The following is a 144,179-nucleotide window of genomic DNA, read 5'->3' on the forward strand; positions in this document are numbered from 1 at the left end:
TAAGAACAGACCAAATTGGGATGTTAGTTAGAGAATCCATAGGCATATCACCTTTTCACTAAAGAGGTCATATATAATGTGAATCAGTTCTTGAAGGTCCAATGTAATTTGCATCAAACCATACTGTTTTACTGGAGGAAGGTCCACTGGGTCTTTTTTGTGCCAATTTGGAAGTGACAAACAATTTCACCTTATTACTCATTAGGTGAGAGCATCCATGCCCACCATGGGCTATTTTAAGGGAATAGGTGTTGTGACTGTGGGGTATAGTTCCAATGGTCAAGGTGAATCATACCTGTTTGGTCTCTATTTTAAATTCAATAATGCCTGTAAAATTGTAGGGAGTACCTTATTTAAACTTAGTGACATTACAGGTGAGCTCTGATACTAATTAAGGTCCTAAAGTTTGCCAATTGATGCATTAGAGCACATATTAAATTTGATTCAGAATCTGTGTCATAGAGGTGCAGGAGCCAATAAGAGGACTTTTAACTCTTTGTTCTTTTAGTAGATTATTTTAATAAATATTGAGTTGGGTATATTTCAGAGTGTTTTTTTTTTCTCTGCTTTATTTATTTATAAGTTTCTTCATCCAGAGAGTCTCAGATAAGTATAAGGGCTAAGGGTGTCCACCATGAAAATGGCTACATGTAGGGATGAAGAACCCTGGGCTTAAGTCATATTTTCATTAACACCTTTGTTATGCCACAGGATGCCATGGGTGTTTCCCCCTACAATCCTAAGGATCAGGATCCCGTCATGGGCAGCAACAGTAGCCAAAATATGTATTGTCCCGGTAAGTCAACTGCTCTCAGGAGTTTGGACCTCACCACACCACCTAATGACTACATTTTTACAAGCACCCACCTAGTGGCTAGGCCTACATCTCACACAGGGTGAAGACATTTTCCTGGTCACTGTGTACATGGAGGCTAAAACCTGGCTTAGACACACAACCAGTTGGTTATAGGTTAAGGTTTCTCCCCTAAGCCTACAGTCAGTCAAAACTACATCCTGAGATCCTACATTAGTCAAGGCTCTCCAGAGAAATAGAGCCAATAAAAGATCTATCTTTACATAGATGTTTGCTTATAATAAGGAATTGGCTTATGTGGTTATGGAGGCTCAGGGGCCCCAAGATCTGCAGAGTGAGTTCGCAAGCTGGAAATGTAGGGGAACTGATGATGTAAGTTCCGGTTAGAGTCTGTGACTGGAGGCAGGTAAAGACCAATGCTTTCTTACTCAGTCCCTTTGTTCTATTCAGGCCCTCAAGGAACTGAATGAGGCACACATTGGGGAGGAAACCCTGCCTTACTCAGCCTATAGATTAAAATGTTAATGTTATCCAGAAGCACCCTCACAGACACTTACAAAAAATTTTTTTGTTTGCTTGTTTGTTTCTTTGTTTTCAGAAAAATGTTTAACTAGATCATGTTTAAACATAAAATACTCTATGGTCCAGTCAAGTTGCATATACAATTAACTATCACAGATGCGCAGTTAAGTCCAGACCAAGTAACATGACTCAGGGCTACTTTAGGAAGGGCCCTAGTTCCATACTCCTGTCCCTAAATACCAATTAATTCCTTCAAACTCTGGTACCAGTGAACTAAATCCACAACAGAGGCTTAGTAGGACTCTGCAAATGCAGCACAGGCCAATCACAGGCTTGCATAAGACAGCAGGGCCAACTAGCCAGCTAGAGCAAGAGCTCTAGGAAAGGAAAAACCTGCAGCAGTGGTCATTGACTCAGCACCCTGCAAACAGCACCAATTATTGCTACCACCTGCATGAGGAGAATGGAGCCCCCCCCAACACTGTGGCTTGCATGTCACAAAATGACACATGCACCAAGAGGGTATGAAAAGATTTATTGCCATATGATGGAGCCTTTCCCAACAGGTAAACTGCATAAGCTGGATGGAAAATGGCTTGAGAGAATAGAGGAAGAAGAAAGGCAGGGGTGGGGAGATGCTGTTGTGATTAGGGGTGGGGCTGAGATAAGGGTACTTCATTGGGCAGGAGCTGGGGTGCTTTGAATCTCCTGCCAGCCCCACAAGGGGGCAGTACCCAGGCTCTCAAGTCAACTTGCTCAGGTGTGGGGGGCAAGAAAAGAGAGAAGCCCTCAGACCTGCAACCATAGGAACCTAATCTACCAACAATCTGAATCAGCTTGGAAGAGGACCAAGAGTGGGGCCTGTGATACCCTAGGTGCAGGACCCAGCTAAGCTGCCCTGACTCCTGACCCATGAAAATTGCCAGGTCACAAGCCTACATTGCTGCCAAACTTGTGGTAGCATCAGAAAAATGAATGCAGTAAGTCACAATTCTTAAAAACAAAGGTTAAACCTTTTTCCCCCCACAAGCATCCACAGAGGTGTTCACAAAAAGTGATGATATATTAATCCACAACATTATCTGTTAGTAATGGAATGTCACTGGGAATTGATGAAAAAACTGGGAAATAAAACAATATCAGCAAGTATTCTTTAAACGGTTAAGAGTCTCTTAAATATATTTCGAGTCATAAGGAAAATCAAACAAAAATTATAGACAATGTTGAAAGCAACCAAAATTAGAATACTCTATTGAAAGAGGACTCAACTACCTCCATTTTGACCTCAAACTTTGTAATTACATTCTGCTTCCCAGTTTATTTCTTAACTCAGGCAAAATATCCTATGGGAAAAGCATCCCCTGATGGGATCCCAAACTTCCCCTTCAATAGGAACTACCTTGAGCTGGAAGACCCTGACTGTGATCCAGCCCTAGACATTGATGGACTGACCTGACAGTCAGTACCCACTTGCATGGACCCACCCACTGACCTTTGTCCTATATTTTCCTTATTATATAAACCTTGGATATTTTTGGCACTTGGGAACAGTCTTTGAAATGTTAATCTGCTGTCTTCCAGGCATTGGCCTCACTGAAATACATTCCTTTCTTGTTCCACCACAGCTTGTTTCTCTGTCTTTGAGGTTTTGAAGTGGTATGTGGCTGAACCTGGTCTGTTTGAGACCCCTGACCAGGTGTTCTTGCACCCCTGTGCCTCCAGTATAATACCAGAGCTTTGGATCTGGAGATAAAGGTGACAGAAAAATTCATACCCTTAGACACCCATGTTATTAACAGTTTTCAAATGGAATGAAAATTAATTAGTTAAGCTCCAACTGAAGAATTAAAAAATAACAGAATGATGAAATAAATGTAAGGAAAGTAAAATGATAGATAATATAAGTGCAAAATTTATATATTCAAAATTATTTTTAAAGAGTTGAATTTTTAAAAGGACCACAAGTTAGTTATTTCTCATAAACAACAAAATATATAAATGTTTACCACACAGTGAATAAAAGAAAGAATAAAATATTGAAAAATAAGAAATATAATTATGGGAATATCATAAAAACACAGCAGATTAAAAGAATTCCAAGTGAGTATCTGGATCAATTGTATGCAAATAAATTTGATAGCCTGTATAAAATGAGTAAAGATGATTATATCTGAGAGAAAAGCCATTCAAAGAGCCACCCTCTTGCAACCTCATACTGTTTCCAAAAAGCCTTGCTCCCAGGTGGATTTGCTGGTTATTATTCCAAATGGTTAAGAAACAAATAGGATTAATGCTGTTAAAATTTTCCAGAACTTAGAAAGAAAATATTGCAAGTTATTTTGAAGACACGGGCCAACAGTAAAGAGTTCAAAATGATATCACAAAAAAAGAAAATTATAAATCAGTTTACAATTAAATAAACTGATTCCTATGCTCAACTCTGTAGATATTTAAAATGCACTTAAAATATCACCTTCTTTACTTTTTTAAAAAGCTCTTAAACATAGGAATATATACATATAATATGCAAATTTTATCTATCTATCTACATGCACACACACGCACACACACACAATATCATAATGAATCCAAAGCAAAATGCTTAATGGAAAAGCACTGGAAATAGTCCAGTTGTAGGCAGACCAAAACAAGGATTTTCAGTCCCTGCTCTATGGTCACTGCACTGTAAGACAGAGGTATGTTTTTAAGGAATACAATGTGAGTGATGACTCCTCCCCACCTTGCGCAACTCAGCTAAATTGGACATTTTTATTTGACATTGCTCTGAATGAATTGCCCAATAAAATTAAGTAAGAAGAAGAAAAACTGTTATAATGACAGAAAAACTGTTATAAATGACATGAGAGTTCATAACCTATCTAGATATAAAATTTATACACAGGAGTCACTAGTCTGCAATACACAAACACAAGCAATTAGAAGAGGAGTGGGAGGATATGTAATATAAAGTGTTTATGAATAGAACCACCTCCCCAAATGCAGATCATTGTGAGTAAAAGTTTGAAACACTTCCAACTGTCATGCCATTTGGATGTCTAAATGGTTTTTAAAATAGTGCAAAAACATTTTTTCTGGTCTCTATACAGACCTCAAAAATTTACTTTTTTGTATTTCAATAGTTGGAAGTATGAATCACATTTAGGGATGATATCAGGACTACACATATTGGTACTTGGGATTAAGCAACTAGGGATTCTATATAAAACAATCTGAGTGGGTGACGTATAATAAAACATAACAGATTATTTTTATGCCCCCCCAAATTTTTCATTAAAGGGAGCAAACACGATGGTACAGAGAAAGAAAGGAGTGTTGCTGAATGAGGTTTTTGATTTTCAGACCATGATGGGATCCAGTTCACAACTGTAGGGTTGGGACTCAGAAGAATGGGGAACTTTTTTTCTAAAATCTATGAAAGAGGGGTACCTGGGTGGCTCAGTGGGTTAAACCACTGCCTTCGGCTCAGGTCATGATCTCAGGATCCTGGGATCGAGTCCCATATCGTGGGGTCTCTGCTCAGTAGGGAGCCTGCTTCCTCCTCTCTCTCTGCCTGCCTCTCCATCTACTTGTGATCTCTGTCTCTGTCAAATAAATAAAATCTTTAAAAAAAAATCTATGAAAGAAAATTCATAGGTACAGATGAAAATATATACATAGGGCTTATCTATTTGAAGTTTTCTTCCCATTGAATTTTACCTTTTCAGAGAAATAAGACTTAAGGCCAAAAGCTTTGAGTAAAGATGGGGAGATGTTTTTGAAAGCTTAAGAAGAAAGAATTCAGGATGAAGTAGTCAATAAAGTATTAGAAAATGGAATGTACCTGGAAATGTGGAATGATTCCTGGGCAGCATGGAAAGTCCACACAATACTAAAGGGAATGAGTACAAAGGGAAATAGTAACCTGGTCATGCATTTTTTCCAGCAACATTAAGATGCATGAGTGCTATATTAGACTATGAAGTGTTGCATTTAATAAGAATATGTGGTTCAGTGAAGGAAATATTTTAATGCAAGACAGGTGGAGGGAGCTACAAGCTTATAAGAAGTAATAATGGTAAAAGGATATAAGCTGGATCAGGAGAGAAGTGAGGACACTTTTGAAGGACAGTGGAAAGATGCTAAGATGAATGAAATGGCATAAATTAGGCTGAGAAACTTTAAAATTAGTATAAGAGGTCCCACACATTTCAAAGACACTTGCCTTGCAGTACACAGCACTAACTTCTTTGAACACATGTGACTCTCTCTAGGTGGGATTGCTCTGTCTGTGGGAACATGCCACATCTAAGTGTAGGGAAGTCTGGGCACTTTTTATTTTTTTTTTATTTTTTTTTTTTTTTTAAAGATTTTATTTATTTATCACAGAGAGAGAAGGGGAGAGAGCGAGCACAGGCAGACAGAATGGCAGGCAGAGGCAGAGGGAGAAGCAGGCTCCCCGCTGAGCAAGGAGCCCGATGTGGGACTCGATCCCAGGACGCTGGGATCATGACCTGAGCCGAAGGCAGCTGCTTAACCAACTGAGCCACCCAGGCGTCCCTGGGCACTTTTTATAACAGAAACCATCCCTCAACAAGTAATGAGAACTAGTAGATAAGGATTCCGTCTTCTCTTTTAGTAAAATTCTAAGATATGCTACACAGTACTCAGAGGTCCCCACTGAGACACGATTGATACTTACATTGGGAAAGCCAAAACATTTTATAGTACTTGTTAGGGAGTGTTGCTGTGGTCAATTGATTATAGGACTCCTAACCTAAATTGTCTTAGTGTGTGTTCAAATTTACAGACTTTCCTCTGATATTTTCTGTAGTCCTGGGTTGAATAATTGGAATCCATACATATGGCAAATAGCAGAAAGCCATAATGTTTCCTAACCTGTGTACTAAGACTAATTTAATAAAAAAATTCCAAGATTTGAAAAAAAAAAAAAGTTTGAAACACTAGTGAGAAACACAAATGAAGCCATGAGCTGTGGAAAGACATACTTAATCTTAGGGGAAAATAATTCAATAAAAATGAAAATTCTTCCAAGTTTTGAAATTTAATGCAATAACAATGAAATAGCAACAACATTAAAAAAATAAGGGGAAAGGCAAAGTTTTCAAATCTTATATAGAGAAATAAGAAAGAGAGAAAAAGGATATTTCTGAAGAAAAAAAGTATGGAGGGAAAATTGGTTCTGGGGAGATGGAGCAGACACATTCCTCCCACCAATTAAAACTAACAACCCTGGACATTACCTACAAAGCAAATATAAGAAGTCTCTAAAGAGGAATGGCTAAGATTCTTAGATTTAAGGAAGAATGTGGTGGTGAGTTCCCTGGGTTTAATTTTTCCTTCATATATCTCAAACTGAATATTAGAGAAGTCAGCAACCAGCAAATACCAACAGGCAATAAAACAAAACAAAACAAAACCCAAAAAGAGCAGACAAAAATAAAAGCCCAAGGAAAGTCTGCAGAGTCAGATCCAAAGCACTCCAGTCAGAGTACTTCTTTTTTTTTTTTTTTTAATTTTTTATTTTTGATAAACATATATTTTTATCCCCAGGGGTACAGGTCTGTGAATCACCAGGTTTACACACTTCACAGCACTCACCAAATCACACACCCTCCCCAATGTCCATAATCCCACCCCCTTCTCCCAAACCCCCTGCCCCCGGCAACCCTCAGTTTGTTTTGTGAGATTAAGAGTCACTTATGGTTTGTCTCCCTCCCAATCCCATCTTGTTTCATTTATTCTTCTTCTACCCACTTAAGCCTCCATGTTGTATCACCACTTCCTCATATCAGGGAGATCATATGATAGTTGTCTTTCTCTGCTTGACTTATTTCACTAAGCATGATACGCTCTAGTTCCATCCACGTTGTTGCAAATGGCAAGATTTCATTTCTTTTGATGGCTGCATAGTATTCCATTGTGTATATATACCACATCTTCTTGATCCATTCATCTGTTGATGGACATCTAGGTTCTTTCCATAGTTTGGCTATTGTGGACATTGCTGCTATAAACATTCGGGTGCATGTGCCCCTTTGGATCACTACATTTGTATCTTTAGGGTAAATACCCAATAGTGCAATTGCTGGGTCATAGGGCAGTTCTATTTTCAACATTTTGAGGAACCTCCATGCTGTTTTCCAGAGTGGCTGCACCAGCTTGCATTCCCACCAACAGTGTAGGAGGGTTCCCCTTTCTCCGCATCGTCGCCAGCATCTGTCATTTCCTGACTTGTTGATTTTAGCCATTCTGACTGGTGTGAGGTGATATCTCATTGTGGTTTTGATTTGTATTTCCCTGATGCCGAGTGATATGGAGCACTTTTTCATGTGTCTGTTGGCCATCTGGATGTCTTCTTTGCAGAAATGTCTGTTCATGTCCTCTGCCCATTTCTTGATTGGATTATTTATTCTTTGGGTGTTGAGTTTGCTAAGTTCTTTATAGATTCTGGACACTAGTCCTTTATCTGATATGTCGTTTGCAAATATCTTCTCCTATTCTGTCAGTTGTCTTTTGATTTTGTTAATTGTTTCCTTTGCTGTGCAAAAGCTTTTGATCTTGATGAAATCCCAGTAGTTCATTTTTTCCCTTGCTTCCCTTGCCTTTTGCGTTGTTCCTAGGAAGATGTTGCTGCGGCAGAGGTCGAAGAGGTTGCTGCCCGTGTTCTCCTCAAGGATTTTGATGGATTCCTTTCGTACATTGAGTACTTCTAACAATAATCATTCTGCAGCGGCAGACTGTGGCCACACCTCCCTCCCTGCCAGCAAAGGTGAGTGGGGAGCTGTATTTTCAACCTGCCAGGCTGTCACAGGTACCCCAATCCTTGGCACTGGTGTTGGAGAAGGTATTCCAGTGAAGAGCCAGGACGTGATGGTCCCCAAGCTCTTGGGAACTTCCTAGGTGTGGTTTAAAACTGGCCTTATTCAGAGCAGGGAAAGAAGAAGGAAGAGAGGCAAGTACTTGAGATGGGGAAGATGGGGATGGGGAAGATGTGAAGGGAGCAGGCTCAAAAAGCAAGGGAGCTTACCTACACGGCTTGTCTTGGGCTGCACAAGACAAGATGTCTGCACCCGCCTGACATATTTTAAGTTCTGTACTTTTCAGATCTCAGCACCATGTCAACCTCTCTAGGCTGTGTCCTTGGAACAGCCTCTGGGAGTGGAAAGGCAAGCAGAATACACATTCTGAAGATGGGAGGAGTGGGAAGCCTCTGACTGCCTGGTCTAGCTCACAGATCAAACAGCAGTCTTGTTCTCTTGGTGACCTCCCCTGACACTCCAACTCCCAGTGACCCACTCTTACAATTTCATATGTACCCCTCCCCCTCCTGTCTTATACATTCTTCCCTGAGGTGTCAGGAGTTTCATGAGGATGGAGGTGGCCTTTTGGAAGCTTCCTGGCTACACTAGAGGCAGAAGCCACAGCAGCAATATTGGCTAATGCAAGAGAAACACAGATAAAGACAATGATTCCCAAAGTCAGTGAAAACTTTTTTTACCACGAGCCCCATGATCTGAACCACTGATAAATCTCTTACACTGGGACATTCACTTAATAAAAACAATATATTAGCAGACTCATGGGTATGAACACATGCATTCTGTTTGGATAACAGTACAGCTTTCTCCTTCTGAGACAGTTATAATGTCCAACGCCATCCTATATTGGAGGACGGTTCTTTTCATCCGTGGCCCCAGTGTTCAGTGTTCAGAAAGGACAGGTTTTGTTACTACTACTCAAGACCCTCTGGCAAATTTAGTAAGAGCTTCTACGTATGTTATAACATCCTCCAGCCAGTGGAGGGAACAAAGATGGCAATCAAGTGATTAATCAGTGGAAAACAGAAAGTACCCACCTGGCCTTGAGGAGAGAGGGAGGCTGGCAGCCTTTTGCATTGTGACCAGGTTGTGCATACCATATATGTTGGGAAAGCAGACAATTAGGTATGAGTAGATGGACTGGGAGTGGATATGCCAGACCAGGACTCCCATCTTCTCCCCTCTTTCAATGGTGGATATTCCATTCCAGGTATAGTACATTTAAACGGGACCAGCTTGTAGCAGGGAAATGGGGTCCTACTGGAGATTGATTAGTTCCCTTTCATCCAAGGGTGCAAACTAATGGACCCATTGCAAGTTCTAGTAGGTAACTCCTTTCCTAAGTGTGATGGGCTTTGGGGTTCTCAGCAGCATATCATGTGGATCCATGATGAGAGTTGGGGCAATGGTTGTTTCCTGTGACTGCTATACCTTTATGGTGTTGGGTGTCTCAGCAGAGGTCCCCAGCCTGTCACAGGGAGCAGCAGGCCTCACTGGTTGATCATTCAAATGTATTAAAGCCTGGGACAGTACTTTAGTCCACCCAGCTCAGGTGGTTTTACCTATTAACAATTTAATCTGCTATTATTCCATTTTTCCTTTTTACCAACCCTGTCTTGTGTAGATTTAGAGGAGATGGAACCTCATTTAATTCTACGTTTTTTTGCCCCATCTTACATATCATGACCTCTGAAATGTAACTCCAATCACTCTCTATTCCATGAGGGTATCCATATATAACTCAGCTTCTGTAATGCCCTAATGGTGGTAACCTGGTTTGCATCTCAACAGAGGAAAGCTTGGGTCAGCCAGATGCAGTGTCCACACAAAAATAGAACTCTCATTTAGAGGGAGGGGACCAATATAATCAATTTGCCAATCTCTTACTGGTTGGGAAATCCAGTGGATGGTCCAATCTCTTTTGACAGTTGCCTTGTGCATTGTCTAAAACACACAGGACATGGCATTACTGCATTAACCAAGTCACTATACTTCAAGGGTGCATCATCATGCTTGGCAACACACCATCTCCTCTGGGGACTGTGGTCACCACTCTTTCCATGCACTCAATCTGCTGTAATACTGCAGGGTCAGTTGCTATAGTTTGTACACAGCTAGAGCATAATAATTTTGATTGCCAGGGAGTATCAGTGGCTTAAGAACTAGGATGTGCAAAACAGTGAGGATTGCCTCAGGTTCTTGCAGATGGACTCAAATGCCCTTTCACATATCTTGACCCTTTTAAGGGCTTATATATAATCATCTACCCTTTAGCTTTTATTGTCCAAGTCAGACTGTTAATCTTTTCAGAACAGCCCAAATCTCCATGAAAGGGGATCATCAGTCAAACCACTCTGACTTCAGCCCACTGACTGCTGTGGTTCCTCCCTTCCTGACAGGCCCCACTCAAAGTAGTACTCTGCACACTCCTAGGAGCTGTCACTCTGTAGGGGTCTATCAGACTCCTGCCACCTTCCAGAGCTGGGACCCAAAATCCTAGGGGCATGCCCCCTTTTGTTGTCTTAGCCATCCATAATGCCTGACCCACACCTTCTAGAGTCACAGACACATCTAACACATCCCCCTGCCCGGGGGATGCCCAGAGCTTTAGCCTGGTTCACCGGTATTTTTGCCTCCTCAAATGTGGTTTGTTGCTTTATCCCTACTCCCACATTTGCCCTTTTTTTCTGAGGTAGTATAAGCAATGGGAACACTACAAAGAGTAAGAAATGAAAGTCCTCCAAACCCCCCAAATCCTACAAAGGCTTGTATCTCCGTTACATTTTTAGGGCTTGGTTAGGCTTGTATCTTATCAAACTCAACTTCTGGGACAGCATGAGTTTTACCCAACCAAAGGACTCCCAAAACCTTGTGATAGTACATGAGCCTTGAGTTTTCTGTGGTTTATCACACATCCTCTCCCTCACAAATGTTTCAGGAAAGTCTGCAGAGTGTCCTGCAGCAGGGAGATGTCTTCATATGTTGATTATGTTATTACTTTAATGTGGCCATTTACTGATGTGGGGAAGGAAGAAGGGGACAGCTCTCATGTTACCCATCTCAGGACATATTGTGAGGATGCAGAGATGGCTTTAGGGAAGCACTTGAAAGATTTATTATTATCACTCCCACGTGAAAAAAAAAAAACGATGTTGGCTATATCAGAAATTCATAGAAGTCTTTTTGTCAAAACATTGGAGTTAAACAGTAAGTGTTAGCAAATGGCGAAGGACTTAAAAATGGTTATGGTTAAAGATATAATGGGAGTTTATTATAAAACAACTGACAAGGGAATTTATTGCTGTGACATGCATTTTAAATTTATGAATGATAACATTAAACCAAGATATATCAGATTTTGGGGATTTTACATAAACAAACTTTAAAAAAATTATCATCACCTCTATTTGACGTTTCCCAAGAAGTTTAACATATACAAAAATTACATAAAAATTACATAGTTGTATTCATCCTTTCTGATGAATACCCAACTTTTGTAGCAACATGGACGGGACTGGAAGAGATGATGCTGAGTGAAATAAGTCAAGCAGAGAGAGTCAATTATCATATGGTTTCACTTATTTGTGGAGCATAACAAAAAGCATGGAGGACATGGGGAGTTAGAGAGAAGGGGGTTGGGGTAAAATGGAAGGGGAGGTGAGTAATCATGAGAGACTATGGACTCTAAAAACAATCTGAGGGATTTGAAGTGGTCGCAGGGGTGGGAGGTCGGGGTACCAGGTGGTGGGTATTATAGAGGGCACAGATTGCATGGAGCACTGGATGTGATGAAAAAATAATGATACCGTTATGCTGAAAATAAATAAATGAAAAAAAATTACATAGTTGTAGAAATTTTTAATTTAATCTTTTAATTTAATTTAATTTTTAAAATTTAATCTTTTAGTGGAGACTCCATTCCTTGACTAATCAAAGACCTGATAAAAACAAAACACAGAATATTTGTTCTCTAGGCAAATTACATCAAAGGTAAAATCAAACCAAAACAAAACAAAACAAAAGCTTTGTTATTTTTTCCTTGAAGAGCAGGACATTAAACTAAGACAACTTTGTTCTTTTAACAGAGAGAAAACCAAGTCTTTGTACCAGTATACTTTTGGTATTAAAATTATTCTCTTTCTTTCCTTCTTTTTCTTTTTTCTTTCCTTTTTAATTGAGGGCAGTGTTTTGGTTATCTCTTAGAGTGTTTAAGGCAGGACAAGGTTTACAAAGGTTGGATAAAGAAGTCAAGTTTTCTCCTAGGAGCTTTGAGGTAACTGCTATTTAAAATATTCTTTTGTAGGGGTGCCTGGGTGGCTCAGTGGGTTAAAGCCTCTGTCTTCAGCTCAAGTCATGATCCCAGGGTCCTGAGATCTAGCCCTACATCAGGCTCTCTGCTCCGTAGGGAGTCTGCTTCCTCCTCTCTCTCTGCCTGCCTCTCTGCCTACTTGTGATCTCTATCTGTCAAATAAATAAATAAAAATCTTTGAAAAAATAAAATAAAATTTTCTTTTGTAGTAGGGGTCAGACAACATGAAACATTTTGTCCATTTCTTCATCACATCCTCTTTGTTCTCATTTTTCCAGGGGGCTCGACAGCTTAGTGTCCTAATCAGGTTTTGTTATAAGCACTCAGATCTTAATCTGAGGCAGTTTGTGCTCTTAGCTTTACAAAATACCATGCTAAGGTTTTCACCTCTCCCACCTTGTTCGTTAGCCCAGAAGCCAGCAGAGCAGTTAGCACTCTTCTCTCACCTCGGTTCCTCCAACTTTCTAACTTGAGCTTCAGCCTCTAGTTGAGCATCAGTGGCCAGTGGAACTGCCCACAGCAGAAGCCAGCTCATTGTGTCGGATATGCAATTCTCTTCTTTGCCACAGTGTGCTATGTGCAGCTCTTCCAACAAGTGCTTTAGGCCATCTGATATTTTCTGGGTGTCCCTGTATTCACAGAACAGTTCACAAGCATCTACCTACTGGCCATCCCTCCTCACATAGAAGTCACTGCCAAATCAAGAATTCAATTCCCCATGGATACCTCTTTCCCAAGACCCATTTCTTCTGTCTCCTGGTTGGCTTGACAATTGTTGATTCACAATATCCTCAGGATTTTCCCAATTATAATCTGAAATTAACCCTAGTATGCAGGTCAGGGACAGACTGAAGAAAGAGGCAGGCTACTCCAGGTTGGTAGCAGACAGTTTTAATGAGCAAAGGCTTGTCTTGAACGGTTGAAAGATGAGTAAATGTCTGCACCTTCTGGCCAAATCTTAAAGTTTATATGGCCTTAACTGGACTCAGGGAGGTATACTGTTCAAATGGCCTCAACACCACATCACTATCTCAAGGCTATGTCCTTGGAGCAGATTCTGGGATGGAAAGGCAAATGGAAAGCAAATTCCAAGGATGGTGGAAGGGTGGGAAGCATCCAGTTTGCCCAGGGTCCAGCTCATGGATCAACCAGCAGTTACGTCCCGCCAATGACCTCCCCAGTAGACTATCATCCCCACTAGCTCTTAATAAATCTCCTCACGCTTTGTGTCATTGATGACATGACCATAAGGGGGCTCATACTTCCAACATCATTCAACACTAACACGGGAGATCTCCTCCCCAGTGGGTGCTGTCAGTTGAGGCCAGGTGGTGAGTCAGGATTATGGACCCACTGCGCAGTAACAAGGAGCTCCTCTCCTCCCAAGTGTCGAAGAATCTAGTGGACAGGGTGGATTCCCACATACACCTAGCAATGTTGAGGTACGGCCCTACTACCACCCCTTGGAATCGTGTCAGAGGAGTTAAAAAAAAAAAAATCTAAATAAGATCCAGAATCTCATAATGTTATACTCACAACGTCCAGCGTTTGATTGAAACCCACTTTTCATACTAAGAACCAGGAATATACCAAAATGAATGAGAAAATTAAAAAAAAAAAAAAACAATAAATGCCAATGCTAAGATAAAACAGATGTTGAAATCATCTGACAAGGATTTCAAAGCAGTCATTATAAAAATGCTTCAATGAGCAAATTACAAACATGCTTGCAACAAATTTAAAAAAGAAAAACATAGTCTTAGCAAAAATAGAAAGAAGTATCAAATGAAAATTTTAGAACTCATAGTTACAATAAGCAAAATTGAAAGCTCAAATGTGGACTCAACAGTAGGATAAGTGGGACAGAGGGAAGCATTAGAAAACTTGAAGATAAAACTAGAAACTACTCTTCATGAACAACAGAGAAAAAGTAGACTAAAAAAATGGACAGAATCTCGGGCGCCTGGGTGGCTCAGTGGGTTAAGCCGCTGCCTTCGGCTCAGGTCATGATCTCAGGGTCCTGAGATCGAGTCCCGCATCGGGCTCTCTGCTCAGCAGGAGCCTGCTTCCCTTCCTCTCTCTCTGCCTGCCTCTCTGCCTACTGTGATCTCTCTCTGTCAAATAAATAAATAAAATCTTTAAAAAAAATAAAAATAAAAAAAAATAAAAAAAAATGGACAGAATCTCAAGGATTTGTTAAGCTATAACAAAAGATTTAACATTTGGCTCATTTGAGAAGAGGAGGTACAAAAGGCTTTCCATCTCTTTTGTTTTCTAAATGATAATTGATAATTGAGTTTTCTAAATGATAATTGATAATTGAAGCAAAAATTAGATAGCACCACACAGTTATCAAAACAACTAAAATAACAAAAAAGTGATGACATAAAATTTTGGAGAAGATATAGAAAAACTGAATCACTCATTCATTACTTGGGGAAATGTAAAATGGTACAACACTCTGAAAAGAGCTCTTCAATTTCCTATAAAATCAAACTACTATATGATCCAACAGTTACATTGAGCATTTATTCTAGAGAAATGAAAAGTCATGTTCAAATAATACACATGTATACTGATGTTTTTTGCAAGTTTGTTTAACCCTACCTGGAAAGATGCCCTTCGTGCAATGAATGGTGAGACAAACTGGTACATTTAGAGACTGAAACACCACTCAGCAATAAAAGAAATGAGCTATTGACATATACAGCAACTTGGAGAATCTCAAAGCAATGATGCTGAATAATAATAATAAATCCCAAAATGTTATATCACATATATACTTATCTAATACATATAATTATCATACATATAATTATCTAAATGATAAAATTTTAGAGATGGAAATATGTTAATGATCGCCAAGGGTTAAGGCTGGTGTAGAGGGAGAGGTATAGGTAGCAGGAGGTAGGGAAACTACTGCTGATGGGATAGTTCTGTATCCTCGAATGTGGGGGTGGTGACACAAATTTACATGCGATAAAATGGCATAGGACTATACACACACCTTATATCAATGTCAAATTCCTTCTTTTGATATTGTTGCATAAAAATTTAATTTGTTTATTTGACCCAGAGCAAGAGAGCATAAGCAGGGGGAACAGCAGAAGGAGAGGGAGAAGCAGGTCCCTGTTGAGCAGGAAGACCCATACAGGGCTCAACCTTAGGATCCTGGATCATGATCTGAGCCGAAAGCAGACACTTAACAGACTGAGCCACTCAAGAAAGGAAATTATTAGAAATTTGAAAACTTTGTATGAACACTTTTCAACAAAATTAAATTCTTTACCTATCAATTTCCTAATTGTTGTAAGATTCTATTCCATTTTTAGGAACTATTGGATGAGCATAGTACATTTTAGAAATCATACTTTTGGGAAAAATGCAAAACATAATTTTTTTTAAAAGATCATTCTTAAAATACAAAATACATCATATAAAACCTCAAGCAAAAAAAAAAAAGAAAAAAATGTCAGGCAATAATAAAAACTCATAAGTACATGTTTTCATTTTTGTTTCCTTCTTTTTTTTTTTTTAAGATTTTATTTATTTATTTGTCAGAGAGAGAGAGAGTGAGAGCAAGCACAGGCAGACAGAGTGGAAGGCAGAGGCAGAGGGAGAAGCAGGCTCCCTGTGGAGCAAGGAGCCCAATGTGGGACTCGATCCCAGGACGCCGGTATCATGACCTGAGCCAAAGGCAGCTGCTTAACCAACTGAGCCACCCAGGCGTCCCTTTGTTTCCTTCTTTAAAGCTATTTTAAACATTGCTGTTGTTCTACTGTCTTAAAGTTTAAAGACTCAGTGATTATTTTTAACTTCAGCATACCAGTTATTCTTCCCTTCTACCATTCCACATTCTGAAAACTTCATTAGCAGGTGTTTAGCAGACTCATTTCCTCAGCTCTACAATAGAACTAGTGTGAATTCCAGCCTGCCCAAAAGTCACAGTGAAGTAAAAATTTGGAAGACTGGAGTCTAGTTGAGTACCTGTCATATGGCAGACACAAAATAAATAATCACTGAATGAATACAACAAATATCACTGTGTGTAATCTTCTTAATCTACAATGATATAAATTATATTCATGTACTACTTTTGAAGATTAGATGATTTTATAAGCCAGTTTTTTTATATTTACTTTGAAAGCCATAGTGCTAATCACAGAATCACAGAAAAAAAAAATTAACATCAAATAAGCACTTTAGGTGTTTTATGTGACAGATATACATTGGAGATAAAGAAAAATTATCACTCTTTTAGATTGCATTTATTTCTAACATAGATAATAAATGAATTAGTACTGAAGAACAAGAAGTTCATTTTTTTAAAAAGATTTTTTATTAATTTATTTGACAGACAGAGAGAAAGAGATAGCAAGTAGGCAAAGAGGGAGGGGGAAGCAGGCTCCCTGCTGAGCAGGAAGCCTTGATCCCAGGACCCTGAGATCATGACCTGAGCTGAAGGCAGAGGCTTGACCCACTGAGCCACCGAGACGCCCAAGAAGTAAATTTTATTAAAACAAAACAAAACAAAACAAGCAAACAAACAAAAAACACAGTTTTGGGGGAAAAAAAAAAGAAGAACAACACAAGAATTTGTTTTCTGTCATCATTAACATTTGACGATATAGAAGAAAACTACTACAAAAGTAGAAAATCCTTCCAAATCCCAATCTTTCTTTCTTCAGTCTTTGAAGTCAATTCATTATGCATGTTCTCCACTAACCCTTTGTCACTTGAAATGACCCTATATTATGTGATTTACTTCAAGAATTACTCACATGCTCTCTCAGGCCAATTGAGCTTTTCATATCTAAAGTTACAACCACAGCAAAACATGTGCTTGTTTCCCAAGTTCTGGGAGAGGGACAGTTGCAGTTTTGACAACCTAATAAAGCCTTCTATATATCAGATACAATTTACCAGGAGGCCTTATTAAGGAACGAGATTCTTAGGTTTCAGCTCAGGACCATTGATTTAGAACTCCTGGAAATGGAGCTTTGACTTTCGTATTTTATCAAACCCACACATGGTTCTTAGGCACACTGAGTTTTGAGAATTGCAGGGGAGCAGCTTTGCTAAAACAAGTATCTTCCTCTCTAGGCAACAATCAAGGCTCTTACAGATTTGTTACACTCTTGTGATATGCCTCCACCCTATACCTGTCATTTTAATTACTTAGCATTACAGAAGCTATTATTGCCATTTGAAGAAACACAAGTGTTTCACCCAAGCATTGTAAATAATGAATTTGAATAATTAGCTGTAGAGAGATTTGACTTGTAATTTAATATTTTCTGGAGCAAGGAGTATAGAATAGTGTTAAAAGTTGTTTTCAAAAGGAAAATACTTGGTTGAGTTGGAATTAACTGGTCAGTTACAGATTGGTTAAACTTTTTAAAGATAAGTGTAAGAAAAATTAATTCACCTCCACATTTCTATTCCAGTCCTACCCTGCTTCTTTGAATGAGGCATGCTTTGCTTTCAGGTTGGGTTCCTACTTCTGGAGTCCAGAATGCTGGGCAGATTGAATTCCTGTATTTGCCATCAAGCGGACTCAAATGTGTTTCTACCTCAGGGACTGCAAAGAATGTCAGCCAGACATAAGGAAGCTAGAAGGATGCTTTCTGCAGAGTAGAAAGAATCATATGGTGTCCTTCCAGAATATTAAGCAGTATCAGCAGTAACAGGAAATAAATGGATATGTGAAATCATCTAGGATCACTAAGAAAAAGCAACATGATCAGTTTACTTTATGAGCTTTGTCTGTCTTCTCTCTTCATGCTAAAATTCAGCTTGAAATATGAAGATGGACAGCTTTCTAAATGTGCTTTTTAAGATTGCATAAATATTTTCAAGGTAGTTTATTTGAAAATAAAATGCTGGTCACTCTTTCTTGCAAAGGAATTTCAAAATCCTAACCCTTATAGTCGGTTGACAGACAAATCATAGTTCTATTAACTGTTCAATCATTGAGTTAAAAACCTCGGCTAGGCACATAAAAAGGACAAAATACTTATGGAGCTTACATTCCAGTTGGCTGTTAATCAAATAATTACTATAATTCAAATGATATAACATATTTTTGGGTTTACAGCCTGGACCCAAATAAATTTCAATCTATCTAATTAAAAATTGTGAAGCAAAACTTGTATATCTGATCTATTTAGATGAAACTGTAACTAAAAAATTCAAATCATTTTTCCTGAATAGCTGAAATACATATTTGGTTAAAATGAATTTAATTAACATGTACTAAAATGTTGAATGAAAATTGTTTGAAGCACCGTATTAGAATCACATACTTTTCTTCCCTCCACCTTTTGGAAACCAGATAATTATACTGTAACAGGAGAGTATTTTTCAGACCTCCAAACTGAAATACATTGTTTCTAAACTATTGAGGAAGGAAAGTAACTATGTAGCATTCTCTTCCGCTAGGGTTTGTTTTTTTTTTTTTGTTTGGTTTGGTTTTGGTTTGGTTTGGTTTGGTTTGGTTTTATTTTTATGAAATAGTTGTAGGAAAATGTTTTTTGAAATGAAACTCAGCAATAATCTTTAAAATAATAGTCTTTTTTTATCCATTTGGTATGAGATGTGGGGAAAAAATGACAGGATAAAACTCATGTTGTGGTTTAGAAAATTATTTCAGGGATTGGAGACGCTCATGAGACTGTGCCCACAGGATTCAAGGCATTCTGAAGAGCTGTGGGATATGTTTGGTGACTTTACATGAATGTTGCTATGCAGTGTGATTTTGGACAACAGTCACACTGAAGGACTTTAAGAAAAAATTACGTAACCTCAAATCTGACCAGACTATTTCTTATCCTGATTTTAGTTGGAAAGAAACACAGCAGACAATTTGATCCCTATAGAAAATACCAAATTCTTGTAAAGCAGCTGTTTCTTGAAAATAGTGTAACAGGAAATTAGATACATTATGTAGAGCATAGTAAATTACACTATTTATTTATTTATTTATTTATTTTTTTTTCTGTCTAGAGCGCTTTTCACCAGACTGGCTGCTTCCCCTCTTTTAGGATTCAGTCCATGTCCAATTCTCAGTGAGGCTTTCCTAACTACACCAATTAAAAAGCAGCCCTTCCTCAACCTTTGTCCTACCTCAATCACTCTCCAACAAATGTACTCATTTCCTTTACAGTGCTTGCCACTGCTGGAAAAGGTTGTCTTTATTGATTTAGTGTTTACTCTTTGCCAAAACATAACACTTCTTGAGAGAGGGGCCAGCTGTAGCTAAAGAACCATTGTCATTCTTTTGACAAGTATTTGTTGATCTGTGGGAAGCTGGGTATAAAATGTTGAGTAGAGCAGACATGATCCTTGCCCTCATATAGATTATGACCCAGTGGGAAAAGTGTATTACAGTGCAGCAGAGAAAACAAACACTTAGACAAACAAATGTAAAACGAAAACTGTAGGAAGAGATAGAAAGGAGAGAAAATGGCCTATGAACGCCTATAATAAAAAATCTAACTTATTACGTAGATTAGAGAAGTTTTCTCTAAGGAAGAGACTTTTAAGCCAAGATTTAAAGGATGAGCAGACATTAATTAAGTGAAGAAAGTCCAGGCCTATTGAGCTACACATCAGGAGAGAAGCTGATGCATATGAGAAACTGAAAAGAGAACTGACATAGTCAGAACACAAGATGCCTTGGGGAGAGAGACACAAGAATAGACTATGGAGATCTGCATGGGCTGGGATATGTGGGGATTTCTGTGAGTTGTGACTTAAACTTGAGAATCATGGGATTATTGAATACTGTGGGTGTGCTACTGTGTTGGGGTGTGTGTATGTGTTTACAGGGGAGTATAATCAGATCTTTGTTTTGTTAAGAAGACTTTGATTGACCTGTAGAGGACATTCAATTGGAGAGATCTAAAAAAGGGGATTTAGGATGTCATGGCTGTTTTCTCAAGAGAAATGATAAAAGTCTGGGTTCAGGTAGTGCTTATGGAAAAGCAAATAGGTAGGTAGATGCAAAAAAAAAAAAAGAGGGGGGAGAGAAAAAACACAAACATGTGGTGTGGTGTTGGCTTGTTTATTTTTTTAATTTTTTTTAAAGATTTTATTTATTCGTCTGACAGACAGAAATAGATCACAAGTAGGCAGAGAGAGGAGGAAGCAGGCTCCCTGCTGAGCAGAGAGCCCGATGCGGGGCTCGATCCCAGGACCCTGGGATCATGACCTGAGCTAAAGGCAGAGGCTTTAACCCACTGGGCCACTCAGGCACCCCTGTTAGCTTAAGTTTAAAGGCAGATAACATGAATAACAAACTTGTTTGTTAGGAAGAATGTATAGCCATTTTCTGAGAAAGAAGAAGCAATTGTGAGCTATTCAATCCTGAGCTGGGTTTTGGCATGTTCATTTGGATGATGTCATTGGGAGGATGGATAAATTATGACTCTACATTTTTTTAGTTTCTCTGTGTGAGAAGTTTGGCTACTCCATTTGACTTAAAAAGTTACTTTCCACTACTGCTTTTTAATAGGCAAATGGGATTCCTGGATTTTATTTCCTACAACCTTAACTTCTGCATAAGGTATAAAGCACCAAGTAGGCTGGAAATCCAGCTAGGTAACTTTAACTGACAAAGAATTCATGAATTGCTTGTTGCTGATTTTATCTGTAAAAAAAATTGGGTTCTGTATCTTTGTACCTGCTATCAAAATCGTATCTTGGGATGCCTGGGTGACGCAGTCGGTTAAGTATCTGCCTTCAGCTCAGGTAGTGATCACAGGGTTCTGGGACTCAGTCCCATCTTGGGCTCCTTGCTCAGCAAGAACCTGCTTTTCCCTCTGCCTACTGCTCTCACTCTCTCTGACAAATAAAATATTTTAAAAAAATCATCTCTCAAAAATTTAGTGGAACTTTGGGGAGGAGGAGTCAAGATGCCAGAGAAGTAGCAGGCTGAGACTACTTCAGCTAGCAAGAGATCAGCTAGATAGCTTATCTAAAGATTGCAAACACCTACAAATACAAGGGCAGATTGAAGAGAAGAAGAACAGCAATTCTAGAAACAGAAAATCAACCACTTTCTGAAAGGTAGGACTGCGGAGAAGTGAATCCAAAGTGATGGGAAGATAGAGGCTGGGGGAGGGGCCGGCTCCCGGCAAGCAGCGGAGCAACGGAGCACAAAATCAGGACTTATAAAACTCTGTTCCGCTGAGGGACATCGCTCCAGAGGCTAAACCGGGGCGAAGCCCACGCAGGGTCAGCATGGCCTCAAGTCCCGCAGGGTCACAGAAGGATTGGGGGTGTCTGAGTGTCACAGAGCTTGTGGGTATTGGAACGGGAAAGCCTGCTACAGAGACAGAGCCGAGGAGTGAGCTCCCAGCTCAGGGTTACGTTGAACGGGTCGCAGGCCCAGTGAGCTCAAGCGTGGCCGAAGGCCAGGGAGACGGGAGTAATTGGATGCTGTTCTCTGAGTGCCCACTGAGAAGTGGGGCCCCGGGCTCTTGGCTCCTCTGGGCGGGAGACCAGGAAGCTGCCATTTTCATTCCTGTCCTCGGAAACTCTATGGAAAGCGCTCAGGGAACAAAAGCTTCCAAAAGCAAACTCAATGGTATTACTCAGCCTGGACCATGGTAAGGGCGGTGCAATTCTGCCTGGGGCAAAGACGCTTGAGAATCACTACAAAAGGCCCCTCCCCCAGAAGATCAACAAGAAATCCAGCCAAGACCAAGTTCACCTACCAAGGAGTGAGGTTTCAATACCAAGGAGAGCAGCAGAATTCCAGAGGAGGAGAAAGCAAAGCACGGAACTCATGGCTTTCTCCACATGATTCTTTAGTCTTGCAGTTAATTAATTTTTTTTTTCTTTTTCAATTTTTTTTCACTTCTTCTGCTAATTTTTTTAACTTTTAAGCTTTTCTTTTATAACGTTTTTAAGTACTTTAATATATATATATATATTTTTTTTCTTTTTAATACTTTTGCTTTATTTGTTTTCTTTTTTTATGTTTCTTTTCTTGGCTTTTATTTCTTTTCTTTCTGAACCTCTTTTTATCCCTTTTATCCCCTCTCACGATTTGGGACCTCTTCTGATTTGGTTAAAGCATATTTTCCTGGGGTTGTTGCCACCCTTTTGGTATTTTACTTGCACCTTCATTAACTCTTATCTGGACAAAATGACAAGGTGGAAAAATTCACCACAAAAAAAAAAAAAAAAAAAAAAAAAAAAGAACAAGAGGCAGTACCGAAGGCTAGGGGCCTAATCAATACAGACATTGGTAATATGTCAGATCTAGAGTTCAGAACGACAATTCTCAAGGTTCTAGCTCGGCTCAAGAAAGGCAAGGAAGATATTAGAGAAACACTCTCAGGATATATAAAAGCCCTTTCTGGAGAAATAAAAGGACTAAAATCTAACCAAGTTGAAATTTTTTAAAAAAAGCTATTAATGAGGTGCAATAAAAAATGGAGACTCTCACTGCTAGGATAAATGAGGCTGAAGAAAGAATTAGTGATATAGAAGACAAAATGACAGAGAATAAAGAAGGTGAGCAAAAGAGGGACAAACAGCTACTGGAACATGAGGGGAGAATTCGAGAGATAAGTGACACCATAAGACAAAACAACATTAGAATAATTGGGATTCCAGAAGAAGAAGAAAGAGAGAGGGGAGCAGAAGGTATACTGGAGAGAATTATTGGGGAGAATTTCCCCAATATGGCAAAGGGAACGAGCATCAAAATTCAGGAGGTTCAGAGAACACCCTTCAAAATCAGTAAGAATATGCCCATACCCCGTCACCTAATAGTAAAATTTACAAGCCTTAGTGACAAAGAAATACCTGAAAGCAGCCCGGGAAAATAAGTCAGTAACATACAATGGTAAAAATATTAGATGGCAGCAGACTTAACCAGAGACCTGGCAGGCCAGAAAGAGCTGGCATGATCTATTCAGAGCACTAAACGAGAAAAACATGCAGCCAAGAATACTATATCCAGCTAGGCTATCGTTGAAAATAGAAGGAGAGATTAAAAGCTTCCAGGACAAACAAAAACTGAAAGAATTTGCAAACACCAAACCAGCTCTACAGGAAATATTGAAAGGGGTCCCCTAAGCAAAGAGAGAACCTAAAAGTAGTAGATCAGAAAGGAACAGAGACAATATACAGTAACAGTCACCTTATAGGCAATACAATGGCACTAAATTCATCTCTCTCAATAGTTACCCTGAATATTCATGGGCTAAATGTCACAATCAAAAGACACAGGGTATCAGGATGGATAAAAAACAAAACCCATCTCTATGTTGCCTACAAGAAACTCATTTTAAACCTGAAGACACCTCCAGATTTAAAGTGAGGGGGTGGAAAAGAATTTACCATGCTAATGGACATCAGAAGAAAGCTGGAGTGGCAATCCTTATATCAGATCAATAAGATTTTTAGCCAAAGACTATAATAAGAGATGAGGAAGGACACTATATCATACTTAAAGGGTATGTCCAACAACAAGATCTAACAATTCTAAATATTTATGCCCCTAACATGGGAGCAGCCAACTATATAAACCAATTAATAACAAAATCAAAGAAACACATGAACAATAATACAATAATAGAAGGGGACGTTAACACTCCCCTCACTGAAATGGACAAATCATCCAAGCAAAAGATCAATAAGGAAATAAAGGACTTAAATGACATACTGGACCAGATGGACATCACAGATATATTCAGAACATTTCATCCCAAAGCAACAGAATACACATTCTTCTCTAGTGCACATGGAACATTCTCCAGAATAGATCATATCCTGGGTCCTAAATCAGGTCTCAACCGGTATCAAAAGATTGGGATCATTCCCTGCATATTTTCAGACCACAATGCTCTGAAACTAGAACTCAATCACAAGAGGAAATTTGGAAAGAACCCAAATACATGAGGACTAAACAGCACCCTTCTAAAGAATGAATGGGGGCGCCTGGGTGGCTCAGTGGGTTAAGCCGCTGCCTTCGGCTCAGGTCATGATCTCAGGGTCCTGGGATCGAGTCCCGCATCGGGCTCTCTGCTCAGCAGGGAGCCTGCTTCCTCCTCCTCTCTCTCTCTGCCTGCCTCTATGCCTACTTGTGATCTCTCTCTGTCAAATAAATAAATAAAATTAAAAAAAAAAATAAAGAATGAATGGGTCAACCAGGAAATTAAAGAATTGAAAAAAATTTATGGAAACAAATGATACTGAAAACACAACGGTTCAAAATCTGTGGGACACAATAAAGGCAGTCCTGAGAGGAAAATATATAGCAGTACAAACCTTTCTCAAGAAACAAGAAAGGTCTCAAGTACACAACCTAATCCTACACTTAAAGGATCTGGAGAAAGCCAAGCAAGAAATCATAAACCCTGCAGGAGAAGAGAAATCATAAAGATCAGAGCAGAAATCAATGAAATAGAAACCAAAAAAACAATAGAACAAATCAATGAAACTAGGAGCTGGTTCTTTGAAAGAATTAATAAGATTGATAAACACCGGCCAGACTTATCAAAAAGAAAAGAGAAAGGACCCAAATTAAGAAAATCAGGAATGAAAGAGGAGATATCACAACTAACACCAAAGAAATACAGACAATTATAAGAACATACTATGAGCAACTTCACGCCAACAAATTTGACAATCTGGAAGAAATGGATGCATTCCTAGAGACATATAAACTACCACAACTGAACCAGGAAGAAATAGAAAGCCTGAACAGGCCCATAACCAGTAAGGAGATTGAAATAGTCATCAAAAATCTCCAAACAAACAAATGCCCAGGGCCAGATGGCTTCCCGGGGGAATTCTACCAAACATTTAAATAAGAACTAATTCCTATTCTCCTGAAACTGTTTCAAAAGATAGAAATTGGAGGAAAGCTTCCAAACTCATTTTATGAGGCCAGGACCACCTTGATCCCAAAACCAGACAAGGATCTCATCAAAAAAGAGAACTACAGAACAATATCCTTGATGAACACAGATGCGAAAATTCTCACCAAAATACTAGCCAATAAGATTCAACAGTACATTAAAAGTATTATTCATCACGACCAAGTGGGATTTATTCCAGGGCTGCAAGGTTGGTTCAACATCTTCAAATCAATCAATGTGATACAACACATCAATAAAAGAAAGAACAAGAACCATATGATACTCTCAATAGATGCTGAAAAAGCATTTGACAAAGTACAGCATCCCTTCCTGATCAAAACTCTTCAAAGTGTAGGGATAGAGGGCACATACCTCAATATCATCAAAGCCATCTATGAAAAACCCACCACAAATATCATTCTCAATGGAGAAAAACTGAAAGCTTTTCCGCTAAGGTCAGGAACACTGCAGGGATGTCCATTATCAACACTGCTATTCAACAGAGTACTAGAGGTCCTAACCTCAGCAATCAGACAACAAAAGGAAATTAAAGGCATCCAAATTGGCAAAGAAGAAGTCAAACTATCACTCTTTGCAGATGATATGATACTATATGTGGAAAACCCAAAAGGCTCCACTCCAAAACTGCTAGATCTTGTACAGGAATTCAGTAAAGTGTCAGGATATAAAATCAATGCACAGAAATCATTTGCATTTCTCTACACCAACAACAAAACAGAAGAAAGAGAAATTAAGGAGTCAATCCCATTTACAATTGCACCCCAAACCATAAGATAACTAGGAATAAACCTAACCATAGAGACAAAGAATCTATACTCAGAAAATTATAAAGTACTCATGAAAGAAATTGAGGAAGTCACAAAGAAATGAAAAAATGTTCCATGCTCCTAGATTGGAAGAATAAATATTGTGAAAATGTCTATGCTACCTAAAGCAATCTGCACATTTAATGCAATGCCTATCAAAATACCATCCATCTTTTTCAAAGAAATGGAACAAATAATCCTAAAATTTATATGGAACCAGAAAAGACCTCGAGTATCCAAAGGAATATTGAAAAAGTACAAAGCTGTCATCATCAAGACAGCATGGTACTGGCACAAAAACAGACACATAGATCAGTGGAACATAATAGAGAGCCCAGAAATAGCCCCTCAACTCTATGGTCAACTAATCTTTGACAAAGCAGGAAAGAATGTCCAATGGAAAAAAGACAGCCTCTTCAATAAATGGTACTGGGAAAATTGGACAGCCACATGCAGAAAAATGAAATTGGACCATTTCCTTACACCACACGCAAAAATAGACTCAAAATGATGAAGGACCTCAATGTGAGAAAGGATATCCATCCAAGGATATCCATCAAAATCCTTGAGGAGAACACAGGTAACAACCTCTTCGACCTCAGCCACAGCAACATCTTCCTAGGAACATCGCCAAAGGCAAGGGAAGCAAGGGCAAAAATGAACTATTGGGACTTCATCAAGATCAAAACTTCTGCACAGCAAAGGAAACAGTTAACCAAACCAAAAGATAACTGACAGAATAGGAGAAGGATATTTGCAAAAGACATCAGATGAAGGGCTAGTATCCAAAATATATAAAGAACTTATCAAACTTGAAACCCAAAGAACAAATAATCCAATCAAGAAATGGGCAGAGGACATGAACAGACATTTCTGCAAAGAAGACATCCAGATGGCCAACAGATACATGAAAAAGTGCTCCACATCACTCTGCATTTGGGAAATACAAATCAAAACCACAATGAGATATCACCTCACACCAGTCAGAATGGCTAAAATTAACAAGTCAGGAAATGACAGATGCTGGGGGAGGATGCGGAGAAAGGGGAACCCTCCTACATTGTTGGTGGGGATGCAAGCTGATGCAACCACTCTGGAAAACAGCATGGAGGTTCCTCAAAATGTTGAAAATAGAACTACCCTATGACCCAGCAATTGCATGACTGGGTATTTACCCTAAAGATACAAACGTAGTGATATGAAGGGGCACGTGCACCCAAATGTTTATAGCAGCAATGTCCACAATAGCCAAACTATGGAAAGAACCTAGATGTCCATCAACAGATGAATGGATCAAGAAGATGTGGTATATATACACAATGGAATACTATGCAGCCATCAAAAGAAATGAAATCTTGCCATTTGCGATGACATGGATGGAACTACAGGGTATCATGCTTAGCGAAATAAGTCAAGCAGAGAAAGACAACTATCATATGATCTCCCTGATATGAGGAAATGGAGATGCAACATGGGGGGTTAAGGGGGTAGAAGAAGAATAAATGAAACAAGATAGGATTGGGAGGGAGACAAACCATAAGTGACTCTTAATCTCACAAAACAAACTGAGGGTTGCTGGGGGGAGGGGGCTTGGGAGAAGGGGGCTTTGGTTATGTATATTGGGGAGGGTATATGCTCTGGTGAGTGCTGTGAAGTGTGTGAACCTGGCAATTCACATACCTGTACCCTGGGGGTTAAAATATATTATATGTTTATAAAAAATAAAAAATTGAAAAAAAAATTTAGTGGAACTTTAACATATAATTTCACAGAACCTGAACAGAAATAGTCAAAACTTAGTTGCATTTAATACAGACATCCCAGCGAAGTCAATTAACATTTTATAATATCAAATTAGAGTGACTATAGCACATCTCAAGTCATTTGGAGTTATGGCACCCCTGTAATATATTTAGCCTCACTCTTTCTTATCCAGCCAATATATAACAAAGCCAGGCAGGGGATGTTTGAACTAAAATAACACAGTTAAGCTGAGATAAATGTGTGAAGTACCTTTTAAACATATCCTCAAAGTGTCTGAACTGTAGGAAAACTACATTAGAAATAACTAACTAGAATTTATCTAGAAGATTTAGTTTTTCTCCCTTTATATCATCCTCACCCTGTACAAACTCTGGGATAGCACAAAGGAATCCTTTCAATTTTTTTTTTAATTCACCTTAACATTACTTTTATGAAAGAATCAGGATCTCTATCATCTACCTATCTCTCTATCATCTATCTGTTTATCTATCTATCTAGTCATCTATCCATCCATCCATCCATCCATCCACCGACTATTCTCACATATATATGTATAATAACCACTCTAAAATGCTTAGTCACTATTTATGGTCATTATGTTTGACTAAAAATCTTATGTAAAATCCAACTACTTTAAACAATAACTTTCCACAACAGTAACAGTAATCTAAACTACTATAAAAACAATAATTCTAACACATGAAAAATAGGCAAATACATAGGCAAAAGGTATAAGTTAATAAATGCTATCTTTCTGAGTGAACACAATAAATATCAACTTGATATCTTATTTGGGAAAATTCATCAAATAACCTAAACAGTCTGTTCACACATTAAGTGGCTAAGAAAATGGAATTTGTTAATAATCTTAAAGGAAAAAACAAAAAACCTCCCACGATTTACCATATTGTTTCATGATATTTTTCACTCACTTTAGAAAATAAATTAGTCTTCCATAACTGTTATTTAATTTTATACTAAAACCAAGTGAGATACATAGTCCAAAAATTTAATCAGCCTCTACCAAAAAAAAAAAAAAAAATTATAAATGCAAGCACCACCAGAGAAGCAATAGCATGTAAATAATGATGTACTGTTGGGCCAACAAGGTATACAAGTCTCTTCATTGACAGAAAAGTGATAGGAAAACACAAAATTGAAGGAACATATGTTGCATTTGGAAAGAGTAGTAAGTAATTGGTCAGTTGTGTCCATCACTGCAAATGATCAGTCCTGATATTTTCTCATGGTTATACAGCTGGCTAAGAAGACAGTCTTAAGACAGTGTGTTCCTCTGGATGTTTAATGAAACATAAGATTAGTGACATCAACCTGAGTGAATTCACCATCCATAATTTTGAAAGTCTTACATCTTCATTGAAAAATATTTGCAAGCAGTATATAGAAAATTTTCAGCTGAAACTCATTTAATATTGTCTACCCCGTATTGAGCGTATTGAGGAAAGAGGGAATATTCTAGACAAAGTAGGGAATATTTCTGTTCGCAAAATGTGTCCAGTGCTTCTTTTTTTTATAATAACATCCATTATTTTTTAATTATATGCAAAAACATATTAGAAATTTAAGAAGATACAGAGAAGGAAATGAAAATCACCTATAATTCTATCTCCAGAAATAGTCACTATTACCATTTTGGTGTATTTCTTCTCTGTCTATTATTATGGACATATCTAACACAACTAAAATTACACCATTTATAGATTATTCTATATTGTTAAATATTATTTAAAATAATTAATTTTATTTTTTTATTATGTTCAGTTAGCCACTGTATAGTACATAATTAGTTCTTGAAGCAGTTTTCAATGATTCATTAGTTAAGTATAACATTCAGTGCTCATCACAGCACATGCCCTCCTCAATACCCATGAGTTGTAAAAGTCTATACAATAACAAATTAAATATGTATACAAGAGTATATTTTAACAGGTAATATATTTATGGGGATGTTTTCTATTTTCAATGTTTATGATTAGAAATACAACTTTTGCAACTGCTCTCTACATTTCTTAATTCAGTGACATTTAAATCATTCTTAAGCATCAATGTTTCACTTTAAAAAAAAAAGTTTCACTTTTAAAGGTATAATAAATCATTCATCAGACATATAGAGTACCTAAAAATTTTTAGAAACTTCTGAAAGCTTTTTGAAAAATAATGTGTATTTTAAAAACAGTCTACTTCATACAGATCACTACATTTAAAGTCTCTTATTACTTTAAAAAGGCACGTGTTTTCAAAGGCATTCTTTTTCAATGTTCTCCATGTTGCACTGATGCCACTTGCAGCAAGTCTGTATAATGAGGAAAATGCCTAATCTTTTGCCATATGGGTGGCTATAGAGATACTATCCCAGAAATGTGTTCTCAAGCAGACTTCTGTCTTCTTATAATGAAGAAAAGTCATCTGGAATAGCTTAGTACTGAAAGGTGTGGTTCACAAATATAGCACCTTGACAGGTAGAGTCTTGTTGATTGTCAGAATCAACTACTAGTGCTGTATAAAATAGTCAGCAATTACAACAATGTTCATTGAATTGTCATACACAGATAGTTAGCTAAGAAATGCTTAGCTACAAGTTGTCTTTATAGTCAAAATAAAGTGAAAAGATGAGTGAAACAGTTACCGAGGTAGTTCAAATTAATATACTTAATAGAGTGAAAAATACATATTTTCAACAATTAACCTGACCTTTTTCTCTTTGATTTTTAAAATTATAAATATTTAATTGATTATATTTCAAATTTATATGTGTAAAAAATTCATTAAACCCTTATGTTAGGATCTATGAAATCCATTATTACTCTTTTTATTCTATTTAGTAAATAGTCATTAGTTAAGTGTGTAAAAAAGTAAGTATTTTAGAGACTCTTAGAATAACAACTGTGTTATCCAGTGTGTTAGGGTTCAAAATATGTAGAAGCACTTGTATGCAAACCCACCAATTCAATCTTCTATCTTGTAATTAGCACCATAAGGAGGCCAGTCAAAGCCAGGAGTGGGACTAACCTAAGTTGTCTAGGACACGGACTAAACAACTGTTTTCTGGTTTTTGTTAAGGAAGTATCTGATAGTTTTCTCCATTGGAAAATTACTATTTTCCCCTTTGAAATTAATAAATATTTGTGGAGAGAAACTCCCTATAAATATTTATTTGTCACCATTTATTTTAGCACCCATTGTTAATCCTTGCCTAGAACAGTTACTACTGTAAAATATGTCAAAAGGTAATTCTCTATCATTCCTTCTACATTTATTAATTGCAATACTGCAATAAAGAACTTTCCTTTTATTAGAGTAGATAATTGTTATATGTTTCCTGAAAGTACTGGAAAAACAAATTTAGAACTTTGCCTTTAACTCCCAATCCATAACCTCTAAACAATGATAAAAATTAGCATGTGACTTTCAATTTCTCTTTAGTGACAGAATTAGAAGGAGTGCTCTTGATTTGACTGACAGTTAACAAAAATGGGGGAACATATGGTTTCTCCATCTCAATCCCCCAAGTATGCTTTATATTAAAGCCTTCACCACCCTCAAGAAACAACTGTGATTTATCCCTAATGTTAATAGTAATTACTACCTATATTGTTTTATTCTGATAAGGAAATACCTTTATCAGAGAAAAAATTAAAACGTACCCACTAGCAGACAGATCTTCTCTTCTTACATCTGAAAGGACAGGGTCACAATGGAAAAAGGATTTAAACCACCAGCTGGATTCTTCCACTTTCAGTAACCCTATCAAATAAAAGTCATATTACCCCCTTCTCAAACACATTTGGAAGATTAGAAACAAGGAAAATAATGAGGGTGATGCTGATAAGAAATAAACCAAATACCTTGCTGGGATTTGTCATCAAGTATGATGTTAACAGAATCAGTTAAAGAGCTAACTGAAGAAATACTGGCCTCTGTAAGAAATAAATGAGAATCAATAAACAAATAAATAATGGCCAAACACACATAGACATATTGTTTATGCATAAACTCCCAATTATCAAGTAACATGGTCTGAAATCATTTACTCCTGGATCATTTTCATGAATCAAAAAATGGATTGAATTGTCAATTAAGAAGTTCTGGAAAAGGCATATTGCATTTTTTTAAGTTTAAGATAATTTTTAAAGATATGTTATAACTTATGAATGTTCATTCCACAAAATTATGATGACAGAGCTTATGATACACCTAGTTGGTAGTAACACTCGGGTTTTCCAGATAGTCATCATTTTTCTCTTGTCTGCATAGACCTATTAGCTGCCTTCTTGTTTTGCTACTTTATTTCAAAGTCTCTCAGCTTTCTCTGAGATCCCTTCCTAATTTTCTGGGATCTCTTCATGCTTTTCTGGTGGGCAAGTTCTTGCTGATATCTGTGGGCTATGTTGACCACCAGACCAAGCCTGGAAGAGAGTTACTTGGAAGAGAAACAAGTCTCCTAGCACACTCTTACATTTTCTATTAATAAAGAATATTTATTTCCATGCTGGACAATGCTGTCTCTCTAGATAGATATAGATGTAGAATTTAAAATATAAGTGTCATCAAATTCAAAATCTTAGTACAAAATCAAGAATGAATATTAGAAACATTACATGGGTATACATTTAAATTTTCTACAAAAGTTACAAATTTAGAAATAAAGGAATTATTTCTAAAGAATAAACATTTTATTTGTTTTATCATACTTGTATCTTAGACCTGTAAGTCTTTTAAGTTATCAGAATATAAAAACAACTTTTATGGGTATAATAACACTAAGTAAATGGAAACAGTTTAACAATTTTGAAAAAGAATAAGTCAATAAACATTTCTAACTTTTATCTACAAACAAAACATGAAATTAGAATTTTCTATGGGTGGGTGTATTTTCAGTAAATGATCATTTGTTTCCGAAACGATTGCTTCATTCTAGAAATTTCCAAATTTTCCTTAAGAAGCTATGATTTTCTATTCAGCTATGAATATTCACAGATGGATAGATAAATAAAGATAAAACTGCCAAACAGAACCTGACCTATCATCCAAGAGAAAATGGAAATTAAAGAATCCTTCAAGCAGTCATGTTATCCCTTCTTTTCTAAGAAATACATAGTATTTTCTTTATGTAAAATTATCAGCTTTTAATGTATCCTATTAAATGCAAGATACATGAAATTAAAACACAATTATGAAACATAAGCTTATTTTCACTTATTTATAAGTGTAATGGTTTCATCAATATGCTATAATATAACAAATTTAAACAAAGAGCTAAGCCTTGACAATATTGATTCAGAGGGGTCTGAATGAGTTCTAGTCCTATTTTCTTCACTTTCACAAACAATTGTCAAGCCTTGTCCCTGAAGTTCTGACCAAGACACAATATTTAGGTTAATAATATCTCAGAAACATCACCTCAAGTCACATTCTCTAGGAATATAGTACGCTAGTGATGATACAACTTACTCCATAATACTGATTTTTGGCCAGCAGGCAACCAGTGGAAGGTACTGATGCCATTGTTTTCCCTGTGCAAAAGCGCCAGAGACACTGTGAACAGCAATCTGGAAACAGTGACAAGGAAAGAGAGGTTGTTAATTGCACAGTTTCCTTTCATATATGTATCTCCAACTACAAAAAATGCCCACAACTTGCTCGATCTGAAAAAATCCTATCAGAAAAAAAAGCGTTAACACAGCCATGATGTAGTCACTCACCTATTTGTTTTCTCCAACTTGTTCTTTTAAAATAAACATGTTCTAAGTATTCTTCAGAAAGCATGCACTGAAAAAGTGGAGGTGATCCAGAAAGTACTGAGTTCTGCAGGCCAGGAGCACACTGCAGCAAATATGGGTGTGCTCCGGGACCCCTGAGCACACCTTATATTTAGAAGGTTGAAACCTGAGCTGTGGGTACCACAGAGGGAAGTGAAGCTCTTCATCTGTCCGCCCCTCAGCATGTCAGAGTGCCAACCAGGGCTGCTGGCAGCAGGGACAGAATCTGAAAGGTCAGGGCTTATGACTGCTGGTTTCTGCAGAGCGGAAAGTGATGCCCATGAATTCTCTTGGCCTTCCATATTATCTCACACTGGGGAAAGCACCAGTCTAGGTACCATTGGGGTTGGGGGTGGGTGGGTTACCGTGGAAGCCAGTCTCCAGGTCAGCTGAGGGAAGTGGCCATACCCACAGACATAATGATGCAAAACAGAGCCACAGGAATAGCTCACAAAGAGGAGCTCCTTGAATCACTGAAGTCCTACGGAAAAGGACATGCACTGCAGAAATGTATGGACAGTGAGGTAGAAATTCCAGTAAGACTGATAAAAGACAGGTGGCAATCATCAGTAATGAGGGGAATTCGTGACATTATGACATTGTATCAGTATTATTTATTGATTCAAAAGTTATATTTATATTCTATTTTTGCAACGTCTCTTAATGTGAACTGTTTTGCCATTTTATAGACTCGGTTTATCATGAATCTAATCAGGACTCCCCTTTACACAAGGGTGGAGGGATTTTCAGTCCTGTTTCAATTTATTTAGTAGCTATTATTTTTATCAGCTTAAACCACACAAAATTACTTATGTTAGTTAGTTTCAAATATATTTAAAACTTTGATTTTAGTATGCCATCGTGTGTATATATATATATATATATATATACATACATATACCTCACACATTCTTTATGCATTCATCTGTCAAAGGATATCTAGGCTCTTTCCATATTTTGGTTATTTTGGACACTGTTGCCATAAACATTGGGGTGCATTCCCACCAACAGTGTAAAAGTATTCCCCATTCTCCAAATCCTCATCAACATTTGTTATTTCTTGAGTGGTTAATTTTAGCTATTCTGACTGGTGTGAGATAGTATCTCATTTGGTTTTGATTTGTATTCCCCTAATGTCAAGTGATGTTGAGTACTTTTTTATGTGTCAGTTAGCCATTTGCATGTCTTCTTTGGAGAAATGTTTGTTCATGTCTTCTGTCATTTCTTGACTCAATTATTTGTTCTTTGGGTGTTGAGTTTCATAAATTATTTATAGACTTTGGATACTAGCCCTTTATCTGATGAGACACTTGCAAATATTTTGCCTATTCTAAGCGGTTGTCTTTTGGTTTTGTTAACTGTTTTCTTTGCTGTGCAAAAGTTTTTTATTTTGATGAAGTCCCAATAGTTCATTTTTGCCCTTGCTTCCAGGGAAAAGGCAGATGACAAAGGACTACTCCATGCTTTATAACTCTATGCTTAATACCAAATGCTACAGGGGCACCTGGGTGGCTCAGGGGGTTAAAGCCTCTGCCTTTAGCTCAGGTCATGATCCCAGGGTCCTGGAATCGAGCCCCACATCGGGCTCTCTGCTCAGCAGGGAGCCTGCCCCCCCCACCGCCTGCCTCTCTGCCTACTTGTGATCTCTGACTGTCAAATAAATGAATAAAATCTTAAAAAAGAAATACCTAATGCTACAGACAAACATGTGTAGCAGATGTTTTAAAAAGGCATGACAGTTTGCATTAAAATAGTTTCATTTCATAGTTTTTGTGGAAAAAATTACCAATAATTAGTCTCTGAATATCTCTGGGCCTCCACAACTGATAGATAAAATGGAAATAATAATATTTTACTTTATTTGAAATCAAATCCAGTCCCAAAGTATATGATTCAATTGTTTGTTTAAAATTTATATTTCTCTGAATTACATATGGTCTTTCAGTCAGTTTTCATGACTGTACAAAACAGAAATCAATTCCATCTAGAAGCAGAGAAATAATTTATTGGGAGCATAATGGTCAGTTCATAAAATCAATAGGAAACATAGAGAAGTGTGGTCTGAAAACCAAGACCATCCAATGAGATTTAGGGAGCTGACATGGAGTGGTTTTGTCAACGAAACACCTGAGTGGCGGTTGCAGCAGGAGGTGTGACCAAACCAAGCTTTCTTCTATGGCTCGAGAGGCTCAAATTGCCACAGGTGCACATCCCAACAGCTGCTGCCTTTCCTGGACTATTCATCTAAAAAGTGGGCACCCCAAATCCATTCTTCCATCTGACAAGCAGTGTTTAGTTCTGCACTGAGAAAGTTGTTCCTGCTTCCTAAGAAGGGAGAACTGCTAGAACGAAATACTGAAGCATGTTCACCAGAAAATCCTTGCCCTGTATGCCTTTTACAGGGATAATGAGAGCTTGAGGTTAAGAAAGCCTTCTCTCACTGACCCTTTGCTCATAAACTTTTGCAACAAATCCTATTTCTCAACCCATACACTGGGCACACTGACCTGAGAGCTACTGGACTACTAGGAAGCCACCCAGAAGGAATCAGTCTTAGAATGTGGCAAGAACTAAATACACTTGATCAGGGAAGCACCTGCTCAGGTCACATCCAGACAGAATACAGTAAGGGGTCTTCTTTCAGCTATGACTAATTGTCCAAGCTAAAGCTCCCAGTAGAACTGACCTTATTGACTAAGTTTAGGTCATGTGCTCACATCAAGCTGCATAAAAAGACAACATAACCTTGCAGCAAAAATTGCTAACCATACTTCAGGAACTATTCTCTCCTTTTCTTTTTAATATTTATTGGGCATAGTCTACCCAACTGGAGACTACATTTCTCAGCCTCCCAACCAGCTAGGGATTGGCATGGGCCAGTAAGATGTGAGAAGTGAGTGGTTCATCCTTAGGGTCATCTCTTTAAAGATCAATCCACTTGACTTAAACTTTTTGCACAGAAGTAAGGGTCATAACTCACAGGGTGGCACAACTGTTCTTATGTTAGAATGAAATGAAGTTCTCTTTTTAGTTATTGTAACTTGTTACTGTTATTTAACTTACACTGCACCTTGACCATTAAAATAACTCTGACCTCTGTAGTGAGTGGTATAGAGTGCAAGGATCCCTTAAATAGAATGGATCCTAATATGCTGGACTTCCAGGTATAAGAGATGAGGTCACAAGCACACCCTGCTATCCCTTTTCTTAACATGCAACTGTCTTTATTGAGCAGTTTTAGAAACTTTCTTCCACTAAAGCAACTCACCCTCACCACATGTTCCTATGTACCGTTTCCCTGACCTACAAGTCTCTTTTCCTTGATTCCTTGAAGCAAAGGAGAATTGAGCTCAATGACTTCTTCATGTCTGTGTAACTGCTAGGCGGGATAATGAGTCAGTTGCCAGTAATACAAATAGTCAAATATTTAAAAAAAAAATCAGTTCCTTTTTACCTTTGGGCCACTTTCTCCCTGGTTTGTCTCCAAACATTAGTCACAATGTAAAAACATTGATTGATCACTTATTAATAAGCACTGGTCTTGATTCTTGAGGCTCCCCTCACCAATGCAAAGCCACCATCTGTAATAGCCAAACCTGTGAGGGCAGCAACCAGATCCTTCCTCAGTACTAACTCATAGACAGGAGAAGATAGATGTCTTTCTTGGTGCAAAGACCATTTCTCAGTAGGCAATCTTTTCAGGATTCTCTTAGTTGTCAGTTTCCAAATTGCTGTCAGCATTTTTCCTCTTGTGGCAAGCATATAAACGAGCATAATAACTGGCAGAACTCCCCAAGGCTCAGCACCCTACATTCTCCAGGCCTGGTAGGTCAGATTCTGGAGAGCTTGTGAGGAGATTCAAAGCAATTACTTCATCAAATGCCTTTGTCTTCCTGCATGCTGAGATATTTAGGTAAGCAAATGCACTGAAAGTAATAAATACCCAAGAACTGAAAGGATTTCATTTCAATTTTCTCTTGGTTTTATAATTTGAGGCATATATAAATATTCCTAATTATCTAAGCCAATATCTCTGGTTTGTGAATCCTATCCCTGCTGAGTTAGGTATCTGCTCTCAGTAATGATCAATACAACAAAAACTTGGAGCCCTATTAAACCGTTTAGAGGCATGAACACAATTTCTCTTTCAGTTTCTCTTTCATTTCTTCCCTGGCATCTGTAAGAGAAAAAAAAAATTAGATTATTTTTTTGAATTTTAGATTGCTTTTAAATATCAGATTAAACTCCTAAACATCTTTTTTTCTTTGTCCTAATTGAATTGCTTCCATTTCTCATAAATCTCAAACCTGAATAAGAAAAGTGTGCTTGTTCTGATACACACAAAGATCTGAATCTGATGCATGGAGTACCAGATGATCTGCCTCTAGGTGTCTTAGGCTCTGTTCTCAGGAAAACAGATTCATCTGCATACAGTTTTACTAGAGAATTCTCTCTCCCCACTAAATAAATAAATAAATACCAAAAAACCTACAAAAGAATGGACAAGGACAAGGTATAGTAAGAAGAGCTGACCTATGACCTTGCATGTGCTGAAGAAAACAAGATGATGCTTCTACATTGTTCCCAACTGAGGCAAGACTTCAGGTCTTTGTCCCTATACATTAATGAGTCTTTGAATATGGGCTGCCCCATGGGGACACATGTCAGTGGAAGGATGAATGCATTTAGCTAACGCAGATCCCTGGAGGACAGCGGCAACCTGCCCACAAATGAGAAGTCATGATTTTTGGGGATGAGCACCTTTTTCCTGAAGAGAATCTGGGCAGCACAGCCAGTCCCCAGAGGCCACCCCTACATTGCTTGAATAAAATGCTTTCAAGAGTAAGTTCATCCTGTTTGGGGCTTCTTTTCCTGGGAAAACTTAGAAGAGGAAGGTGAGTGGAAGAAGTATAATTCCTGCCAGGGCAGCTGGACTTATGTCACATCAGATAGCTATGCTCCCATAATTTACTGTTATATCTTGTGTTTCCCTCAGCCTTGGTTAGCACCTCTGCTAGTCCAAATGCTCTACCTGGAGGACTGACCCAAATCTTCATCTTTTGAGTTTTACAAGCTACTAAATTTAGGATATTTGTGTGGGAATGTTTGTGTGGTGACGTTTGTATGGCGATGGCATCATAAGCTGAGGATATTTGTGTGGAGAAGGCACATTCCCTTCAAAGACCTCTTTTTATGACTGGCCATTGGCTGGCTCCTGGAAACTGAGCTCCTGGAATGTTCTGCCTCGTGGGAGTGTTCTGCATCTTTTGGCCTTGAGCCAAGTTGCACCAGTGGTCTAGAGGATTTATTCTAATAAAGTGATTTATGATGGTCTGGGGTTTCAGTAGCTAAGGTAAGTCATGCAGGGATTATACATGACTGACTTTCAATAAAAACCCTGAACTCCAAGGCTGAGATAAGCTTCCCTGATTGGTAACACTCCACACATGTTATCACATCTTTTCTGGGGGAATTTAGTATGTTCCAAGTGAGGCTGTGAGAAGGGACACTAGAAGCTTACGCCTGGTTTCTGCAGACTTATCCTAAACAGGGGAGTTTTTGGCAGTCCATCATCACCTACAAGATCGATCTGGTTTCTATAAGGACCAGGCAATTAGAATAAATAAGTGTATCATAGCTACCACCACTCATACATTCTTTATACCTTTAGAAGCAGAATTAATATCAACCATTTCTTCCAAGCCACAATTTTAAAAGCTTACTGTCTTAGCCATGGTGTGTGTGGGGGGCAGTGTTAGAGGCTTCCACCTGGCTTTTACCCCCAGCAAGTCCTATACTACAGGATAATGACAATTATGATGGTTCTGTCCACCAAGAAAATGACCATTAGGTCCAGTGGACAGAGCAAGTGTGACCCAGACCTGGGTCAGGGCTCTATTAATGACCTGGATTCTTTTTTTTTTTTTTTAATATTTTATTAATTGATTTGACAGAGACACAGAGAGAGAGGGAACACAAGCAGGGGGAGTGTGAGAGAGAGAAGCAGGCTTCCTGCTGAACAAGGAGCTGGATATGGGGCTCATTCCAGGAGCCTGGGATTATGATGTGAGCCTGAGGCAGACGCTTAATGACTGAGCCACATAGGTGCCCCAATGACCTGGCTTCTATACTTTTCACTCTAACAATGATGTTTCTGATCCCTGGGAATCAATTTCAATATAGTCCTTTTGTTTAGAATTCCTCAAAATGTGTATGTATTCTTATCTCATGGTGTATGAATGCCTTCCTTTTGGGGCAGCCCTGGGGAGATTCTTTTCAGATTCCATGATCTCACAGGATCATAAGTCATGGGAACCCAACACTCCTTAGACCAATCAGTTCCAGGTATGAGAACTACCTAAGATCCAGACACTAGAATAGGGATCATGAGTATTTATTGATGAGCTGCTTGATTTTATCTTAATCGTACAATTAAGCAAGATTCTTGATCCTGCTTATTTATATTGGCCTTAGGAACACCACATTCTATAAGCCATCTCACTGTAAGTAAGGCTCCCTTTGCGGCCACTCTGACCTTATTCCTGTTCTGATAGTTGTATTCACTGAGCTTCTAATGGCTAAGTGTCGTCACCCTGCCTTCTTTTGGGGATCTTGTTATCCCCATTGCAATAAGGGAGTCAATTCTAACAACACCTTTTATTCTGAGACTTGACCTATAGAAAAGTCCTCACTGTGCCTCTCAGTGAAGTTGATGCTCTTCTCTCCAATGTGTTCCTTCTCATTTTGTGAAAGGGGAATTGTAGTCAGTTGGGTCTTTTGGCCTTAAGTAGGATATTCACTCTAGCATGCCTATTTCTATTTCAACCATTTTCCACAGCAATTCTGGAATTTCTTTTACTTTGTAGGGGTCATTCTTGCTTCCAAGAATCTTCCTGACAACATATTACCTTTGTATGGTGGCCTTGCCATGGTGTTAGATTCTATATCATGGGAAATATCACCTTTACCAATAGACTTTCCTATTCACTAACTTCATGACAAGAATTCCTTGACCCAGTACCATAAGGACCTAGTTCCATTTGTATGCACCCATGTACATGTTGGAAAATCTTGCAACTCCTTTAGAGTATACTCCCTTTGTACCTTAGCAGGCCCAGCTGCCTCAGCAAGCTAACATACTTGACCTGAGTTCCTTGTCCAATGACTGAGATAGGACGTAGGGGGATATCCTGAAGGAACATGTAGTGTCTTTCAAGCAAGAGGCCTATGCATCACCTTCAAGCAAAAGAGGGACTCCAATTTTTTTTTTTTTTCTTGCTAGGAGATATTCTCCTTCCCTACTTTTTTTTTTTTTTAATTAAAAAAAATTTTTTTGTGTTATGTCAGTCACCATGCAATACACCATTAGTTTTTGATGTAGTGTTCCAAGATTCATTGTTTACATATAGCACCCAGTTCTCCATGCAGTATGTGCCCTCCTTAATACCCATCACTGGAGCAAACCATCCCCCCAGGTGGGTTCTAAAATCCTCAGTTTGTTTCTGGGAGTCCACGGTCTCTCATGGTTCATCTCCCCCTCCAATTTCCCTCCCTTCACTTCTCCTTTCCTCCTCCTAATGTCCTCTGACTTTAAGAAAGAAGTGTTGGCCATTTCCATAGACACAGAGTTTTGGGATGATCCTGACAGTCAACATTTTTATAGTGCATTGTCTCGGATGTCCTTATTACAAATATTTCTTTACAACTGGACCCCTGAGCTTGAAGAATCAGAATTGCCAGGGTTGGGAATTCAACTTTCTTTGAACTCTGACCCCTTTATAATTAAGTCTTTGAGACTTGACCTCAGTTTTTTTTTCTGCCACTTAGTAGCAAGAGATAATATACCTTTTCTATCCTGCCAAGGAGCTATCTGACTTTCATCATTTACCTTATACCAGTTAAGGGTGCCTAGGTAGCTCAGTCAGTTGAGCATCTGACTCTTGGTTTTGGCTCAGATCATGATCTCAGGGTCGTGAGATGGAGTCTGCAACAATCCCTGCATTCAGCTCTGTACTCAGTGGAGAATCTACTTGAGATCCTCTCCCTTTGCCCCTCCCCGCCTTGCACACTTGCTCTCTTTCTACACTACATCAGTTAATAATCCTTCTCCTCCTTTCACAGAATTTTCTTTTCCACTGTGTCAGTGATACACAGCTACAGACAGCTCATCCCATAGCCCGATTATTATTTCCTCTGACCCTCTCAGACACTAGAGAAAATGCTAGTGCATCCCCTTCCACCATTATCCTATTTCAGTTCACTACTGGTAGACATTTTAACAGTAGTCCTGTTTCTTCATTTGCTAGGGCTTCTATAACAAAATATCTTAAATAAAAGAAAATTATTTTATCTTTCTTAAATAAAACAAAATTATTTTCTCACAGCTATGGAGTTAGAAGTCCAAAACCAAGGTGTCTGCTTACTTGGCTGTCTTCTCTCTGCACCTTCCCATCTTCTGTATGTGTCTGTGTTCAAATTGTTTCTCTTATATGACTCTGATCATATTAGATTAGGGGCCCACACAAATGATACATTTGGATTTGGTTACATCTTTCAAAGGCCTGTCTCCAGGCAATAGGGGATATAAGAGATCAGAACTTCAATTTTAGAGGAACACAGTTCATCCTATAACAACCTGCTTAAACCATTTTAGGTAGTATTATCACTCCATCTATCACTAATGACAGGATCTACATTGACAGCCAGCTGAAGGGTGATCCAGCTTCAAAATCTCAGCTTTGCTATCATACTGTCTTTGGCTGGGTTTCCTGGGAAGTAGACTTTGGGATACACTTGGGGAGGTTTATAGGGCACACCAGAGGGAATAAGCATCATCTGTTCGAACCATCTAGCTCTTCATCAATTACATTATAATATCACTCAGACAACTTAACTAAATAGAAATAAAATCTTAAACACTAATTGTACACTAAGGATAAGATTTTTAATTTTGGACATGAATTATCTGTTTAATTGAATGTCCTGAATTTTACAAATTTTTATTATCTTTATCCATAAATATAGGCATCGCTATTGCTGGAATGTAATATACATAGTTTCTACCATAAAACTTCATGCACTGAAGTCATCTTTTGCACTGATCTTTTGACTAAACTTACACAAAACAATTTTGTATTCTGAATTAAAACCAGACAAAATGAGCTTTAGAGGTAGAGATATAAAATACATTTTAATAACTTCCTGTAATTAGCAAAGAACCCAAATCAAGGCACTATGTTGTAAGCATTAGATTGTACATTATTTATCTGAAATAAAAATTTTAACTAAGACCTACATATAAAAAGAAAGAATAGTTTTAACACTGTGATTTTTTTTGTACTTTTCATTCTTTATTCCTATTTGAGGATATAATTTTCAACTACAGTGTTTTGTCACTTCCCATCCTTTTTTTCCCCCTTTCTCTTATGGAAATACACACTGCTGGACTTTCAGGTTAAATGTTAACTTTTATAGATAATCCAAAGCTCAAGATGGAATTTGAATTTCAACCCAGGGAAAGCTTTGTATCTTGATGCATTTCATCACAAGAAGATACTTGGCAGTATCTTCAGAAGCTATTTCCAGAAACCACAGAAAACTCACTTGTATTGCAAATCCATTATGACACTTATAAAAGTGTCATATATTTTTTATAATAAAGATCAGTAGTTCAAAGTAATTATATAGTTAACAGTAGAAAGGCACAATGTTAAGTTACTGACAGAGCACTTTTCTAAATTATTACATCTATATGTATTTATATGCCTATGCTTAATTACAAAAAATGCAAAGATATATGGAATTTTAGGTGTTTGTATAGTAAATGCTTGTGAAACAACAGTTTTACTTACAATCTAGGGAAAACTTTAGTAAAACACTTGCTGAAAACATAGATGTCTCAACATACAGCACAATCTTCTATATGTGCATCTGTAACACTGAACTCAAAGGTAAAATTTGATGTTCTTTCATGATTCCACACTCATTTCAAATGGTTGGTGAATTTGTACAAATATTTTGAGGTTTTAGTATTTCTTCACCAAGCTGTGTTTCCCTCCCCAACACATTCCTTTCTACTACTATGATCACCTTACACTTACCCCACTTTATTTAGAGTCAGATGTTTGGGGTTTTCCTCTATTTTATCTTACCCTCCTGTCCCAACCTGGGACAACATGGAATACATCTAGATCTAGCATCTTGAAACAAGAAAACAACATTGAAGGGCAAATGAAAGAGTAAAAGAGTGAGACAAAATACAGCTTTCATGTTTGTAGTGTTTTCATTCTAATTAAAGTAGGGAGAGATGGACACTTTATTCTTGTGGAATGTATGGCTCCATTTCTAATGGAGCCATAATAAAAGTTGTTCAGTCCACATCATTATTCTGACTGTACAATATTTCTCAAGCATAGTGTGGAAGCAAAAGAAACACCCCTCACATTACAGTATTTATAGTCCAATGGCTGGAGATAATTTTACACACAGTCACCTAGAAAGAAGATCCTTTGAAAAGAATCTGTAAGTGGTGAAGGTAGCATTCAGGGTACTGAGGGAGAGGCAGAGGGGGAGTCTTGGTATGGAGCTGAGCTAGCAAATTTCCTGAAGTAATATTTCTAAGGTTAAGATTTCTTTGAAGTTCTTTATTACATAAATAAACCAATCAATCTGGTGACTTTTCTTATGGTGAAATCAGAAACCTTTGTAGATAAAGCAATGCTTTAGATATCCCATTGCAAGCAATGTGCTAACTGTAAAATATGGAACTAAGGGAAATAAGGTGTTTCAATCTTTGTCATATTAGTATTCAGACTGCATTTAAGCTGTAATTAAAACACATTTTTCTTTGAATGTGCATTTAATATGCTCAGTAAGATTGATTAAATACCTCAAGCAAGCTGATATTTTACTGTTTGGTTTCCAAGATGGCATATACATTGATTCAGTATCTCACTTGGGATGCTTTCACTGTCTTTATCTCTCACATATTCCAAATGAGGACCCCCAAGCAACAGAAGAATGTCTAAACACCGAATTTGAATAACACATCATAGAATTGCAAATTTTAATAAATGATGTATAATATATGATTTGGTTATAAATTGCTAATATTTTCAGTAAGACTATTTACATTGCACAGAATTGGATAAAAATGCAATTCAGATTTCAGGATTGAAAGAAGTCAGAGTTTTCAACTTTAAATTAATCATATAAACCAAGAAAAATGTCCTTGTATTTAATCCCCACAATATTTAATTTTCATTTATATCTGTTGGTAAAGAAAGCTAATGAAATTCAGAAGTTAGTCCATTTGGTCTGGATTTTGTCTAAATGTGCTGGGGTAAGCAAGATGGCAAATAACTACACTACATTTTGTGTGTGTGTGTGAAAATAGAGCTATTAAAATTTAAATAGCTTTCCAAGTATTATATATAGGAATCTTTACATTATTGTATGCATTTGGAAAGCATGATACATTATACCACTTGTTACCAATTTAACCCAATTAGTGTTCTCCTTTTACTTTTAAATTAATCTCTAATTGTACATTAGACATCTGTGAAAGATCATGAACTATTTGCAGCCTCTTTTAGCAAATCCCCAGAAGGATAGATCTCCTGGAGTTTGGTTACCAGAGTTTATAATCATATTATAGGACATGAATGGCTTCGTTCAGCAAGCTTCATTAAAACTAACTTTTCTTGATCATTAAAATACAGTTTGCTTTTGGAGCAGCTTTTATTGGTGAATGTAGCCCTTTTGTGAAGCATCCTACGCTGAAATTTGAGATTTTGTTTAGAATGACTAACATAATTACCATATCTTTTCTGCAGAGCTTATGCTATCAACACATATAATGACTTCAAATTCACTATTATTTTATAAAATATAATCCGTAATGGGTTTAGAGTAAATATAACAGAATCCACTCTCATATCTAATGGGAATACTCTGAGTTTGTTTTAACTTTTAATTAATTAAATTTTCCATACAAGGGATGAAGTGTTTATGATTTTTCAATGAATATTTATGAACACTCATTGTCCAAAATTCACAAGCCTTCATTCAGACTCATAAAAGAGTTTATGAATATTTGATCAAAAAACAAACCAAAATGAACCACTTTATAATTCTTTCAAGAGCCACAATAATGTCCATGAATTAAAACCATGCATATGTTGACAAATATTCAGCTTTTTGTTTTTTGTTTTTTTCCTTCAGAACATATATCACAAATGCCGACTTAGGATCAACAGTGCTTCAAATAACATTATTATTTTAGGAGCAGTACTAATGACTCTATAACTCCCACATATCATCAAAATCTTTCAGAAAATTTGAGGGAAAGAAAATTATCATACCAAGTTTAAAGATAATAATGATCAAATCTTAAAACAGTAGTGGGGAACTAATTTTACAATCTAGAAATCATGGGTCTGCACATCATTGAATGACAGACTAAGATTAGAACAAATTTTCCAACATGTAGTTCAATGTGATAGTTATTTATAGAGTGATTGCTCTGTGGCAGGCATTATGCTGCTATTTTTATCTCCAAGATTCCTGTAGATTTTAAGAATATTGACATTTAATCGAATGTCACTTCCCTATCTACAGTAGAATGGAAAGGTACGGATTGAAATCCTGCTTTTGTTTTGTTTCCTGGATATTGTTCTATAAACATGGTGAAAGCCAGTATTCTATCTGTAAATTCTCAGTACCTATTCAGTATTTGGGTTCCTTACCACACAGATACTAATGATCATCAAGTCATTCATTCATTCCAGGGAATTTTCGAGTGTATATTATATACTAGGACATCATGCAGATGTCTAAGGTTAATAAGACAAAGCCCTTGATCTCATAGACTCTAGTTAGTAAGTAAATTAGAGACTATCGACTCTGAAAAACAACCTGAGGGTCTTGAATGGGTGGGGGGTGGGAGGTTGGGGGAACCAGGTAGTGGGTATTGGAGCGGGCACGGATTGCATGGAGCACTGGATGTGGTGCAAAAATAATTAATACTGATATGCTGAAAAAATAAAAAAAAAATTAAAAAATTAATAATATAATTTCTAGTAGGAAAGCATGCCACAAATAAAATAAACAAGCAGAAAGAGTGTTGGAGGAAAACCAATTTAGGTATGGTCATGAGAAACCGTCTCTGAGGTGGACTTCTTTGGATGAACTCTAAATGAAAGAGCAAATTCATATATTACATTAGTTTGAGAACAATTCCAGACAACAAGAAAAGTTACAGAAGCTCTGAGGTAGTGCAAAGCTCAGAAAGAGAAGGAAAGACCGTTATAGACTTAACTGGTTGGATGAGATGGAGAGAAGGGAAGTAATAGGAAATGCAGTCAGAGAGGTGAGTGGAAACCAGTTCACACGTGGACTGGCAGGACTTGAAGAACATTGATTTTGGTTTATGGTGAACATAATGGGCTGCTACTTACAGGTTTTCATTAGATGCATGACATATCTGATTTTCATGTTTAAAAGCCGTTCTATGGAAAAAAGACTGAAATTGTCAAAGTGGAAGCAAGTAGTTAAGTTAGGAGGTTATGGCAAACCTCTAAGAGAAAATAGGAGCATGGACAAAAATGATTGTGTTAGAGCTCAAATTTCATATTTTAAAAGTGGAACTGATTTTAAAAAATGCTTATTAGCATAGGGAGTAAATGACAAAAAAAAAACAACCAAAAAACAAACAAAAAATAAATAAACAAAAAAGACTCCAAGATCTTAGCAACTGAGCAACTGATGATGTCACTGACAAAATCAATTATAGATAACAACAAATTGAGTCCAGAGTCTTCTGTATCAGAGAATAGAGACCAAAGGTTCTATTTTGGATAAATTCAAAAAGTCTGTTCAAATGGAGATGAGGTTGGAGATTCCAATTCTGGGTATTCTTAACGTAACATGGTAGTTAACACCATCAGATTATCTAGTGATATGGTGTACAGAGACATGAAGGAAACATGGAAAGCTGAGCCTATGGCAGACTAAGCCAACACATAGAAATCAAGAAGAAGAGCAGAAGCCAGCACAATAAATGGGGTATGAGCAAACAACACAGTAAAATATTTTACAAATTTGGCATCTGAGGAATAAAGTAAGACAAAAGGTAGGAAGAAGGAAGATAAGGCAGTTGCCATTAATTTGCAATATGGAAGCCACTGATGACTCCACAGGAGATCTAGGTGAGACATAGTGAGGACTTTCAGTAACTGAAACAAGAGAATAGCAAAGAAGATGGACAGAGGGAAATAAATGAAGGCTATTTAATAAAACAGAACTCAGAAGCCAATAGACCATAGAGTCAAGATGACTTGCAGAATGAGATCATGGTGCTATTCTCTGAACAGAAAACACAAAGAATTAATCTCATTTTAGGAAAAGTTGTTGTGTTTAATTTTAAATCTATTTATATTGAGGTGTTTGAAGCACACATGGAGCTGTGAAGAATCTATAAAAATATATGTTTATAAAAAATAAAAAATTAAAAAAAAAAAAAAGAATCTAGAAAACTGGCCTCAAGCCAGGGTTAAAAGATAAACACACACAAACAGAACTTTACACAACACCAATACCAACATTTCAAGAATGCATTGGACAAAATGAGCCTGCCCTAGAGCACACAGAAGAGAAGGTTGAGAGAATTAATTGATTTATATGTTATATGCTTCTTGAATGGTGATGATAAGGTATTTTAAATTCCCTTGTCTTAATCTTTCCCAAACTTCTTCAATCTGGCTCCAAATCTGTGCCTGGAGAATAGGTAATCTATAGTTACCACCACTGGGGTAAAAAGAGAGAGAAAACCAGATTTAGAAGGGTATTAATATATACTTTTTTCTTAAAAAAATAGTTTATATTCAAACACAGAATTCTAACAAATATTGGTTATTTGAGCATGAAGGAACTCTAGCTTGCTATAGGGAAAGGAGATCGATCCTGTGCAAACTTACTGAGGTTGAATTCTGATTTTCCCTCTGGCTAGCTGTGTTTTTAGAGCTGGCAATTGACCTGCTCTCCTTCTCTTTTGAGTGAGGATTACTAAACAAACTTCACTAGGTTTCTGTAAATATTACTTATGACAAGGTAGATGAAAATTTCACCATGGCACTTGGTGTATGAATGCTTAAGAAATATTAATTCACTTCTTGTCCCTCCAGTACGATACATAATTGTGTTTTCAAACCTGTTTTACAATGTCAACAGTTATCGTTGTGGGAAGTTGAGATAATACATGTTGTTTTAGTTATTTACAATTTCATTACTTTTTATTGAGGTAAAATGTACATAGAGTAGAAGGCACATACCTTAAGTGTGTAAATGAATGGTTTTTGATAAATGTGTACACCTGTATAAACACCATTCCAGTCAAGGCATAAAGCACTTCATCACCCCTTTGTGTCACCCATGTCCTCCCCAAATAGCCAGTGTTCTGAATTACATCACTACAGATTAGTTATGCCTGTTTTTAATTTCATATAAATGGAAATATGCATATTCTTTTGTGAATAGTTCTTATCACTCATTTTATATGAGTTATATCACTCAGTTATATGTGTGTATGTAAAGTTGCTATAAACTTTCATTTCCAAGTCATTTTGAAGACAAGCATTTTCATTTCTCTTGAGTAAATACTTAGGGATGGAATTGCTAGGTCATGGGATAGTGTATGATTCCTACCCTCCCTGATGTTTATCATCAGGATTTTAAATATTATCCATTCTTATAAATATGAAGAGTTATCTAATTATGCTTTTAATTTGTGTTTCCCTAGTAATAGATGATGCTGGGCACCTTTTCATGTGTCTATTGGCCATTCATATATTTTCTTTTGTGAAGTATCCAAGTTTTTGCCCATTTTTACTAGGTTGTTTGTCCTTTAATGATTTGTAGATCTTTATTTATTCTAAATACATTTCTTCTATGTGAATATTTTTTGACAATGTGTGTACTCCCTTTTCTTTTTCCTCATGATGTCTTTTGGTGGGTTCTTTAGCCATAGTTTTTAATTCTGTCAAAGGCCAATTAATAATTTTTAAAAAATTATGTATAATGTTTTTGTGTTTTCCCTAAGATTTTTAACCTATGTCGATGTTGTAAAGATATTTCTATGTAGATGTTTTACGCCTTTAGATTTCATGTTTGATGTATGATCCATCAAAATTATTTTCATTAAATATTAATATTAAACAATGTGTTTTCATATATTCTGGATTTTCTTCAGTGGTTAACTTATTTTAAATATTTTATTTATTTATTTATTTATTTGACACAGAGAGAGAGATCACAAGTAGGCAGAGAGGCAGGCAGAGAGAGAAGGGGAAGCAGGCTCCCTGCTGAGTAGATAGCTCAATGAGGGTCTCAATTCCAGGACTCTGAGATCATGACCTGAGCCAAAGGCAGAGGCTTAACCCACTGAGTCACCCAGGTGCCCCAGTGGTTAAATTTTTAAGTACCTTATTATCAGCTGATGTTTATGACTAAGTGTGCTTTGTGGGGGTTGGAAATATGATCTCCCTTAGAAGCAGACACATTTCTAATCCTACCAGTTTGACTAGTTACCTTATAAACAGAGATATGATTCAATTAAGAAATATTGCACTTTGCATCTCTAAAATTTAAAAAAGCAATCTCTGTTTCACATTAGCACTCATCAAAAATTATAACAATAATAATATGAACAAATTGCTTCAAAGCTTTCAAAAGAGCACATGAATATATAGAAGTAACGATTAGTAACTAGTTATTGTAACTTTAAGAGCCCTTTCTTTGAATCTGTTAACAGTGTCTGAAGAAAAACAGATTCAATACCAGAATTCAGAGGAAACTTTATTTCCTCTGAATTATTTATATTTATAAATACAATATATTTATAAATATATTTTATATTTATTCTTAAATATATAAAACTATCTACAGAACACTTCCTGTTATTTTATACCATAATGGAAAAATAATCAGGATCCCAAATTATTTTTATATTAACCTTTCAGAAGATAATGATTTCTGACTTTGAAAAGTAAGAGGAATTCCATTCTATATTACTCTGTAATGAAAAGTGTTATTTCTCTAAATTAAAGCAAGAAAATGACCAATATAAGTAATCTGACCATTGTCATTTTGCATTATGCTTCCCACAGTTGTAGTTCATAAATAAGGCCAGTTTTATAATTTTTATGTCCAAAAACACTGTATATTGAGAAAGTATCTGTAATCTTCATCAATCTTCATATGCACTATTAAAACAATGGTTTTCTTCCTGCTTTTTACATTTTATATATTTTAACTTGATGCTACTCAATTTTATCTATCATCCATCTATCCATCTATCTATCTATCTATCACCTATCTATCCACTCATCTATCATCTATCTCTTATCTGTCTACCTCTGTACCTACATGTCAGTTTCAAGCAGACATGTGTCCAGAAGTCAACCCTCTTACTTTCTCAGACATGATATGAATGGCTTTCCCATACTGGGGTACAGAGGGAAACTATGAGAAGGCAAGGGGCACAAAGATATGCCCCAGGGACACTACATTTGTTTCCAAACAATGCCTGCCAAATTTCTATTTTTCCTAAAATCTAGTGGATTCACATGACCACACTTGTTGCTCCTGAAACAAAAGACGAGTCATTCTGTCCAAGGGTAATCTCCCTCTTCCAAGTCTCAGGGACTCCAGATGCCCACTCCTTGACACCAAGGCTGTTGGTGACTGAAAATGAGGGCACTGCCTCTGTCCACTGCGGCAGAAGCACTAGTACCCAGAACTTTCAGTGCATTGTGGATGAGTTCAGCAAAGTTGGATTTTTAATTTTTCTGCACTTTTTAATACAGCCTTCCCATACTGATGCATGCCTTAGTTCTACAGTTAATCAGCCTGAGGAGACTATGCTCAGAACCAGCACTTCCCTTTGCCCTGTCCACTGCCCTAACCCGAACATTCAAGTGCCTTCCTTTCCTTAGGATTTTTCTGTCCCAGAAATCTTTGCCAACATCTGTAGAAAGGCTACTCAAGGACCAATGTCACCAGATACACAGATTGTGATCATGGTCAGCAAAATTCCTGGGACTTGACGGATAGCCTGCCCCATACACACCTCTAGAAATAGGGTGTTGTGCTCTCTCCCTTCAAACCTGCTGGCTTGGTCTTCTCTCTCCCTTCAAACCTGCTGGCTTGGTCTTCTTTCCCTGGCTTTCTGCACCCCCTATTCCAAACCCCAGCTGCTAACATCACTCTCAAACTCTCTGCTTTTGCAACATCTGTGGATGCTCTTCTTTTGTTGTTTTTGTTGTTGTTTTTATAATTTTTATTATGTTATGTTAGTCACCATACAGTATATCATTAGTTTTTGATGTAGTGTCCCATGCAATACATGCACTCCTTAATACCCATCACTGGGCTCACTCATCCCCCTCTCCCCTCCCCTCTGAAACCCACAGTTTGATTCCTGGAGTCCATAGTGTCTCATGGTTCATCTCCCCCTCTGTTTCCCCCTCCTTCATTTTTCCCTTCTTTCTCCTAGTGTCCTCCATGCTATTCCTTATGCTCCATAAATAAATGAAACCACGTGATAATTGTCTTTCTCTGTTTAACTTATTTCACTTAACATAATCTCCTTCAGTTCCATCCATGTTCATGCGAATGTTAGGCTTTCATCCTTTCTGATGGCTGAGTAATATTCTATTTTATATATAGACCACATCTTCTTTATCCATTTGTCTGTTGAAGGGCATCTTGGCTCCTTGTGACTACTGTGGACATCGTTGCTATGAACACCAGGGTGCATAAGACCCTACTTTCACTACATCTATATCTTTAGGGTAAATACCTAGTAGTTCAATTGCTGGGTCATAGGGTAACTTTATTTTCCACCTTGTGAGGAACCTCCATACTGTTTTCCAGAGTGGCTGTACCAACTTGCATTCCCACCAACAGTGTTAGAGGGTTCCCCTTTCTTGACAACCTCCCCAACATTTGCTGTTTCTTGTCTTGTTTATTTTTGCCATTCTAACTGGTGTAAGGTGGTATCTCAATGTGGTTTTGATTTGTATTTCCCTGATGGCTAATGATGTTGAAAATTTTTTCATGTGTCTGTTAGCCATTTGTATATGGATGCTCTTCTGGCACAAAGATGCCCAACTTGTAATGGAAAGGAGGGGAGTAAAGAGCTTTACAGGGGGAAAAATGCCAGCAGGATAAATCTTATCTCTCAAGTTATTTTTCAGTGAGGAAGATTAAAAACCCCCAGAGCTTTTACCATTGTCAAATCACTTCAATATGCAGCTCAGTGAATTTGTTGTTTTAATTCAAATAGAAAAGGACCAGTAAAGTTATACTTCTAAAGCACCATGTAATTCAAAGTGATTATGTTTCATCTTTTCAAATACATTAAATACTCTCCTCAATTATTATTTCTTAAAATAGTGAAATGGGATTATTGGCTGGTACATTCACACAAGGCCTGACTCACCTGAACAGATGAAAGCCTGGTGGCACAGAATTGCTGATCTGCTCACACCAAACCACCTGGTGCCAGCTTTCAGTGATCACACCCATGCTGGCCCATGCTTCAGGACTCACACAGGTTAACTAAACTTCCCTATTTAGATGAGACTAAATCATATACAATAACCACGAATAACACACAGTGATTCCTCACAAAACTTCAGTTTCTTCTCACTAAACCCAGACTGAAAGGTCTAACAGAATAGTTCCTGCCTGGTGAGAAATCTGATGAAAGCTCACTGCCTCTGGATGCCTCACACACTCTGACTGGGGACATCCCTTTTGTTTCTTGCCCACTGTCACTCTCTGAACTTCTCAGTCTCTCATATCTAAATGTTAACACTTCATTTCAGTAGAGGCTCTACCAAATCAGAGCTTTAGCTTCTTTGAAATGTTCCCTTGAAATAGGGCTGCTTGCCAGTTTCACCTGTTAAACTGAGGATTATCATTCAAGAATCTGTGTTCTGTGCTGTGACCCACATTCTTGTCTGTGTGCCCACCACTCAGACTGTGTGAGGCCTGTAGTGGACACCCCCTCGCCCTGTTGTGTGCTTTCACTGACCACCTGTGACTGCAGCCATTGCTCTGACAACCCTTTAAGAAAAGTTCCCAGGTTTTCTCAAAGCCCAGCCCTGTGAACATTGGGGCCAGATAATTCTATGTTGGAGGTGGGAGGTTGGTTTGCTCATTGTAGGATGTTTAGCAACATCCTTTGCCTCCATTCTCCAGAGGCACCCCTTCACATCATAAGGACCGACCATGTAACATAATAAAAATGTTCCCTGGGGACTACAACAACTGTCCCGGGTTAAGAATCCCAAGAATAAACTAACAGCACTCCATCTGAGCTCCATTATGCCTCTCACTTTGTGGCACCACCATGAGGGATGGCAGAGAGAGCCCACCCTCCTGCATCATAGCCTATATAAACAAGGGGCTGCCTGGAGGGCATTCCTAACCAACAGAGGCTGGTAACCTGTGGGCCAGTGCCTCTGTTTCTTTTTCAGAGTCAGAGACACTGGCTTGAAAATACTTGCCTTGGGCTTATCATCTCATACCACTATAATTCTCCCAAAGAAAGTAGCTCAGAGCAGCATCATTATAGACTTTACAACCAGTATTAGCTGGACTACATTTTGCTAATGCAAGCCATTACTAAAATACCAATTCATGAAGAGATGCTCATCCAACTGATCAATAAGGCTTGACCTAATATCTATGGCCAGACAACATGAAACTTATTATTTCTGAATATTATAAGTTAAATAGGATATGGATTCTAAAACAATTTTTATTCTCTATTTATTATAGCTGCCTATGTGCTGTAATCGTTTTAGATGTTTGGATGAAATCGTTCGGTGGCTGAGTCATTGAATGCCCTAGCTAGACAGTTATTCATTACATTCTATACATAATAGAAAGACATTTCTCTTACTATTCGTCACTTAAGTTGACATACTCACATGTATGCACATGCATACAGGGACAAACACACTCTCATGCATAGACCATGAGAGAGAACCCTAGGGAACTCTGCACCCAGCAGCATCCCATGTCCAGGTGGCTTTATCTCAGCCATGAAAAGGATGATAGCTGTGATTATTATGCTTTTTCTCTGACTATGATCCAAATTTAACCAGATAGTAAGACAGCTGAATGGCTTGTCCATCATGATCAAATTGAAAAACATAGTGGAAAGGTAGTTTTTTATCCTCAAATGTCTAGTTCTCTTTACAAGTAGCTTCACTTATTCATGCTTATGTAAATGGGATGGACATGGGGATGTATTTGGAAATTTGCAGCACAGTTCCAAATTTAGAGATATTGACAAGCCACAAAAGGATTCCAACTAAACAAAAAACAAACAAACAAACAAAAAAAGAGTCTTAAAAGACCAGAAAGCTTTTAGTTTAAAAATACAGTTATGCTGAAAATAAATAAAATAATTTAAAAAAATACATGGATTCCCTAGGGCAAAAATAGCTGCCTTATTAGATAATGGAAATATGTTTCAGCCTGTTAAAAGAAGATAGACTTATAAATAAAAGGGGCTATACATAGGAGAAGATAGAAAACGTTGTGATATGAATGATTGCTGACAGGTAGACATAGAAGCACTAAACAAAACATTGCACATTAGTTCAGTGCTAAGATATTTTTGCTGGCACAAATGATGTAAGTGCAAACAAATTAGATTGTCCATAGTAGGAAGCTGTTCATATCTTTCCACTTGCTTTATCTTCCACCTCATTTAGAGGGGACTAACGGATAGTAGGGCACCACCTTCTTTTACTTACATGGCTGCTTTAAAATCCCCTTCTTTGAATGGGGAAGAATGGGGTTTGGTTTTCTCTTTGAATCTAAGAATCATAGAGGTCAGGTCCAATATGCCTTTCAAACACAGCCATCTTTTTCAAAGATGATTTTCAAACCCTGTTTTCAGTATGCAGACACATTTGTACACTGGTCAGGCTTGGGTCCTTCTCTGGGTTTTCCTAGGTGTGCCTTAGGGAGGTCTGAGGGAGTCACTCACCTCTGGGTATCAGCAGGGTTCTCAACATAAAAGAATGATGCCCATTCCATCAGTATCAGAAGGAAATCAGGCTTACTTTGTCAAACCAAAAATTCTAGCTGGTGATACTGAATGAAACCTAGCTGGTGAGCAATTTTGAAAGCCAAAGTTTCCCCCCACATATCCCCCCGCCCCGTTGAAGTCCTCATTACAGACAGCTGCTGGCCAACTCATGGAGAAAGCATACTTCTATTGATAATATCAACCGCTTTAGTTTATATAGATTCACTGGGAGTACCTCACCATATTCAAAGTTAATAAGCCAAGAAAACTTTTTTTTTTTTTCCAAGAAAACTTTTTGATAGTGTAGTTCTCAGAGCTGGAATTTCTCTTGTTCTTTCTGTCTAGGCTAGCATAGTTTTTATTAACTTAACTATAAGCTTTATAACCTTATATATTTACCAAGGACTAACCATAGGGAAGTGGTGCATTCTGCTATGACTTTGCTCTCAAAATAATCTGTGCACATAACAAAGTCCAAATACTATCCAGGTGTTACTGAAAGCAAATAAAAGTAAAATTGGACTTATATGACCAGCAAGCATTTAGCCAACGTCCTCTGCCCCGGAGGCCTTGTACTAGAGGCAGTATGTGAGACACAGCAGAGCAGAGCAGCAGCATTGGTCTCAGACAGAACAGGGTTTGAATCCTGGCTCTACCACTTGCCGTGATAAGCACAATTCTTCATCTCTCGAATCCCAGCTATCTGTAACTATAACAATACTAACTTCTGAAGATCTTTATAAGGATTTAAAGATTAAGGCATATAAATTACCTACTCAGTGCTGACACAAGAATTTATTTCCTATTCTCCTTTCTTAAAAGATGGGGATGCAAGGAGATACAGCAGTCCCTGGGATGGAAGAAAGTTGCGATTCCTTGGGGGGGATTGAGTTCTTAAAATTCAAAGCAATAAAAGGTCAGTTACATAAGAAGTAGAAATTGGTATTAGTCATATACCATTTACAAGCTAAGGCATATAATCATGCCTTTGGCAAGAACATTAATTTAGGTATTACAGACCTCCTAGGAGAAAATATTTTCATGTGCTTACCTGGCTTCTGGGTATAGACATGTTTTGGAGGCTACAGCATGGTTGGAGTTAAGGACCAAACCAGGCCCTGACTTGTGTCTCCTTCAAAGTCCGGCCACCTTGACAAGGTTAAGGACGGGAAAGTTGAGTGCACTGAGAAAGGGTCTGGGCAATGTGCCATGCACTCACCTAGGTGACTTCCCACACGCTCTCCCTACAGTAGGGAACAATGTGGCCAGGGTCCTGAGTTCTTAGTTAGTCCTTCTTGTTCTGTACCTCCCATAACCCACTCCCTGGTTGATTGTCTTGCTAATGGCTTTAGCCGAAACTACCTGGAGTCATGAGGTTTGCTTGTAGTAAATGTAAACTTGTTATAGAAACTTGTGGTCATCTGACTATGTACTGATAATGTTCCTTCTATTCTGGTCTGCCTTATAAATGATTGTAAGATGTGGAATAAAATCAGCACGTTTGGACATCGTCTTCAGTGTCCCTCCTGCCCCCATCTCTTTGTCTCTTAATTTCTTTTCACCATCCTCTTAGCCTTCAAAGTTTTCCTGGTCGATTCGTCGCACTGGCCGCGACAGACATGTGTTTAGCCAGTGCTTCACATATGAGTTCACTGCACCTGCTTCTTGATATTTGGTACATTCTGAGTCTTTTATGGGGTTTCAGGAAATACTAAATTTAGAAAATGTATCTTTTGAGTAAATTCATCCTCTAGCCCAGAAGGAAACTGTTGAGGGTGGAACCCTTCCCCCTTCATCCTCCCATTACTACCTTTCCTGTGGCCCAGACCTGTAACAGCAGAAGAAAGGCTCATTGTCATTGCATCTAGTGAAGAGCAAAGCATTTCTAATGCAAAGAGCACAGGGCCTCTGGCTTCCTTGGTCACATGCTGCAGTGAAAGCGGTGGGGTCAAGCTGCTGGGGCTGCAGAGACTGTGTCACCATGGGCCTCAGACAGTGGGAACAGGGGCAGTGGTAACATGCACATGTCCTGTTTCTCCTCTAAGTTTTATGAATGTGGTGGTGTCCTCTGTCCTCTGTCTGGATGTTAATACCTTCATGATTTGGTTGAGCTATACAAATTACTGATGCTTGGTCACTTTTGATCTATAAAAATGACTGCTTTGTGTGACCCTACCTTATCATTCCTACTTAGCCTTTAAGCCTCAGTTAAGACTTCATCTGCCTAGGTAGCCACCTATGACTGGCCAGCTGGGTTGCACATCCTTCCTCTGCATTTCCAGTGCATACTGGAAGCTGGTCTTTAAACTTATTTCCCTACGTTGGAACTATCGGTTCTTCTGACTTCCTCATTCTTAGATCGCTAGACACGGTGTGATAGTGCTGACTTCATAAAAACAAGTATAAAGAGAGGGTTTCTCATATTTCAAGATTGGTGATTCTAAAACTACTTAAGGCTGGTTCAACATTAGTTCTCACCAGGACTAAGTAGCTAAAATGACACAAATAATTCATGCACTTATGTTGTCATACCCACATACACATGTAAACACATAAAAAGTTTTAAGTAATTTTCAGTTTAAAATTTTATTATTCTTATGCTCTATGAGTAAAAGCCATCTGTAGCTAGCAGCTTCATTGACTTGAGAGAGAGAAGGGGAGCATTTAAACATGACCTTAGGCCTAATCACAATTTTCCTAGAATCTGACAGCAACATGTTCCACATGATTGAAGCCCAAATCTTGAGAAATAACTTCCCTTCACAAGTCTGCTTAAAACAGACTAATGTTCTGCACTTGGTCAGACATAGAACCAAATTCACCTTCCTGAGATTCCTGGGCTAATAGAGTATGGGTTTCAGCAAAAAACTTTTTTTTTTTTTTTTCCGTTCAGCTAATAATCAGAGGTAAAGAGCACTATGCCTTCTTTTTACAACAACTGATTTCCAGGAAGATTGTTTAGTAGAAATAAAGAAGAGACATAGGGACAGCGAGATAACACATATCCATTTGGGTACTAATTCTACCAGATTTTCTATTCCTGGTCTCAGTATAGAAACTGGTCAGCAATGGGCTTTCCCTTAGACAGAAGCTCCTAGGGCTTAAATACATGCTATCTTTTGGACAATGACAATATGGGGCATGGGATGTTCTGGACTTCTGAACTCTGGGATTAGTCCATGATTTCAAAAGCAAGACTATTTACTTCCCCTCTCAAAAACAAACAAATAAAAAAGACAAAACAAAACAACAACAAAAAAACAAGACACTAACGTGGAAAGATATGTGTACCCTATGTATATTGTAGTAACATTTATAATAGCCGAGATATGGAAACAACCTAAGTGCCTTTGATAAATGAATGGATAAAGAAGATAAGAAACACACACACACACAGAGGAATATTACTTAGGTATTAAAAATAATGAGACCTTACCACTTGCCACTACATGGATATACCTAGAGGGTATTACGTTAAATGAAATAAGTCAGACAGAGAAAGATAAATGCCATACAATTTCACTTACTTGTGGAATCTAAAAAACAAAACAAACATACAAACAAAACAGAGCCAGAATCATAAATCCATAGACTTGGTGGTTGCCAGGGAGCGGAGGTTACAGGGAAAGTGGAAAAGCTGAAGGGGATTGATTCATATAAACTCCCAGTTATGAAATAAATAAGTCATAGGGATAAAAATACAGTATAGGGAATATAGTTAATAATATCGTAATATTATTGTAAAAGATGTTAAATATACTTTCTGTGATGAGCATAATGTAATGCATAGAATTGTTGAATCACTATGTTGTACACTTGAAATAAATATAACATTTTATGTCAACTATATTTCAACGTTTTTAAAGTGAGTGTTATGTAGAATATGGAGCCAAAGCTGAATCTTTGACTGATACTTTTTGGTTTGAATCCTGGGCTCACTATTTGTTTGTGACATTAGGTAAGTTTTTTTTAACATTTTGTTGCTTAAGTCTTTCATCTATAAACTCAAGAGACCAATAATAAGACTGTATAAGAACTAGGGGTATATTTCTTATGAAGTGTCTGACATGTTACTTGCCACAATTCCTGAAAGCTATGTTAAATGAAAACAGTCATCAGTAAGCTATTTGAGGGCAATATTGTTCATTTCTATCAAAGAAAATAGCCTTTGACAGGTCTTCAGCAAGAATAGATGCACACATACCAAATGGATCCTAATGGCCTAAAATAATCAAATGGCTCAATTATAAATAATAAGAAATTAGCTATAGATTAAGATTGATCTACTGTATTTAATGTTATTCAATTTTCAACAGTATAAGAATAAAATTGTAATAATCAATTATTACCTACATCCTCAGATGAGGGAGTATTACTTTCCTTTCCTTTTTCTTTATGAGAAAGTTATGTTTATAAAGATATTTAGTCAATTATAATTATTCACAGAATCCATATATGTGAGTGCAACCCCAATAGCCAACCTGCAACACCCAAATCAATAGTCATGGCACTTTTATCTTCATTTGTGAATGTGCTTGTAGGAGCAAAACATTTGAGTTACCTGATAAGCGCCTTCCCAATGAAGTCAAACAAGGTGTATCTCTCTGTCTTCTTGCTTCAGGTTTCATACTCTAAATGAGTATCTTCTTTATGGTCTATTAAGTGTCTTGTTTTGTTTTGAATTTTTGTGCTTTTGATTTTTCTGTTTTAAACATTCCCTGAGCATAGTGCTGAAGTGTTTTCTAATGTTCCTAAGGACAAGATTGTGATGTGCTTGTGAAGAAATTATATGTGTTCGATAGGATTTGTTTAGGCATGAGTTATGGTGCTTTTTTTTAAAAGATTTTATTTATATTTTTGACAGACAGAGATCACAAGTAGGCAGAGAGGCAGGCAGAGAGAGCGGAGGAAGCAGGCTCCCTGCCGGGCAGAGAGCCTGATGTGGGGCTCGATCCCAGGACCTGGGATCATGACCTGCGCCAAAGGCAGAGGCTTTAACCCACTGAGCCACCCAGGTGCCCCAAGTTATGGTGCTGTTAACAGTGATTTCAATGGTAATAAATCAACAATATACATTAAATAAGTTGGTTTTATTTAGGGGCACCTGGGTGGCTCAGTGGGTTAAAATCTCTGCCTTCGGCTCAGGTCATGATCCCAGAGTCCTGGGATCGAGCCCTGAGTCCAGCTCTCTGCTCAGCTGGGAGCCTATTTCCTCCTCTCTCTCTCTCTGCCTGCCTCTCTGCCTACTTGTGATCTCTATCTGTCAAATAAAGAAATAAAATCTTTAAAAAAAATAAAATGAAAAAAAAAAAGTTGGTTTTATTTTTATTTATTTATTCTAAAGGTAAAAAAAAAAAGAGTATGAGTGGGGTGGTGGAGGGAGGGGCAGAGGGAGAAGGAGAAGCAGAATCTCCACTGAGCAGGGAGCCCAACTCAAGGCTCTATCCCAGGATCCTAGGATCATGACCTGAGCTGAAGCCTAACTGACTGAGCCTCCTAGGCAGCCACCACGGACTGGTAGAAATGCAAACAGAATACTGGTTATTTACCCTGGAATTATCTTCAGTAACCAAACATCCCTTTGTTGTTCAACTGAGAGTTATCCACAAGGCTCTGGGTTCTAGCAATTCCTCAGGTAGCTCTAATGTTGGTCCTAGAAGGAAAATAGCACCTGCTCTGGGATTTGGTGGGTGCCTCCTTGAATTCCCCTGGAAGCATACTCCTTTATGAACCATTGCCATTGTATTATGGAATTCTTCTGAGCACTGTCTTTCTTATTAGAATGTTCCTCTGATAGCACCCAAGACATTATAGGTATCTCAGGCCTCATGATTATGTTGTGTCCTTCTGTCATTGAGGCAGTTTCAATTAATGTCTAGTTATTGTTTCTCAAATGATGTGTTCCCAGCAGCAGCATCTGGAAATTTTCTCATCCAACAGTCAATGGTTGCTGTTGAGAGGCATTCATGGGTTTTTACCATAAACTCTGGTCTGCATGAATACATAGCAGACAATTCCACAATCAAATATGAATGGCGGTCAAAATGGCCCAATGGCATTGAGACAGCTAAATTTTTTTGTAATTTAGACATGGCCTGAAATATAGGCTCCCACTGAAATACTACTTTCTTTCAGTTAATCTTAAATATAGGAGCTTGCAATATTCCCAAATGTTGAAAATGTTTTCTCCAAAATCCAAATAAAAACAACCAAATGCTGGGCTTCTGGTTTGGTTTTGGGGTTGCTTAGTGATAGCAATTTATTTTTTTGTCACTTGTGGAATACCCTACATGGTTCTTGCCCAGGTTATTCCTAAGAATTTTGCCATTTGGGTGGGCCCTGGAATCTTTGCTTGTTGCTTTAAGCAGTTTTGGTTTACCATGTACATCATCATTGTATCTGAATCAATCCCAGCTTTTTTCTTAGTTTCTGATATTATCACACTATCACAAATATGGCATACTATTGCACTTGAGACCTGCATGAAGCTCAAATCCCTTTTGACCAAATCATGACAGTAAGCTGCTAAGTTGAGGTAGTACTATGGTGGCACAATATAGCAGTTTCCCCTTATAAAGGGAGATACGATTCAAAACCCCCAGTGGAGCCCTGAAATACTGAATTGTACCAAATCCTGTATATGCTGTGTTTCTTCCTATACATACATACCTATGATAAAGTTTAATTTTTAAATTATGCACAATAAGAGATTAATAAGAATAACTCATAACAAAATAGGACAATTATAATAGTAAATTGAAACTTAAGTAACTGTAGCCCCCCTTCCATTTCCCAAAATATCTTATTATACTGTACTTAGTCTTCACCATATGATGATGAAAGAGAATAAAATGCCTATATGATGAGATGAGGTGAAGCATAAGAATGTGATATAGTATTAGGCTACAATTGACCTTCTGACAATATATCAGAAAGATGACCATCTGCTTCTGAACCTCAGTTGATCTCAGGTACCTGAAACTGTGGAAAGTAAAGCCATGGATAAAGGGAAACTACTGTAAAAGTAAATTAAGGTCTTTCCCATGTGGAAGCAAACTGTAGCTGTCTGTTTTCTATGGCTGAGATAGAGAAGGAAGCATTTATAAGGTCAGTCACTAAGTAGCAGCTTTGGTTAGCCTGTTATGTTTTCTATATTGTTGAACCACATCTGAAGCCACTGAAGCTGTGGGTGGTACCATTCTATTTCAGCCCTCGTAGTCTCCATGAGCATCACCTTCATCGCAGGCCACACAATACAACAAATTCATTGATACCATTCTTTCCAACTTCTAATGTATCATTAATTAAAGCGGTAATACCCTTTTGCCCACCAGGTATTCTATAGTGCTTCAAGTTAACCACCTATGTGGGCTTGGGAGCAGTTCTAGTGCTTCTCATTTAGCATGCCCGATTGAAACTGGCCTTAGGGTGGGCTTACATGTCTTCCACTTTATGATATAGGTAGCAGAAGCAATTCCCAGACAGACATCATATCCACCACAATGATAATGGTAAAGAAGATATGACCACCTTACACAAAATCTGTTCAAAACCACAATTTTCACCCAAAAGTTCACCTTAATCCCATCAACTGTTGCATCTGTTATACTCAGTATACTCATGTTATTCTCAGTATACCCTCAACCCATTAAGACTTCAAAATCACAGTGCATTGGACTCCTGTGTTAAAGAGCTCCAGAAAAATCTCCTCTCTCTACCCCAGCCATTCTATCCACACATGTGCATATGACCTTGGGCCTTTACATAGGTCTCTACCTTAATTAATTGGCTTAACCATCACCCCAGTTGATTTCTTTTCAAGTTTCTCCTTGGAATCTGGGCCTTCCTACTTGTGAATTGCTCCAAACTAGGATAAATAACACAAATTACTCAGGACTCTTTAATGTCAGGGAACCAAAAAGGGGTCCCAATTGGTCCTCCCAGCCTATGATAGTGTTATATCAACACCTTTGTTTCAGCTTCACTGATGTCTGCTTGATTAATTCCATTTATTAACAACTATCTAAAGACTTCCACCCTATAGAGTCAGTCTCTTGACTTTCTCCTATAGCTCTCCTCATTTTCTTGTTAATTAACTTAATGTTCTTGGTAAGACACAGGTGAGAAAGCTGAGACAGCAAATTTCATTAGCCTGGAAATGTTAGATTTTGTAGCAGTACAAAATGGGGTACCCATGCAAAAGGGGCTGCCTTAATTATAGCCTTAATATATACCCTAACTTGGGGACAACCTGGGTGGCTCAGCTGGTTAAGTGGCTGCCTTCGCGCAGGTCATGATCCCAGCATCCTGGGATTGAGTCCCACATCTGGCTCCTTGCTTGGCAGAGAGCCTGCTTCTCCCTCTTCCTCTGCCTGCCTCTCTGTCTGCCTGTGCTCGCTCTCGCTCCTCCCTCTCTCTGATAAATAAATAAATAAATAAAATCTTAATATATATATATATATATATATATATATATATATATATATATAATACACACACACACACACCCTAACTTGGGTAACAGGCATATTCAGGGGATGAATATCCCAGTCATCATAAAACCAATCAAACTATAAAATACAGCTGCTGTATCATACCACTGGTAACCATGTAATCACCCAAGAATCAAAGATTCCTCATCCTTGATCCTTTCATCCTTTCTCTTCTCAAAGCACATGTTTCTGTGAACCAGGGACATTCTAGTAAATTTCACTTCACTGGTACAAACTACAATTTTGACACCAATATGTGGCTTTTCCCATACACACCAAGTAATTCCGAAACACCAGCCTGGTGTCCTAGGATTCAATTTAATTCTGAAATTACATCAAAATAGCACCAGATCCCACAGGTTAAGGGGTTCGGTCCTACAATCCTGCCCCATCACCCAGGGTAATAGCCTGACACCCAGATCTAGGTTGTCATACATGCTCCTGACCCACTTGTTATAGATCAAAGGTTTCAATATCTCCCTTCTTGGGTTTGATTAATTTGCTAGAGAACCTCACAGAACACAAAGAAACACTTTATTTACCAGACTATCTGGTTTATTATGAAAGGGTATAGCTCAGGGCAGCCAATGGAAGAGATGCAGAATGAAAAGTTGTGGAAAGGGGAACAGAGCATCCATGCTATCTGAAGACACCACTTTCCCTGAATTTCCTTATGTTGACCATCTGGAAACTCTTGAGCCTCATCCTTTTGGGTTTTTATGGAAGCTTCATTAAATAGCACAATTGATTAAATCACTGGCCATCATTAATTGGTTCAACCTCGAGCCCTTCTTTCTTCTCTGAAGGTGGAAGTGGTATGGAATTGAAAATTCAACCCTCACTCACCTGGCAACCTGCTCTCCTACATTGGTGTTTTCCAAGAGTCGCTTCATTAACATAACAAAAGACACTTTTTATCCCTCACCTCACTGAGGAAATTTTGAGGGATTTAGAACCTTTGTGCCAGAAACTGGACAAAGACCTAATACATTGGGGTGCCTGGGTGGCTCAGTTGTTTAAAGCCTCTGCCTTCAGCTCAGGTCATGATCCCAGGGTCCTAGAATCCAGCCCCACATCAAGCTCTCTGCTCAGCGGGGAGCCTGCTTTCCCCTCTCACTCTCTGCCTATTTGTGATCTCTGTCTGAGAAATAAATAAATAAAATCTTTAAAAAAAGACCTAATACATATTTCTTATCATAAATCACATATCTCAATAAATTATTTTTGTAAAATATAAATGAAAGAAAATGATAAATTCTAATAAAGGATAGCCAGCTTTTTTAGAAAATGTCAGAATCTGCTTAGCTGTGCTGGCTTATCTTCCTAGAAACAACTTAAGAAATCATTGTATTTGGGGGGGTGGTGATCTTTTGCTATGAAGTAGAGGAAGATCCATGAAGATGCTTCCAGTCTTCAAATATTTGCATTATGAGATAAAGTATACTGTTTGGAGAATATGCCTTAAAGTGCTATTCATTATTCTAACCAATATTTTTACCTTTAAAGTAGTATAATACCTTGCATATAAAGGCACAGACACTAAGTGACTTTTGAAACTATATAGAAAAAATCTGGAAAATGATAGGCAAAATTTCATCTAACGGTTACTTGGTACAATGGTACAGAGAGAAGATGCAACAGATGGTAGACACATGGCCATTGATTTCATTGTTATTTATACCTTACCCATTTGTTATAAACCCTTATCTGTAAATTTTCAAAATGTCCTTCCTTTTTTGAAAAAGAGTGTAGTGAATGAATAAATTTCAAGAGGATAGCCAATGCTTAAGCATCTTGCTAATACTCTGGGTTTTTTTTAATTTTTAATTTTTTTATAAAAATGTAATATATTTTTATCTCCAGGGGTACAGGTCTGTGAATCACCAGGTTAATATTCTGGTTTAAAAAAAATTAGACAAGTTATTTTAAAAATAATGGCTATTTTTATTTTAACTCTCAAATCCCATGTGACATAGAAGTATTCAAAATTTAGCAAATTTTAAACTCAATAAAACTGAAGTATTAATACAAGTGACTTCCTCAAGGTCACCTATCAAGAGAGTATTTGAAGTCAACTTAAGTTGTGTTAGTTACCGGCGACTGAATTTCCCTGAGTATTAATCACCGTGAACTTCACTGAACTTCAGTGCTGTCCATATGAGTGACTAGCCTGGCCAACAACTCCAGCTTGGTCCATGAATGGAACATGAGATGAAGAATTTCATCTTTATACCTATTCTTGAGCCAAGAGTCACCTGTGTATTTAGTGCTTAAATTAATGGATTAAAGATATCTTAATTATAAAAAGCTGTTTTTCAGTACTTTGCCTTTGGTGTCCATAGAGAGTCATGGAGTTTTACAAAGAGTTATTCAAGGCTGAATTACCTTTGGTTGTTTATAATCCCAAATCAGTTTTGCCAACAATTTTATTTTAGTTCCCAGTGGTAAATAATTCCTTTGCATTCAGTTACAGAAAGCAACTGAATTTAAATGAATTTAGAACAGTCCAGTGTTGTTTCAGTGTATTTCAATCAACTTCAACTGAATGGAGGGCAACAAAATGTAAGGATACAACCTGCAAAATAAAATGTGTACATTTATTTAGAGTCTTAGGTATTGTAATCTGGGAAACAGAGTCAAATAAAATCAAAATCATGCTCCAGAAAGACAAAGGAGGCTAGAGCTTTTAAAGAGGAAAAACGCGGGGGGTGGGGGTGCCGGGGTGGCTCAGTGGGTTAAAGTCTCTGCCTTCAGCTCTGGTCATGATCCCAGGGGCCTAGGATTGAGCCCCGCATTGATGAATGGATAAAGAAGAAGTGGTATATGTATGTGTATACATATATGTATATACAATGGAATATTTTTTAGTTATAAAAAGAATGAAATCTTGTCATTAACAGTGACATAGATGGAGTTAGAGAGAATAATGTTAAACAAAATAAATCAGTAGAAAAAGACAAATACCTTGTGATTTCACTCATAGGTGGCACTTAAGAAAGAAAACAAACAAGCAAAGAGAAAAAAATAAGAGAGAAAGATAAAGAAACAAAAGTATAGAGAACAAACTGATGCTCTGCTGATATCCAATGTGCTGGCAGTAGGCAAGCCAGTTCACATAAGCCTAAAACATTTTCCAAAAACACTGTCACTACCCAATGTTGAAAATGCTTAAACTACTCTACAACTGTCCAAAGATCAAATGCCCCCCACAAACCGTCTCCCATTTTCTCCCTTTTTCCTACAATAAGTAGGATCTTGCTTCATCACCCCAGTACCTGTAGCCAACTGTCTTCAGGGACAGAGCACATTCTGTCTTTATTAGGAGTCCCCAGAGACCTAATAGGGATGAAGTTTCACTCTTCCTGGTGGCAGTGGGAGCAGGATAAGACAGCTGGCTCTGAGACCAAGGCCTACTGCTTAGAAGCTATATGACCTTGGGAAGTGTTTGGCCTATTTACACCTCAGTCTTCTAATTTGTAAAGAGGAATACCAATAAGGTTGTTTGAGAATTTCATTAGATAAATCATGTAAAGCATTTAGGGCATTAAGTATTCAATAAATTATTTAATAAATTACTCAATTTATTAAAATTACTCAATTTATTGGATAAGAACTCAACAAATGCTAGCCATAAATAAAATTATTACTAACATTAACATTATCTATTGCCATATTCTTTATGTGCTGCCTACTATATTTACAATTTGAATTCGTGATTTATAGTCTTTTCTTCTCCCAGGCTTTAAAAAATGGAAGGCAATGCCATACAATATATCTAAATGCCTGGTCAATCTTACAGAACTGATCAGTTGCAAACCAAATGAATATATTCTGGAGAGAAATGTATAGGCATGGGATGATAATGAGTCCATAAAAAGAAAATAATATATAATCTCAGAGTAGAAAAGGCCTTTCTAACCCTGCCTCAAAATCTACAAGCCATAACTGAAAAAAATAAATTGATAAATTCTACTAAATCAAATAAAAACTTTTACATGGTATAAGACACCAAAGAATCTTGCTCATCAGACTTGCAGTGTCTGAAGTTTGATGATACATCCTATTGAAGGCATCTTTGAGCATTGTTGATAAGCTGGGTATTTATACAACCCCTTTGGGAGGAAATCTGGCACTATATATTAATTGCAAATGCATATTCCTCAGAAATACATATTCCCAGTATTTAACCCACATATATGTACAAAAATAAAAATTAATATACTTACAAATTTATTCATTTCAGCACTTTAAATAAGCAGAAAATTAAAAATTAATCTGTGTCTGTCAGTAAGGCACTATGTAAGTAAATTGTGATCAAGCCATGTAATAGTAAAATTATCATGTGCCTGTTAAAAAGAACATCCCTACTTAGTAATATGAAAGGCATTCAAAATACGTAGAGTGGAAAAAAGAAAAGTTTTATAGAGGGTGTATGGTATCTCAACACTTGTTTAAAGTAATGGGAGGAAGACTATATATTATTAGTATCTTTATATGCATAAAACTGCTCTGGATGGTTACACAAGACACCAAGAACTCTGACAAGAGGGGTCTTGTTAGAGAACCTGCAGTAGATGAGGGTCAGCTGGGTTCTTCAGGTGTTAAGGCCAAGCACCAGTCTAAACAGTGGGTATCTGTGCATAGGAATTGGCAAACATTTTGAATACTGTTCCCAAGCTTGGGGTAAGTAGTGCTGATGACAGAAAGGAACTAGAAAGTCACTACCCCATCTTCCTCGTCCAGAGGACGACACCCAGCTTGCAGTACTGAGAAACTATGTGCCCCCCACACCTGCACCATCTTCTAGCTCAGCCCTGGTGAGTGCCCAAAGCCTGAATCAGCCTTGATGGGAATATTTACACCACAGGAAACAAAACACCACAAATCAGGTCTCTTGCTTTTCTAAAAGCTGGTAGCTCAACATTGAGCAGCACGGCACTGGAAAAAATTATCACAGGTAGGTAATAACCATAGGACAGTGTCAATGAGACTTGAAAGAATATTTTATCTCTCCAATCTTTCCAGACTTTCTGCTAATCAAGGCTACCTATTACTGCAGATATCTAATCTGAAGAATGAAAGGGATTCTACATGTGCTGGTTGCAAAGTAATGATGCTTTGCTGAGTGTAATCAGCACCCAAATCACAAAACCCAGAAGGATAGAGATGGGAGAAAGTCTCCTGGTGCATGCAAAGTGGGGAGCTCTGGAGCCCATGGGACCGCTCTAATGACAGGATTGAAGGGAGTTTATGTCCATCCAGCTTTAAAGTTACAGTTCAAAAAAGACATGATTTCTGTGGTTAGATCCAGAAACACAACAGTTTTGTAAGATGTGTCTGCCCCTAAATTTTATAACATTGTGAGAATTTCCAAGTGGACAACGTTTCTGAGTGTGATGTCAATTCAGTGATTCCCTTAGATTATTACATTTCTTCATGAGAGGGGAGAAGCCTAAATCCCTTATATGCTATAATTGAAAACAGTTTCTAAATCATGAACCTGAGTCATTACCAATAACTCTGTGGACAGCTGCTACATAAGTTACAAAACTCCCACACAGATATTCAGGTTCCATGGAAAAGGGAGATCAATATCTTGGGAAAATTTGCTCTTTGAAAGCAGTACTTATAATATTACACTAAGAAGATGCCTGTTAATCTTCAATCAGTTAAGCAGCTGTCTTCAGCTCAGGTCAAGATCCCAGCATCCTGGGATCAGAGTCCAGCATCAGGCTCCTTGCTCCACAGGGAGCCTGCCTCTGCCTGCCACTCTGCCTGCCACTCTGCCTGCCTGTGCTCTCTCTATCTCTCTGACAAATAAATAAATAAAATCTTAAGAAAAATATTACACTAAAACTTCGAAGAATATTCTGTTAGCCAGAGGGCAATGTGTGGTGAAGTAATTACCCAGAAAATTTCAACCGAAATCTCCAGTCATTCATCTGGGATACTGTAAAAGCAACCTTTTAGAGCACTCATCTTCAAACTGAATTCTGAAATGTGTTGAGCATATACTCCCAGCATATATAAAAATATTCATAAATTAAACATGTTCAATGCTGCACTGATTGTACACATTATTAAAGATATGCAAAACATAACCACAAGTAGGTGCTTGTGTAAAATGCACACTAAAACTATAAGATAAGATTCTGGGCACATGTTGAAAGGGATCTGGGCCAATGCGTTTTAACCACCTGGTGGTTTTTATACCATGTTATGAGAGGCAGTGTGGAGCCTAGGTATTTATTATGTATCATGTTTGGCTGGTCCTCCAGTGACTTTTCATTTTGTAGTCAAAATCACTGAAGAATTAAATCACTCAAATTTCTCGCTATAAGAAAGGAATATTTAAAAAGAATTTATTTCCCCAGTATTTATTATGTGTATTACCTGTCATCTTTTCATCAGAAAAAAAGAAAAGAGAGAAGAACCTCAATGGAATATTTAAGGAAAAAACTGTACTATTTTAGCCTTTGTAACTAAAGAAAAAACTTTATTTTCTTTGGCTTTGTTTCTTGAAAATATAGTTTGCTCTATTAAAAATTTCTTTATAACAAAAAATTTTCAAAATGAAAAACCTTTATTCAACACAGACAAGACAAAAAACACCAAATATTAAATAAATAAAATGATGAAATGTTCCCCAGGAGATATAATATATGCCCAAATCATCTAAAAGAGATTTAACATATGTTTAAATCATCTTATATTAAACTATATAATTCCAGATAAGTTGTAAAATGAATGATTACTTAGTTTGGGAAAGTTGTGACATATTGTAATGTGTCCAATTTCAGTATAAGCTCTTTTATTTGACTATATACATTTCATAAAACATGTTTAAATTTCTATGTTTTCAACTTTTAAGCTTTTTAGGTATGTATAGGCATATCCTTTGAAATGTTCAGTTAAAAAAATAATACTTGATTCTTTTATTAAATCTAGGAGAAATGAATCTGAGAAAGTAGAGGGAAATTTTATATATTGTTTATATATTGAAAATATCTTTCACATAGTAAAAAAAATCACAAAAATAATTGTTTTTCTTTCTGATGTCTCTGCTTAATAAAGATAAATGGAAAGAAAGAAAGAAAAAAGAAAGAATGGGTATTAGAGCAAACATTCAAAAAATAAGTAGGTTATTTAAATATTTAAAGAGACCAAGATCTTCAAAATAATCCTTTAAAAAACATTTCTTCTAACTTTTAAGAGGAGAGGGTTTGTCTTATTTAACTCATACTAATTTGGGAAGTTTAAATATTAATGTATACAGTTCATAACACTTGAAATGATTATAATGTCAAGTAGTTTGAATATAATCATTGACTTTATTGATAATCTTTTCTAAGAAAACTATGAAATTTAGAGACCATAAAAGAAAATTTTGATAAATTTGTCCATATAAAATGTAAAAATAAGCTTCTATATTACATAAAGAATATCAATTAAAAATAATTTCTGCCAGCTTATTATGTGCTTATTATGTCTTTATGATAGTTATAATATTTATTATATACTATGTGTTAAGCAAATACTAATTATTTAACCATCACAAACAGAAGTGTAACAATGTTAAAAATAAAATGACTTGAGGGGGAGACAAGATGGAGGGGAAGTAGGAGGAGGCGCCCGTTCAACCTGCACCCTAAAGTGAGCTGATTACCTTCCAAAGATCTCCAATCACCCACGAAATCAGCCTGAGATCAGAATTATACACATCTGGATCTCTACTGGAGCAGAAGACGCCAGTGGGCAGGTAAAGCTGAGTGGGAAAGTCAGACTGATATTGGAAGATAAACAAAAGGGGGAGGGAGCCACCAGAGGCGACCCTTGGAAAGTAATACCCCAATACGAGAGTGCACTGCTCCTGGGGACCAGCATTAACTCAAGAGTCTGGTAGAAAGCACTCAAAAAGAGCAAAGGATCACGGGGAGGGGAGGATTGCAGGAATCGGGGTGTTAGGGTAGGGGCTTAAGTCCCCAGACCCAGGACAGCCACCCCTGGCACAGAGGCAGAGAGTGTGCGGCAGAGAAACCAGTTCTCCGTCCCTGAACTGCCAGAGCGCTTGAGAGTGCGTGGTGCCTGGCTCCTGTGAGGGCCTGGGAACCTTGCCAGCCAACAGAAGCACAGCCTTTTTGCAATTCCCACACAAGTGTCCTGCTGTGCCTTCAGAGTCCAAGAGTCGTGCCCCGTGCCCTCCCCTGAGAGAGGTGCACACAAATGCCAGCCGGGTGCTCTTGGACCGAAAAGACCGGGCACTCCCAGCCCGGGCCAGCAGGAAAATCTTAGTGTGTGATCGCTGCTTGAACTTCTCTGGCTGTCTGGAGCTGCCCAGACAGCCACAGCTGCCCTGGTTTTGGGTACAAGCAAAAAATCCTGAGTCCCCAGGGACCGTGACTGGGAACCTGCTCTGCCAGCGGCCAAGGGGGAATTTATATGGGCTCTGCAGCTGGACTGAGGCTTCTCTCTGAGAAGGAGGTCAGGGTGCAGTTTGCTTTCCTCTAAACCTACAAAAACCATCAAAAGCAGTCAAGGCAAGAGAGAAAAATAAAAGTGAACAAATATAAAAACCTCCAGAGAACAAAAGCCTGGAAAAACCAGTTTCCTCGGAGCTCACCCCCTTGAGGGGGGTGGGAGGACTTAGCTGAGAGAACTTCAGGGACTGAAAACCCACAAGGCAGGCCCCTCCCCCAGAAAACCAACCAGGAAAGGAAAAAAAAAAAAAAAGACAACAAGAGAACAACCAAGACTACTTCATAGGACAATTTTTCTTATTAATTCGATCCCACTATTTTGGCTCATTTTTTATATAGTTAATTTTTTATTATTATATAGATATTTTTTAACCTATTTATCATCACAGTGAGATGTCCAGTACATCAAATTTCATAATAACCTTCTAACCTAAACTTTTTGATACATACACCTGTGTTTTCCTTTTGCATTTCTATTTTTTAAATTTCTTTTTTTTAATTTTAGTTTAGTTTAGTTTATGCCTTTTTTAATTTTTATTTTCTAATATTCATATAGAGTCAAACTTCAAGGTAATCCCTTTTCCCCACTCAATGCCACCCCTATAGGTAAACCAATTCCTAATCCCCCCTTATCTTAGGAAAGTTGAGTCCTTTAACAAAGATATCAAGATACATCCAGGAAGAATCAAAACAACCTTCCTCACCCACACTGAGAATTTGTAACCACTCTCCCATCTTTTTATTCCACCAGTATTTCTGTGTTTTTGTGTTTGTCCTGATAGTATATAAATCTTACACTCAGGGTTCTTTTTGACGAGGTTCTTCCTTTATTTGCATATATATATATATATATATTTTTTTTTTTCTCTTGTCATGCACTTGTATCAGTCTTTTTGTTTGTCTGTGTCTGTTTGTATACTTCATAAATCTTACCTTGGGACCCATTTGGGCTAAACCTTCTTTTTATCTCACCTTTCTTTACTTTCTCCCTCCCTCTCTCTTTTTTTTCTTTTCCTTTTCTTTTTCCTCTCACTTGGGTGGGGAACCCTGGTTGCTCAGAAGCATTCCAGGGTGCACCTTGACTGCACCACAGTCGATACACCCAGCTACACCTGTTCAGCCATCCCTCACCAAAATGACTAGGAGGAGGAATGCCCAACAGAAGAAAAATACAGAGGATGGACCTTCTGCAACAGAGCTAATGGCTATCAACATAGACAATATGTCTGAAAGAGAATTCAGACTAACAATTAGCCAAGCAAAACCTAGGTTGGAGAAAGCCATGGGTGACCAAACCGAATTGATTAGGGCCGAACTGAAAACGACCAGAGATCATGTTTTCAATATTAGGGAAGAGCTGAAAGCTACCAGGGATGAGCTTCACAATGCTCTCAATGAGTTCCAATTTAGTCTAAATTCTCTCAACGCTAGAGTAACTGAGACAGAAGATAGAATGAGTGATCTGGAGGACAAACAGATTGAGAAAAAGGATCAGGAGGAAGCCTGGAACAAACAGATTAGAAGCCACAAAAACAGAATCAGGGAAATAAATGATGCCATGAAACATTCCAACGTCAGAATTATTGGAATCCCTGAAGGGGAGGAGAAAGAAAGAAGTCTAGAAGATAGAGTGGAACAAGTTATTCATGAAAATTTTCCAAATCTCATGAATGGAATCAGCGTTCATGTTATAGAGTCCGAAAGGTTTTCCCCCAAGATTACAGATTCTCGAAAAGTCCTCGAGACACCTAATAGTAAGAATAAATAATTATAATTGTAGGCAGAACCTCTTGAAAGCATCTAGGACAAAGAAGATCCTTATGTACAGAGGAAAGCCCATCAGAATAACGTCAGACCTGTCCACAGAGACCTGGCAAGCCAGAAAGGGCTGGCAAATATATTCAGGGCACTGAATGAGAAGAACATGCAGCCAAGAATACTTTATCCAGCAAGACTGACATTCAAAATGAATGGAGAGATAAAGAGTTTCCAGGACCGGCAAAGCTTAAAAGACTAAGATGTGGTATATATACACAATGGAATACTATGCAGCCATCAAAAGAAATGAAATCTTGCCATTTGCAACAACATGGATGGAACTAGAGCGTATCATGCTTAGCGAAATAAGTCAAGCAGAGAAAGACAACTATCATATGATCTCCCTGATATGAGGAAGTGGTGATGCAACATGGAGGCTTAAGTGGGTAGAAGAATAAATGAAACAAGATGGGATTGGGAGGGAGACAAACCATAAGTGACTCTTAATCTCACAAAACAAACTGAGGGTTGCCGGGGGGAGGGGGTTTGGGAGAAGGGGGTGGGATTATGGACATTGGGGAGGGTATGTGATTTGGTGAGTGCTGTGAAGTGTGTAAACCTGGTGATTCACAGACCTGTACCCCTGGGGATAAAAATATATGTTTATAAAAATAAAAAAATTAAAAAAAAAAAAAAAAAAAAAAAAAAAAAAGACTATGCAACCACCAAGCCGATACTGCAGGAAATATTAAGGGGGCTTCTTTAAAGGAGGAAAAAGCCCAAGAATAGCACTGAACAGAAATATAGAGACAATCTACAGAAAGAAAGACTCCAAAGGTAACTCGATGTCAATAAAAACGTATCTATCAATAATCACCCTCAATGTGAATGGCCTAAATGCACCCATAAAACAGCATAGGGTTGCAGACTGGATAAAATGACAGGACCCAACCATATGTTGTCCACAAGAGATCCATTTTGAACCTAAAGATACACCCAGACTGAAAGTGAAGGGATGGAGAAGCAACTTTCACGTTAATGGGCCTCAAAAAAAGGCTGGGGTAGCGATTCTCATAGCAGACAAATTAGATTTTAAACTAAAGACTGTAGTCAGAGATCCAGAAGGACACTATATCATTCTTAAAGGGACTATCCACCAAGAGGATCTAACAATTGTAAATATCTATGACCCCAATATGGGAGCAGCCAATTACATAAGAAAACTATTAATCAAGATAAAGAGTCATATTGATATGAATACACTAATCGTTGGAGATCTTAACACGCCTCTCTCAGAAATAGATCATCGAAGCAAAAAATCAATAAAGAAACAAGAGCATTGAATGACACATTGGAACAGATGGACCTCATAGATATATACAGAACATTCCACCCTAAAACAACAGAATGCTCATTCTGCTCAAGTGCACATGGAACTTTCTCCAGAATAGACCACATACTGGGTCACAAATCAGGACTCAACTGATACCAAGAGACTGAGATTATTCCCTGCACATTCCCAGATCACAATGCTTTGAAACTGGAGCTCAATCATAAGGAAAAGTTCAGAAGGAACTCAAACACCTGGAAGCTAAAGACCACCTTGCTTAAGAATGCTTGGATCAACCAGGAGATCAAGGAAGAACTGAAACAATTCATGGAAACCAATGACAATGAAGACACTTCGATCCAAAACCTATGCAATACAGCAAAGGCGGTCCTAAGGGGGAAATACATAGCCATCCAAGCCTCCCTCAAAAAAATTGAAAAACCAGAACACAGCAGCTGTCTCTACACCTTAAAGAACTGGAGAATCCACAACAAATCAAACCAACTCCATACATAAGAAGGGAAATAATAAATATTAGAGCTGAGATTGATGAAGTAGAAACCAGAGATACAGTAGAACATATCAATGAAACTAGAAGCTGGCTTTTTGAAAGAATCAATAAGATAAATAAACCACTGGTGACACTAATCCAGAAGAAAAGAGAAAAAGCTCAAATATACATAAAATTATGAATGAAAAGGGAGAGATCACAACAAACACCAAGGAAGTAGAAACAATCATCAGAAGTTATTATCTACAGTTATATAGCAATAAGCTAAGCAGCCTAGATGAAATGGATGCATTCCTGGAAAACTATAAACTCCCAAAATTGAATCAGGAAGAAATTGACAACCTGAATAGACCAATATCTAGTAACGAGATTGAAGCAGTGATCAAAAACCTCCCAAAAAACAAGAGCCCAGGACCTGATGGATTACCCGGAGAATTCTACCAAACTTTCAAAGAAGAAATAACACCTATTCTCCTGAAGCTGTTTCAGAAAATTGAAGCAGAAGGAAAACTTCCTGACTCTTTCTATGAAGCCAGAAGCCAGCATTACCCTGATCCCCAAACCAGACAAAGACCCTACCAAAAAGGAGTATTTCAGACCAATATCATTGATGAATATGGATTCTAAGATTCTCAAAGATCCTAGCAAACAGGACCCAACAGCACATTAAAAAGATTATCCACCATGACCAGGTGGGATTCATCCCTGGGCTACAAGGATGGTTCAACATTTGCAAATCAATCAGTGTGATAGAACAAATTAATATGAGAAGAGAGAAGAGCCACATGGTCCTCTCAATTGATGCAGAAAAAGCATTTGACAAAATCCAGCATCCGTTCCTGATTAAAACGTTTCAAGGTATAGGGATAGAGCGAACATCCTGAACTTCACCAAATCTATCTATGAAAAACCCACAGCAAATACCCTCAATGGGAAAGAGCTTGCAGCCTTCCCATTGAGATCAGGAACACAACAAGTATGCCCACTCTCACCACTCTTGTTCAACATAGTATAAGAAGTCTAGCAACAGCAATCAGACAACAAAGAGAAATAAAAGGTATCCAAATTGGCAATGAAGAAGTCAAACTCTCTTTCTCTTTGCAGATGACATGATTCTTTATATGGAAAACCCAAAAGACTCCACCCCCAAACTACTAGAACTCATACAGCTATTCAGCAACTTGGCAGGATACAAAGTCAATGTACAGAAATCAGTAGCTTTTTTATACACTAACAATGAAAATACAGAAAGGGAAATTAGAGAATTGATTCCATTTACTATAACACCAAGAACTATAAGATACCTGGGAATAAACCTAACCAAAGAGGTAAAGGATATGTACTCAAGGAACTACAGAACACTCATGAAAGAAATTGAAGAAGACACAAAAAGATGGAAGACCATTCCATGCTCTTGGATCAGGAGAATAAACATTGTTAAAATGTCTATACTGCCTAGAGCAATCTATACTTTTAATGCTACTTCGATAAAAATTCCACCAGTATTCTTCAAAGAGCTGGAGCAAATAATCCAGAAATTTGTATGGAATCAGAAGAGACCCCAAATCGCTAAGGAAATGTTGAAAAACAAAAATAAAACTGGGGGCATCACGTTACCTGATTTCAAGCATTACTACAAAGCTGTGATCACCAAGACAGATGGTACTGGCATAAAAACAGACACATAGACCAGTGGAACAGAGTAGAGAGCCCAGATATGGACCCTCAACTCTATGGGCAAATAATCTTCGACAAAACAGCAAAAAATATACAGTGGAAAAGACAGTCTCTTCAATAAATGGTGCTGGGAAAACTGGGAAGCTATATGTAGAAGAATGAAACTCGACCATTCTCTTACACCGTACACAAAGATAAACTCAAAATGGATAAAAGACCTCAATGTGAGACAGGAATCCATCAGAATCCTAGAGGAGAACATAGGCAGTAATCTCTTCTATATCAGCCACAGCAACTTCTTTCAAGATATGTCTCCAAAGGCAAAGGAAACAAAAGCGAAGATGAACTTTTGGGACTTCATCAAAATCTGCACAACAAAGGAAACAGTCAAGAAAACAAAGAGGCAACCCACGGAATGGGAGAAGATATTTGCAAATGACAGTACAGACAAAAGGTTGATATCCAGGATCTATAAAGAGCTCCTCAAACTCAACACACACAAAACAGATAATCATATCAAAAAATGGGCAGAAAATATGGACAGACACTTCTCCAATAAAGACATACAAATGGCTATCAGACACATGAAAAAATGTTCATCATCACTACCATCAGGCATATTCAATTTAAAACTACATTGAGATATCACCTTACACCAGTTAGAATGGCCAAAATTAGCAAGACAGGAAACGACATGTGTTGGAGAAGATGTGGAGGAAGGGGAACCCTCTTCCACTGTTGGTGGGAATGCAAGTTGGTGCAGCCTCTTTGGAGAACAGTGTGGAGATTCCTCAAGAAATTAAAAATAGAACTTCCCTATGACCCTGCCATTGCACTCCTGGGTATTTACCCCAAAGATACAGATGTAGTGAAAAGAAGGGTCATCTGTACCCCAATGTTTATAGCAGCAATGGCCACGGTTGCCAAACTGTGGAAAGAACGAAGATGCCCTTCAACAGATGAATGGATAAGGAAGATTTGGTCCATATACACTATGGAGTATTATGCCTCCATCAGAAAGGACGAATACCCAACTTTTGTAGCAACATGGACGGGACTGGAAGAGATGATGCTGAGTGAAATAAGTCAAGCAGAGAGAGTCAATTATCATATGGTTTCACTTATTTGTGGAGCATAACAAAAAGCATGGAGGACATGGGGAGTTAGAGAGAAGGGGGTTGGGGTAAATTGGAAGGGGAGGTGAATCATGAGAGACTATGGACTCTGAAAAACAATCTGAGGGTTTTGAAGTGGCGGGGGGAGGTGGGAGGTTGGGGTACCAGGTGGTGGGTATTATAGAGGGCACGGATTGCATGGAGCACTGGGTGTGGTGAAAAAATAATGAAACTGTTATGCTGAAAATAAATAAATTATAATAAAATAAAATAGACAATGAAAAAAAAAGAAATGACTTAAAGCTTATTCCTCATTAAGGATATTCTTATTTAAAAGTATTGAAATTTATAATCTATCAGATTAGCAATGCTGTACATTAATATTACACAGTATTAAGGTAGAAAGAATACACTTGATCATGTTTATGTATCACCATTTTGGAGGAGAAGATGAAAAAAACCATGAAATATTTCCATGCATATCTCTTTGATCCAGCAATCCCAAGTTCAGGAATTTCTAAAACTGATGTAATCACATTTATGTAGCAAAACAAATAAATGATGAAAACAATGAAAGGGAAAAAAAATCCATCATTTGTGTGCCTTAGTAAGGAGCTGGATAGATAAATTGTGTATGCTCACAGAATTAAATTCTACAGGGGGACCTAGGTATCTCAGTTGGTTATGTGTCTCCCTTCAGCTCAGATCATGATCTCAGTCCTGCATTGGGCTCCCTGTTCTGTAGGGAGTCTGCTTCTCCCTCTGCCCCTCCTCCTAGCTTCTCTCTCTCTCTTTCTCAAATAAACAAATAAAATCTTTAAAAATAAATAAAATTTTCAAAAAAAAGAATTGACTTCTACAAAACTATTTAAAAATGATGTTGTGTTCCAAGATTCATTGTTTATGTATAACACTCAGTGCTCTGTGCAATACGTGCCCTGATGATGTACTATATGATTACTAACATAACATTATATATATAAATATATATATATATTTTTTTTAATTGGAATTTTGGGACTCCTGGGTGGCTCAGTTGGTGGCTCCTGCCTTCAGTTCAGGTCATAAATCCAGAATACTGGGATGGATCCCCATGTTGGGCTCCCTAATGAGCAGGAAGCCTGCTTCTCTCCCTTTCTCTCTGCGCCTCCCTCCCTCTATGCTCCCTTTCTCTCTCTGCCTCTCAAATAAATAAACAAAATCTTTAACAAACTGAAATTCTGTGTTTTATCTATGGCTATGAAAAGACTTCTGGAATACATTGAATTTCATACAGTACATAAAAACCAAAGTGCAGAAATGTGTGCTGCCAGGCCCAGTGGCCCAGGATCATGTTGGGCCCTGACCATGGGCACAGACACTATGTGGACTGGGTTTCAGTTCTCCATGTGGGACCAATGGTTGGGCATGGTACGCACATTCATTTTTCACATCAACTCATGTACTGTTTGAAATTTCACAATTGACATGTGTGATTGTAATAAGAACAAGACAATAAGAAATATTGAGATGCTGAAGGGTGTCTGATCTGTGTTAATGTCCTGCCTCCCCTTCACTGTGGTCGGACTCGGGTCATGGTTGTGCTATTTGACCCTATGGCTGAAGCTGACTGAACCACAGGTGAATGCTTGATTCTACCTGATCCAAACAAATTTTCTCCTCCAAGGAATTTGTAATTGAGACTAAAAGAGAGCAACTGGTGAGTGTGAAATTGTTATTTAAACGGAGCTGTATACCTGGGTGAAAACAGCCATATTATTTCCCTTACTTGGAAAGAAGCAAGGTAACTTGGGGAAAGACGGAGGCAAAGAGAAAAGTTGAGGTAGACAATGAGGGAGAAGTAGGGAGGGAGGAAGGAAGAGAGAACCAGCCTGTAGGAGAGAAGCAGGAAGCAGAGGCGAGAAATCCCAAACAGTAGAGCCGTGGCCCCAGCCAGCAGGAGGGGGCTGTTCTTATTTCAAAATCCTCATTTTCTCATTCTGATTCATGTGTCCAATTCCTCAAGCCTGACTCCCTATTAAACCTCCCATGTACTGAAGGAATGTCATGATCTTACCCCCGCTAAAACCTTAGTCATCTTTAGGACCTTGCATGGCCTCATTTTCTTCAATATACAGGGACTCAAGATATAATCGGTTCTACTTTTCAAGAATTTCTCACCTCCTCATCATCTCCTCTACCTCAGCTGGTCTCAAGTAGGCATTGAAAAATCCCCTGGTTGTCATGATGATTCAATTTCTTATCACCTAGATAAAGCTTCTTAAAAAGACATGCTGAGCATTTTCTCAAAATCTTCATTATATTATTATGATAGATTACCTATAATGAGTTAAGACTTATATTGGTTGTTGGGGTAAATCAGAGAACAAAACAGCAAAAATCCTTCTTTCAAGGATGAATACTGACAAAAGATAAGTACTCTATTTTATTAAAGCTGAGATGTCACCTTTTATTAGATACAACAATAAAAAAAATTAAATTAAAACAGCTGAAATTCTGTGGGTTATAAGGGCATCCTAAGCATCCTGATTCCAGAGCTGTTAAAATGTGGGGAAAAAAAAGTTAAATTGATTAAGCATATGTTATACGAGATAGTAATAATTGGATACATGGAGATTAAATAAAACAGAAGGTAAGTAAGTGTCCAGGGAGATTCACTGGTATGTCTTGGAAGAGAAGCAGACAGTTGACTGAAGTCAAGAAGGAACTGTCTGATCTGTTTGGATCAGTTGTGTGAACACTGGAGAGAAAAATTCCTAGCATTTTCCAGAAGAAATAGTGTGATCAAAGGCCTTGAGGCTAGAGAATACAATGTTCCTAAAGATCCGCAGATCAGTTGGCTGAGCAGAGTGTGCAGAGAGAGGGGGTGCAGTGAGTGGTCAGAGAATGAAGAGTGCAGTTACATGGCATGCAGCCTATAAATTAAAGAAAGACTTGAGTATTTCCTCTGACGGGGGCAGAAGCTACAAGATTTTGACCCAACTTTTCACTTCATCAGGATAACCCTGGCTGCATAAGCACTTAGAAGCCAGTTGCAATAATCCTAGTGGAAGCTGACAGTGGGTTGTACCTGAGTAGTCAGTTGAAATTTCCACTAAAGTGAGACGGAGAGGAATACAAGAGGAGGAGGCCTGGGAAGCAGTTCCTGATTCTCAGGTGTGGCCAGGCAGGGTAAGTTTGCAATGCCTGCAGGATATCTATTTGAATCTATGAATAAGGCAGTTGGATAGGGCAGTCTAGAAGTTAAGGGAGAGATCCCCAGTAGTGATACAAATATGGAAGTGATCAGTGTATAGGAGGCATTTCAAGCCAGAAGAATGGGTGAGTATCTTAAGATTGAGCAGACATAAGGGCGCCTGGGTGGCTCAGTGGGTTAAAGCCTCTAACTTCGGCTCAGGTCATGGTTCCAGAGTCCTGGGATGGAGCCCTGCAACTGGCTCTCTGCTCAGCAGGAAGCCTGCTTCCTCCTTTCTCTCTCCCTGCCTCTCTACCTATTTGTGATCTTTTTCTGTCAAATAAATAAAAATCTTGAAAAAAAAAAAAGATTGAGCAGAGATAGGCATAAAACAGGGCAGAGAGAATCAAGGACTGAGATCAGAGGCAGTGCTGGGCTTGGAAAGTAGGAAGATATGTGGAAGCCAGCAAAGGATATTCAGAGAAGCCAGAGAGGCTAGAGGAAGGGGTGGAGATGAAGGGAGGGAAAGAGAAAGGAAAGGAACAGAGGGGATGAGAGGGGAGGTAGGGGAGGAGAAAAAGTACAGGGGTGGGGGGAAAGAGAAGATAAGGGCTGGGAAAAGAAGGAGACAAAAATAAGATAAAAGACAATCCAAATACAAAACCAAAAGTAAAAACAAATGAAGAATGGACAAATTTGAAACTCCAGGGGCTAAGAAGGGGAAGGGGCACTTGGGTGTTTCAGTGATTAAGCATCTCATTCTTGATTTTGCCTCAGATTGTGATCTCAAGATTGTGTGATGGGTGGGGAGTCTGCTTAGGAGTCTCTCTCCTTCTTCCTCTGCCCCCCACCTCTTTGAAAAAAAGGTGAGGGGATGGAAAGTGATCACTTTGCCAAATGTTATTTATTCGTCACCAGGATGAAGACTGGGAATTAAAGACTGATTTAATGATGTACAGGCCATTATTGAACTTCATAAGAACAATTTTCAGAGGCTCTGCTAGAAAGGATTTCACAAGAAATTGGGGACCATGAGCATTTACAATTCATCACAGAAGTATTTTCATAGAATGAAAAAAACAAATGGGGTGACACTTATAAGGAAAAAGTGGTTCTTTTACCATGAGAGAAATTGCAGCATGTCGTTATGATGTTGAGAATGATCTGATAAATAAGGAAAAGTGATCATGCATGGGAATGAGTGGGGATGACTAACGTTACACTAACAAGCAAGAAGGAATGGTTGATATCCAGTGTACAGGTGAAGCATTTGTTCTGGCCTAAGAGGGGAAGCAGTTCTTCCATAGTTAGAGGAAAGTAGGTATATCACTGGGCAAAGGTAGAGCCCACTCATGTGTCATGTCTGCATTCCTGGCTTACCAACAGAAATCCAATGACACTCCTACCCTGCTTCCAAGAGACTTCCTGCTTAACACTAGCCACTCTTCTGAAGATGTGCTAAACCACCAGATTGCTCATCCATTCACTCATCAACATGGCATTGAATTTCCTAACCCAGGCTCTATTTCAGCCAATTAGGATATTGTAGTATGGCAAGCAAAGCCCCCTGTGCTCATGGGGGCAAGAGACAGATAATAAACAATAAACACGATATAGCATGCTAAAATGGAATAAAATGAGCAAAACCAGATAAGGTGGAGAGATTGGGAGTGCTAGGTCATTTTGTCTAGAATATCCCCCCCCACACACACATTCTTTCTCTATGTTCTGAAATCCTAGTAACCTCTAAAGTTTGAAAATAAAAATTGACTCCTCCAAAGGAGGAGAGACAAAGCCTAGTTTCTGATGAAACTTCCCTGATTATACGCCACCCCCAAAAATGTGATCCCTCCCTGCAGTCAATCCCCAAAGCACACTGTAGCTATTCACAACCAACCCCTATAAGCCATGCTGTGTGTTTTATTCAATTTCCTCTTTGTAAATATCTTATTTTCTTTACTAGACAGTCAAATACATGTGGTTAGAAACCGACTATATTTTTGTCCCCCAAGAAAATAATTTTTGTCCCCCCAAATTATATTTTACTGTAGTTCTGAGGAATGAAATCTCTACATATGAGGACAACCTTAAGAACTCCAAACCCTTAAAAAAGCAAATAGAACACAATATCGTTGTCTGTATTCATTGTACTGCACCTATTACATCTTTAGGGCTTATCTACAACTCATCACAAGTTTGTATACTTCAACATCTGCCCTATCCCTCCAAATCCCATCCTCTTATAACCATCATTTTATTTGTTTTTATGAATTTTCTTTTTAAGACTCCACACATCAACAATATCATTTGGTACTTGTTTTTCTCTGTTTGATTTATGTCACTTAGCATGATGTTCTCAAGGTCTATTCATATGTTGCAAATGGCAGTATTCCCTTTTTCTTCGTGGCTGAATAATATTCCATTAAATATATGTTCCACATTTTTATCCATTCATCCCATTGATGGGCAGTTGGATTGGTTCCATATCTTGGTTATTGTAAATAGCACTGTAATGAACATGGGAGTGCATACAACTCTTCAATGTCCTGTTTTCATTTCCTTTGGGAATATACCCAGAAGTGGAATTGCTAGATCATATGGTAGATCTGTTTTTAACTTTTTGAGGAACATCCTTAGTGTTACTATAATCATCAAACTTGCCAAGAGACTAGAACTTAATTATTCCAACAACTAAAAAGAAATGATAATTATGGAGTGCAACAGGGGTGGCAATCATATTACAATATATAAATATACCAAACGAAAATACTGCACACCTTAAATTTATGCAGTGTTTTATGTCAATATCTTCAATCTAAATATATTTTTTTAAAAAATCAAATAGACAACGAATTTGGTATCTGAAAGAGGCAATTAACTAAGAGACCACATTCTTGGAAATCTAGTTTTTGTTCTGCCTCTACTAACTGTTTTTTTTTTATGTGTGAGTCATTTTTCTCTCCTAAGAACTGAGGTCTCCTCTCATAAAACCAAATAAGGTGGTTTTATGATCTAGAAAGTACTAAATTGTGTTCCATGAAGCCCCAGAGTCTCAGAATAACTCAGAAATTACCTTGAGGGTGACAGAGCCTGGTTTCTGGATTCTCACAATTCATTATCTTATTTTATTTTCTTTAAAGAAATAGCACACACATACGTTAGCAGGGAGGGAGGGGCAAAAGGAGAGAGAGAGAGAGAATCTTAAACAGACTTGGGGCTTGTTCTGTGACCTGGAGATCATGACCTTAGCTTAACCAATTGAGCCACCCAGACACACCAAATCTCACTTCCTTTTTTTTAAATCAGAACCACTCTATTTGTACATTTCTATGTCAGAACTTCATGCAAGATATTGAGTAAAATATTAACATTCTAAAAAATGAAAACAGATGAATTAGGTAACATCTCAAATTCTCTTTAGAGATAAATGAATGTTCTACACATATGAACGGGGTCTGAAAAAATTCGTACAACATGCTTAGACTAATTAATTAATAATTAGTCATTTAAAATAGAAATGTGTTATCTGAAAAGTTGAAAACATTAAAACATAACTATCCATGTGTAGAATTATAATATTCAGTTTATTCATTTAACAACTGGAGGCTTAGAGAGCAGGACCCAGGACACATGAGACTAGGGGAGGGGCAGAAGGCAGAAAAAAGTGGGAAGACCCCACCATAGGTGAAGACCATTGCCCCATAAAAGGACGGAATTATGTTTCATTCATCCATCTTCTCCATTATAAACCCCACAGGGAAAAAAATGATTCAGAAAGCTATAATAAAAGTAGTCATCATTCAAAAGAGAAGAGCTACCACCTATGACAAAAATATAATAACACGGTACATGAGAAAATCCAATCTCATCTCCAATCCTGAGGTTCAAACCTGAAACTGCTAGACTGCTCCTCTTAGTGTGACAAACTTGCTCTCAGACCTACCTTCCTTTCTTAAAAACCATTCTCTATGTCTCCTTCCATTGGAAATCACAAACTTCAAGAAAAAAACATTACTAAATTGCCAGTCCATTTTTAATAGATATCATTTGATACTTATGCAAAAATGGTTCTTTTAACATCTTGCAATGACTTGTAACATCTCCAAAGATGATATCCTAAAAATAATAAAGATGCAACTCAATCTCACAGACACCTAGAAGCAAATTCCTGCTTTCCACTTGATACTACTAAGGGACTTGTCTCTTGTATGTCAAAGCTTCATAGGTGATTAACGTTATTTTGATTTGTAAGGTCTCCAGGTCACTTATCAAATTTCTCAGTACTCACAAATTTCCTCTGAGACATCATTGCCATATTGGTCCACAAATATGTCACAGAGATTAATTTTATTTTAAATTGAATATGTGCCTGGCAGGGCAGCCAATTAAAAATGACAAAGCAATATGGTTAAGAAATAAATGTCAAAAAATAAGATGAGACATCACTTGGATAATCAAGTTACCTAGAGGTGTCTGTTTAAGCTTGCATCAAACTGTGGGTGCCTACACTTGTAACGAATACTAGCCAATACCTAAGTCAGATGTGAGATTTTCAATGAAGATTAGAGTGAAAGTATAGTAAATTTTAAATGCTGAGGACATTAAAATGTCTCTCTCTTTCTCTTCTTCTCTCCCTCTTTCATACACACACACACACACACACACACACACACACACACTGCTATCATTAGATGTGTGACTCTACCTAAGTGAGTTACTATAATATTCTGAATGTCACCCTAGGCTTTCCAGTCCTTTTTCACAGTGGAGTAATGGAGGTAGTGTGGATTTCAAAATCAGGTGTGAGATGTCTGACTAGTCATTTCAGCTCCCTAGTCCTCAGTTTCCAAGCTGTTAAGTGGGGATGAAAATATCCACTTTAATGCATTGCTATGGGAATCAAATATGAGTGTATTTTAGGCTGGTCAATAACATATAAATGTGTGAAAACTAATTACTAATATGACAGCTGAATATTGATAGGCATAATGCTCACATACACACACGAATACATACATTTGTTTTATTTACTACACAGGTTAAATATAAGACAACAGACCCAAAATGGAGGCACTTACGGTAAGCTCCATGTCACCAAATTGAGACTTAATTACAGTTTTGGCTGTGCCAGATATGGAATCTTAAACCAGTTAGTCAGAAGTTGCCTGGCTCTTAGCAGTAATTTTGAAAATCTGCCTGATAAACTCTTTTCATTCCCTAGAGGAAAGTGACCTTGCCATAACCAATTCACTCTTTTACTCGGAATAACTTCCTAGTTTCCACTCCATTCTGCCTATAAAAGACTCATTTTCTAAAGCTCCTCTGGGCTCCTTTATCTCTGCTATAGGTTGGATGCTGAACAATTTGTGAATCATGGAACAAAACCAAAAATATCTTTAAAATTTACTCATTTGAATTTTGTTTTTAATACACATAACTTAAATTATTATTTAATAAATGTAAATTAGAATATTATTTATTATTGTTGAAAAAAGTTATAATTACTAATCCTTGAAAGAAAGAGAATGGAATTGTTTTGGATATAGATAGGGCTTTATCCCTGTAGTAGCTACTTATACAAAGATGAGTTCAGGAGCTAGAATTTCTTGGTTATTTCCAAATCCACCCAAATAAAACTTCAGGATGTCATGTTTGCCACCAGAAAATAAACAATATCTATAATTGTTAACCTTTGTGATTACTTTACAATTTTATTTGTTATTTCTACTGATAATGAACTACTTGCTCATTATCAGCACTAATATGACAATGACTACTTTCGTTATTTTAAAATAATAGATCAATATCCCTGGTGAATGAAAAGTCCACAATGAATATCATTCTCAATGGGGGGAAACTGAGGACTTTTCCCCTGAGGTTAGGAATGGTGATGTCCACTTTCACCACTGTTGTTCAACATAGAAGTCCTAGCCTCAACAATCAGAAAACAAAATGAAGTAAAAGACATCCAAATAGGCAAAAAAGAAAACAAACACAATTTTTGAAGATGATATGAAATTCTATGCAGAAAACCCAAAAGACTTCACCTCAAAATTGATATAACTCATACAGGAATTCAGCGAAGTGCCCAGGATATAAAATCAGTGCACAAAAGTCAGTTACATTTCTACACACTAACAATGAGACAGAAGAAAAAGAAATTGAGTTGATTCCATTTATAATTGCACCCAAAACCATAAGATATCTAAGAACAAGCCTAACCAAAGAGGCAAAGGATCTGTACTCAGACCACTATAGGATATTCATGAAATAAATTGAGGAAGACACAAAGAAATGTAAAAAGGTTCCATTCTCAAGGATTAGAAGAACAAATATTGTTAAAAATGTCTATATTCCCTCGAATGATCTACATATTCAATGCAATCCCTATCAAAATATCAACTTTTTTCACAGAGCTGGAACAAATAATCCAAAAATTTGTATGGAACCAGAAAAGACCCCAAATAACCAAAGCAATGCTGAAAAAGAAAACTGAAACTGGTGGCATCACAATCCCAGACTTCAAGCTTTATTACATATCTGCAATCATCAAGACAGCATTGTACTGCCATGGAAACAGACACATAGATCAATGGAATCAGGAAAGAATATCCGATGGAAAAAAGAACAATATCTTCTGGGAAAATTAGACAGTCCCATGCAGAAGAATGAAACTGGATCACTTCCTTACACCACACACAAAAATAGACTCAAAATGGATGAAAGACTCAATGTGAGACAGGATTCCATTAAAATCCTAGGGGAGAATACAGGCAGCCACCTCTGGGACCTCAACTACAGCACCTTCTCACTAGGCATATCTCCAAAGGCAAGGGAAACAAAAATAAATATGGGACTTTATCAAGATAAAAAGCTTTTTTGCTCAGCAAAGGAAACAGTCAACAAAACTAAAAAGCAACCTAGAGAATAGGAGAAGATACTTGCAAATGACATATCAGATAAAGAGCTAGTATCCAAGATCTATAAAGAATTTATCCAATTCAACATCCAAAAAACAAATAATTGAGTCAAGAAATGGCAGAAGACATGAAAAAACATTTCTCCAAAGAAGATGTACAAATGCTGCCTCTCTGCCTACTTGTGATCTCTCTCTGTCAAATAAATAAATAAAATTTAAAAAATGTACAAATGGTCAACAAACATGAATAATGTTCAACATCACTTGCCATTGGGGAAATGCAAATCAAAACCACAATAAGATACCACCTCACAATGGTCAGATGGCTAAACTTAGCCACTTAGGAAATGAAAGATGTTGGTGAGAATGAGGAGAAAGGGGAGTCCTCTTCCACTCATGGTGGGAAGACAAGCTGGTGTAGCCACTCTGGAAAAGAGTATAGAGCTTCCTCAAAAGGTTGAAAATAGAGCTATCCTATGACCTGGAAATTTCACTACTAGGTAATTACTCCAAAGATATAAATATAGTGATCCAAAGGGACACCTGCACCCCAATGTTTATAGTAACAATGTCTACAATAGCCAAATCATGGAAAGAGCCCAGATGTCCATCAACAGATGAATGGATAAAAAAGATGTATACACACATATACACATACAACGGAATTCTACTCAGCCATCATAAAAGAAATCTTTCCATTTGCAACAATGTGGATGGAACAAGATAGAGGATGTTACGCTAAGTGACATGAGTCAATCAGAGAAAGACAATTATCATATGACCCTGAGGTTATGCCAAATTTAAGAAACAAAATAGAGGATCATAGGGGAAGAGAGGAAAAAATAAAACAAGACAAAAATCAGAAAGGGAGAAAACCATAAGAGACTCTTAAACCTAGGAAACAAACCGAGGGCTTCTGGAGGGGAAGGAGTGTGGGGATGGGTAACTGGATAATGGACATTAAGGAAGGTATGTGATGTAATGAGCACTGGGCATTATATAAGACTGATGAATCACTGACCTCTACCTCTGAAAACAATAATATATTATACGTTAATTGAATTTAAATAAAAATAAATGAATATGTTAACAAAAAACAAGTCATCTGTACTACAGATTCTAGTCTAACTTTCATGAAATAGAAAAAAAGTCAAAAAATAAAACTTTCCTTTTTAGTGGAAAGTTAATTTCTATAAACATGTCAGTTAATAAACTTTTAAATAGGTATTCACTTATCAAAATAAATAAATAAAATGGGCCAATTACACATAGGTAGCATGGGAGCTTTCAAGTCACTCGTAGTGAATGGCATGAACAGTTGTTTTCATAAGTAAATTACACAGGTCTTGACTTGCTCTCCACCTGGATACAATGCTCAAAAACAAATCTTGTAAAGACCACATTTTTTAACTATTTCAAATGGCAAAGATTAATAACAATCAGATAAATATGAATTCACATCACTATTTTAGAGGCATGCAGAACATTACAGGAATTACTCAAAAACTAAAAAAGAAAAATCTCTAAGTATCAAATGTATCATCATATTGTTGTCTGAATTGAAAATATAAATTAAGCCCAACATGTTTATATTTTATAATATTCATTTGGTATTCTATGTTATTTCCTTTACATTTTATTGCTTGCAAGTCAGAGATAATTCAAATTTAGGTACTTAAAAAAAATATGAGTCTTTTAATGACTATACTTCTTTTTGTTTAAGATTTTATTTATTCATCTGACAGAGAGAGACACAGCAAGAGAGGGAACACAGCAGGGGAATGGAAGAGGGAGAAGCAGGCTTCCCGCCAATCAGGAAGCCTTATGTGGGGCTCAATCCCAGGACCCTGGTATCATGACTTGAGCTGAAGGCAGACACTTAATGCCTGAGCCACACAGGCACCCCTAATTGCTATACTTCTTGAGCTTAAAATAACTAACACTTTGCTATATTCATAAGTAATTACAATGCAACTATATATGGAAATAATAACAAGAAGTCCGAGGACTTTTCCTTCTAGAAATTTAAAACATTTTGAAGCAAATTCTTCTTACTGGGAAATCCTACAATTCTTAGGAAGCAGAAAAGCTTTCCTGACAATTCAGAACATGAATATTGTTTTTAATTTTACCTTTGATATTATTTTATCCCATTTCAAAAAGTATTTATTGGATGTGTTGAAAATTATTTTGCACTGAAAAAAAAAGTATTTAGCACTGTGGGGTTTTTTTAAGAGTTTGTTTGTTTATTTATTAATTTGTTTATTTATTTTAGAGAGAGTGAGTGAGAAAGAGAAAAAGAGTGCACAGAGTGAGGAAGAAGCAGGATCCATATGAAGCAGGGAGTCTGACATGGGGTTTGATCGCAGGATCATGGCATAATGACCTGACCTGAAGGCAAACACCCAACCCAACACTGTGTTTTGAAAACATTATTTGGTACAGCAGGTCTGAGATTTCTGGAGTGAATTCCTTAACCTGTCACTTTCCTTTAACCCATCAATAATAAAAAATCATCTACTCTTTGCAGACCATCAGAGCTACAATGTAGTTGAGAGATGGATTAAAAACTTTAAAAAGAGTTTTGAAAGAGAGTTCAATAAAGATTATAAGAAAAGTTAAAATGTACTCTATATTAATTGAGAAAAGACTTATATTTCTTATATTTACTAAAGAACTTTGGAGGACCTCATTGCTTTGGGAAGAGAAGCATTGCTTTGAAAAGAAAGGCATCTTTAGAAGAGAAGGAGGGAATTTTGTGAGAAAAGTTGTAGTAAATAGGGCTTGGAAAGCACGTCAGAGACCACAGCACACAATAGGAAGGAGGCAACCTTGTAGATGCAGGATTGAAAAAAGTAAATGAGAGATCAATGCCCCCATTTAATTTGTAAGATCTCAGAGTCCAGTGTCAGCACAACTTTGAGCCTACTGTTCAGTGGGGTTCTCCAGAAAACAGCTTGGAAGGACAAAAACCTAGAGCCATATTTCATTCACCATTTAGAGAACTGCATACAATGGAGAGACTCAAGAAGCTTCAGATATAAATCCAGCGAAAATTCTGCTAGTAACACAGATAAAAGTACCTACTATGTGTGTGTGTCTGGCCCTGGATTAGGTGACTAATACATACTGTCTCCTTGCATCCTGACATAAACAATGTATTTGTTACCATCACTTCAAGTTAGAGACCTTTAATATTTTAAAAATTGGAATAAACCCTGCTTATTAAGCAGGAGAATTAGAATTCTCTATCCATTCCCCCTTTACATTTTATATACTCATAGTTATCTTAAGAGTAAAGTGGTATCTACATAAGAATATTTTTATTTTTTCTAGTTCAGTAGTTCTCAAACTTTATTTTGCATAAAAATTATCATAAACAAAATCATATATTCCTTTCTATGTGATACAATTTGTTTTCAGGTGCAATTTTGAGAACTTTCAATTTTTGCTATGATGACTTTGGAACACAAAAGAAGCTTGTCTCCATCACCATGAGAAATAAGCCTGTGAATGTACTTGGGACAAAATCATGAGGTTCCTAACTGCCATGTTCCCATCAGTACTGAAGAGAGTTGAAGTGTTTTTTTAGGGCACATGAAATGTTTTCAGCCACAAAAACATGGTAGCAAATTTGAAAAAAAAAAAAAAAGAAAAAAAGAAAGAAAGAAAGAAAAGAAAAGAAATAAAAATAAAAAGAAAATCACAATCAATCCAGAAGAAAGGAATTTCTCTAAATATGTGAGTATGATGGTAGGAACAAGATGGAATAAAAGGACCGTATCCTCACTCAGGCATGTATCTTTTCACACTAAATTAATGTAGTCACCCAAAAGGTCTTCTGCATATGGTTCTAATTTAGTCAAATGTTTAGAGACACAAACAGAGTTATGTTTTTAGAATATAATTCTGATCCTTTATTCTGATGCTTAGAATGCTCTGCTGAAAACTAACCTTCCTGGGACTAAATTTTGTAATGCTCTGCATGATCTCACCCTTTATTTCTCTCTCCCTCACAGCCATGTTTCAGGCATTCCTAACCATTTGAACACACTCAATCATACACTCTGTCTTATACCTCTAGCTTTTGAAGAAATGTGTCCCAGATATGGAAGGGATGTGTTGGGTAGTAGGTCAAACCTATATTTAGAGAACAAGGAACGACATCCATTGACATCTCAGATATAGCTTGCTCTCAGAAGAACCTGTACTCTTCCAGTCTTAGAAGCTGTCCTTCACAGTTAGAACATTGATTATTCTCTAGAGTGTATTTATTCAGTTTTACCTTCCCTAGTAATTTATAAGCAACTTGACAAAGAAAAAATACTATTTTTTAATTCATCTTAAGGTCCACAGAGTTCAATATCAGTTCATAGTAGGTGTGCTATGTTTGATTAATTGAATTCAACTGAATGAAATTACATAGTTAGAAGAACAGTAAAAATTTTGTTTGTCTCAGAATCCTTTGCTCTATGATTAAATACTTAAAAGAATTTTTTAACTGAACATTTTTATAAGATAGTTATTTGATCAAAATCTATACCCTTATGTAAGTAGTGTAGTGATTTTAAAAGTAATAATTTCTATGTCATAAGCAATTACAATATGACTATATGTGGTCAGTGTTGCCACTGACTTGAATTAACTAGGTCTCTATTTGACTTGATCAGATTGGCTGTTCTCAGTCATTGTGTTATAGGCCTTTATTCTCTGAAAACTTTTTAATTCCCTAAAGATATTATGTTTCTGTGATTCATATCTTCAATATTTACCATATTCAATATTTAAAACAAAATTTTAAAATATAGATTTACTTATCCATTTAACTAACAATCATAGATTCACTAGATATTAATGTAACATATATATACAAAAACATTCCAAAAAGAAATAAACATTTAGTGATATGAGTGACAGTTTTTCATATTTGCAAACTCCTTACTGATGGGCTTAATAGAAGACAGCTGGATTCTCATATCTGTTTCTTCATTCAATCTGTAGTGTCATGTTGTTTTTATTGAAGAAGGTGAAAAAGTTTGGCTTCATATATACATGTAGTTGGCAAAAATAAAGACTTGGCAGACCTCTTGAAAGTGGCACAGGGAACCCTATGAGTTCTTAGCACTTTGAGAATTTGTGTCACTAAACTGATCTTTAGAAGAAGAGCTGTAGAGGTGCCTGGATGGTTCAGTCAGTTACGTGCCCTTTGCCTCAGGTCATGATCCCAGAGTCCTGAAATTGGGCTCCACATTGGGCACCCTGCTCAGTGTAGGACCTACTTCTCTCTCTCCTCTGCCACTCCCCCTGTTTGTGATCTCTCACTCTCTCTATCAAATTAATAAATAAAATTTTAAAAAGAAGAGTAAGAAAGAAAAAAGAAGAACAAGAAGAAGAGGAAGAGGAGGAAGAAGAAGAAGAAAAGAAGGAGGAGGAGGAAGAAGAAGGAGAAGGAAGGGGGATGGGGAGGAGGAGAAGGAGGGGAAAGAAGAAGAAGAAGGGAGGAGGAGGAATAAGAAGAAGAGAGAGGAGGAAGAGAAGAAGGAGAAGGAAGAGGAGGAGAAGGAGAAGAAGAAAAGCTAAATTGTACTGTGTTTAAAATGTGGTCCCTGACTTCTGGTCCTGACAAGAAATCATACTCACTTCTTTCCTCTTCTCCCTGCTGAGTTACAACTATGAGCTCTGGAAATGGGCCAAATACTCTCTTCAGCACAGTTTTTTGAAGGCAGATGGAAGGGAATACTAAGAAGGACTTAGATGTAAGAGCCCAATTCTAGAAGCCTTTTTGACTCTGTGGACCTGAACATCTCATCCTGTACCCAGAAAGAAGAGGGAAACCAGTGACAATAGCAGAGGGGATCCAACCACAATGAGCACCCACCCAGAAAAGCCCACTGAGACAACCAATCTCAGACTCCCCTACCCTCACAGATAGATACCTGAGGTCAGCCCATAGAAACCTCTTCTGTCCCCTCAGGCAACACTAGCAGCGACCTCTAAAAGCACCAACACCATTATACAAATAAAAAAGACTAAAATTACATTGCAAAGACTCTGGAAATTAAACTACCATTATAACCAAAGCCCACAAAAATAGCCCAAGATCCATGTGCTAAACCTAAAGAGGATGATTGTCTACTAAAATAAAATATTTAAATAGTACCCAGAAGTACCTAAAATAATAATCAAGTGTATAGGTTGTAGTAGAAAATCACCCATCATAATAAAAATCAGGAAAATCACAACTTGAAATGAGAAAAGACTCAATTGAAAAGACCTCAACAAATTAGGTGGTTGGGATAATCTAAAAGATTTAAAATCAACCATCAGAAAAAGTTTTAACAGTCACAAATTCTCCTGAAACAAGTGACAAGGTTATGTCTTACAAAGAAGTAGAAATTATAAAAGGGAACTAAATGGAAGATATAGAACGAAAAAACAAACAAACAAAAAACAGTAACAAGTAAAAATAAAAACAAAAATTTCAATATATGGGCTCAACAGAGAAATGGAGGCAACAGAGGAAAGAACTTGTGAACTTGAAGATGAACAATGGAAATAGTCCAATATGAACAATAGATGAAGAAAAAATGCACAGTGCCAGGACCCTGTGAGATAATAATAAAAGATCCAACATTCATATCAATGCAGTCTTGAAGAAAAAGAGAAAGAAAGAGGAATGAAAGTACATTAGAAGTAATAATGGATGAATGTCCCAAATTTTCTGAAAGACACAAAGAATTTAAAGATGAGTGAACCTAAATCAGATAAACCCAAAGGAATCCACTTCAAGAGCCTTTATTACTTTTCCATGATATTTCAAAGGTATTCCATGCAAATAAAAACCAAAATAAAGGAGAAGAAGCTATGAGGTCACTATTTAATAAAGGAGAATAGAGAACCCAGAAATAAACCTATGAATATATGGTCAACTAATATAGCCAATCAACTAATATATACAGATAGACATGCAGACAACTAATTTTTGACAAAAGCTCCAAGAACACATATAGTCTCTTTAATAAATGGTGTTGAGAGTGGGCCCCTGGGTGACTCAGTGGGCTAAGCCTCTGCCTTTGGCTCAGGTCATGATCCCACGTTCCTGGGATTGAGTCCCACATCAGGCTCTCTGTTCGGCAGGGAGCCTGCTTCCTCCTCTCTCTCTCTGCCTGCCTCTCTGCCTCCTTGTGATCTCTCTCTGTCAAATAAATAAATAAAATAATCTTTAAAAAATAAATAAATAAATGTTGTTGAGAAAATTGGATATCCACACAGAATAAAAAAAGAAAGAAAAAAAAAAAAGAGAAACTATACCTCTATCCTACACCACTCACAAAAATTAGCTCAAAATTTATAAGACTTAAATATAAGACCTAAAATTGTAAAAGCCTAGAATAAAACATTAGGGGGACATCATCTTGACATTGGTCCTGACAATTAATTTTTGTATTCGACTCCAAAAGAACAAATAACAAAAGAAAAAAATAAGAAATGGGATTAATTTAAACTAAAAAGCTGTCTGCACAGAAAAAAAAAGTTGCAATTTTTAATGTTTACATTAAAAATTATACATATTTATATATATAATCTTAACAATAATAACATTACATAGATATATATTTATCAGATGAAAGAAAATATTTGTGAACCATATATCTGACAAGGGTTAATATCCCAAAATACATTAAAAAAATCCTACAACTTAGTAACAAAAAATAAACAACCTGATTTTTAAATGGACAACCTGATAGACAACATATGTCTTTCCAAAAAAGACACACAAATGACTGACATGTGTATGAAAAGATGTTTAACATCAGTAATTATCAGAAAAATCTAAATCAAAACCACAATGAGATATCATCTCATACACTTTAGGATGCCAACTATGAAAAAGTCAAAAGATAACAAGTATTGGTAAGGATGTGAAGAAAAAGGAATTCTTATACACTGCTAGTGGTAATATAATTGTTTCAGCCATTACACAAAATAGTACTGAAGTTCACCAAGAAATTAGTAACAAAACTATCATGATTCAGCAATCCCACTTCTGAGCATATATTCAAAGGAAAGAAATTCCCTGTCTGCAAGAGATATCTGCCCTTCCATGTTCACTGAAGCAATCTACACAGTAACCAAGATATGGAAACTACCTAAGTTCCGAACCATCAATGGATGAATGGGTAAGGAAATTGTGTGTATATATAATGGAATATATATATTAAATGAATATTATTCAACTTTATAAAATAATGACATCATACCATTTGTGGTAAAATGGATGCAAAGACATTATTCTAAGTGAAGTTAGTCAGATACAGAAAAATAAATGCTGCATGATCTCACTTCTGGGTAGAATATAAAAAGTCTAATCCATAGTAACAAAGAATAAAATGACGGTTAATGTACAATGGTGATTATAATTAACAATAAAATGTCCTGCACTTGAAATTTATAAAGACTATATTTCAGGGGCACCTGGGTGGCCTAGTTGGTTAAGCATCTGACTATTGAATTTGGCTCAGGTTATGATCTCAGGGTCCTGGGATCGAGCCCCACGCAGGGCTCTGTGCTCAGTGGGGAATCTTCTTGAGGATTCTCTCTCTCTCCATCTTTTTCTGTTCCTCCCCTTGCCTCTGCTTGTGTGCTCTCTATCACTCTCTAAAATAAAAATTTTTGTTTTTAAAAAAGGTAAGTAAGTAAAACAATATTTTTTGAAAAAAATGGTGTATGTATATTTAACTCCTTATGTGTTTTTTTTTTTACTCTTCATGAAAGTTTGTTTTAATCGAAATTTCTATTTTGAGATCATTTCTTTTTCAATCCAGTTTTAATAAGTAGTACTGAGAAATTCCATATCCTTTATTTAGTTTCATCAAATGGCAACATCTTGCAAAATCATGGTACAATTTCACAACTAGGATGGTGACATTAATATGGGCAAGGTACAGAACCATTCTGTTACAAGAATCCCTTATGTTTCACTTTCATAGCCACATCATTTTCCCTTCTGCCACTACTCCTGCCACCCCCATTCCCAACCTTCAGCCTAGAATTTATTAATCTGCTCTCCATTTCTATAATTTTGCTATTTCAGAAATATTATGTAAATGGAAACATGCATTTTGTAATATTTTGAGACTGATTTATTCACAAAGCATAATTCTCTGGAGATCTATCTAAGTTGTTGCATAATCTGTTCCTTTTCATAGTTGATTATTTCTCCATTACATGAATGTGTCTTAATTGTCCAGCTTTATTGACTTTAAAATTAATTTTATTAATTCTAATGACAGCATATTTTGCATTCACCCAGGGAAGGGTGAAGGAACTGGCACAAAAAAAATTTTTTAATGGCTAAAAGAAAAATCTCTGCCCAGAATTCTTTATTGGCTATAAGTTTTGTTTTGTTTTGTTTTCCCAGACATAAAGAAGAAATGGGGCACCTGGGTGGCTCAGTTGTTAAGCATCTGCCTTCAGCTCTTCTCATGATCCCAGGGTCCTTAGGTTAAGCCCTGCATTGGACTCCCTGCTGCACAGGAAGATAGCTTCTCTCTCTCCCACTCCCTCTACTCATGTTCCCTCTCTTGCTGTGTCTCTCTGTCAAATAAATAAATAAAATCTTAAAAAAAAGAAGTGAAGACATTCTCAGATGAAAGAACACTAAAAGAATTTGTCACCAGCAGATACACCATTAAAAAAATTGTCAAGAATTCTTCAGAGATTAATAAAACAGAGGATCTTGGAATATCAGGAAGAATGAACATTGGAAAGAGGAATGATATGAATAAATATGGATTTCCTTCTCTTAATGAGTTTCCAAGATTATGCTTAAATTGAAGAAAATTATAACACTATGTGATGTAGCTCTAATTGTATTTACAGGAAACATTTCAAACAATTATATTATAAATGAAAGGTTGTAAAGGAGTATTAAGGACGGTAACTTTTCTATACTTCACTCAAATTTTTAAAATGATGACACTGGTATACTGTAGTAAGTTATTCAAATATAATATAATGCCCAGAGAAATCACTAAAAAGCCATACAGAGATATACTCAAAAACACTGTATATGAATCAAAATTGTTCTACAATAAATTTTTCACTAACCCATAACAAGGTAAGAAAATAAAACCAAAACGTGAAAACAGAGAACAATGAGAAAACAAAAAATAAATTAGTAGTCATAAGCTACAAATGTAACAATAATTACATTAAATATAAATGATCAAAATACAACTAAATGACAGACAGGCACAGCAGTTAAAACACATGAACAAATAGATACTGTCTACAAAAAAAATCTCAAATATAACACTACAGAGTACTTGAAAGTAAAATGAATGAACATTACAGCAAATATTAATCAAATGAAGGCAATAATGAGTATATTAATATCAGATAAGGTAAACTCCAAAGTCAGAACTATCACTCTAATCACATATTTTGAAGCTCTGTTGTTTTGTTTATATACATTTTGGATTATAGTGTGCTCTTGGTGAACTGACCCTTTTATATTCATGTAATAGCATTTTTTCCTGGTGATAGTTAGTATGATGCTAGTTAATAATAACTAACATTGTAGTCAGTGTATTTCCTTCTAGGCTTTGAGCTAATAGCTTTCTATAGATTATCTCAGAGAATATTAATAACGACCTAATCAATAAGTACTCTCATTATCCCCATTTTACAAATGAAAAACAGGTCTAGAAAAGTGGCTCACCCAGCATCACATAGGTAGTATCAGGATTCAAACTCAGCCTAAATCTGAGTCTCTCTAAACCACTGTAATGTACTGGCTAAGAGCTCAGCTAAGTTTCACTGTAGAAAAAGATATTCCAAGAATCAACACTAACGTTAGAGAACAAAAAAGTTTAAAAGCACCGGTCTGGTCAGTGAAAATAAATACTCCAGTTCTGATTAATTCTATGATACCTTTAAAGAGTGAGTTAAAGCATAGTTGTAAATTATGTAAGGAGCCTATAGTAAGGAATATAAGTGAAAAACTTTGTATTTATGCTGGCAGGTGATAAGGAACAGAGATAGGATTCTAGTGTCACAGGACTATAACATAAATTAAACAAACAAACAAACAAACACCTCATGGGGTACTTGGGTGGTTCAGTCAGTTAAACACTTGACTTTGGCTCAGATCATGATCTTTGGGTTCTGGGATCCAGCCATGGGTGGGACTTCTCACTCAGTGGGGAGTCTGCTTCCCTCTCCCTCTCCCCCTCCCCCCTTTTGAGCTCTCTCTCTCTGTCAAATAAATAAGCAAAACCTAGAAAAACAAAACAAAACAAAAACCCTCACACATAGGAATGTAATCAAAATCTGGTTTTCTTTCTCACTGCTGCTGACTATTGTTAACAAGATACAGTCCTTCCATATACATGCTTATTGCTACATTAAGGATGAAAAATTAATTCCTGAATGAATCAAGAGCAAAACGGTAGACAACAGAGCTACAATTCCAGGTATTAGAACATCAAAAAGAGAAATTAAATCAATAATTCAAGATTCCTGGGAGGAATAAAAGCTGGTGAAGGGTGGAGATAGCTGTGTTCCAAGGAAAATAAAAATGAAACTGATCCAGAGAGTAAAACTAGGGATGGCAGGTGTGCTCCATGGAGAGTACTATGAAAAGGAACAGCAGGAGTGTATTTGTCTCCTAATCCATGCAATACCTCTGGGAAATGAGAGTGAATACCAAAAATAGTTCCAAAATAACCGAGAAATGAACAGAAGGAGAAAAGCTTGAATCAGTGGATGGTAGGCTTGAACTAATTTAGGGACAAAGGAAAACACTGCCAGATGAATTGGAGTTTAAGGTGCCATAACACAGAAATGCCTCCTGGAGAGGAGGCAGAGGTTTGATTTACCAGAAAGCCCTAGACAGATCAGAACACAGGTGTGAAAAGTAAACTGGAAAACATGAGGATTTATGTCTGTTTATAGAGTAGCACAAACAGTCCCCACTAACAACCCACTACTACCACCACTAGGATGCAAAGAGTTCCTGAAAACTGCACTGTCACAAAATAAAGTGGACAACCATTTCTTAAAGCATTAATTAGGAATGGCTTTGTAGCTAAGTGTGGCTCTGGCATTGGAGAATAAAGCCTTCCGCCCACATGGTAGCAATCAGATTTCCCATCCAGTGGACAGCTTCTCACCTGTTTATCCCAAAGTGCATTCTTCCCTAGCACCAAACCCAGGACACTAATTCAATAAGCAGTTGTTTGGGACACCAGTGCATTTGTACAGTGCTGGAGGATACCTCTGCTCTTAGAACCCGCCAATGAGGAAGATACTGCCACTATCTCAACTTTGCAAATGTGCTTTGTGTGTGTCTTCAGAGCCCACAGCTACTGAATGTGAATGTATTAGCAGCTCAGCAAAGCTTCTCCATGGCATTACTGCCCCAGCATCTATTTAGTTTGGCCAAATGGCCATGAAGGACCTGAAACTGACATTAGCTCCCTTGTACAAGTGCAGCCCATAGAATCACAAACTTGTAAGTTCCTGATATGAATCCTAAACAGTCCCTGCCTCCCAGTGCCTTATGCCTTGTGTGTTGTTTAGATATGACTCCAGTGGTTCTTACCTTCTTTTGGTTTGAATTGACCAATCCAGCACTAGCCCAGGAGCTCTAAAGCACTCCACCCATGGATCCTAATAAAAACATGCATTACAGGTCTCTTATTTTTTTCTCTATGCTCTGCCTTGACCTCCCTGTATAGCCCCCTTGAGGAATGAAGTGTCCTTCCTCCAGGACCTGTGAGTAACAACCCCCTATATTTTAATTTGTCTTGTGCTCTGTTGTTGAACCATGGCTCACCATCTGGTACCCTGTTTTCTGCTTAACAAGTGTTAATTTAACAAAGTCATAACAGATGAGAAAGTCAAAGATCTCATTTGCAAACAATTGATAGCCTAAAAATAATTGGTTTAGATAAATAGAAACAGAAATAACTGAGAATACCCAAGAAATCATTGAAAAAATTGTAACTGCCATCCTCAATAAGATTTAAAGAGTGTTTGCATTTATTAACTAAGAGAACAAGAAAGAAAATTTGTGTATAAATGTAGGATTGCTAAAATAAAAGTGCCAATAAGAAGGGAATAATATGAAATTAATATTTAAAAAGGCCCCTAAAAAGCAAGGACATTAAAATATTAGAGAAAAGAAATATAAAAGATGTATATGAATGGGTCAAACTCTGACTAATATGAGTTTTCAGCAGAGAAGATGGAAGAGAAGAAAGAACCACAAAAAGTTCAGTAGTCAAAAAAAAAAAAGATAAACATTTAGATTGAAGGGGATGAATGATAAATAGGAAAGATGAAAAAAGTGATACAAAACTAAAGACATCTTTATTAAATTTTAGAGAAGCAAAAATCCTTAAATCCTGAGATCCAGAGATATAAAAGAACACAAAACAGCTCTCCTACAAAGGAATTCAAATCACACTGCTCTGAGACTTCTCATTTATCAGAATGGATTCTGAAAGGCAATGAAACACTGTTTGCAAGGTTATAAAGAAACTGATTTGAGCTTAAAGTTCTTTATTCACCAAACTATTAATCATGTATGAGGGCAAAAATAAAGACATTTCACCAACCAATGGCTCAGAAAGTTACCTCCCATCCTTCCTCCCTGCAGAAATAACTTGAATAAGCATTCTAGAAAAATGAGCATGACAACAAAGAAAGGGGAAAGAAGAGTTTCAGAAGGCAAGGCAAGATTTTAGGAATGAGAATCACAAGGCAAAGGACGGTCAACTTCCCTGGATCATAAAGGCATGGGCTGAGGAAGTTTCCAGAGCAGCAAGTCCATTCCAGAAATGTTTTAATGTAATTCTCCCATTGAAGTAAATTAAGAATAAAGAAGAAATTGTAGACTTAAGGAAGTACAGGTCAGACTAATCGTAGACTTCAGGAAGTGCTGCACAGGTGGCAGCAGGTTGGGCATCAAATGTAGATGGCAACACTGTCATCCTAAAGCCTGGGGAAGGATCTTGCTTGTTTTAAAGAAAGAGAGAACACATTAGGAGATTAAGTTTGCAGGAAGTGCCATACCATGAACTTTGTACAGTTGAGTTTTATAAGCACGGGTTATCCTATCCTTAGAAAGTGTAAACTGTGACCCACCCAAAATAGAGCCTAGGTCCAGTATTCCAACATGGGGACCTGGTGACAGAAACAAATGGGAAGGTAAATTGAAAGACTTCAAATTCAGTATATATATTCTACAAGGAAGAAAGGATCCTCAGGGAAGACCTGATGTCATAAATTTGTGATTTTAGACAGCCAACAGGCGCTTTCTGGATGCCACTCTCTGAGTAGAAAAAAGTATGCATTAACTTGTTAATGCATACTTGTTAAGATTTACTAATTTAGGGAATTTGTGTTTTCAAAATCACTCAATTTCATAGAACAACTGGTGTAGATTGGTTGGTAACCTAGAAAAGGAAAGTGATCTATTTCCTCTGTTTAAACTTTTTCCCAAACATGTACTCTATGGCTGCAACAGAGATGATATTGTTAATTGTAGTAGTTTATATCCATTGAACAATTGCAATATATCAATCAAATGCAAAAAGTCCACAATGCTTCAGGTAAATGTAATCCTCACAACAATCCTACAATGCAGATATTATCCTCTTAGTATGCAAGACTGAAATCAGAACAGACTGATGAAAGAACTTTCCGAAGTCACGCAACTAGCAAGAGACAAAGCCAGGAATCAGAGCCATATCACCTTACTCCAGAACTCGTGTGCTAATGATTGCACTATTCTGCCTCCCAAATTCAAATTTATGTATAAGCCTGTGAAAAGACTGTATTTTGATTTTTTTGTTTGTTTGTTTGCTTTTCTGGGAACTACTATAATGGAAGGATATTTAAGTTGCAAGCTGCTGGAATGATTAGTGTTTTGGTTTGGGGATTCAGCTGTGTATCTATAGTTGCCAAATGTGGGGTCAGGGATAGTTTCCTTATAAGCTGGATTAGCCTTGCATCTTTGGAAAAGTGATCCTCAGAGAGACTTGGGGATGGAGTAATCCATTGTTGTAATGTCTGTTTTTATTTATTGTTGAATTCCACTTCCTGGCACTCTGCCTGTCACCCATCTGGAGTTCAATACATATTTACTGAATGATTGGACTGAATGAGTGAACTGCAGGCATTTCATGTATGCTGATGAAAGGTGTCCCAGATTGTACGTGCTCAAGCAGAACCTCCAGGCCCAGCCAGGTAATGATCTTTCCTCAGATCACCAATCTGAAAAGGAACTGGTCCAGCTGAGATAGTCCTGAGCATATTTTAGAACCAAATTGTTCTTACCTCACCTGTGGGGATTCAGATGCAAGAAATTCCCTACTTTTTAAGACTTAATCTCTGCAAAAAAGATGTGCCCTTTCCAGTCTTTTACAGGATGTACAATTTTGAAGAGCATACTTGTGACAATAAAATGTTTTGGTTAAATTGTTGCATATGGTCTGGTAATAGAACTGTCTTCACTAAACTTGTTTAAGAAACTTGGATAGATAAGCTTATGAGGATCCTATCTGACAAGGAAAGTGGACGGATAGGGATGACTTCTTGCAGAAGCCCAACTGAATTAAAAGCACGATTGATTTTATTCACTTCTGAACTGGAGGGTGTGTGCAGAAGAAGTATTCAACTCATTGTTTCCAGATGGAGACACAGAGGCAATGATTGGAAAAGCCGCCTCTCCTGGAGCAAAATTCTTACTTATGCCTGCTTCTTACTTCTAGTATGCCTTCAAGGTTGGGAATTAATTCACTTTCATTATTCCTAGTGACCTTCTCTTTGGAGTATATTCTGCCACTGATGCTGGTGGCCAGGTAGGATTGAGGATCTTTCCTAAGACAAACAGAATGATGTTAAGTCTAGTTCATCGGGTTAAAAGACTAGGTACGTGGTTTGAGCCCAAGGCCTTAGCTTGTAGTAAAACTGATCTCCTCTGCCTAAATTTATTTTATCCTAATTGCAACCACTGCAGTTAACTGATTAAGGATTTGGAGATTTAGGATTTAGTCCTACACAGTAACTGTTCCCTTGGGAACTCACATCATGCATAAGCCATATGACCTCAAGCTTATTATTTAATCTAAGCTTGTTTATTCATCTGTAAAATGTGTGAGCACTTAATGAGAGAATGTTTGCAAAAGTATAAACTGTAATGTGCTCTTGCTATTAGTAACTTTCACAAATTGTTTGCCATTTGGTTTCATGTGAGTAGTTCCAAAATTTGATGATAGTAGTTTTACCAGCATCTAACTATAAAGAAGCTGCCTAGCTATAGTTGATTTGTCTAGAACTTGTTACAGATAAATACCTACTCCCTAACCCACCCTTCACCAACACTCAAATTGCTAGTAATTAACAGCCTTAAAAAAAAATCTATTTTATTCACTTGCCTCAGCAAAGATAAGAATTTGATGTTAGAATTATTACCTGTGAATATTTGCTGTTTTCTTCCTTCTTTTCTTCATTCTTTGAAAATAAATTGACTTTCTGAGTGTTTTTTCTACGATTCTTTACACACTTGCTTATTTTAAAATCACAAATACAGAAATTACTGCCACTTTGTTTTGTTCATAGAAGTATATGTTATTAGAAATGCATTCATGAATGAGTATAGCAATTCTAAAACCCTGAAAGCCAGATAAGATTGAATTTTGGCTTGCAGAAATCAAAGACAGTGGTTGGTTCAAAAACAGATTATCCATGTTTATAAAAAATATATGACCTCTATACACTGCTATGCACTATACACTGCTATACACTGTTGGGTGTGTAATAGTTGGGTAATCAAATATCATGTGTTCCAATAGTTATTATACAAACATTTTTAAAGATTTTATCTACCTCAGCACAGTTTTTGGATTAAGAAAGTAAGAACAGTCTCTTTATACATTTAGAATGATTATAAATCCATACTGCCCTCTGGTGGAAATTTTTTTCCACAAATTAATGTCAATCTTTTAGAATACTTTCTTCCAATAAACAAACTTCCGAATTTTAGCATCTCTTTATCTCTTTAATTTTTAAGTAGGGCTACTTACTTAAAGGTGAACTTTGGTATGTGTCTTAGTATAATTTTCTCAAAATATCACTGATATATAGTTGAGGTAATGAAATATGTGAAATGGAAGAACTGTTCTTAAATTATATATATGTAATATAATTTATATATTATCTATGATTTAACATATATGTACTATACTAGATGTTTTAAAATATATATGCTTTAAGACTCCTTTTCATATTGTTGAGGAGGAAATATTTTTCTTCTATTCTTCTGGTTTCTTTGACAGATTAACAGGTGAAAGAAAAAATCTAATTATATATGTGCAGGAGCTCCATAAGAATATGAGATCCTCAGGCACTCAGACAATAGAGGCTTATATATCATCCTGAGATAAGGAGAAGGGATAGAGGCCTGGGACTTCAAATGGGAGGAAAACAATCCAGAAGGAGATGGGAAGAGCAAATATTTGATAACCAGATGTTTGCCATGTCACAGAGAGAGAGAGAGAGAAATTGATCCCCAAGACCTGCCCAGTTCCCTCGAGCTTACCACACTTAGCTCAGACTCTGTAGTCATCTCTGATGATAGCTCTCTTCCTGGACCAGCCTTCTATTTAGGTTCTTTAGGCAGTTAAGAGAGAGGTAAAAGTTCTTCCTGAGTCTTTTGGGCCTTGATTGACATCAGCTCAATGTAAGCCACATGCTGAAGTCATACATTGTGGAGACACTCATTCTGAACACCTTTGTTATACTTCTATTTTCCAGTTAATATTTTTTCATATATGAAATGTTTTATACATTTTACAGAATTATAAAATAAGGCATATCACCAAGATGTACAATATTGTCCACCAATCCTCCTGATGCCTTTCCTGAACCAAAATGATGGCAATTTAACCGATCTATTTAGAATTTGATGAAGACATTACAGAACAATTCAAAGAGAAAGTACTTTAAAGAATGGGCTGCCTAGATTTGAAAATCATGGGTTAGCTTGCTTTCTAAAAACATGATCTTGGGCATATATTTACTATAAATCACTTTCAATTTCCTCATCTTGAAAGTATGCATAACATTTATAAAACACTACAAAATGTATATAATAATATACATTTTACAGAATGAGATGATGTACACACAGATCACCCAGACTTCTCTGGAATAAAGTAAGTGCTCATCAGCTGTCAGTTCCTTTATCTTCCTTCTCCTTGAGCAACTGTTCTCACAGAATATAACTTCAAAAATTGGCATATATTAGGCACCCAATAATATTGTTAAATGAATGAATAATTTTACAAACTATGGTGGCAAGTGGGAAAATTTCAGCATATTTCAGGGTCTGTTTCCAACCCAAATGCTTTCATATTCAACATATTAAAGGAGTTCTAACTGAAACAAAATTTTAAAACTATGGATTTGTGTCATTGTTCCTGAAAGCAGTTGAATATATAATACATTTTTTTCTTATTCTTTGTTTCGTTTCCATGGAAACTGGTTTGGAAGGTGAGATTTCTATGTGTTTATCCCAGTTACTTCTATTTCCTTGACTCAGAAATATGGAGACTACTCCAAAAAAACGGGGGAGGGGAGGAGAGGCTCCTGGGTTAACCTTCCAACTCTTTTTAAAGATTTTATTTATTTATTTGAGAGACAGAGAGAGTATGTGTGTGTAAGTAGGTTGGAGAGGGATAAAAAGAGAGAATCTGAAGTAGACTCTGTGTAGAGCTCAGAGCCCAACATGGGGCTCAATCTCATAACTGGAGGTCATGACCTGAGTCAAAATCAAGAGTTGGATGCTTAATGGACTAAGCCCTTAAGCATCCAACACTTGATTTCAACTCAGGTCATAACCTTGGGGTTGTGACATAGAGCCTTGAGTCAGTCTCTGTGTTAAATGAGGTATCTGCTCAGTTTCTCTCTCTTTCTGTTTCTCCCTCTGCTCCTCTCCCCCTCCTCCTCCTTGTGCACTCACTCTCTCTCTCTCTCTCAAAATAAATAAATAAATCTTTTTTTAAAAAGAGTAAGAGACATGGAGAATATATAACTATATCTAATATCCACACTTTAGCAAGATTGGTAAATATCAGCAAATTATCTTCAGGTCTGTCCTATAGAATTTCTCATATTTCCATTTTCAATTTTCCTTAAATGGTGACTGCCTCTGAGGGCAGGGAAACTGTTTTAGTTGTCTCTGTCCTCATGGAATCTAACACAAGACCTTGTATACAGATGAGACTTCAGATGTTCAATGTGAAGAATATGTTCTATTGGGCACCATATATAATCACTGTCCTTGCACCTATAGTAAAAGAGATATGCAGCTTCTATTTTTCATATGATCTGCTACTATTAGCTTCTATCATTTATTTTCTTGATTAAATCAATTTATAATGATACACTTGAAATGTAGGAAGAAGCAACTCTCAAAGAAATCAGGAAGACTCATTATTAAGACCCTTGAGGTGTATCCCAGTTGGAAAGTTTTATTGCATTTTGGCAATGAAATCATTCTTGCTACTTGGGGCACTTACTCAGACCAGCCAAGCTTTGAGTAGGTGCTGGAGATACACAGATGAACACAACATAATGTCTGACACCAAGAGTTCTCTGATCTAAGTATGGGAGGAATTATAAAGCAGAGAAAAGTACAACTATGGAAATGACGGCTCACAGAAGGGATATGTGATTCGAAACTTAGTCAGGTATATACTTTAGTCAGGTGAAAATGGGGTGGAGGGAATGGACAGGTGGAAGGAATGTTTCAGATGGAAAACCAGGGCTGATGTCCTCCAAAGGATCAGAGCACTAAAGTGTAGGCAAGTTTAGGGTAGACAACAATGTGGTAAGTTCAGTTTAGGATATGTTGTATTTTGAGAAACATTAGTAAGTTGGAAGCATGGATTTGAAACTCAGTGGAGAGAACCATAATGAACATGCTTGTTTGTAGTAAATACCAGGTGGGTAATCCATGAACGCCTTGCGGTGAGAATAGCACTTGGAAGGAATGTGTAGGAGAGAAAAATAGATGGGCACTGACAATAGGGTTAGAAAAGGGGCATCCTCAAAACAGTGAGGGTCTCCAGGGAAGCATCACAATGTAGAAATTCAATAAATGTTTTCTAATTACATAGCTAATTTGAATTTTAAAAAGATGGATAACAAAAGCCTTCCTAATCTTCTTTGGAAGCAATAGAGAACATGAAATAGACATAGATAGAGAAGATAGATATGGATATATATTCATAAGTGAGATAAAGTCATTGAGGAGTTACTATACACTACACATTTCCTAAAATTCTATAAATATTACCTCATCATTTTATAATGTAGCTATGTCTTGTTATTTCAATTTCTTCCATGATAGTATGCATAATCATAGACATAATTTGGTATGGTTTTTAATAGCATAAGCCTAAGAAATACCTGGTTTCTATTCTTGACCATACCACTAGCTGCTAGCCATGGACAACTTAAATTCTTTGAGCTTCTCACCTCATAATTCATACACATAGTAAAATCACATATTTTTGCTGTATTATTTTTATCATTGGGTAATTTGCTTTAAAGTCACGAAGCTTATCATAAATTGGACTAAGATTTGAATCTAAACATAAGAAGGTCCAAACATATATCTTTAATCATTAAATACCCCATTACTCATCTTCTATATCTCAAAAAATATTTTATATACATATGGGAAAACTTTTATAGGAAAGGTTATGAAAAAAGTATTAATATTTGCATATTGAGTTCATATAAGTTAATAAGAATTGATCTTAATAAATATATGGTCAAAGGACATGAACAGTCACTTCACTAATAAGAAGTAGTGCCTAGTAATTTAACGTATGAGAAAAAAGACTTCAGTCCTTCTGGGAATCCAATAAATAAAAAGTTAAGGTATGAACTATCAGTTTTTCATGTATCTAAAGGATCCCCAGCGAACCCATAAGCTTTAGGAAAAACATAATTGATATATTTAAAAACTTTTTTTAGCCTTTAAGAAAGCTTCCAATATATGAACAACAACAAAAAAATGGACACAGAAAACATATGACTAGGTTGCTTAATATGGCAATTAATTAATTTATAATTTCTTAATATATCAAAAGACTAAAAATGAAAGAATGAATGAACTAAAATGTAAAAGCAAAAATTGTTGTTTTACAAATTTTACTGTTTTCCAGCTCTTTTTGAAAGACAAATTATTTCATATTAAACACATGGGACAAAAAGCCTATAGTCACAGACAAAGTGACTTCTGGCTGAAACCCACTTGGTAGTTTCCTTATTTGTTTAAAAGGCAAGTAGGGAAACTCAGTGATAGTAATTTGTTAAACCCTACCATGCATTTAACTGATAAGCTGAAAAGAAATTGGAAAAGAGTTTGGGGAGCCCATTCTTTCTACATAAAACTTATATCCCTTCCAATGGGATATATACAAAGAATTAATCATTCTTCCAGTTCTCCTTGAACAACCATCAAAGCCAAGGATGTATTAGGATTAGGCCTAACAATAGGAAGGGCAATGTTACTCAATTTAAATTTAAAAAGTTTTCACTCTCTTGACACCAATTCTGAAATACATATCTGGATAAAATATTTGTGTTTGTAACGTGGCCTGAGTCCTGTAGAAAGACTTTTTTAAGTTCAAAATAAGCTCAAAACAAACCTTATTTTAACCAGGATAGAAAATGATTAGAATTAATTCTTTTTGGTAAAGACCAGTAATTTAAATATGTGTCAAGTCAGCTTTTCTGCAGAGGGAAATTAGACAGCATGAATAAGGGCTTAAAGTTCAAGTTGCAAGGGACCCATTTAATGTACTACAAAATATATATATTAATGTCTTCATCTGAATATATCTGCTTTTCTCTTATGAAATCATTTAAATCCTGATGGGATTTAGTAGAATGTGAATAAATTACAATCAGAATCAATACGTAACTCATTAATGACATTCCCACTAACTAGCAACTGCTGTATATTGGGGAAGTCATATGGGAAAAAGGTAAAAATGAAACCAGATTTGAGTGTCCAAATTTGGTTTTATGATCTTGGGGAAGTTACTTAACATCTTATATGATAAGCTTTCTCATCTGAGAACTATTAATAATAATACTATTTGAATAATTTCCTAAAAATTAAATGATATATGAAATTTTTTTAATGTATGAAAATGTACATTCTTTTTAGGAAAAATAATTTCCTAAAAATTAAATGATATATGAAAAGTGATTTGTGCACATGTCTTGTTTTACCAGATTTAATCCTCTGCCTCAAACCAATGCATAAATTGAAATACTTCTTCCCAGAGACTCATTTCTATTAAGTAACAATATATGAAGAAAGAGCAATTAGATTTGGCTATAGCTTAGTGGTATATGATTTATAAAAACAGCAAGCCTAACAAGAACTTTCTCCCAACAGAAAGTATAGTTTGGCATTTTGTGACAACAAAACACATATAAGTATTGACATAAATGGATATCTCCACCTCTCTATGTGTAGTCAATTTTTCCCTAAGTATATTTAACCTTTACATTTTTACCTAGAAAAGCCCATCTTGTAACATTACATTTATTTTTCTACTTTTTCAAAATTCATTTAATAATCTGATTCTATATCCATAATATTCAGTCCAACACCTGCCTCTCTGTATCTACAAATGTCATCTATCCAATGATACAGCAATTCCATGCCTAGCTATTTACGCAAAATAAGTAAATACAAGATATCCACAAATAGATTTGTATGCAAATATTCATAGCAGCTTTATTTTTAATAGCCCCAACCTATAAACAATCCAAATATCTATTAACAGGTGAACATTTGAGGGTATATTCAACAATAAAATACTACTCATTGGTACATACACATGAATATACAACATGGATAAATCTCAAAAAGTATACTGAGCAAAAGAAGTCACATAAGTAAAAGAGTGGATACTGTAGGATTTCAGGTAAATGAAATGTGGGAAGAAGCAAAACAACTTTATAATTATGGAACTCAAAACAGTGATTGCCCATTGAGGGCCTGAGACAGTGGACAAATATAAAGGAACATTCTGGGGTTCTGGAACTGGAACTATTCTTTATGTAGATTGTACACACACACACACACACACACACACACATGCAAACAGTCAAATTTATAGAATTATAGAATTTTTAGTAATGCACTTAAAAGGGAGCAATTATCATTTAAATACTATATCTCATTAAAGTTAATTTAAAAATATTCATCAGTAGGTGAATGGATAAATTATCATATATTCATAAAACACAAGACTATAGAGCAATAAAGAGGAATAGACTGTTACTATATGTAACCGTAAGAGAGATGATTTTCCACCAATTTGCTGAACAAAATAAGCCAAGAGAATATCATTTGTGCTTGCATAGAAAGCTTAAGTACAGGAAAAGCTGATTTGTGTGATAGTGGTTTCTCTGTCAGGTGAATATATTTCTCCAAATGTACACAAATCAATGCTTTATATCTCAATAAAAATTATATTAAGCCAAGAAAAGTTAAAATTTCAGGCTCTGAGAGAAAAATGAAAGGAATGACAGAACTTATACATACTATGCTACCTTTGGTATACAAAGACACAAATTTGAAGTTTTACATATGTGGAGAAAAACAAAACAAACAAAAACCAAAATAAAGTGATTTGGAAGTATAAATTATTTCTACTAGGAAATGTGAGAAAATCAGAAAAGGTGCTAAGTCTGGGGATTAACCTGAGAGGCCCAGAGAATGGGAAGGGAGAGAGCCCAGTCACTGCACTTTTTAAATAATGTATGTTATGTATATTGTGCTTTCAAAAATATAAATAAATATAGTAGTTAAAAAATTGTGTTGAATGTTATAAAAAGACTCCATGAAGGCAAATCACTAATATTAAATTGCAGTTTGGACAAACATAAAGGATTGAATAAAAATTGTAAAAACGAAGACACATTCTTATTTTCATTGCTCCATACGTCATTTAAAATTTGATCCACTTTATAATAAGTAAAAGTGTGAGTCATTATGGCTGTGTTTAATGCAATAACCACAGGTAAATGCTGTTAGCCTTATAATACAAAAGGATAATATTTATTAAGAATTCAAATGTCACAAATTCAAGTGTCACAAATTTTTCCTTAGCTTCATAGGCAATAATTTTTTTTTTTAAATTTTTTATTTTTTATAAACATATATTTTTATCATAGGCAATAATTATTTATTCCTTATAATACAAGTGAGTTCCTAGAATTATCCTAATGTTATTATAAGGAAACTAAAGTGAAGAGAAGTTAAAGTAGTTGCAAAGGACCCCCAAAAGAAACCACATTTAAGCCAAACTGTGTGGTACTTATCCAATATTGAAAGATTGAGGAATGAATAAATGTTGGTATGACTTAAGATAAAATATTATGTTATTGAACAGGGTCAATATTTGTAAATGTCATTAGGGCTCCAATTCGCATTTGTCTTCCCACTTCTTATCTCAGGCACGGGGGCAAAGGACAGACCCATGTAAGCCCTGGGTGAAGAGGGACCTTAACTCACATAGCAAGGTATTCATTTTACTCTTTCTGTGTAGGTGCTTTGGTCTTTCTGTTCCTGCACTTTTGCTTCTTAGAAGCACCTCAGGTCCCTTAATAAACTACTTGCATCAAAGTCTTGTTACTTTTGGTGTATCCTGAACTAAGTGCCATTTATGGAAAGGTTAAGGTTTGTGTACACCATTTAGTGATGTTATCTGTAGCCAATGCTAATTTCTAGTTCTAATTTCATCAGATAAGAAATCCTACTTTTTTTCATCTTACAGAGATTGCCAAATGGAGATCTATGGACCAGTTACATTGGAATCATTTTGGATGCTTTCTAACAATGCAGATTTTTCAGGAGGAAAGGGTTTCATTCACTCACCTTAAGTATGCTAGCTTGTGAGCTTTCCAGAGATGTTCTTTATGAGGTTAGGAGGCTTTCTTCCACCCTAGTTTGTCCTGGGTTTCTATCATAATAAGGTGCTGAATTTTGTCAAAAGCATTTTTTGGCACCAATTGAGATGATCATGTGGTTTTTGTTCTTTAATCCATGATACAATATATTGTTGGGTCCCCAATGTTGGGTCCCCCAATAATGATTAAAGGAGCGAGACTGATACAAAGCAAAGGTCAAGCAAAGCTTTATTTCGCACCAAGCATCAAGAATCAAACCAACTGGCCAGGGCCATGCCTCTTACAGAGTGTGCGGGACCCCTCCCTGCCTCACAGATTAACTTTTATAGAGCAAAGGCCATGTGGTTGAGCCTGGCCAAACACAGGTGGCCAGTGAGATTGCGATACACAGAGAAAGCTGCACAGTCATGCTAGGTCACACACCGGTGGCCAATTGAACTATAATTCACCCCATTGTAGCTATTCAGGAACTAGCCTATCACCTTAGTCAGAATGGGCACCGAAAAGGCACCCCAAGGGCGGGGCCCATACTCGTTGGTAGCTAGGAGACAGTATGCGCCCCCACTGATTGAATGTCTCCACTTGACCTGACCCACCCTTGTATTTGGGCTTTGTCACCTGGGACTGGTTTCCCGGACTTGCTTTTAAGTAAGTTCTGGGGGGGGGGGTGTCAATTTAAGTTTTACTGCATAAACAACAAAATGGCAGTTCAACCGGGATGGGGCTGCTCTGGCTGAACAGGCCCTTACAATATTACTTAAATTAATTCTTTGATTTTAAACCACCTTGCATTTCTGGGATAAATCCCACTTAGTCAGAATGTATCATACTTTATATGTTGTTGAACTTGGCTTTCTAATATGTTGTTGAAAATTTTCCATCTATTTGGTTTATCTGCTTTTTATTTGATTTGTTATTTGGTTAGTGCCTTAGCTGGATTGACTGTTCAGTGGTTTCTCTTTCTACATAGCTTCTGATACCACTCTCCAGAAGTCCCAGCCCTGCACATGGCTGTGGTCACCCTGGTATGAAACTGTTTTTGCTTTTTCTTTGACTCTCTCTTTTCCCTAATCTCTCTGTTAAATTGGCTGCCTCTGATGCAATCACACCGGTTGTTATCTTCCACTAACCACTGGCTAGTTGCCCTAATTGTTTTCAGCAATGCCCTGGTACATAAATCTCTCCACGGTCTGATACAGTTTAATTCAAATTTATTTACAGTGGTAGATTTTAGGCCAGTTTTTGAAGCTCCTTCCTACTCCAGGATGACTTTTCTTGCTTTTCTCCTTCCCTGGATTTCTCTGGTAACTATTAACTGACTATAGTTTGGCTTGTTGCTTTTGCAGAGCTACCAGCATCCTCTTAATTGCTTTTCTTTCTACTGTTTTCAACACCATGCTTAGGTGTCAGCTTCCCCATCTACTTTTCCAAATTAAGTTGGTTCCCTTGAGGAGAGCTTCAGAGCTCTCTGTTCCCACCCTGGGCAAAGTCTCTGAGTCATGGCCCTAGGGCATGAGGTCAATAGCCCACTTCTGAGTGATACCAGTCTTTATGAGCAGAGCCCTGGGCAGGCTATCGGCCTCTGTTTGTCTTGGTTTGTCTGTACTGGTGTGGAATTCTACCCCATGAGCAGAATGTGGAGGTAGATGGGGCCCCTCTTCTCACCCTACTCTTCCTGGAAGAGAGTTTCTGTCTTCTGTGGAGGCTTTGTGAAGGAAGGATCTCTCAGCCAATCTTAGCAGAGGGAGCCCTGTATCCTGAGTGGACTGGCCAGTAGAGCTTCTGTCATGCTGAGCTTCTGTCATGCTGAGGTGGGTAGCTCAGGGCTCATATGCCATGTTCTCTCACTGCTCTTACTAAAATTTAATAGATTTGAACAAATGTTTCTCCATTTGCTGAATGCTCTTAAGACTATGTACAGAGATTTTAGTTTTGTTTTTTTGTTTTTCCTATCGTTTTCACTAATTATGGTTGTTTCACCAGAAAGATGGTTTGTGGGAGTCCTCATGTCATCTTTTGGAAAATGAAAGACTCATTTTCTTTTCATTTTATGTGAAGTTTTGTTTGTTTCTGGCTTTCCTCTTGGGTTATTTTTTGCATATTGTCCCCCAAGAGCTCTGTTTTGCCTATAAAGTAGAGCATGGGAAATTTTATCAGAACCCACTATATTTTTACCAAAGACAAAGATAAATATGTATTTGTGTTAAAAGTTTTCAGTAGAACACTGGTTCTCACAGATCAACCATTTGTTGAGAAACAAAGACGGAAGATGCAGTCATTTGTAATTTTGCCAAACTTCAAATTTGAATCATAAAGACCTGGAGGCTAGTGCTCAGGAATGGACAAGTTCCTGAGAAAGCAGTCACCCAACATTTTCATCCAAGGGAGTTTTATTGTACTCTAGTTATCCACTTTTCTAAGGTGACAAATGAAATAAACAAAAGCTTTGTTTCTTTGTAAAATGTGGCCCTCATTTGAGAAATAAAACTTGGTTATTTAAAGTATTGCAATGTATAGGCAACACATCACTATCATAAATATTAAAAGAAAGTCTGTATCTTATAAAACATTTTCAAATTCTAGAATTTGGCCTATTAAAGATATGGGACAAGTTAATTTTTACATAGATGGCTGTTTATTTACCCAGTGCTTTTTCTAGAAATAGGATCCACTGTGAATCTCTTTGAATCTCATATGCCAAATAGAGGTCTGACCTATTACAAATTTTTATTAAGCATATGAGAGAGTGACTTTATATCAAGATGCATGGGGCGCCTGTGTGTGGCTCAGTGGGTTAAGCCGCTGCCTTTGGCCCAGGTCATGGTCTCATGGTCTCAGGGACCTGGGATCCAGCCCAGCATTTGGCTCTCTGCTCAGCAAGGAGCCTGCTTCCCCCTCTCTCTCTCTCTGCCTGACTCTCTGCCTACTTGTGATCTCTGTCTCTCATATAAATACAATCTTAAAAAAAAAAAAAAGGATGTAATACCTATTATGTAAGGCAAACATAGCATATAATTTCAAAACAGATTTTTTTTTCAAAGTTCAAACCCATGAATTTCACAGATGACTAAAGGAGTTCATAGTTGGTTCTTCCTGGAAAACCTATCTTCTAAGAGCAAAAATATGTAACTTAGTTTCCTTTCCCATTCTAAAAACTATTTCACAGAAACACATACCTTATTGTGGCCCAAAGAAAGTGAATGGTAATTGTTTGTTTAATCGGTAATCTTTCTTATTTTTTTTTAAACATTTATTTATTTATCCAGAGACAGAACCTTGTGAGGGCTGGGGGCAGAAGCAGAAGGAAAGAGAAAGAAGCAGATTCCCCACTGAGCCCCAGGTGGGGTTCAATCTCACCATTCATGAGCCCACAACCTGAACAGAAACTGAGTCCCACACTTAACCAACAGAGCCACCCACACACCCCATCTTTCTCACTTTCTTATGTCTGGAAAAACAAGTGCTTTTGATTAGAACTTTACTCAACTTTAGTTTTTCACAAATAAGATGCTATTCTGAGTTTGAGCTTCATCTGCAAAGTCTTTTTTTTTTTTTAAAGGAGCTATATACGTTTTACATTCTGGATAATTTAATAAAATTTATATTTTAAATATATGAATTTAGGAGTGAAAGTAGATAGAATATGAATATAGATAAATATAGATAGATATAGAGATAGATAATCTGATATCTTGAGTTTCTAGTTCTATAAATAACCCTCAAATGGAGTTAAAACATCTGACAAAATTACCCATATTTTTTATTAAATGACTTTTGGTCATTAAGTCATCCTCATTTATTTATGGCGCAATTGGGACTTTATCCAGCAGTTAACATTTGCACCATCTCTAAGCTCCGATTTTCTAGTATACATAAAGGGTATCATAAAAACCAACTTGTGTTAAAGTAAGAATTAAGTTAGGCAAGTGCGCAGGTGCGGCTGGGACTGGACAGCTGCTCAAAGAATCCACTGTTTTCCCCGAACCGCTGCCATGGTCACCTACGAACTGGTAGGAGAGGACAGGGTGAGAGCACTTGGGACTGGGAGCACTGCTTCAGCGGCTGGTACAACATGACCTGAGCCCCTCTGGCAGGAGGAGGCAAAGCACAATGGCCAGGCACTGTGAGATGCTTGCTAGGAGTTGGACCCCTGCTTTACCCACACACAGAAGAGAGCAATTCAGACTGTTTTGGATGCCATTGACCAAATGTCGCTGCTGGTACTGAGGACTTAATGCCCCAGTGAGTGGCACTATGGGACTCTAACCAGCCTCAAAAACTGCTGCCAAGCATGGCAAAGCCCAGGTAAAGATCTGGACATGCCCTTATGATGTCCCACCACCTGAGATGGAGCCTGACATTCCACAGCAACATCAGTAAGGCTCACAAGTGTGCAGAGCTCACTGAATATCAGCTATCCTCCTGTGATTGATTGATGTACACCATTGCCAGAATTCTGCCCTTTTGAAATGAAGAAATACCCCCAGATCAAGGAGGGAAAATAGGTACATATTGCAGCCTATGGCAACAGCCTTCTGTACATTGTCAGGTGTCTGGAGGATCTTTCCAAAGAGGCTATCTCGGAGCTGCAGCTGCCAATTGGTATTCCCATGGTATAAGAATTGGACAGGAATTTGAAGCCCATCATGCCCATGCAGTTCCTAGGGAATGAAGAAGCAGTGGGAAAAGCCATAGAAGCTTCAACTGCCCAGCACAAAGCTAAAGAGTGAAAGAGAACAGGCAGACTACTTGCCCAAGGACATCCTCCGTACCCATCCCATTCCTCTGCACGTCCTCCTTGAACAAATCGCGCTGACCACATCTGTAGGCATCTTAAGTTTTACCTGAAGACTGGGACCAGTGGCTCCTAATTTTATTAAGCCATTTTGTCTCTTGCATCTGCTCCCTTCATATAATCAAGTCAAAATGGCACTTCTGAAGCCTGGGCTTCAGTCCAAGCTGAGGAAAGACCTGATCCAAGAGTAGAGCATTAGTAACTCTGGAATTTTTGCTATTGCTTTCTTACTAAGGACCTGCTTGAGTTGGGGATAGGGAGAAGCCAGCTTAGGTGTGACCAATGAGAAACAAGAAAGCCTATTTGTGTTCCCAGGAACCTGTTTTCTACTACTCTGTGGCTTCTGTAGTCAAGAGACTGGGAAGCAAGGAGGAGTGGTGGGGGAGACATTTATTCATTCATTCATTCATTCATTCATTCATTTATTTTTGTAGACCATGCCCTGCCTTTTCTTTTTGTTCACAGAATTCTCTCACCAGTAAGAATACAGCCCAGGGAAGGGACCCGAAGGATAAGAAAATCTCACTTTGTTTACAACTGGAGAATCAGGGTTCCTGCATTTGTTCTTCCTCTGTGCAGGGCATCGTGCTAGGAGCAACTTCTCTGCTACGTCTCTTCTTTCTCCCTGCGGCTGGGCTGGGTAAAAGTTCTGGTTCCAGTGCTTCAGGCTGGAAGACTGAGCTTGGCAGCTCTACCCGTTCAAGTACAGCAACCTAAAAATCCACCAGTGGTCTTGGGGAGGCCAGAGACAGTGTTCAGCCCCCCAAAAGGGCTGAGGATTCCATGGAACCAAGATAGTAGGACAGGAGCTAGCCTGAAGATGAATGTAACTTGCATGGTGACTAAAATGATCATTTCAGCTCTGACCCTAGAAGAACTGGCTCCAGGAGAGTGGGATCAATCTGAATGTTTTAGGTATTACATTTACTGTATACACACACACACACACACACACACACACACACACACAACTAAAACCTTTCTGAGATTTCTAGTGGCTGTTGAAATAGTCCCACATGTGATCATCCCAAAATAAGTTATTCCTCATACCAACGTGCGACGAGCAACTTGACTTCTGAGGCCTACGAATTCATCCTAATATGTTTTAGAATCCCTCTCCCCTGTCTTAATGTTTTATGGGAGTGAAATGCCTCTTGATCATGTCTAAGTGTGTCTTTCACTGTATCTGTTTCTGATCATGTTCCAGTTGCTTGGCCCTGCCACTTGGGCTCAGTACTCATTTTGAGTGTAACTGTACTAAATCTTTTTTTCCAGATCAATATAATAAAGGAGTGATGTGCAATAAAAAATATAAATGTTTCACACACACACACACACACACACCACACAGAAGAATTGTTGGATAATATATGGGGTGCTTGTATCAGAGTACCTACTATATAATACACTATCAATAAATATTACCTGATATTATTATCATAATTGTAGCTATCCTTTGAAGGATCTGTTGAAATGTCACTTTCCAATTATTTTCATCAATTCCTGTAACGCCAACATAGCTGTAATTTGGGTTATCATCTCACTTTAAAATATCTCTTTCCATTTGTTTTTAAATTCATTTGTTAAGAAAAAAATAATTCAGGGATGCTGGGGTGACTCAGTCAATTAAGCATCTGCCTTTGGCTCAGGTCATGATGCTGGAGTCCTGGGACTGAATCCCACATCGGGCTTCTTATTCCATGGGGAATCTGCTTCTCCTTCTCCCTGCCATTCTCCACTGTTTGTGCTCTTTCTCTCTCTTTCTCAATCTCTGACAAATAAATAAATAAAATCCTTAAAAAAAAAAAAAAAGACAGAGAATTCAAACATTGACTTCCTGGGACAGAGTAACATCCCTACTCTTGGAACCCAGTTTATTCTGAGAAGTACAGAGAGTAGGAGAGAAATAAGAAGTAATGTTTATCATCTTTATTTTTAATTTCCTGCATGTTCCAAATTTTCAACAGTTTAAAATAAAATAAATATTTTCCCATTATGAGTTTGTTTTTTTTTAAGATTTTATTTATTTATTTGACAGACAGAGATCACAAGTAGGCAGAGAGGCAGGCAGAGAGAGAGGAGGAAGCAGGCTCCCCGCCAAGCAGAGAGCCCAATGCGGGGCTCAATCCCAGGACCTTGGGATCATGACCTGAGCCAAAGGCAGAGGCTTTAACCCACTGAGCCACCCAGGCACCCCCCATCGTGAGTTTTTAAACCTGATATGAATATTCAATGGTGCTTTTATCTATATATAAAAATCCCTTATTAAAATTTTAGTGATCAATTTTTATAATATAGAAGAGATATATATAGTAGCTTAGCATATGTAATTTATAAATCATATAATTCATACATTAAAATTATACCATGTAATAGTTTTTAGTATATTGGCAGAGTTGTGCAACCATCACCATAGTCTATTTCAGATCATCCAAAAAACAGACTATTCTCATTAGCACTTACTCCCCATTTCCTCCTAACCACTCCCAGCCCTAAGCAATCACCACATTACTTTCTGTGTCTATATATTTGCCTGGGCGAAACATACAAATAGATATTTCTTTCAATTGTTGTACCTGAAATGCCTGTCCATTTATTGAGGGCTTTCATTTTTTTTTAATTAAAAAAAAGAAAAATTTATTTCTTTACGGTTAAAAACATGCAGTAAGTATTTGGACAAAACAGTCAAGTTTTCTTGAAAGAGGAAAATGAAAATGTAATATATTACGCATAGGCTACATATTTAGCTCAAACTAGATCTAGTTGTTTCATAAGAACTAATTTTCAAAATACATCTATGAATTTACACACTGGTGTTTAGCGGCTCGTCAAAAATCTATCTGTAAATTAAAAAGTTAAGCAACACTTTCATTTTTTAACGATGTTTTATAGTTCTCAGAGTAAAGTTTTATACATTTTTTGTTAAGTTTATTCCCAGGTATTTTACTCATTTTGATGCTAATGTGAATTAAGTTGTTTTCTTATTTTTTCAATGGCTCATTGATTGAATATATAAATACTGTTGTTATTTTATATTGATCTGTACCCTACAAAAACTTGCTAACATTTTATTTAGTTTTAATCATTTCTAATGCAATTATTATATTTTTAAATGAACAGGGTCATGTCATCTCCAAATAGAGATAGTTTTAATTCTTTCTTTCCAATCTCGATGACTTCTATTTCATTTTTTTCCCTAATTTCCTTGAGTAGACTCTCCAGTACAATGTTGAATACCAGTGGCAGGAGTGGCTATCTTTGTATTGCTCTTGATCTTAGGGGGAAACTATGTAGTCTTTCATCATTACCCAATATCAAACTTATGATATTAGCTGTGAGTTTTTCCATGGATTTTCTTCACCATGCTCAGGAAGAGTTCTCTCATGCTTGGTCTGTGGTATGTTTTCATGAGGTGTTTCATAAGGTGTTGGATTTTGTCAAATGCTTTTTTCTGAACCTGTAGGAGCTTTATTCGTATATATATTTATTATATAATAAATATATTTAATATAGTACATTGATTAACTCCTTGTGCATTATTATTATATATGTAATATATTTATTATATAATAATAATAAAATATAATATAAATTATAAATATAACATATATTTATAATTGTCACAATTTTTAATAGATGAACCACTTCTATCATAATCAAGTTTTCCTCTTTACCTTTAGTCACATTTCAGTTAGTTTGTTTTTTTTTTTAAAAGATTTTATTTATTTGACAGAGAGAGAGAAATCACAAGTAGGCAGAGAGGCAGGCAGAGAGAGGGGAGAAAGCAGGTTCCCCTCGGAGCAGAGAGCCCGACGCGGGGCTCGATCCCAGGACCCCGGGATCATGACCTGAGCCGAAGGCAGAGGCTTTAATCCACTGAGCCACCCAGGTGCCCCAGTTAGTTTGGTTTAAAATATATTTTGTCTGATATCTGTGTGGCCACTCCAGCTTTTCTATGGTTATATGGATCATATATGTTTTTCTGTCTTTATTATATTTCAACTTAAATATGCATGTTTGACTCTAAAGTGCATCTCATGTAAAGAGCATACAGACTATGGATTGCTTCATGTCAGTTTTGATATAGTTAGATATGTTCGTTATTCTATTTTTTGTGTTATGAGACTACAGCAAAGCAGATTTAAGCAGAGCCTGTGAGAAAACTAACCTGGTGTAGTTTCTATCTCTGACTCACCAAGGAGCAAACTCATGTTGCTTCAGTTATAAAATCCTACTAAAAATTTCTGGTTTACCACATATTTCCTGATCATCTTCCCATAACTTACCTCCTCTTCTCCTAACAGAAGTCCAAAATTCCTTGTCCTTCATCTGGCTGGCTTAAGATGGTTTTTAAGTGCCCCCTACATTGAATACCTCAAGAAGCTTCATTTTTCTTTGACGATCCCTGCTTGTGAAAACTAGAGCAGGCCTTATCCCATTAGGCCAAAGAGCCCTGATGCTTGCTCACAGGTACACTAGAGCAAATGCTTTTTGCTGTCAATCGGCATCCAGGCACCCTAAGTTATGTCCAGGCACCCTAAGTTATGTCCACAGGTCTAGGACTTGTGGACAGAATAGGGGATAGACCAAATTTCAGCACAGACTTCCATGGGACTAACAGCAATGCCAGCTTCCACCCCACACCATAACACACCACCATCTTCCCAACAGCCAGACCTCATCAAATAACAGCCTTGCCAATCAGCACAAGGCTGAGAAGGCCATTAAAAGAGACACCAGGAAGACATGACTCCCACAGAGGTGCTAAGTATCACACAGGCACAGGCGTTTGACTCAGCTGGTTTTCCCTCTCTGCAACAGGACCAATGAGGGGTACCCTTAGCTCTAGGAAGATGGCCTGTTGGGATCTAGCAACACCTGTTCACACAGGCTGAGAGGTCTTGGAAAACTGAGGGCAGGACGTACCTAGAAGCAAATTGTGCATGCTATGCTATGGCCACTCTAACCCAACACCAGTCACCCTGGATGTGTACCTGGGTCTGCCACGAGTACTTGTGGGGCACGGGTGAGGACCACAGGGCCTATCCTGCTCCAACACAAGGAGCTAATCCCCCTGTCACCAGGTGATCTTGGAAGCCTGAGTCTGAGCAGGGTTAGGTAGGACAGAGAAGACCAGGGAATCACAGTCACCAGACAGGCTTCTTGTCTTATAAGGAAAGAAGGCCATCTGGGTCTGACAGTACCAAATATTCACATCTCATCATCAAAGCAGCAGCATAAGAAACAGTGCTCCAGGAAGACAATAGGGTAGGCCAATGTAGGCCCTATGCAAATGCCAAGAAAGATTGGCTAGCTAACTGCATTTATGATAGCTACTATGTCTCAGGTTCCCGGTCCAGGAATTACAGATTGAGGGATCCCAGTGGGGAATTCTGGGGGACTTCTAGCAATACATAATTTCATCCCATTCCCAAACGTAGCTATCTGTTTTCCTGAATCCGAACAGAAACTCCTTAGCCTGGCCATCTTGGGCATAGCAAAAGTTCACTGATGGGGAGCACTTTGCAGAAATGATTCTCAGGAGGCCTTGAGACTCATCCATGTAGGGCCTCAAAAGTCTGCCCCAAACGACCATTACTTCTCCCCATCACAGGTACAGCACAAGGAGCCAAAAGCTCCAGCAAAGTGGGCTGCCAGGCTGGACCACCCCCATACAGACAGGCCTTGAAGTTCCCGGGGGTGGGGGGCTGATGACAAGGGGTAGCAGGAGCAAAGTGTGCAGGCCTGGGTGCTCCAAAACCACAGTGGGATCCCTGGGCTTGGCTCCCACCTCAGGGCATGTACTGATTGACTGAGAGGTTGAGGTGGGAACCTGTGGGGAACACATGGGTCCAAAAGGGCATTCTCTACTCCCAAACATAGTGGCTTGCTCTTCTGACACCAGATTTCCTGGGAACTTGGAATCCATTCTGGGCCTAACTGGAGCTATCTCAGGTGTGAGATCCTGGGAATCATGATTGCCTGATAGGCCTCTAGACCAGCCAGGACAGGAAGATCATATGGGGTATAACCATTTCCAAAATTATTTTTTTAATTAAATTTATTTATTTTCAGCATAACAGTATTCATTATTTTTTTCACCACACCCAGTGCTCCATGAAGGCATGCCCTCTATAAGAACCACCACCTGGTACCCCAACCTCCCACCCCCGCGCCACTTCAAACCCCTCAGATTGATTTTCAGAGTCCATAGTCTCTCATAGTCCCCTTCCAATTTCCCCCAACTCCCTTCTCCTCTCTAACAGCCCTTGTCCTACATGCTATTTGTTATGATCCACAAATAAGTGAAACCATATGATAATTGACTCTCTCTGCTTGACTTATTTCACTCAGCATAATTTCTTCCAGTCCCGTCCATGTTGCTAAAAAAGTTGGGTATTCATCCTTTCTGATGGAGGCATAATACTCCATAGTGTATATGGACCACATTTTCCTTATCCATTCGTCCGTTGAAGGGCATCTTGGTTCTTTCCATAGTTTGGCGACCGTGGCCATTGCTGCTATAAACATTGGGGTACAGATGGCCCTTCTTTACACGACATCTGTATCTTTGGGGTAAATACCCAGGAGTGCAATTTCAGGGTCATAGGGAAGTTCTATTTTTAATTTCTTGAGGAATCTCCACACTGTTCTCCAAAGAGGATGCACCAACTTGCATTCCCACCAACAGTGGAAGAGGGTTCCCCTTTCTCCACATCCTCTCCAACACATGTTGTTTCCTGTCTTGCTAATTTTGGCCATTCTAACTGGTGTAAGGTGATATCTCAATGTAGTTTTAAATTATGCCTGATGGCTAGTGATGATGAACATTTTTTCATGTGTCTGATAGCCATTTGTATGTCTTCATTGGAGAAGTCTCTGTTCATATATTCTGCCAATTTTTTTATATGATTGCCTGTTTTGTGTGTGTTGAGTTTGAGGAGTTCATTATAGATCCTGGATATCAACCTTTTGTCTGTACTGTCATTTGCAAATATCTTCTCCCATTCCATGGGTTGCCTCTTTATTTTTTTGACTGTTTCCTTTGCTGTGCAGAAGCTTTTGATTTTGATGAAGTCCCAAAAGTTTATTTTCGCTTTTGTTTCCTTTCCCTTTGGAGACATATCTTGAAAGAAGTTGCTGTGGCTGAGATCGAAGAGATTACTGCCTATGTTCTCCTCTAGGATTCTGATGGATTCCTGTCTCACGTTGAGGTCTTTTATCCATTTTGAATTTATCTTTCTGTATGGTGTAAGAGAATGACCGAGTTTCATTCTTCTACATATAGCTGTCCAGTTTTCCCAGCACCATTTATTGAATAGACTGTCTTTTTTCCACTGTATATTTTCTCCTGTTTTGTCGAAGACTAATTGCCCATAGGGTTGAGGGTCCATATCTGGGCTCTCTCCTCTGTTCCACTGGTCTGTGTGTCTGTTTTTATGCCAGTACCATGCTGTCTTGGTGACCACAGCTTTGTAATAAAGCTTGAAATCAGGTAATGTGATGCCCCCAGTTTTATTTTTGTTTTTCAACATTTCCTTAGTGATTCGGGGTCTCTTCTGATTCCATACAAATTTCTGGATTATTTGCTCCAGCTCTTTGAAGAATAATGGTGGAATTTTGATCGGAATGGCATTAAAAGTATAGATTGCTCTAGGCAGTATAGACATTTTAACAATGTTTATTCTTCCAATCCAAGAGCAAGGAATGGTCTTCCATCTTTTTGTGTCTTCTTCAATTTCCTTCACGAGTGTTCTGTAGTTCTGTAGTACAGATCCTTTACCACTTTGGTTAGGTTTATTCCCAGGTATCTTATGGTTCTTGCTGCTATAGTAAATGGAATCGATTCTTTAATTTTCCTTTCTGTATTTTCATTGTTAGTGTATAAGAAAGCCACTCATTTCTGCACATTGACTTTGTATCCTGCCATGTTGCTGAATTGATATATGAGTTCTTGTAGTTTGGGGGTGGAGTCTTTTGGGTTTTCCATATAAAGAATCATGTCATCTGTGAAGAGAGAGAGTTTGACTTCTTCATTGCCAATTTGGATACCTTTTATTTCTCTTTGTTGTCTGATTGCTGTTGCTAGGACTTCTAATACTATGTTGAACAAGAGTGGTAAAAGTGGGCATCCTTGTCTTGTTCCTGATCTTAACGGGAAGGCTGCAAGCTTTTTCCCATTGAGGATGATATATGCTGTGGTCTTTCATAGATAGATTTGATGAAGTTCAGGAATGTTCCCTCTATTCCTATACTTTGAAGCGTTTTAATCAGGAATGGATGCTGGATTTTGCCAAATGCTTTTTCTGCATCAATTGAGAGGACCATGTGGTTCTTCTCTCTTCTCATATTAATTTGTTCTATCACACTGATTGATTTGCGAATGTTGAACCATCCTTGTAGCCCAGGGATGAATCCCACCTGGTCATGGTGGATAATCTTTTTAATGTGCTGTTGGATCCTGTTTGCTGGGATCTTGTTGAGAATCTTAGCATCCATATTCATCAGTAGTATTGGTCTGAAATTCTCCTTTTTGGTAGGGTCTTTGCCTGGTTTGGGGATCAGGGTAATGCTGGCTTCATAGAAAGAGTCTGGAAATTTTCCTTCTGCTTCAATTTTTTGAAACAGCTTCAGGAGAATAGGTGTTATTTCTTCTTTGAAAGTTTGGTAGAATTCCCCAGGGAATCCGTCAGGTCCTGGGCTCCTGTTTTGGGGGAGGTTTTTGATCACTGCTTCAATCTTGTTACTAGATATCGGACTATTCAGGTTGTCAATTTCTTCCTGGTTCAATTTGGGGAGTTTATACTTTTCCAGGAATGCATCCATTTAATCAAGGTTGCTAAGCTTATTGGCATATAACTGTTGATAATAACTTCTGATGATTGTTTCTACTTCCTTGGTGCTAGTTGTGATCTCTCCCTTTTCATTCATAATTTTATGAATTTGGGGTTTCTCTTTTTTCTTTTGGATTAGTGTGGCCAGTGGCTTATTGATCTTATTGATTCTTTCAAAAAAACAACTTCTAGTTTCATTGATACGTTCTACTGTATCTTTGGTTTCTACCTCATTGATCTCAGCTCTGATCTTGATGATTTCCCTTTGTATGTGTGGAGTTAGTTTGATTTGTTGTTAATTCTCCAGTTCTTTAAGGTGTAGAGACAGCTGCTGTGTTCTGGATTTTTCAATTTTTTTGAGGGAGGCTTGTATGGCTATGTATTTCCCCCTTAGGACTGCCTTTGCTGTATACCATGGGTTTTGGACCGAAGTGTCTTCCTTCTCATTGGTTTCCATGAATTGTTTCAGTTCTTCTTTGATCTCCTGGTTGATCCAAGCATTCTTAAGCGAGGTGGCCTTTAGCTTCCAGGTGTTTGAGTTCCTTCTGAAATTTTCCTTGTGATTAAGCTCCAGTTTCAAAGCATTATGATCTGATAATATGCAGGGAATAATCTCAGTCTTTTGGTATTGGTTGAGTCCTGATTTGTGACCCAGTATGTGGTCTATTCGTGAGAAGGTTCCATGTGCACTTGAGAAGAATGAGTATTCTGTTGTTTTAGGGTGGAATGTTCTGTATATATCTATGAGGTCCATCTCTTCCAATGTGTCATTCAATGCTCTTGTTTCTTTATTGATTTTCTGCTTCGATGATCTGCCTATTTCTGAGAGAGAGATTATCTCCTACTATTAATGTATTCATATCAATATGACTCTTTATCTTGATTAACAGTTTTCTTAAGTAATTGGCTGCTCCCATATTGGGTTCATAGATATTTACAATTGTTAGATCATCTCGGTAGATAGGCCCTTTAAGGATTATGTAGTGTCCTTCTGTATCTCTGACTACAGTCTTTAGTTTAAAATGCAATTTATCTGATATGAGAATCACTACCCCAGCCTTCTTTTGAGGCCCATTGTCATGAAAAATGCTTCTCTATCCCTTCACTTTCAGTCTGGGTGTATATTGAGGTTCAAAATGGGTCTCTTGTAGACAACATATGGATGGGTCCTGTCATTTTATCCAATCTTCAACCCTGTGCCATTTTATGGGCGCATTTAGGCCATTCACATTGAGAGTGATTATTGATACATACGTTTTTATTGACATCGAGTTACCTTTGGAGTCTTTCTTTCTGTAGATTGTCTCTATATTTCTGTTCAATGCTATTCTTAGGATTTTCCTCTTTTATAGAACCCCCTTAATATTTCCTGCAGTGTCAGCTTGGTGGTTGCATAGTCTTTTAAGCCTTGCCGGTCTTGGAAACTCTTTATCTCTCCATCCATTTTGAATGTCAGTCTTGCTGGATAAAGTATTTTTGGCTGCATGTTTGTCTCATTTAGTGCCCTGAATATATCTTGCCAGCCTTTTCTGGTTTGCCAGGTCTCTGTGGACAGGTCTCACGTTATTCTGATGGGCTTCCTTCTGTAAGTAAGGAGCCTCTTTGGCCTAGCGGCTTTCAAGAGATTATACCTACAATTATAATTCCTCTATTTGGCTAACAGGTGTCGTGATTTTTTTTGGAATATATAATCTTGGGAGGAGACCGTTCAGCCTCTAGTACATGAACGCTGGTTCCATTCACGAGATTGGGGAAATTTTCATGAAGAACTTGTTCCACTATATCTTCTAGACTTCTTTCTTTCTCCTCCCCTTCAGGGATTCCAATAATTCTGACATTGGAACGTTTGATGGCATCATTTATTTCCCTGATTCTGTTTTCGTGGTTTCTAAGCTGTTTGTTCCAGGCTTCCTCCTGATCCTTTCTCTCTATCTGTTAGTCCTCCAGATCACTAATTCTATCTTCTGTCTCAGTTATCCTAGCTTTGAGAGAGTTTAGACTAGATTGGAACTCCTTGAGAGTATTGTGAACCTCCTCCCTGGTAGCTTTCAGCTCCGCCCTAACATTTTGCACATCCTGTCTGGTGGCTTTCAGCTCGGTCCTGATCAATTCTGTTTGGTCATCCATGGCTTTCTCCAACCTAGCTATTGCCTGGATAATTGTTAGCCTGAATTCTCTTTCTGACATATTGTCTATGTTGATATCCATTAGCTCTGTTTCCGAAGGTCCATCCTCTGTATTTTTCTTTTGTTGGGCATTCCTCCTCCTAGTCTTTTTGGTGAGAGATGACTGAAAAAATGTAGCTGGATGTATTAAACATGGTGCTGTCAAGGTGCACCCTGGAACACTTCTGAGCAATCAGGATTCCCCACCCAAACAAGAGACAAAAGAAAAGAAAAAGAAAAAGAAGAGAGAGAGAGAGAAAATAAAGGGAAGATGAAAGAGAAGGTTCAGCTCAAACGGGCCCCAAGGTAAGATTTATGAAGTAAACAAAAACAGACAGACAAAAAGATAAAAGTATATGACAAGAGAAAAAATATATATATGCAAATGAAGAACCTCCTCAAAAAGAACCCCAAGTATAAGATTTATATACTATCAGGCAAACACAGAAACACTTGTGGAAGAAAAAGATGGGAGAGTGGTTATAAATTCTGTGTGTGCGAGGAAGTTTGTTTTGATTCTTTCTGGATGTATCTTGATATCTTTGTTAAAGGACTCAACTTTCCTAAGATAAAGGGGGATTAAAAATTAGTTTACCTTAACTGGAGGAGTCAAGATGGTGGAGAAGTAGCAGGCTGAGACTACTTCAGCTAACAGGAGATCCACTAGATAGCTTATCTAAAGATAAGCAAATCCATTGGCAGATCGAAGAGAAGAAGAACAGCAATTCTGGAAACAGAAAAACAACTACTTTCTGAAAGTTAGGACTGATGGAGAAGTGAATCCAAAGCGACGGGAAGATAGACCCCGGGGGGAGGGGCCGGCTCCCGGTAAGCAGTGGAGCAACGGAGCACGCAATCAGGACTTTTAAAAGTCTGTTCCGCTGAGGGACATTGCTCCAGAGGCTAAACCGGGGCGAAGCCCATGCGGGGTCAGCATGGCCTCAGGTCCCGCAGGGTCACAGAAGGACCGGGGGTGTCTGAGTGTTGCAGAACTTGCGGGTATTGGGACGGGAAAACTGGCTACAGAGACAGAGCGGACAGTAAGATCACAGCTTGGGGTTACCTTGAAACGGTCACAGGCTCGGTGAGCTCGGAGCGCGGCTGGAGGTCAGGAAGTCAGGAGTAACTGGGCGCTGTTCTCTGAGGACACACTGAGGAGTGGGGCCCCGGGCTCTCGGCTCTTCTGGGCCAGAGACCAGGAGGCCACCATTTGTATTCCCGTCCTCTGGAACTCTACGGAAAGCGCTCAGGGTACAAAAGCCCCTGAAAGCAAACCCGAGTGGATTACTTAGCCCCTGGTAAAGGCGGTGCAATTCTGCTTGGGGCAAAGACACTTGAGAATCACTACACCAGGCCCCTACCCAGAAGATCAACAAGAAATCCATCCAAGATCAAGTTCACCTACCAAGGAATGCAGTTTCAATACCAAGGAGAGCAGCAGAATTCCAGAGGAGGAGAAAGGAAAACATGGAACTCATGGCTTTCTCCCTGTGATTTTTTTAGTCTTACAGTTAACTTAATCTTTTTCTTTTTCATTTCTTTTTATCTTCTTCTGCAAACAAATTTTTTAAACTTTTACCCTTTTTTTTAATGTTTTTAACTAGTTTATCTAATATATGTATTTTTTCTTTTTTATATTTTTCTTTATTCATTTTCTTTTTTTAACTCTTTTCTTTTTTTTCTCTTTTTTTTTCTTTCTTTCTTTTCGAACCTCTTTTTATCCCCTTTCGCCCCCCTCACGATTTGGGATCTCTCCTAATTTGGTTAAAGCATATTTTCCTGTTGTTGCCACCCTTTTAATATTTTACTTGCTCCTTCATATACTCTTATCTGGACAAAATGACAAGGCGGAAAAATTCACCACAAAAAGAGAACAAGAGGCAGTACCGAAGGGTAGGGACCTAATCAATACAGACATTGGCAATATGTCAGATCTAGAGTTCAGAATGACAATTCTCAAGATTCTAGCTGGGCTCGAAAAAGGCATGGAAGATATTAGAGAAACCCTCTCAGGAAATATAAAAGCCCTTTCTGGAGAAATAAAAGAACTAAAATCTAACCAAGTTGAAATGAAAAAAGCTATTAATGAGGTGCAATAAAAAATGGAGGCTCTCACTGCTAGGATAAATGAGGCAGAAGAAAGAATTAGTGATATAGAAGACCAAATGACAGAGAATAAAGAAGCTGAGCAAAAAAGGGACAAACTGCTACTGGACCAGGAGGGGAGAATTCGAGAGATAAGTGGCAACATAAGACGAAACAAAATTAGAATAATTGGGATTCCAGAAGAAGAAGAAAGAGAGAGGGGAGCAGAAGGTATACTGGAGAGAATTATTGGGGAGAATTTCCCCAATATGGCAAAGGGAACTAGCATCAAAATTCAGTAGGTTCAGAGAACGCCCCTCAAAATCAGTAAGAATAGGCCCACACCCCATCACCTAATAGTAAAATTTACAAGTCTCAGTGACAAAGAGAAAATCCTGAAAGCAGCCTGGGAAAAGAAGTCTGTAACAGACAATGGTAAAAATATTAGATTGGCAGATGACTTATCCACAGAGACCTGGCAGGCCAGAACGAGCTGGTGTGATATTTTCAGAGCACTAAACGAGAAAAACATGCAGCCAAGAATACTATATCCAGCTAGGCTATCATTGAAAATAGAAGGAGAGATTAAAAGCTTCCAGGACAAACAAAAACTGAAAGTTTGCAAACAGCAAACCAGCTCTACAGGAAATTTTGAAAGGGGTCCTCTAAGCAAAGAGAGAGCCTACAAGTGGTAGATCAGTAGGGAACAGAGATAATATACAGTAACAGTCACCTTACAGGCAATACAATGGCACTAAATTCATATGTCTCAATAGTTACCCTGAATGTTAATGGGCTAAATGCCCCAATCAAAAGACACAGGGTATCAGAATGGATAAAAAAACAAAACCCATCTATATGTTGTCTCCAAGAAACTCATTTTAAGCCCATAGCCACCTCCAGATTTAAAGTGAGGATGTAGAAAAGAATTTACCAAGCTAATAGACATCAGAAGAAAGCAGGAGTGGCAATCCTTATATCAGATCAATTAAATGTTAAGCCAAAGACTATAATAAGAGATGAGGAAGGACACTATATCATACTCAAAGGGTCTGTCCAACAAGAAGATCTAACAATTTTAAATATCTATGCCCCCAACGTGGGAGCAGCCAACTATATAAACCAATTAATAACAAAATCAAAGAAACACATCAACAATAATACAATAATAGTAGGGGACTTTAACACTTCCCTCACTGAAATGGACAGATCATCCAAGCAAAAGATCAGCAAGGAAATAAAGGCCTTAAACGACACACTGGACCAGAAGGACATCACAGATAAATTCAGAACATTTCATCCCAAAGCAACAGAATACACATTCTTCTCTAGTGCACATGGAACATTCTCCAGAAGAGATCACATCCTTGGTCCTAAATCAGGACTCAACTGGTATCAAAAGATTGGGATCATTCCCTGCATATTTTCAGACCACAATGCTCTGAAGCTAGAACTCAACCACAAGAGGAAGTTTGGAAAAAACAGAAATACATGGAGACTAAGCAGCATCCTTCTAAAGAATGAATGGGTCAACCGGGAAATTAAAGAACAATTGAAAAATATCATGGAACCAAATGATAATGAAAATACAACAGTTCAAAATCTGTGGGACACAACAAAGGCAGTCCTGAGAGGCAAATATATAGCGCTACAAGCCTTTCTCAAGAAACAAGAAAGATCTCAGGTACACAACGTAACCCTACACCTAAAGGAGCTGGAGAAAGAACAAGAAAGAAACCCTAAGCACAGCAGGAGAAGATAAGTCATAAAGATCAGAGCAGAAATCAATGAAATAGAAACCAAAAAAACAATAGAGCAAATCAACGAAACTAGGAGCTGGTTCTTTGATAGAATTAATAAAATTGATAAATCCCTGGCCAGACTTATCAAAAAGAAAAGAGAAAGGACCCAAATAAATAAAATCATGAATGAAAGAGGAGAGATCACAACTAACACCAAAGGAATACAAACTATTATAAGAACATACAATGAGCAACTCTATGCCAATAAATTTGACAATCTGGAAGAACTGGATGCATTCCGAGAAACATATAAACTACCACAACTGAACCAGGAAGAAATAGAAAGCCTGAACAGGCCCATAACCAGTAAGGAGACTGAAACAGTCATTAAAAATCTACAAACAAACAAATGCCCAGGGCCAGATGGCTTCCGAAGGGGATTGACCAAACATTTAAAGAGAACTAATTCCTATTCTCCTGAAACTGTTCCCAAAAAATAGAAATGGAAGGAAAACTTCCAAGCTCATTTTATGAGGCCAGCACCACCTTGATCCCAAAACCAGACAAGGATCCCACCAATATAGATATAGACCAATATCCTTGATGAACACAGATGCGAAAATTCTCAACAAAATACTAGCCAGTAGGATTCAACAGTACATTAAAAGGATTATTCACCACGACCAAGTGGGATTTATTCCAGGGCTACAAGGTTGGTTCAACATCTGCAAAACAGTCAATGTGATACAACACATCAATAAAAGAAAGAACAAGAACCATATGATACTCTCAATAGATGCTGAAAAAGCATTTGACAAAGTACAGCATCCCTTCCTGATCAAAACTCTTCAAAGTGTAGGGATAGAGGGCACATACCTCAATATCATCAAAGCCATCAATGAAAAACCCACCACAAATATCATTCTCAATGGAGAAAAACTAAAAGCTTTTCCGCTAAGGTCAGGAACATGGCAGGGATGTCCTTTATCACCACTGCTATTCAACATAGTACTAGAAGTCCTACCTCAGCAATCAGACAACAAAAGGAAGTTAAAGGCATCCAAATCGGCAAAGAAGAAGTCAAATTATCACTCTTAGCAGATGATATGATACTATATGTGGAATACCCAAAAGACTCCACTCCAAAACTGCTAGAACTTGTACAGGAATTTAGTAAAGTGTCAGGATATAAAATCAATGCACAGAAATCAGTTGCATTTCTCTAAACCAACAACAAGACAGAAGAAATAGAAATTAAGGAGTCCATCCCATTTACAATTGCACCCCAAACCATAAGATACCTAGGAATAAACCTAACCAAAGAGGCACAGAATCTATACTCAGAAAACTATAAAGTACTCATGAAAGAAATTGAGGAAGACACAAAGAAATGGAAAAATGTTCCATGCTCCTGGATTGGAAGAATAAATATTGAGAAAATGTCTATGCTACCTAAAGCAATCTACACATTTAATGCAATTCCTATCAAAGTACCATCCATCTTTTTCAAAGAAATGGAACAAATAATTCTAAAATTTATATGGAACCAGAAAAGACCTCGAATACCCCAAGGGATATTGATAAAGAAAGCCAACATTGGTGGCATCACAATTCCGGACTTCAAGCTCTATTACAAAGCTGTCATCATCAAGACATCATGGTACTGGCACAAAAACAGACAAATAGATCAATGGAACAGAATAGAGAGCCCAGAAATAAACCCTCAACTCTATGGTCAACTAATCTTTGACAAAGCAGGAAAGAATGTCCAATGGGAAAAAGACAGCCTCTTCAATAAATGGTGTTGGAAAAATTGTACAGCCACATCCAGAAAAATGAAATTGGACCTTTTCCTTACACCACACACAAAAATAGACTCAAAATGGATGAAGGACCTCAATGTGCGAAAGGAATCCATCAAAATCCTTGAGGAGAACACAGGCAGCAACCTCTTTGACCTCAGCCGCAGCAACATCTTCCTAGGAACAACGCCAAAGGCAAGGGAAGCAAGGGCAAAAATGAACTATTGGGATTTCATCAAGCTCAAAAGCTTTTGCACAGCAAAGGAAACAGTTAACAAAATCAAAAGACAACTGACAGAATGGGAGAAGATATTTGCAAATGACATATCTGATAAAGGACGAGTGCCCAAACTCTATAAAGATCTTAGCAAACTCAACACCCAAAGAACAAACAATCCAATCAAGAAATGGGCAGAGGACATGAACAGACATTTCTGCAAAGAAGACATCCAGATGGCCAACAGACACATGAAAAAGTGCTCCATATCACTCGGCATCAGAGAAATACAAATCTAAACCACAATGACCTCACACCAGTCAGAATGGCTAAAATCAACAAGTCAGGAAATGACAGATGCTGGCGAGGATGCAGAGAAAGGGGAACCCTCCTACACTGTTGGTGGGAATGCAAGCTGGTGCAGCCACTCTGGAAAACAGCATGGAGGTTCCTCAAAATGTTGAAAATAGAACTACCCTATGACCCAGCAATTGCTCTACTGGGTATTTACCCTAAAGATACAAACATAGTGATCCAAAGGGGCACTTGCACCCAAATGTTTATAGCAGCAATGTCCACAATAGCCAAACTATGGAAAGAACCTAGATGTCCATCAACAGATGAATGGATCAAGAAGATGTGGTATATATACACAATGGAATACTATGCAGCCATCAAAAGAAATGAAATCTTGCCATTTGCGACAACATGGATGGAACTAGAGTGTATCATGCTTAGCGAAATAAGTCAAGCAGAGAAAGACAACTATCATATGATCTCCCTGATATGAGGAAATGGTGATGCAACATGGGGGCTTAAGTGGGTAGGAAAAGAATAAATGAAACAAGATGGGATTGGGAGGGAAACAAACCATAAGTGACTCTTAATCTCACAAAACAAACTGAGGGTTGCTGGGGGGAGGGGTTAGGAGAAGGGGGGTGGGGTTATGGACATTGGGGAGGGTGTGTGCTTTGGTGAGTGCTGTGAAGTGTGTAAACCTGGCGATCCACAGACCTGTACCCCTGGGGATGAAAATATATGTTTATAAAAAATAAAAAATTTAAAAATTTTTAGTTTACCTATAGGGGTAGTATTGATTGGGGAAAGGGGATTACTTTCAAGTTTAACTCTATATCAATATTAGAAGATAAAAATAAAAAGGAATAAACTAGACTAAACTAAAGTTTAAAAAAAAGAAGGAATTCAAAAAATAGAAATGCAAAAGAAAAACATAGGTGTATGTATCAAAAAGTTCAGGTTAGAAGGTTATTATGGAATTTGATGTACTGGATAGCTCACTCTGATGGTTATTAGGTTAAAAAATTACCTATATATATATAAAAATGAAACAGAATAGTGGGAATGAATGAAAAATAAATTTTTCCTATGAAGCAGTGGTTGTTCTCTTGTAGTCCTTTTTTTTTTTTTTTTTTCTCTTTTTTTCTTTCTTGTTTTCTCGGGGAGTGGCCTGCCACGTGGGATTCAGTCAATGATGTTCCCTTACTTAAGTCCCCCCGCCCCCTCAAGAGGGTGGGCTCTGAGGTAACTGTTTTGTTTTTTGTTGTTGTTTTTTAAAAGATTTTATTTATTTATTTGACAGACAGAAATCACACGTAGGCAGAGAGGCAAGCAGAGAGAGAGGAGGAAGCAGGCTCCCTGCTAAGCAGAGAGCCCGATGCGGGACTCGATCCCAGGACCCTGGGATCATGAACTGAGCTGAAGGCAGAGGCTTTAACGCACTGAGCCACCCAAGTGCCCCTGTTTTGTCTTGTTTTTTGTTTGTTTGTTTGTTTTGTTTTGTTTTGTTATTTTTCAGGCTTTTGTTCTCTGGTGGTCTTTATGTTTGTTCCCTTTTTTTTTCTCACTTTGACCGCTTTTGATGGTTTTTGTAGTTTTAGAGGAAAACAAACTGCACCCTGATCTCCCTCTCAGAGAGAAGCCTCCGTCAGGCTGTAGAGCCCAAATAAGTTACCCCTTGGCCGCTGGCAGAGCAGGTTCCAAGTTGTGGTCCCTGGGGATGCAGGATATTTTGCTTGTACCCAAAACCGTGGCAGCAGCGGCTCTGGGCACCTCCAGACCACTAGAGAGGTTCCAAGCAGCAATTGCACACTGAGATTTTTCCACTGGCCCGGGCTGGGAGTGCCTGGTCTTTCTGGGTCTAAGAGCGCCCGGCTTGCGCGCACCAATTTCAGGGGAGGCTGAGGTTCACGCGCGGGTCTCAGGCTCTGAGAACAGGGCGCAGGTCCGAGAGCACCAGGCTGGGCCTTCGTGCACCTTTCTGGGGGGAGAGTTTGGTGCAGGCTCTGAAACAATGGCGCGTATCAAAGGGCACCAGCTGGGCCTTTATACCTCTCTCAGGGGAGTATCTCAGGCTCTATAGCAGGGCTCTGTGTTCTGCCCTTGGTGTGGCTCCCATCCCCTCACAGGAAACACCCCACGAGTTCTCAGGCGCACTGGCGGCTTAGGGATGAAGAACTGGTTTCTCCGTCGCACTCTCTCTGCCTCAGCGCCAGGGGAGGCTGTCCTGGGACCAGGGACTTAAGCCCCTGTCCCTAGCCACCCCGATTCCCACAATTTCCCTCCGCGATCCTTTGCTCTTTTGGAGTGCTTTCAACCAGTCTCCAAGTTAATGCTGGTCCCCAGACGCAGGGCCCTCTCACTCGTATTGGGATATTACTTTCCAACTGGTCACCTCTGGTGGCTTCCTCCCCCTTTTGTTTATTTTCCGATATCAGTCTGCCATTCCCACTCCGCTTTACCTGCCCACTGGCGTCTTCTCCCCCTGTAGAGATCCAGACGTGTATAATTCTGATCTCAGGCTGATTTCATGGGTGATTGGAGTTCTTTGGTAGGTAATCAGCTCACTTTGGGGTACAAGTTGAAAAGGCGCCTCCTCCTACTTCCTGCCATCTTGTCCCCCCCCCCCATTTCCACCATTCTAATCTTTTTTTTTAGTGGATTAGTGTGGGGAAAGCCTTCCTCGGAAAAGATGTTTGGTGAGCAAGGGTGGGCTTTATCTAACACCTAGAGTGGGCCTGATGCCTGGGGCAGGTACATAGAGCAAGGTGCAATGTAAGAGCCACTGTTACTCAACAACCAATCATCCAGGCACTAGTTCCTTGGTCCAGGGATTGTAAAGATAGACTGATTCCACACTGGGGACTTGCATGGGACTCACAGGAATGCCCAGGTACCTCTCTCCAAAAATGAGTTACCAGTTCTCTGAAGCCAGGTCTCATGGCAACTGCTTAGCCTTGCCACCTCTGGCTGGTAGAGAAGTTCACTGATGAGAGACCCCCAAGGAACCTGATTCCCACAGGTGTGCTTTGCATTCTCACCTAAATGTCCTGCCCTTCTTGTCTTTGGAAGTACAGTGTGGGGCACCCCGGCTATAAGAGGATGGACTGATGGACTGAAGTGACCTCTATTTACATAAGTCTAGAGATCTGGGGAATCTGAGGACAGGAGACTGGTGAAAAGCAAGCATGTATGATCTAGCCTCTCTATACCCAAAGGCAGACTCCCCAGGATGGATTGGTCCCAAGTTCATGGCTGTGTCAGGACAGTTAGCATAGTGACAAGTAGGAACCTATAGGGAAAAACAAGGGGCTGTCAGGTCTCTCTGGCTCCAAACAGAGTAGTTAATTCCCCTGGCAGCTTATCTCTCAGGATATCTGAATGGGATCATGAAAGCCATTGCAAGCCCAACCACTGTTATGTGGGATGGGAGACACCTGGGTATTATGACTGCTGGACAGGCCCCTATGCGGTGTGGCAGTAACCACCATTCAAACCTCATCAACGCTGCTGTGCAGAGAACCACTGCTCCAGAATAAGGCCAGGTGGGCAAGGGCAGGCCTTGTCCATCGTCAAGAAGGCTATACCTGTCAACCGGTGTGCAAAAGCCACAATCACACACCCTGAGACCAGTTGCCCAATTTGGATTGTGGGGATAGCCCAAGATTCTAGTAGGGACTTCTAGGGGACACACAGTGATTCCAAACTGCCCCTTGATCCCAAATAGCATTTCCTGTTCCCCTGAAGCCATATTTTACAAGATATCCTGAGCTGTGCCATCCTGGGCCTGGCAGGGAAGTTTACTTGTGAGAGAAACATGGGAGACCTGCCTTCCAGAGAGGTGCTGATTAGCTCCCTGTGCAGGAACACAGGGACACAAGGGGTCTGATTCAAAGGACCTTCCCCTCTCCACATCAGGAGTATAGTGTGGGATATTCCTAGCCCAAAAACATGGCCTGCTGGGCTTAGGGGGTACCGATTCACACATTCCAAGAAGTCTAGAAAACCTGAGGACATGGGGTAGTTGCAGAGCAAATTGCACATGTGGCATGCACTCTGCTTTGTCAGCCAAGCTCCCTGGAATTCATTACAGAGGCCCAGAGGTCCTGGAAACCTGAGGGCAGGTAGTACCTGTGGAATGAAGTGTGCATGGGCCAGCTGCCCAATCCTGTCAGCAAGGTAACTTGGGATCAGTGCCTATGTCAGGCCATTAACATGAGAAGTCCTGGAGGTCAAATGGGGCTGCTGCAAATAGTCCATCCTGGTCCAACCAGTAGCTAACGCTTCTTGCCGGATCTTGTAAGTTTTAAGACCAGATATTGTGAGATAGAAGCCATTCCAGGACTAAATGTAGTCCCTAACAAATGTAGGATGGAAGATACCCAGGAATTATGGTTTCCAGACAAGCTCTTGGTCCCATAAGGACAGCTGGGCCAAGGTAGTAAATAACTCGTTTTGGGCAGCAAATTCGTGCTCAGAGACTGAATTTGTCTTTACAATTTATTTAACACAGGTTTGCTGTGTGAATTTCAGAAGTCAATAGTATACAGGATAATGTCAGTTAATAAGCCAGTAAATAAGGGCACCTGGGTGGTTTCATTGCCTAAGTGTCTGCCTTCAGCTCAGGTCATGATCCCAGGGCCCTGGGATAAAGGACGACATTAGGGTCCCTGCTCAGAAGGAAGCCTGCTTCTCCCTCTACCTCTATCTCTTTCCCCTGCTTATGCTCTCTTTCTTTCTCTGTCTCTAATGAATAAATAGAAAAAAAAATCTTAAAAAAAAAAAGCCAGTAAATAAGTAACTTTTATTCCAGATCAAGGATAATCGCACTGTTGTTCCAGGTAAGGGTTGATGAAAAAAATAAAGTACAAATTTAGCTGAGGTTCACCTTTATATGTGAAGAAAGAGGACATTGCTAGGGAACAAGGGTGATGGTTCTGACCAGGATGATGGTCTTCCTCAAGGGGCCACACCGCATAGCTTTTCACCCCTGCCAGTAAGGGAGTGACCCGTAGTGCAGGGGTACTGAACCCCCCTCCTGCCATCAGCAAATAGTTGCCCAGCGCAGACCAAACACTTTAGAGGGTCCTCACAAACTCTCTGTATTTACAGTCTAAATGGCCCCTTGCCACAGTTGCCTCTTCATGTTTTTATTGGTAAATGCCAGCAGGCCCCTCAGCAGCTGAGCTACTGAGTCCTAAACAGAACAGATGAGGTGATAACATCCTGACACAAAAAAACATGTTACTATTTTATCAAACCCTTTTTCTTTGTCTTTGTTATAACCAAGTGGATTAAAATAACTCCACCTAAGTTATAAACCAGTAGATTTTGAACTTCTATCAGACCAATACACAATAGTATCTGCATACTTTATGCCTACTACCAGTATGGCAGTGTGGAGAGAGACCACTCTAGAAAGACTGCTGGGGAGGCTAGAGCAGTTCTGACGCTTGCAGATAGCTGCAGGTTGGCAAATCGGGAGTCCTCCAGCCACTGGACACAACATTTGGGCACCTTGGATCTGACCCAGGATTTGGGATCAGTGGGGATGGACAAGGCTTCTGGTGGGGGCTCCAGGCTTACAGAAATGCCAAATTCTGTCCTGCTCCAAAATGTTTGCTGTTTTCTTGAAGCTAGAGCTCATAAAAACCCTGGAGGAGGGCCACCCTGGACAGTCAGAAAGTGCATAGATGAGTGACACTTAGGGGATGTGATGCCCAGAAAAACCCCCAGGGACAGGGCCATGAGGGGTCTGACTCAGATAACCTTCCCCTCTCCACATCAAGAGTGTAGTGTGGACACCCCTAGCTCCAGGAAAATGGCCTGCTGGCCTGAAGTGGCTCCTGTTCACATAACTTAGAAGGGCTAGAAACCTGAGGGTAGGAGGTATCCAGGAGTGAAGTGCACATGTGCTGGCTGCTTTGAGCCTGCAGGCAGGCCTCCCCAGGAACAGTCCATGGGTCAGGGCCCTGACAAAATGAGTCAGGACAATAGCTTGGGACTTGTTGGGAATGAGCCTGCCCGTTTCTTCTAGTTCCAAAACAGAATAGCCAATTTGCCTGACTCCAGCTCTTGTGGAAACTTGGAATGTACCTCGCTCCATATTGGAAGTCTTTTAGGGCCTGATCATTGGTATGTGAGATGGGAGATAACTGGCAATCATGATTTTCAGACAGGCTTCTCATTCTGTAAGGATAGTAACCACTGCTTAAACCTTCTCAGTGAAGCAACAGTGTGGAGAAATGCGGCTCTAGGGAGATAGCTGGGGAAAAAAGGCGGGGTCCTATTTGAGAGGCCATGGGGGCTAATGCCTACTGGCAGGCTTAGAGGGGATACACAGAGGCATGAGCCTCTGTGACTCAGCAGTTAGGTACCTATGGATAGGTCCCTGGGTCTGGGAATTGCAATGATATGTGAAGGTTCCAGGGTGATATGGAGGACTCAATTTGATGCCAAATTACACCCCATTCTAAAAATAGTTTCCTGCTATCCTGAGGTCACATGTCCAGGGTAGAACCAGGAAGTTCACTAATGAGAGCACCTGGGAGACATGACTCCCACAGAGGCACTGAGTATCCTCTAGCCAGTTACAGGGCCACACGGGGTCTCACTCAAAAGACCTTCCCACCCTCATATAAAGAAACACAGTTCCAGGACCCCCATCCAGGAAGATGTCCTGCTGGGTTGAGGTGGCACCTGTTCACACAGGCCTAGAAACCTGGAAACCTGAGGACAGGTGGTGCCAGGAGCAAAGTGTGCATGTGCCAGCAACACTAACCTGGCTGCTAGGCCTCCTGGAACTAGTTCCTGGGTCAGGGCCATGTAAGAATAGTTAGGACAGCAGGTGAGGTCATGGAAGGGACACACAAAACACCTCTACAGAAACCGACAGAGTGAAAATATGTTTTTAAAATGATGAAATGATTGTCAAGTGATTAAGCTTATTCTCATTCACTGAAATGGATTAATATGCTGTATTTCCTGATTTGATGCAGTTGGAAGACTACAAATCAATTCTTACCAAAGTGTTCCTACCAAAGTGTTAATCTGAATCATTGATAAATCCAGATTTTGGAATAATTTAAAAACATTGAAGATAAGCCAATGCATAGACGCCACATACACTGACACACTCTCAGGATGGAATGAGGCGTTTTGGAGCAACGACCAGTTAAAATGTCGTTAATAAATAAATCTTTCAAGTGGAAAAAAAAAATGTCTCAGAGAAATAAGATTAGTTGTGTGTTCAGCTTCCAAAACCAGAATTAAAATTAAGAGAAATAGAGCAAATTTAAGAAACCCATTTAGAAAATAACTGTGGGTATGGTTACTGATACACAGAGTTGATTGGAATCAAATATATGATGAACTACCTAAGTCTCTGAGAGTTTTCTTGCCTAAAGAATCCATCAGCTGGGGCTAAAAGAGAATGTGACTATGTAAGAATTAAAAGAACCATTGGTTCCTAATTTTCTATGGGCAAAAGTAGCAGTCTGAAAAACTGCTTAGTCCCCACGGAGGAAATATGTCCCAATGTCTATTTCACAGACAGCCAAAGGGGATAAAGTAAAAGGAAAAATTTCTCATGGTGGGACTTTGGAATCATGGAAATCAAGGCTCTCCAGGAAGAAAAATTAAAACCTAAACAAGGCACAACCCCACCTTCTGGGTGGGGGTCTCCAAAATGTCTGCAGTAAGGAACATCATCCTTGAGCTGTCCTTTAGGAAGAGGTGAGAATATGTTGTCTTTGGGAAGGACAATGAGCTAGATCTGTAGTAACTGTACGGTTTTAGTTGCAATTAGTGCTACTTGTCAAATAGTTCTGGCTTTTAGCCCTTTGAGAAAATGATAGGATTTGATTTCCTTTTGATTGGGTGGGGTCATGTGACTTGTTTAATGGCCAAATGGTTTGGAAGAGTATTAATG

General features: G+C 38.0%; 1 pseudogene; it reads left to right on the top strand.

The window, feature by feature from the left end:
• The first annotated feature begins 34,152 nt into the window (after nucleotides 1-34,152).
• LOC123390911 lies at nucleotides 34,153-119,042 on the top strand (annotated as a pseudogene).
• The last annotated feature ends 25,137 nt before the right edge of the window (nucleotides 119,043-144,179 follow it).

The sequence above is a fragment of the Mustela putorius genome, unplaced genomic scaffold (genome assembly GCF_011764305.1).
Source record: "Mustela putorius furo isolate JIRA1106 unplaced genomic scaffold, ASM1176430v1.1 tig00000151_pilon_pilon_pilon, whole genome shotgun sequence".
Lineage (NCBI taxonomy): Eukaryota > Metazoa > Chordata > Mammalia > Carnivora > Mustelidae > Mustela > Mustela putorius.